Consider the following 144,179-nt stretch of genomic DNA (forward strand, 5'->3'; position numbering starts at 1 on the left):
CACGTATTTTTTTCAGACCATTGCCTTTATATATAACTATTTGTTTCTTAAAATAGTCTTGAAAAATGGTTGCCATAATGTACAGTAGATGTGCCAGTTTGCATGTCTTTCGTCCTTTTTCCATGAATGTGAAAAAATTCTCAGATTCTTAATACCAAGTATCTACTTATTTTGTAAAGGAATTATGCAACTTAATGGCAACCAATCAGGGCTGAGCTTAGCTGCGTGTTGTCTCAACTTTCCTGTATATAGAGGAACTGTTGCAGCATTCATTATCTTCTACTTTCGTGAAGCCAGTGACACTCCCGGCTGTGAAATAACTTGTCGCTCAGCAGACCTCTACCGAAGGGATTGTACAATGGCAGAGCCTTACATTAGACATGTCCAGCTTCTTGGCTTTGAGAAAAGATTCTTTCCCAGCCAGCATTATGTAAGTAAACATATTTATTTCAATTTATAAAAACATCTGTCTATATTCTCAACTTCACACATGTTAGCCTTTAATGCTAGTCAATAATATAGTATATTTATATACTCATCTTTCATGCATTTCTTTCTAAATTACATATTTTAATAGATGACAGTCAAAAATCGTATTAATCTGAAAGTACCCAGTTAAAATACTACCACTTATTTTTGGGACAGAACAGCAAGATAAATAAGAGTAAAGGCCCTTTTACACTCACCAATTATCGGGAAAACGAACGTTCATAGAACGCTCGTTCCCGATCATTGCCCTGTGTAAACAGAGCAATGATCAGCCGATGAATGAGCAAACGCTCTTTCATCTGCTGATCGTATCGTTTTAAATGCATAAACTTATATGTAAACAGGGAGATGTGCTGTCGACACGATAGAACTGTATGGGGACGAGCGATCGGAGTAACGAGCACTCGTCCCCATACTAGCTCCTTGTGAAAGCAGCAAACGAGTGGCGTTCAACGAACTGTCTCGTTTACACGGCCCACGTCGGGCTGTGTAAAAGTACCTTAAGATAGTAGCAGATTTTGTACTAAGTTTTAGGCTATCTAACTGGAAATTCTCTATCCTGATAAGTAATTCTTATATGCTCTTCTTTGACTAGCCATGTATGATTTACTATACATTAAAACAGCTAAACTAGTCTTATAAAATTGAAATCAACCCCTCACAGGGGTTTCTGGACAATTTGCACTCTGGTAGCCAGGAAAAAATGCACACTATTGATGTCTACAAATAAAAACCTCAATTATATAGTAAAACAATCACATTATATCCCAATGCCCATGAATTTTCTGAAAGTAGACAATGGGCACATTGCCAAAATTCCACCCAGTGCTTTAAACTCAAATTTGCAGGAAACTTTATTTTTTTTGTAAAACAAAACTAGGTATAAAAATGAATGTCTGTGGTTTAACATCTGACCCAAGCAGAACCTAGGATGCGCAACACCTCCTAAAAAAATTAAAATTCAAGACTTTCAGAGTTCATACATGCCACTTCTGCATACATGCCTTATGTCTACATGCCACTATAGAGAGACCTAAAATCTGGTCTTAAGCAGCAAATTTAAAAAAGTTACATCTTATAATAAGCTGGGATTAGACATCTTCACAGGTGAGTGTACCTTCAAACCCTATATATTTTCTGAAACTAGACAACCTAAAGAATGTAACAGTCTTACCTATTAGTTTACAGTCATAACCATAATTGCATGAAAGTTTAAGTGTCTGACAATAAAGCTGACCCAAGCAGACCTTTCATTCACAAAGGACAAGCAACATTCCTTTAAACTATTATTTTAAGTAAATATCGCATGAAAGTTCAAATGTATTAATAAGGGTATGTGCACATGGGCTATTTTCAGACGGTTTTTAAGGAAGCAAAACGCCTCCAAACATCTGCCCATTGATTTCAATGGGAAATACGGCATTCTGTTCCGACGGGGCATTTTTTTAACGCCTGATATTCAAAAAACAGCGCATAAAAATTTGCCCGTGAAAAAGTGCATGTCACTTCTTGAGACGTTTTTGGAGCCGTTTTTCATTGACTCTATAGAAAAACAGCTCCAAAAACAGCCGTAAAAAACACAGCGAAAAAAACGTCTGAAAATCAGGAGCTGTTTTCCCTTGAAAACAGCTCTGTATTTTCAGACGTTTTTTTTTTGTAAGCGTGTGCACATACCCTAACTCTAACCCTAACAGACCTCTTAGGGTATGTTCACATGATGAGAGGCATTTACGTGTGAAAAGACAGACTGTTAACAGCTGCCTCGTTTCACACGTAAATGCTCCTCCTCGCATTTTGCGAGCCGTCTGAGACGCTCGTAAATCTTGAGCTGTGCTTCATTGAGTTCAATGAAGAACAGCTCAAATTACGTGGCAAAGAAGTGTCCTGCACTTCTTTGCCGAGGCAGTCCATTTACGCGTCGTCGTTTGACAGCTGTCAAACGACGACGCGTAAATGACAGGTCGTCTGCACAGTACGTCGGCAAACCCATTCAAATGAATGGGCAGATGTTTGCTGACGTATTGTAGCCCTATTTTCAGGCGTAAAACGAGGCATAATACGCCTCGTTTACGCCTGAAAATAGGTCGTGTGAACCCAGCCTTACACATAAAACAGCGCACTAACAAAAGTGCAACAAATTTTTGCAAAACACACATAATTATGTCTACATATCTTCATAAAATTGTCAAGACCGCAGGAATGCAAAATCGGACTATTTCCTTGCAAGTATGATGAAAACCTGTATTATACAAGCCAAGGCTATTGCAAATTAGAAAACAAACCCTATAAATATGAACAAAAATGTTCCCAGTCATTCGCACTTTCACCAAAAATTGCATGAAAATTCAACTTTGCAACTAAAATGCTTCCTCAGGCAGAGCTCTCATACAAGAAAATATAGTCTACAAAAACGGTAACATGTGACAAAGTAATTTCATTGTTTTATTAACCCACCCCCCCCCCCCCCTCACTCTATGTGCATGGTGCCTTGCAAAGAGAGTGTGTCCTTCCGGGGCAGCAGAGAGTGAGAGAAGTAGGTCCATGTAAAGAACTAAAAGCTGCTGCAAAGTTCCCATGCTGTAGGGAGGGAGTGAGGGCTTTTAAAAAAAAAACATATATTTCAAAACTCTATTATAATTCATGAATAAGAAAAATATTGATTCTCCAATGTGTGCTGTACTATAGGGATATTCTCCCCTAGATGTAAAGCTACTAGGCGTGAATGTTTCCCATAATATGGGCCGATGCACCACCATTTGGGTTTGTATGAAGGGCATTGGTGTATGCATTAGGCCTTATTCACACAGATTATTTGTGGAACGAGTTAGAAACGATTACTCAGCCTGACATTCAGTGTGTGAAAATGTTATTTCTAAGGGCATGCCCCCACGTGGCGTATTTCCTCCGCAACTGTCCGCATCAATGCCGCACCTAATCCGGGTTGCGGATTACGTCTGCGGATCTGCCCAAAATGTGCAGTAAATTGATGCGGACTAGCTGCTGCGGACTGCGGAAAAAGTGCTTCCCTTCTCTCTATCAGTGCAGGATAGAGAGAAGGGACAGCACTTTCCCTAGTGAAAGTAAACGAATTTCATACTTACCGGCCGTTGTCTTGGTGACGCGTCCCTCTTTCGGCATCCAGCCCTACCTCCCTGGATGACGCGGCAGTCCATGTGACCGCTGCAGCCTGTGATTGGCTGCAGCCGTCACTTAGACTGAAACGTCATCCTGGGAAGCTGGACTGGAGACAGAAGCAGGGAGTTCTCGGTAAGTATGAACTTCTATTTTTTTACAGGTTGCTATATATTGGGATCGGTAGTCACTGTCCAGGGGGCAGAAACAGCTACTGCCGATCGCTTAACTCTTTCAGCACCCTGGACAGTGACTATTTACTGACGTCTCCTAGCAACGCTCCCGTAATTCTGGGAGCCCCATTGACTTCCTCAGTCTGGCTGTAGACCTAGAAATACATAGGTCCAGCCAGAATGAAGAAATGTCATGTTAAAAAAGCAAGACGCATCCGCAGCACACATAACATGTGCATGACAGCTGCGGACTTCATTGCGGAATTTAGAATCTCCATTGAAGTCAATGGAGAAATTCCGCCATGAGTCCGCAACCAGTCCGCCACTGCTCCGCAACAGACAGAGCATGCTGCGGACACCAAATTCCGCTCCGCAGCCTATGCTCCGCAGCGGAATTTTACGCATCGTCTAAACGAACACTTCTAAATTTAAGTGGAAGTCAATGGAGAAACGGCTCCGCTGCGGATTAACGCTGCGGAGTGTCCGCAGCGGAATTCAAGTGAAATTCCGCCACGTGTGAACCCAGCCTAACAGAATTGTACTCCATCTGTCAGAAATTTATTGGACATTCTTTTCTAACCATAATCGTCATAATTGAAGAGGAGATCGTTGGGGTTCACACTAAAGATTGGGTACAGAATGAAATAGTGAAAAATGTATACATTTTATAAAAATATTTTTGTCTGAGGTGCAAGCGCTCGGTGTGAATTACTTCACCTATCGTCCATTTATACCGTTAGCTCTGCAATGTTAAATTGATCTTTCAGGTGTGCTAGAGAAGAATCACTTTTTTATTTTATATAAGAATAAGGCCTCATGCACACGACCGTATTTTTTCCCACCCGTAAATACTGGCGTAAATACGGGTCCGGTGTCACATGTATTCGACCCGTTTTGCACCAGTATTTACGGACCCGTGCCCGTAAATATGGGTCCGGTGCCACCCGTATTCCACCCGTATTTACGGGCACGTTTTTGGCGGCAAAATAGCACTGCACTAATCGGCAGCCCCTTCTCTCTATCAGTGCAGGATAGAGAGAAGGGACAGCCCTTTCTGTAATAAAAGTTAAAGAAATTCATACTTACCCGGCCGTTGTCTTGGTGACGCGTCCCTCTCTTCACATCCAGCCCGACATCCCTGGATGACGCGGCAGTCCATGTGACCGCTGCAGCCTGTGATTGACCTGTGATTGGCTGCAGCGGTCACATGGGCTTAAACCTCATCCAGGGACGGCCAGGACGTCGGGCCGGATGTCGAGAGGGACGCGTCACCAAGGCAACGGCCGGGAGACCGGACTGGAGGAAGCAGGAAGTTCTCGGCAAGTATGAACGTCTTTTATTTTTATTTTTTACAGGTTGCTCTTTATTCTGATCGGTAGTCACTGTCCAGGGTGCTGAAAGAGTTACTGCCGATCAGTTAACTCTTTCAGCTCCCTGGACAGTGACTATTTACTGACGTCGCTTAGCAACGCTGCCGTAATGACGGGTGCACACATGTAGCCACCCGTCATTACGGGAGCTCCATAGACTTCTATGGACTGTCCGTGCCGTTATTACGGCCTGAAATAGGACATGTTCTATCTTTTTTAACGGCACGGGCACCTTCCCGTAAGAAAACGGGAAGGCACCCGTGGCCAATAGAAGTCTATGAGCCCGTTATTACGGGTCGTAATTACGACCCGTAATAACGGGAGTTTTTACGGTCGTGTGCATGAGGCCTTACTTATATGAAATATATTCTGAAATCTAAGAAAAAAAATTTTTGTGGCCGTAATACAGAATGTTTCATTGTGGCATTGCTAACTGCTGTTTCTCTCTTTTACTAGGTATATATGTTCATGCTTAAATGGCAGGATCTTACAGAAAAGCTGGTGTACAGAAAATATACAGAAATTTATGAGTTTCATGTAAGTTTATTTTATTAATTTTACTGAATAGTGGGGATGATAAATAGGATTGTTACATTGACCAGACAGAGAAAAATAACATTTGGCAGCAACTTCTATAAGGTGTCCATAAACATGTATTTATATCTACACTACATTTATTAGGTAGCCTCATAAAACTAAACAACTGAAGGTTAAAAATGCAGAACAAAAACATTTCCATTATAAAAATACTATTCTGTTTATGAGTTATTAAGCCAAGCTTTTCATGAACAGCTTCAGGTCTATAAAGCAGATTCTGCAGCAGCCTGTGTGAAACCGAACTGTTTGGCAAATTTTGATGCAGAAATTTCTGCAAATGAAAATCAGTTCCATTCATCTGAATGAAACTTGCAGAAATCCATCCACCCGCGGCAGAAACAACCCCATTCAGATGAACAGTACTAATGTTCACTCGCAGAAATGTCTGCAACAAAATCTGCTACGTGTGAATCCACCCTCAAAAAGATGAGTCAGAGACTGTCTACCTGACAGCTGAATACTCTAGTGATATGGTGTAAATCATTTCATCATAAACGATTCATTCGTTTTTTGCAGTATAGACGTCCTTAACTACAAAAGGCTATATTGTGTTGTCAAACAAAAACAAGAGAGCATATAAAGCAACATAACTGAACCATTAAGACCCCTTGATGACATCTGACGTACTATTACTGAGATGTCTCTAAGGGGAAGTATAGAGCGCACTCACGGGCTGAGCTCGCTCCATACTCAGTGGGTGACGGCTGTGTTATATAGCCGACACCTAACTCCAACGGGCGGAATCAAAGATCACTTTGAGTCCGCCTGTTTAACACCTTAAATGCCGCGATCAATCGCTACCGCGGCATTACAATTGTTAGAATCAAGGGGCGCCCCCTCAATCAAGCCATCGCGCCCCCCTGTGACGCGATCGGCAGGTGACGATGGTTGTTATGGCAGTATGTAAAGCACATCATACAAAGACTAATATAACCAATAACACCGCCATACAGTTACAATATAGTGGTCAGATACCAGTTCTACACATGGAGTCTGTAGTGTATTATGCAAACCATACAAGAGAGTCCACTAATGATCCGACTCAATTACCAGCAGAATACATAACAATTAAACCCAGTGACCCATAGGTGACATCTTTTGTTTGTAGTCGTACACTTTCCTTTTCTTCTCCATCCAGGCCATACCGCCATGATGACTTCTCCCAAATACTGCAGAGTTTGCTGACCATCTTTGGCCCCTCAGATTTTCCAGCCCATTCCCCCCAACCCTAGCAAACAAATTCAGACCCCAGACCAAACCCTTAAATTAATCAGACCCCTAAAGAAATTCAGACCTCAGACCTGCTCCCTGTTGCTAAATCTTGTGCATGCTGCTCTGAGGGAAAGACTGGTGCACCATTCATATAGTTTGCTGCTAAGGGGAAATACAAAATATACTTGGAAACAGGAAGCTTCAGGAACATCTGCAAGTTCATCCTTGTGATCTGCTGCACATATGCGTTGCTCCCATTGGTTTCTAGTGAAGCTGAGTTGGCCATGCAGCAGTTTGCAAGGACGAACCTGTATTTCCTCATGTGAAAATACAGAAGGCAGATTTTTATCCAGAATGGACACCACGTCCTTGATGCCATGCCAATGTGTATGTATATATTTATATAAAATATAACAGTTTTTTTTTTCTAGAAAGCGCTGAAGGAAATGTTTCCTATTGAGTCTGGAGACATAAACAAAGAACACAGAACAATCCCTCATTTACCAGGTATATCTGTCATATTGTGCGATTGAACTTATCTGACTTTATTTGATAACTTTTAAGTGGGGTCATTGCGATTACCCCAATTTATGGATGTAATTAGGGCACATTCACACGTATCGGAATTGCTGTTGAATTCCGCTGCGGACTGTCCGCAGTAGAATTCTGCAGCAGCCGTTTCTTACATTTGTTTCTATACATTTTTAGGAAAGTTAGTTCAGACGTTGCAGAAAATAATTATGCGGAAATCAGTCTGCAGTGCAGATTTTTCCCTCCGCATCATTCTCATGATGTTGCGCAGAAGAAGCGGAATTTTACTGCAGATTTCAGCCTTTGCAATGCAAAAACTGAAATCTGTGGCAAATCCGCTGTGATATCTGCAACGTCTGAATTACCTGTCAAATATGAAAATGTTGGTGCAGATTCGTTGCGTAATTGCCCCAAATCTGCACCAACATTTGCAGCGGAAATATTCCGCCACGTGTGAACATGCCCTTACATTGAAGAAAATTGCTTTGAGCACAAAGCATGTGGGTGACAAAAGTGCTTCTCATATTAAGAAATCTACATAAAAAACAAAACAATAAAATTTAAAAACGTGTGAGATTATTTTTTTTTATTTTATCACATTTGACAGAGATTACAAAATCACAAACATTTTCTCTAATGCTGTCAGAACACATAATAATTTTAAAGGCAAACTTATATAGCTGAAACCAGGGATATGTTAAGAATTGCTAACTGTTAGACCACTGATGGCTCAACTGCTGGGTTTTTCACTAGTAACTAATATGGGGACCAGGTGCTAAATGTAAGATCTCTAGGCCGACGAACCCTACTGATCACTAGTATTGGGACTATAGTCCCCCCATTCCTCCTCCCAAGCACTCTCACTCCATACAACTGTACTGGAGATATGGAAAGAGATGAATGAGTGCTTGGGTGTTTCCAGAACTCTCATAAAGTTGAATATAGCGGCAACGTGCAACGACCGCTCCATAAAATCCAGCAGATGTGCTGTAAGGAGGTACAGGGGACTTGCGGATTCCAGGATTGATAGGTAGTGTCGTAATGATTTGATAAATGAGAAGTTTAGGGAGACAAATATCTGAATATGTAGTTACTTACTTATTGGATCTGTACAGATGTACTGATGTGGATATAAAATGTACTTACTATTAATAATAATTTTTTCTTAGACTCCATATAATGACATAATAAACAGCATACAGTTGATCTTTCTTTAAATTAAGTTGACTATGCAGAATTAATCTACTATATATGGTTCCTAGTTACTTCATATATACTTCTAGTACACCCTAGCCTGCAGTAGATATAATACAATGCACATTCCACTGCATGTGCAGCTCACCATGGTGATGTATTGAAGTGTAGGAGCATGCGTGTTAGATATAATCCAGAGCTATTATGCTCTGTTAAACCAATGGGAATATACAAATTCAGAGGATGTCCTACTCCGAGGTTTTAAATAGACTGGGGGCTGTTTGGCAGTATAGTTTCCATTGAAGACGCCGAGGTGTTGGAGAAACATATCGGGGGAAATGTCGTGTTAGAAACGACTAGTGCTCAGGATAACAGAGCACACCTGAACGAAAGGCCGTAATAATAAGTGGGTAATCTGAATTGTTGTTTAGGCGCAATAGAGTAGACTATAGGTAGACATTGTGATACATTGTTGCAGATCACAAAACAGTTTCACATAAACACAGAGGCTGCAATGTTTTAGAGAGAATTTGACACGTTTTTTTTTAGTTCGATGTAGGCCTCATGCACACGACCGTAGCCATGTGCACGGCCATGATTTTCGGGTCGGCCGGCAGCGGAGTATCACCCGCGAGCCACCTGCAAATCGCGGGCCGCGTACATGGCTGCGTCCAATATTTTATATGAGCCTGGACTGCAGAACATGGCCGTAATAAGACATGTCCGTTCTTTCTGCGGTCCAGGCTCCTGGGCCATGCACGGACTGTGAAAACCACGGACGTGTGCATGGTCCCATAGAAATTAATGGGGCCGCAATTCTCCCGTGGATTTTCGGGGGAATTGCGGCCGCAAAAGCACGTTCGTGTGCATGGGGCCTTACTAATAAAAGTTATGTTTTATTGAGGGATAGAGGGAGGTTTTTTGTGCGAATTCACATTTGTAAATACATGTTCAAATGTTAGTTGGAATACCTTTTAAGACTTAAATTATTGTTGATAATGTGTATGGGTTCAGATGAGTAAATTTATTGTTCATGGATTAAACAGGTATATACTCTAATTTCTATCTTTTTAACCATACCTGATACAGTATAAAAACATTTTCTCAATTTTAAGAGACATTATTATGTTTTATTCATGTCTTTCCTCCATCTAACTCACAGTTCAGGTATGTCAGGATTTGCAATAGGAAAATCCGCCATGGATTTTCATGGAAATCTGCGGCTGAAACTTGGATTTACATGCGGATTCGCACATGGATTACTTCCACTGTAGTTCAATGGACCCAATCTGCAGATTTTCTGCATAGTATTTATATGAATAATGACTAGATTACAAAGTGAAAATATATTTCCAAAACTTGTGAATGGGGCAGAATAAACGCCATTCAAACCTTCAAACTCGCCGTTTAATTCACACATACTGTATCTATATACTATACATAAAAGATCAATAAGTATGTCCTGTATTATACTGCTACAGTCCACCCACAACGTACATAAAGTGATCATTGCATGCACTACCAAATGACTGCTAAGACTCAATTATACAACACTTTTATGTATTTACCTTATTAACTGGCTCCCGACCGCTGGCTGTATATTTACGGCCAGCGGTTAGGGTCCTTAAAACCCGAGCCATAGACTTTTTACGGCTCGGGTTTTAACTTGCTGCCCGAGCGATCGGGCAGCTGAATGTCAGGTCTCCGGCTGTCAGTGACTGCCGGGGACCCTGAGGAGAGGATAGAAGCAGCTTTCGCTGCTTCTGTCTTCTCTGATGACTTTTTACACAGCGCTCAATGAACGCTGTGTATAGGAATAGAGACAGCAGCAGCGGCGCTGTCTCTATTCCTCCCGGTGATCATGTGACTGGTCACATGATCACCGGGTGCCGTTACTGACAGACTGCTGCTGGGTCTTACAAGACCCAGCACAGCCCAGTTAGTGACAATAGTCACTATGAGAGGGCTGATTTCCCCTGTAACTGGGGCTGCTGTGCAGCTCCAGTTACAGGGGAAAAACATGGTATAAAAGAAAGAAAAAATATATATAAAGTTCCCCAAAGGTCTTTTTTGACCTTTGAGGGACAGACCATAGTAATAAAAAAATAGTCAAGTAAAGTGCAAAAGAAAATTAAATAATAAATACACATAAAATAGCCACCCCAAAAAAAACCGTTCCCCCCCGCCAATCATTGTTGTAACGCTAGCCCGGACCCAATTACCCTAATATAGACATGTAATATATTCAAATTTATGGTAGACAATGGCGATCACAAATAAAAGGTCTATTTTAGGGTAAAACGATGTTATTACCAAAAAAAAAATAGCTGAAACGTAAAAAAGTTAATTTTTTTACTATTATTTTCAAACTTTATGAATAAAAATTCTAAAATAGCAAAAAAGGTGTGTATAAGAACGATAAAAAAAGAAACCTTTTTAGCCCGGTCCTGAACTGGTTAATGTTACCATCTAACTCTAGACACATTTACATAATGAGCCCAAATATGAGAACTGAAACAACCATCTGTTCTGTTTTATTTTCATCTTTGAAACTCCATTTATCTGATAGATAAACTGAGTGTAAAGGTTAACAAGGGACAGTTCCTTGTAACAGGCAATTCTGCTACTGCTACGATTTCCAAAACTGGCTGTAATAGAACACTATTTACTACACCGATCCAGAATCTCCCTCAACTTCCCATAATGCCACACCCTACTTCCTATTTTCTCTTCCTCTCTCCACTATTTTTTTTAATTTTTTTTAATTTTTATTTTGGACTCTGCTTTACTTTTGTTGGGGAGTGTTAATTTGACAATAAATTATAACAATAGTTTCCCCAATTTTTTTTTGGAGATGCCACATCTGGTGGGAGTGTTCAGATATATGTAGATTATGGATCCACATATACCATCTTATTCTTTCTGTCACCAGTGTTAACCTTACAAAGAAACCTTTGAATGCTCCTATTCCTGATATATCTAAGGCCCCATGCACACTAACGTGCTTTTGCGGCCGCAATTCCCCTGAAAATCCACGGGCGAATTGCGGCCCCATTCATTCCTATGGGGCCATGCACACGTGGTTTTGAAAATAATGGCCGTGGTCATGTGCATGAGGCCTAAGGGTACAAGAAAATTGTTTTATTTATCCGCTAAGCTGGCTATAGCAAGAAAACACTTTCAGCTCCCTTAGATTTAGTAAAAGTAAGGTAGGGTGGATTATGGAGAATGACAGACTCACTAGCTTTTTGAATAACTCGCAATCTACTGTACGTTTGATGCAGTATGGAAATCCTGGCCGTCTTACCTAGAAAGTTTGACCTAGTAACTATCAATCTAAATAAAGTGAATTAGACATGCTGAGAGCTCACTTCCCCTTTCCTATTTCCCTTTCTTGTGTTTATGCCCTGGGTGTTGCTTTATTCTCTCCTTTATAGAATTTGTTATAATTTTATCTTTTTACTTCTCGTTGTTTAAATTATCTAATGCTTATATTTCAATATGTTTTGTATATTATCGAGCTTTGTTTCTCTTTGAGATATCAAGGTATAAGTTTGTGCTCAAACTAATCTCTATTTCAACGACAATATCTAAAGCTGGGTTTACATGGGCAGATGTGTTCTTATAACGAGTGTCGATCGACGATAATTAGAGGTCGATTGGTGCTCATTTACAGGCCCTTTACATGGGCTAATGTAAACAGTATAAAGACAAACGATCGTTAATCCAAAGGTTCGGTCCCCATACAGTATATTTAACCCTTTAGTGACCAGTCTATTTTGGGCGTTAATAACCAAACAATTTATTTTCAGTTTTTACATCGTTACATTTCAAAAGCCATACCTTTTTTTTTTGCAGGACAAATTGTATTTTTATTGGCACCATTTTGGGGTACAAATACATTAGTGATTAACTTTTTTTTTTTTTTCTAAATTGGGGGTAATGGGAAAAGATCAGAAGTTCAGCTATTCTTTTTTGCGTATTAAATTTACAGTGTTTACTGTGTGGTAAAAATAACATTATAACTTTATTTTCCTGGTCATTACCGAAATACCAAATTTATACAGTTTTTTAATGCTTTACTACTTTTGCACTATAAAAACACTTCTTTTTTTAAAGTATTTGTTTTTGAGTTGACATATTCTAAGAGCCTTATCTTTTTTATTTTTCCGCTAATGTAGCTGTATGGGGGCTTATTTTCTGTGGGAAGACTTGTAGTGTTTATTAGTACTACTTTGACATTTTGATCGCTTTTATAGAATTTTTATAAATGCAGGATAAAGACAGAAAACAGCAATGCTGGCATTGTATTTTATTTTTTTTACAGCATATTCCATTTAGGTTAAATAGCATAGTTTTATAGTTTTGGTTGTTATAGATGCGGCGATATCAATTATGTGTAGCTTTTTTTAATTGTTTTTATAATAAAGCATTTTGTATGGGGAAAAAAGTTGTTTTTTCTTTTTTTTTTACTTGGGACTTTTAAATTTTTTGTTATTAACTTTATAAATGATTTTTACTTTTTTTCTGTCCCACTATGGGACTTTACTATGCAATATTTTTATAATACACTGCAATATGTGTATGAGCAGTCATTTAGGGGTTAATGATGGCAACACATTCCCTGTTGGCACATGGAGATGTGTTGCTTACATTGATTATTTTCAGAGCAGCATAAAAGATCAAATCGGCCGATAAACGAGCGGATCGCTGCCCTGTTTACACATGCCAATGATTGACAATAAGCATTCACTGACTATTTAAATGGGCCCTAAATGTTATTATATGTTTGTTACTTTATCTCTGGTTTACTTTTTTAGTTGTAAAAACGTCTAAAAAAAATATTTTACAATATAGATAACAATGTTGATTTTTTAGCACCAAAATGGTTTGATGGCCTGAGGTCCACAGAGAACCGACAAATCACGCTGGCCGATTATTTCTTATCTCTACTCAATTTACCACATAAGATATCTCGTTGCCCTCAAGTTCTCAACTTTTTCAAGGTCAGACCTGATGATGTAAACTCCACAGGAAGCAGCAAGTAAGTATAATCTACCATTTATATCATGGACATAACTAGGAAACACTGGACCCCATAGCAAACTTTTGAATGGGGCCCCCCTCCCCTGGGTGCCACACACAGCTCCCCCTTGTAGATAGTGCCCCCCTGTAGATAGTCCCATACAGCCCCCTCTGTAGATTGTGCCATACAGCCCCCCCTGTAGACAGTGCTATACAGCCTGCCCCGTAGGCAGCGCTATACAGACCCCCGTGTAGACTGTGCTATACAGTCCACTCTCTAGATTATACTCACCTAGGCTTCGTTTCCCCAACTAACTAAACAGCTCCTAAACGCCGATGGGATCCTTTCATAAGCCGGTGTGATCCAGTGACGTCATCACGCCGGCCTGCGTGCGTCCGATAGGCTGCATTATGGAGATACCTCCCTGCTCTGTCATAGTGTTCAATAGTATCTGCATCCTAAGGATGCAGATACTATTGAATGAAGCGTCGCTACTGCTGTTGCAGACATAGCGGCGCCACCGGGCATGGGAAGGCCCGTCCTGGCAGGAAGCATGGGCCCCCTCATGCCGCGGGCGCCGTAGCTACGCCACTGATTTATATGTTATGGAAGAACAAAAACTTTGGGTCTATTCAGACCTTGTTCGCAGTGTGTGATCCCGGCAGATACACCAAACATGATCATAGACCCAACAGATGCCAGAAGAGTGTCCTGTATACCTTTTTTTTACTGTATAGGAAAGCGCAGCCTGCTCCACCTATAGTGGGTGTTTTTTTTACAGTGATGGTCTATGGGGAACATATGCAACTATACGGCATACATTTACATATGTCGAAGGCATATGTATTTCCCAACTAATATGTCAAACAGATTCCCGGAATGCATTGTAAATAGAGCCGTAGTTTCCATTCATTGCTATGCGCTAGTCATTACAAAATCTTTTAAAAACCTAGTCTAGTAATTGCTCACAACTTATAAACAATTTATACTTCTAATTGTACACTATAAATAAAAACCATGTATAATATGTCAATTATTCTTTCATTTGCATATTCAAAACGTATTTATATATGCTATAGTTTATTCCTGAACTTGTTGGTGTTTTATTTAATACCTAATTTACAGCACAATGGCCTATATGTTTCATAATACATATAATTTTAATTCTCTTTTTTCAGTATATTTATATTTTTGCTTTATTGTCAGTGGTCGTAAGCCTGAAACTTTCTTATTGAAGACAGATGGCACCAAGAAAAATGTGTCTGGTAGGAAAAAATATAATTTCTTAAAATTAGTACTTTTTAATTTTAATCAAAAGTTTCAAGGCACGTACATATCTTTTTTTTCACTCCATGGTTTATACATACATACATTTTCAAAACCACATCCACATGTAGTGGAAAAAATCTGCACGGAATGAATACAATTTCTAATGCATGGGGTGAAATCCACAGCAAAACCTGCGGCAAAATCCGCATTTAACACGTGTGGATTTTTGCAGTGGATTCATTGTGGATTTGCCACGGGTTACAGGTACTGTACTTCCAATCCTAAGCTAGAAGTTTAAGGGTATGTGCACACGCTTACTAAAAAACGTCTGGAAATACGGAGCTGTTTTCAAGGGAAAACAGCTTCTGATTTTTAGACGATTTTTTAGCAACTCTTGTTTTTTACGGCCGTTTTTGGAGCAGTTTTTCTATAGAATCAAGACATGCACTTCTTTTTACGGGGCATCTTTTTACGCGCCGTTTTTTCAACAGAACGCCATTTTTCTCATTGAAATCAATGGGCAGATGTTTGGAGGCGTTCTGCTTTCGATTTTTGTGGCAGTTTTTCGTCCGAAAATAAGCTGTGTGCACATACCCTTCATCTGATAGCAGTAGATCATCGGGTAGATTTTATAGCACAGCTGCTATAAAAGAATACAGAACATGTCCTATTTTTTTATTTTATGGGCTGTGCTCTAATACTTTATAATGGGAGCACGGCCCGTAAAAACGGCTGGTAATTATGGGTACGGTCATGTGCATGAGGCCTAAGGCCCCATGCACACGACCGTAAAAACGCCCGTGATTATGGTCCGTGATTACTGGCCCATAGACTTCTATTGGCCACGGGTACCTTCCCGTTTGCTTACTGGTAGGTGCCCGGGCCGTTGAAAAATATAGAACATGTCCTATTTGAGGCTGTAATTATGGCATGGGCAGGCCCATAGAAGTCTATGGGGCTCCCGTAATTACGGGTGGCTACGTGTGTGCACCCGTAATTACGGGAGCTTTGCTAAGCGATGGCAGGGGATTCCCCTGTCTGCAGGCTCATGCCGGATTTCAATTTTTAAATAAAGAGAAGCAGAGAAAACGGGTCTGTAAATACGGGTGGAATACGGATGACAACGGTCCCGTATTTACAGGCACAGGTCCGTAAATATGGGTTAAAAACGTGTCACAAAGGACCCGTATTTACGCCAGTATTTACGGGAGGGGAAAAATACCATCGTGTGCATGGGGCCTAAGCCTTTACAGCAACGCTCCTAGGCTTTGAGCGTAGGCTTTGGGTGTTGTATAGTTGCCTCTGCAACAGTACCGCCCGATCAGATGACTGCGTCCCCTGCAGTTAGAGTTAAACTTCTGCAGAAGACAGTAAGGCCCTGTTCACACTGAGTTTTTTTTACACGTTTTTTGACGCGGAAACAGAGTCGGAAAACTAGCCAAAAAATGGCCGAAAATGCCTCCCATTGATTTCATGAAATCAATGGGAGGCGGAGGCGTTTTTTTCCCGCGAGAGGAAAAAAACGGTCCAGTGGGAAAAACAAGCGAGATGCCATATCTTCAGCCGCTTATGTCTCTGACCTCCCATTGACCTCAATGAGAGGCAGAGAAAGCATTTTTTGCTGCGTTTTTGCCCGCGGAGCTCAATGGCCATGGTCGAAAGACGCAGCGAAAAACACAGCAAATGGCGTGCAGGCAGATGAAAATCTGCCTGCAAAAAACTCTGTGTTAACAGGGCCTAACACCTATAGCACTGGAGATACCCTTTAAATTATTTCCTATAAAAACAACACCTCAATATACTAGCACATAGAGTATAAGACAGAACTAGACAAGATAAGACATTTTACAAAATTGCTTTCTTTGTCACTACAATGCACAGAAAACAAAAAAAATTATATTTTTGTATTAAAGATTAATAATCCTAACACAATCTGTATTCTTGCCACAGACATAACCGGTCCTATTATCCTGCAGTCATATCGCGCTATCGCAGACTATGAAAAGAATTCCAAGAGTGAGCTGTCTGTAAAGACTGATGATGTTGTTGATGTGGTAGAGAAAAAAGAAAATGGTAATTTTATAATGGTACAAATGAATTATAAACAAACTTTAGAAATCTATTCCATAAGGTAAATTTTATTTTTATCTAATGATTCTCTCATGGAGACAACCCACTTTCCGTATGCCCTATCCCCAGCACTGGAGCCCTCCCCAAAGCGCGGAGCTGCTAACCAAGAGCTTTAGTTAATCGCCAGGCTGGCTTTATTTAAAAAGTGGTTGTCTTGAAGAGACTACCCCTTTTAATGACCAAAATTTCAGCTTTCATTATACATTCTTAAATAATTTTTTTTGCAATCTTTTGCAATATTTAAACAATGATCTACAATACCAAAGATAGGTACTTTGTTAATATCCTACGTTGCTAGATGCCCATAAACAAGGCCATCCCATTTGAGTTGGAGTGTTTCTCTCTACTTTAGGTGGTACGTGTGATCGTCACATGAGCAAAAAACACCTGTACACAGAATGCCAATGGTCCAAATGTGAAAGTTTTGTGCATTTGAGTCCTAATATAGGTCCTATTTTGAGCAATGTGTTTAGTATATTTTATGACAAGATTCGGATCAATTCAACTTCCTGTCACCTCAGAAGCTTTGGGCTGATACTGGCACTATACAGAGCGATCTACCCTTAAAGTGGCAAAATTCACGCCTTGATGCCAGGATCTTATGGCTGATGAGAGCCGGTTAAACACTAGGACATTTATATGCTGTTAGCGTTTGTTAAAGTGTCAATAACATTTAAGGTATGTTCACACTGGCTATTTTCGACAGTTCTTCGGGCTGTAAACGCACTGAAAATCGGCTGAAAATACGGGGGCTGAACACCTTCAAACATCTGGCCAATGATTTAAATGGGAAAAATGGCATTCCGTTCCCACGGGGCGTTTTTTACGCGGCCGGTTTTAACAACGGCCACGAAAAAGAACGCCTTGTAAAAAGAAGTGCATGTCACTTCTTGAGCCGTTTTTCATTGACTCAGTAGAAAAACAGCTCCAAAAACAGCCGTAAAAAACGCTAGTTTGATGAAAAAACGACTGAAAATCAGGAGCTGTTTTCGCTCGTATTTTTTGTTAAGAGTGTGAACATACCCTAACAAAAATAAATAAATACATAGAAACATCCCCTTCTGTTCAATATAGTTTATAGAAGGTGTCACAGGCTTCATGGAATATAACAGTACATGTAGCATCATGTGTTTAACAAACCAATTACATTTCTATGCCGTGTTTCCTCTCTTGTAGGTTGGTGGTTCTGTCAGATGAAGAACAAGCGCGGTTGGGTTCCAGCTGCTTATCTAGAACCTCTTGATAGCCCCGACGAGTCTGAAGAACAAGATCCAAACTATGAAGGTGATATGTTAGCATTGGCTATAAAAAATATCAAAATCATCTTTTCTATTTAAGCAGTTAGGCTATTTATCTCAGCTTTAAAATGAACCCTAGTTTTGTATTTGTGTAAAGATGGGTAAATCTTTAAAAATGTATCTTCATTTTAATCGAATCTCAAACCTGGCAACTTGATTCCACCGTCTCTATCCTAGTCCCTGCCAGCACTGCTGTCTGTTGTAGCTTTGCAGTCACAGGCTTTGTCAGAATTAAATGATTCCATACTAGTAAGGCCGGATTCACACGAGCGTGTGCGTTTTGCGCACGCAAAAAACGCGGCGTTTTGTGCGTGCAAATGGTCCATAACAGCTCCCTGTGTCATCACCATATGATGTGCGGCTGCGTGATTTTCGCGCAGCCGCCATCATTATGACACTCTGTTTGTATGTTTGTAAACAGAAAAGCACGTGGTGCTTTTCTGTTTTCATTCATAGTTTTACTGCTGTTGCACGAATCACGCGCGTCCCACGGAAGTGCTTCTGTGTGCTGCGCGTGATTTTCACGCACCCATTGACTTCAATGCGTGCGTGATGCGCAAAAAACGCACAAATATAGGACATGTCATGAGTTTTACGCAGCGGACACACGCTGCGTGAAAATCACGGACTGTCTGAACGGCCCCATTGACTAACATAGGTCCGTGCGAGGCGCGTGAAAGTCACGCGCGTTGCATGGACGTATTATACGTTCGTCTCAATAAGCCCTGAGTCCAAACATAGCGTCAATACTGTCGATTTTCCACAATGGATTTCATTGCGGAAAATCTGCAGCGTTATACAATAGCAGAAGAGTGGATGAGATTTAACCAGTTCAGGACCGGGCTATTTTGAGCCTTCAGGACCTGACACCGTTTAGCCCTTTTTAGCACGTGTTAGTTAAATGGCTATAACTTTTTTATTTGTTGCGCTAACGACGTGATTTTTGCGGTGTTTTTTCCGTACACAATGCAGGTTTCTTTTTTTTTATCGTTTTTATACACATCCTTTTTGCTATTTTAGAATTTTTATTCATAAAGTTTGAAAATAATAGTAAAAAAATAAGCTTTTTTACGTTTCAGCTATTTTTTTGGGTAATAACATAGTTTTACCCTAAAATAGATCTTTTAGTTGTGATCGTCATTGTCTACCGTAAATTTTAATATATTACATGTCTATATTAGGGTAATTGGGTCAGCTAGTGTTCTTTGGGGTGGGTATTTTATGTGTATTTATTATGAAAATTTTTTGCACTTTACTTTACTTTTATTTTTTTATTACTATGGTCTGTCCCTCAAAGGTCAAAAAAGACCTTTGGGGAACTCTATATATTTTTTTCTTTCTTTTACACCATGTTTTTCCACTGTAACTGGGGCTGCACAGCAGCCACAATTACAGGGGAAATCAGCCCTCATATAGTTACTATTGTCACTAATAGGGCTGTGCTGGGTCTAGTTAGACCCAGCAGTAGTCTGGTCACATGATCGCCGGGTGCCGTTACTGACAGTCACATGAACACCGGGAGCAATAGAGACAGCGGCCGCTGCCTCTATTCCTATACACAGCGTTCATTGAGCGCTGTGTACAAGTGATCAGAGAAGACAGAAGCAGCGAAAGCTGCTTCTAGCCTCTCCTCAGGGTCCCCGGCAGTCACTGACAGCCGGAGACCCGACATTCAGCTGCCCGATCGCTCGGGCAGCAAGTTAAAACCCGAGCCGTAAAAAGTCTATGGCTCGGGTTTTAAGGACCCTGACCGCTGGCCGTAAAAATACAGCCAGCGGTCGGGAACCAGTTTTAAACAAATCTCTTCCGCACACAGCGTAAAAAACTCACCACAAAAACATTAATAAATTGCTGCTCCTCCATTGCAGGTTTTCCTCATTGAATTCAATGGGGAGATAAAATCAACAAAAAATAGCAGATCTTGCGATTTTTGCCGAGGAAAAGCTGCGATTCCGGCGCAGAAATCGCAACTCAGAAAAGAAAAAGCCTATACTTACCCAGATCTCATTGCACTTGCATCCAGCCCGGCCTTCAGGGATGATGTTTCATCCCATGTGACTGCTGCAGCCTATAACAGACTGCAGCTGTCACATGGGATGAAACGTCATCCCAGGAGGCCGGGCTGCAGGATGTCAGGGACGCCTACGAGTAAGTATAAGACTTTTTTTCTTAAACCGCAATTTTTGTTTTCCGCAATTGGTGCTGTTTTTCGGCCGAAATCTTCTGCGGGGACCAGGGCGGACATTCTGTGTATCCTTACGCAGCATATCCGCCCTGTGTGAACATACCCTTATAGTGATTGATTGTTTGTTCTTATTCTCATTTGTAGGAGATACTTTAAATCACCAGTACTATGTAGAACTTTACATTTTATTGTGCATTGTGTACATACAGGTGAAACACATGTCAGCACAAGAGATTACTCAGGGGATTTAGAGGATGAATTGTCCATGCAAGAAGGGGAAACCGTTGAAGTCATACACAAGCTTCTTGATGGTTGGTGGGTTGTAAGGTATGTGGAAACTACAAGTAATGATTTAATAAAAATAAAACCAGTGACTCAACATCATAAAATAGCAAATCCTTTATTTATTTATTCAATTATTTTCATTGCTATTATTATGCAGCAAAAATCAACCACACTTTGTTTAAGGTACAATAATTCTTATTCTTTTTTTTGGTCCAGGAGAGGCAGCAAAACTGGTTATTTCCCTGCGATGTACCTGCAAAGGTCTGGGGATGCTCCTTCTGCAGATGGGAGTCAGACAAAGAGCTTGCCACCTCGGAGGTGAGAACAAGGCAGATAAAATTCAAATAGTAGTTGTAAAAATATGTTGTTTCTAATATTACTAACTGTTTTTAACAAAAAAAAAAAGAGTGAATGGGTTGCGGTAATTGTGAGAGGGCAATGTTGCTTTTGCCCGTCTCAGCTTAACTCAGGATAGAAAATGTCTGAACACTACAGTCTGTGAAACCAAGTGAGGCCAATTGGAGCCAAAGGGGCATGTTTTCCCAAATGTCCCAATTGTATGTTACCATTCTCAAGTTTACAGTAGTTCAGTGCCCATATCCCCTTGCCCAATTATTTATTTCAATAGTAAATGGTGGTAACTGATTTAGTGCCCCCAAACGATTGAATGCAGCAGTTAAGGGCCTGTTCACATCACCGTTCGCTTTCCGTTCTGGGGTTTCGTCAGAGGTTTCTGTTGGGTGAACACCGCAACGGAAAGTCAAACTGAAACCACAGCTTCCGTTTCAGTCACTATTGATATCGATGGTGACGGAAACATTGCTAATGGTTTCCGTTCGTCACCATTCCGGCAGGTTTCCGTTTTAATGATGGAATCAATAATGCAGTCGACTGCGCTATTGATTCCGTCGGAAAAATATAAACCTTCCAGAATGGTGACATAAGGAAACCATTAGCAATGTTTCCGTCACCATTGATATCAATGGGGATGGAAACGGAAGCTGTGGTTTCAGTTTGACTTTCTGTTGTGGGGTACACCCGACGGAAACCTCCCGGAACAGAAAGCCAACGCTGATGTGAACAGGCCCTAAGTTGTACAGTCCATAGTGCCCAGTCATTTACCTGAAAATAACCTTCCCTCCAACTCTAACAGGATGTTTCTTTCAAACCTCTATCATAGGCTGTTCACATGAACCTTCCGGTCCCCCTACCAATCTGCCCGGTTCATTATGATGGGATATAGTCCACTCATTTTTTAATTCCCAAAACTTTTTTTTATTGATTTTGAGATATGCTTTGTCAAAAATACCACAATTTTTTCATAATTATGAACATTTTAGCAAATTTCCCCATTTTATCATAGCTAATAATGTTTTTCTCACAACCAAATGCTACCTCACACAAATAAATAATAAAAATGTTTGTGTATATGAATGTACATATGCTTTTATTAATGTTTTTAATATTTAAAAAAACTTAATTTCTCTTGCAGGAGAACTATTTCAAATGCTAATAGTATACACAAGCAAAAACGGAAAGAAATAAGCCAAGAAACTTACAGAAGGAACAGCAAGAAGTATCTGAAACAGCGTCCATCTTCTACTGATGCTTTAAAATCGACAACCATTGGTAGGCACTCAGATTTAAGTTCTTTTTGCCTATAATTTTGTTGAAGTCTTACAGTCTTTATTGTATCTTTCTTTTATTTAGTCATATCTAGAATTATTGTGACCATTTTTACACAGATCCCAACTTAATTTAATCAAAATTTGCAGGTTATGCAATCTGCCCTGCTAATTTCCACCAGGCTCTATTGTGTATGATCTAGACAAAGTATAAGCACAGGGCAATATGAGAGCTCATCCTGTTCCAGTGCACGGCAGGAGGCCCAACACATAAGAAAACCCAAATGAAATTCTTGTCTCTAACAAAACTTTCAAACACGGTCCTACCCCCGAAGCCTAATTCCTGAAACCTGTTCTGCATTCTCAGTGTTGCTGATGGCTACGTAATTTTATGTATTGTCTTTTGTCATTTATAGAGGAACAAAATGAGATGGAAAATACAGTGAAAGCTCAACCAGCAATCCCACCGAGACCCAGTAAAGAGCTAATCCTCGACAAATGTTCAGAACATACAAAAAACAAGATCCAAACAGTCGATTAACAGAACTGTCATTGATGAATTATTCATTCTAGCAGTGCAGGTGAGATGATGAACAAATGAACATAAACAGCCACAGATAGTAGACTGCACTGAATTTTATAGTGTGGTTAATAGGAACACTGTTATGATTTATTATTTTCTTTTATTTAAGATTTTGAGCTTCTTGTATTAAAACTATATGCACCTTAAAATGGTTTGACAAGATTAAAGTGATATTGCATCTAGAATAATTAATCTAAGGTTGTATAGTTTTTAGAAACAACTATCAACTATTTTTAGATCATGATACAATAAAAAATGTATTTTAATATAAATCAATATCCGTCTTGATTTTGCAGATAAACTGTTTACAGATGAGAGGTCATCAAATTGTAACTGTTTCAAAAAAGTATCAAAGTATTTAAAAAGAAAATACTATAAAAATGTGTTACTTATATGAATCCAAATAAGATGTGCATTCATTATTGTTACAGTAAATTTACATAAAAGGGTCATTCTACCAATATACCAGCTTGCTTAAAATGTGGTCAATCAGTCCGAAAATGTAAGTGCAATTCACTTTTATTATCTAGTTTTCTACTTGTTAGAAGTCTTTCTACCTGTAACTGGAAACACAATTGGATGAGGCCACCAAATATTGAAAAGATGTCCATATTGACATGAACAGATCAGTCATAACACAGGCTGACTGTCATGCTGAAGGCGTCCTGGGTCTTTTTCCTATAACAAAGATGTAGCTAAATCTCCTGTATAGTGTCTGTAGTATTGTATATCGACAATGAAGATGTCTAGTATTTTGCTCAATACCATGCATCTCCAGTTTCCTATCTGTTCCCATACTAATGGTAAACAACACTCTTCTCTATCCTACTGAACTGCACACTGCCATATTATAAATCCATGTGATACAGATGTGTAATACCACACCCATAGAATTCTATAGGCCCATACTGTGCCTGTGTGTGCATCCGACTACAAGAAGGCACACCAAGGGTTTTTAGTAATGCAGTACTAGGAGATATTCTCCTCTGGGGGCACCAAACAGGAACTGTATCCCCTCCCTGTGCCACCATGCAGGATCCACATTGCCATGTGCATGAGCTCGGAAATTGACATGCTCTTTATATTAGTTTTATTTAGACATATAGTGTTACTGCCAGATGCTGTATGTTGTGAGGCTGACTGTGATTTCTAGATGTTCTAGACTAGTTCATCTATTTATTCAATATATTGTATGTTAAGGAGAGTGAGTTCTATGAAAATAAATACTTCTTTTAGTTGTCCATTGGAAATCATAGTATGGTCCTTTCCACACAACTATTTCTCAAAAATGGTGTCATTTGTTTCCTTCTGCTATTACTTGGATGAATTGGGCAACTGAGGAAGTTACTAACATTAGTTAATTCATTTTGGCCAGTTGAATGCATAGAAACAAATGTTGATAAAACTGGTTACGCCAGAGGTACAAACAGTGCTCAGCTTTATGTACTAAGGAATACCAATGCCAAAGAAAGCAGTCAATGTCATATTATTTGCATAGACCAATTTGTTACACTGTTGAAATCGTCCAGTAACTTTTTTTGGAATTGTATGTTTTAGTGAAGCATTTAAAGAGTTTGTCAACTACCAGACAACTGATGACCTATCCAACGGATAGGTTATTAGTACATGATCTGTGGGGGTCCGACACCCGAACCCTGCACTATTAAGCCGCTCCCAGAACCGGACGTACATGCCAGAAGCAGCTGGCTCCAGCCACGGAATAGCGGCCGAGCTGCAGTACTGCTTCCGGCTCCGTACATTGCATAATGGGCAATAACATCCGATGCCCGCAGGCCACCGGAGCGGCTGATTGGTGCAGCGTCCGTGTGCAGCAGCATAATATATGTGAGCCTTGGGGGGAGGGTTGACGAATGGCTGAATTTGTATTACTCCCTCTCCCCTCCAAATCTTACTTATATGCTAAATGATTATTAGGGTACAGTTGCTAACAGTATGTAATTCTAGTGTAGTGTGCTGTATTACTATATATAACAGAACTATTGAACAATGCCACTATAGTACTACCGAACAGAAAAGTGGCAGAAAACTTTTGGAAAAGAGTGCACCTTGAAATACCTCCTTTTTCGAAAACAAATCAAAAAGTAATTTATCTCACAAAAATTTGTGGAGGGCTTGATAAATGCAAGAACAGTGAGTGAGAAAACTTGTGTCATTGCACTTATAAGTATCTCTCAATGGAGAGATTCCAGGTGTCTAGGATGATATAGGAGTTGATGATATTTGAAATTGTCTGGGGAAGGAAAGGGGTTAAAGTGTACCAATATTTCATGTTGTTTAATCTAAATATATATAAATCTGTATGTAAGGATCTCCACCTAGTGACAGCTGTAAGCAGAAATAATGTTATCATTTAATTCTATTGTGGAGAGCAACTTATTAGTATTGTGTTTTGTTCTCCCCAGGGGTTAAGACACAGGTGAAGTGTACATCTGTGAAAACGTATTCCTCCGAGCAGGAGTTTGCAATCAACGAATGGGAAGAATTGTACTTTTACTTGTTTGTTTTTAAGCAGATGTATTAAATATTATTCTAAGAGATTCTACAAGATCTACGGATCTTGGACCATTAAAGGGAGACTTTGGAAGTTGGGTTTTCACCTAAACTCCAGATAAAAGCTAGATTTACAGTTTCTGCCTGGAGGGTTACTTTAAGTGTATAAAGCTTTTACTTTTATTAAATAGAAAATGTTCCTTCCTTTTATTATATACCACTGTATATATGAAGCCTTTATTAGCGGGTCCTCAGTGTTCACACCTGAGCTGTCACAACCTCACACCAGCATTTTCATACACGCATACTGCAAACCATCACAGCATCAGAGACACCACTGTCACTTGGACAATATCACTATTAGCAATTACTGGATCCTACCACTTCAATAAGTTCCTGGCATCGAGTCTTGCTCCAGTGTATGTCATGATGGCATTGCCTGCACTACAAATGATTTGGTTCTGCATGTGTGCCACCAGGTGAGTCTCGCATTGGCCATATTGCTCTTGGGATGCCTCTGATCTTTGTGTCTTACAAGTAGCTACAGAAGCAGACTATAGGAGATGAAGACTATATGCAATCTGTTTTACTAATCATAGAAAAGGATTATAGTGGTGTAAAGGGAAGTGTCCCCTTTTGATAGAGATGGAGGGGGTATGTGTAGTATATATATATTTATATATATTTATATATATATATATATATATATATATATATATATATATATATATAATATGTATATATTGATGTCCCAGGAGCCAGGTCTGTAGAAACACAGACCTGGTCGCGAGAATTGTACTCAAAAGAACACAATGACAATTAGTCATTGTCCTGATTTGATTAGCAGAGAGTGAGACAGGAGTTACTGCCTTTGATCTCCTGTCTCCATACTCTGCAGGGAACCAGAGAGGTAATTGGGGATGTATCCTGTGATGCACTCGTGTACCACTGGACATCCCCACTGGTCAACTTACCTCCCTCCCTTCTGGATATTCTGGAGGAGCAAAAGGTTCCCACTGCCTGCCCTCCCCCACTCGCCAGGTAATGTGATTATTTCCATGGGGGGGAGCCATAAACAGTCCCATGTTCTACCCCCCCCCCCCTTGCACGTGCATGAGCATGTGATGTCATACAGATGTGCATGGACAAGGTATAAGAGGGGATAACAGGCATGCTGATCCCGCTCCTGCCTCGCTCACCAGACACCAACAGCTCTCTGTTTCCTGACTCACCAACCTAGGACCACATGTGCTAAGTATCCTCCCCCTCGCTCTCCCCCCTCCTACCCTCCTCCCCATAAACCCACTTTTACTTCCCTGGTCTACAGATTTCCCCTGATATTTAACCTCTTGAGTGTATAGGGAAAGTTGGGGTGGGTCACAGAAGCAAGAATGAGTGAGTGCACTGTAACTTGCATGTATGTTAGTTAAGTGGGTGGGTCAAGGTATAGCATTTTAATATATTGTACTGGTACTGTGGCACGTGTAGTTATTATATGTATTGAGGTATGCTGATGCGATATTGTGAATTATGTTAGATAAGTGGGTGGTGGTATAGATTAGTGTTTGTGATACCTTATTTATAGTGTGCCCTGTAGTGTCAGCGTATTCAATACATATTAAGTTCTTATGTGTATTGGGATGCACTGATACTATACTGTGATTATTTACTGTGTTTGGTGTATTTTATATCTAAGTGTGATTACTGTTTGTATTAATAAATATACCTTTATTTACTATACAGTCGTATACAATTATTTAGTAGCAAAGCAATTAGACTAAAGTTAATACAAGAGAAAGGTAGGGGAAACCAGGCATAACCCTAGTGACCCTGATATAAAGGAGGTAGTAAGAGTGGGCGACACTGGCCAGTGAACCCCGTTATTACTACGCGCCCTTTAATATAAATATAAAAACGGTAGCAGTAGTGGGTGGCACCAGCCAGTGAACCCCACTATTATTATACCAGCCCTTAAACACTTCACTTAGGGCTTGCATGTAAATGGCTGTTTTGTCTTTTGTTCCAGCAGCAAGATACCAGGTGTAGTGGAATGGCAAACCCGTTCTGGAAGGATTTAGGAGAATGTCATGTGGAATTAATAGGAGACACTCTCTTCCCACCTACTCTACTGATCAAAGCAGAATTTAGCTGTTCTTAGGCTCTTAGGTCCATGATGCTAAATGCATAGTCCAGTCTTGTAGAATGTTAAAGGGGCTAATGCAGGGTGAAGAACAATTCTTTTGATCTGGTTAAATTGCTGATGCTGACTCAGGAATATTCACATTTTACTTACCTGACAATTCATATTCCTCTATTCCGAAGGTAGCACATATTTCCCACCCAATAATATGACTTATTACACGAGGAAGTAAGGCTATGTATGGAGTGTCTTAAATAGTTTACAAGAATTTCAATGTTTCTGTTAAAATGTAGTTTTTTTTCTGGTGGCGCAAATACTCGGTGACGATGCCTTTGCAAAAGAGGAAAACGATTTTCCAAAAATAAAAATTTGGTCTAATTTGATAATGACTTCTTATTCCAGGTCTTCTCCCACCGTATACAGGTTTTAAACTAGAAGCTAAAGGTGCTGCAATAATTGACAAGCTGGTTGGTCCCTTCTACAATATCACAGCTCTGTCATTTCACAAATCAAAAGTCACTAGTGTTAGCTGTGAACAGGGCCGGCCTTAGGGGTGTGCAAGCGCACAGGGCGCTGCCCCCTCTAAGCACATAGGGGGTGCCACTGGGCTCTGCCTCTACTCTGTGCTCTGTTCTTAGTTACACACACGGACTAAGAGCCGAGGAACAAGAGAAGCGGAGGAAGCTCCACCCACAGCCCGTCCTGTACGAAGCCTGTGATCCTGTCAGCATGAAGAGATGGTAAGTGTCCGTGTGTCTCTGTGTATATATGTGTGTATACAGTATGTGTGTCTGTGTGTATACAGTATGTGTCTGTGTGTCTCTGTGTATATGTGTGTGTATACAGTATGTGTGTCTGTGCGTGTATACAGTATGTATGTCTGTGTGTATACAGTATGTGTGTCTGTGTGTATACAGTGTGTGTCTCTGTGTGTATACAGTATGTGCCTCTGTGTTTATACAGTGTGCGTCTCTGTTTGTATGTGTATATGTTACAGTGTGTGTGTGTGTCTCTCTGTGTGTGTATACAGTGTGTCTCTGTGTTTGTATGTGTATATGTTACAGTACGTGTGTCTCTCTCTCTCTCTGTGTATACAGTGTGTCTCTGTGTTTGTATGTGTATATGTTACAGTGTGTGTGTGTGTGTGTGTGTGTGTATGCAGTGTGTGTCTCTGTGTTTGTTTGTATGTGTATGTTAGTGTGTGTGTGTGTGTGTGTGTGTGTCTCTGCATGTTTCTCTTTGTAAAAGTGTGTGTTCATAAAACAAAGATATATGTGCTGCCTCCTATATACCCTGCTGCCCCCTTTATACCGTGCTGCCCCTTTATACCCTGCTCCCCCTATATATATCCTGCTGCCCCCTATATATCCTGCTGCCCCCTATTTATCCTGCTGGCCCCTATAGATCATGTTGCCTCCTATATACCCTGCTGCCCCTATATATCTTCTGCTGCCCCTATATATCCTGTTGTCTCCTATATATCCTGCTGCCCTATATACCCTGCTGCCCCCTATATACCCTGCTGCCTCCTATATACCCCGCTGCCCCTATATATCCTGCTGCCCCCTCTATATCCTGCTGCTCCTATATATCCTGCTGCCCCTTATATACTCTGCTGCCTCCTATATACCCTGTGTCCGTGGGTATAGTTATCATCTACGACATTATCTGTACCCAGAGAGTTATCACTGTGTTATCTGTGGTGTTACATAGGACTGCAGGTAACATCTACATTATCTGTACTCAGAGAGTTATCAATGTGTTATCAGCGGTGTTACATAGGACTGCAGGTAACACTACTACATTTTCAGTACTCAGAGAGTTATCACTCTGTGTTATCTGTGGTGTTACATAGGACGGCAGGTAACATTTACTGCATTATCTGTATTCAGAGAGTTATCACTGTGTGTTATATGTGGTGTTACATAGGACTGCAGGTAACATCTACAACATTATCTGTACTCAGAGTGTTATCACTGTTATCAGCGGTGTTACATAGGACTGCAGGTAACATCTACTACATTATCTGTACTCAGGAAGTTATTATTGTGTTATCTGTTGTGTTACATATGACTGCAGGCAACAGCTACTACATTATCCATACTCAGTAATTACTGTGTGTTATCTGTGGTGTTACAAAGGACTGCAGGTAACATCTACTATATTATCTCTACTCAGTTATCACTGTGTATTATCTGTGGTGTTACATAGGACACGTGACATCTACGACATTATCCGTACTGGGTCTATATGGGTCTGTTTGTGAATGTGTCTTTGTGCTTGTATATATGTGCCTTTTAAGTATTTGTATATATCCCTGTCTGTGTATTTATCTGCCGGTGTGTGTGTGTGTGCGCGCGCGCGCGCGCGCGCGCGTGTGTGTGTGTGTGTGTGTGTGTGTGTGTGTGTGTGTGTGTATATGTGTCTGTACGTCTATATATTTACCTGTATGTATATTTTCCAGATGTGTGTATGTATATTTGCCTGTATGTCTAAATATCTGTCTTTATGTATGTACAGTATATATGTTCCAGTATGTGCGTGCCTATATATTTGGTTAACTTTTGGTTTGTGTAGGGGGCGGCAATAGAGAGTCCTGCACAGGGTGCCATCCAGCCTAAGGCCGGCCCTGGCTGTGAAGTATGATTTTTTTTTATAAAATACCACCTACATGTAAAGAAACTGAGGAAAAGAAGGGTACTGATATTTCTTGAAAGACACCATAAAGTAGGGGTGCCATTAGTGTGGCATGGTTGTGAGGAATTATTCACATACTGCTTTTTGTGTAGCTTTCCTTTCAAGTATTTATTTTTACAGTTTTAGTTATGTCATGTGACCACATCATAAAATTGCAGTAGGCCACAGTGCTTCCTCCAGTGAAGTAATATCCTGATGGACCGTAGAAGAAGTTAGACAATAAGCAAATGACATTTCAGAGGTTGATGAAAAAAATTGTACAACCCCATTTAATGCTATTAGCAAACTTCAAGGCTTCAAGGCCACCTGAGTTATCTCTACCTACGGATTCCATTGAAAAAGCCAAGTTAAAGAGGCTCTGTCACCAGATTTTGCAACCCCTATCTGCTATTGCAGCAGATAGGCGCTGCAATGTAGATTACAGTAACGTTTTTATTTAAAAAAAACGAGCATTTTTGGCCAAGTTATGACCATTTTTGTAGTTATGCAAATGAGGCTTGCAAAAGTCCAAGTGGGTGTGTTTAAAAGTAAAAGTCCAAGTGGGTGTGTATTATGTGCGTACATCGGGGCGTTTTTAATACTTTCACTAGCTGGGCGCTCTGATGAGAAGTAACATCCTCTTCTCTTCAGAACGCCCAGCTTGTGACAGTGCAGATCTGTGACGTCACTCACAGGTCCTGCATCGTGACGGCCACATCGGCACCAGAGGCTACAGTTGATTCTGCAGCAGCATCAGCGTTTGCAGGTAAGTCGATCTTACCTGCAAACGCTGATGCTGCTGCAGAATCAACTGTAGCCTCTGCTGCCGATGTGGCCGTCACGATGCAGGACCTGTGAGTGACGTCACAGATCTGCACTGTCACAAGCTGGGCGTTCTGAAGAGAAGAGGATGTTACTTCTCTTCACAGCGCCCAGCTAGTGAAAGTATTAAAAACGCCCCGATGTACGCACCTAATACACGCCCACTTGGACTTTTACTTTTAAACACACCCACTTGGACTTTTGCAAGCCTCATTTGCATAACTACAAAAATGGTCATAACTTGGCCAAAAATGCTCGTTTTTTAAAAATAAAAACGTTACTGTAATCTACATTGCAGCGCCTATCTGCTGCAATAGCAGATAGGGGTTGCAAAATCTGGTGACAGAGCCTCTTTAAAGTTAAGTGTCACTGAGTATTCAATGCGTTAAAACTCAAGATAAAGATGGCTACATCTATATGTGTAAGATGTTAGTCACTGTCTATTTTAGTCAGTGTACTATTGCATTAACTGTACTACATAATTCAGACAGGTGGGCTTTTTTACTATCCTTCCTATTTTAACCCCTTAACAACATGCCACATACATGTACGTGGCAGCTCTTAATGGAAAGTATGGAGTGGGCTCATAGGCTGAGCACACTACATACTTAGAGATACTCACACCACTAAATCGACAGAAAAATAAAAAAGTTATGGCTCTCAAAATATTGTGACACAACAATATATATAGATTTTTTAACAAATAGATATTTTTATAAAAGTGGTAAAACCATAAATTTGGTATTGCCGTAATTGTATCAACCCTTAAAATAAAGTGAACATGTCATTTTTTCCACATGATGGACGCTGTAAAAACAAAACCCCAAAACATGGCACAGTTGTCTATTTCATCCCACAAAAAACCAAAACCCTCATATGTCTATGTCGACGAAAAAATAAAAAACTAATGGCTTTTGGAAGGCAGGGAATAAAAAAGTAAAATGAAAAAAAAATGTCCGCGTCAGTAAAAGGTTTATCCGGGGACCAAAAATTGCATTGTATTAATATTTTTATGTAAAAAGAAGTCACTTACTAATGTACTTTAATTTAAAATTTGGTCTTAAATGGTGGCGTTCAAACCCGGTGAACTGTTCCCGGAAGTCCTGTAGCTTTTCTAATATTGATGACGCGCCAACACGGCCCCACGTGACTGACGGCTTGCTTCCTGTACTGTTCGTGTCGGCGTGTTATCAATGGCATGACCGCAAGGGGCTATCACATTGCCTATTGCTGGAGTCCCCGAGCAAAGCACCAGCTAGCGCTTTGCTCTGGACTCCAGCACTGCTCCCGAAATTTGGTCAGTGACTTTCAGGGGTTTCCTATCGCTGGAGCTCCCAGGCAGAGCATCAGCTGATGCACTGCCCGGGGACTCCAGCACTGCTGCGAACGTCACTGTCACTGTCCATATAAGGACAGTGACGTCGGCAGCAGTACTGAAGTCCCCGAGCAGAGCATCAGCTAATGCTCTGCCTGGGGACTCCAGCACTGCTGCCAACGTCACTATCCATATATGGACAGTGACATTGGCAGCAGTACTGGAGTCCCCGAGCAGAGCATCAGCTGATGCTCTGCTGGGGACTCCAGCGATAGGAAACCCATGAAGTCACCGAACATATATGGAAAGTGAGGTCGGCAGCATTACTGGAGTCCCCGAGCAGAGCATCAGCTGATGCTCTGCTCGGGAACTCCAGCTATAGGAAACCCCTGAAGTCACTGACCAAATGTCGGGAGCGGTGCTGGAGTCCCGAGCAAAGCGCTAGCTGATGCCCTGCTCGGGAACTCCAGTAATAGGCAATGTGACAGCCCCTTGCGGTCATGCCATTGATGACATGCCGACACGAACAGCACAGGAAGCAAGCCACGTGGGGCCGTGTTGGCATGTCACCAATAATAGAAAAGCTACAGAACTTCCTGGGAACAATTCACCGGGTTTGAACATAATGCAATGCAATTTTTGATCCCCGGATAACCCATTTAAGGTGTTAAACATTCTAAACTGCAAATTCTAATGGTAATAAATAAACAGACTTTCAGCACTTGCTATACTGAAATGTAACGTCCTTATTTTTACATTATTATAGTGCACATTTCTGATGATGTGTGAATACTTACTCTATAAAGACTAACTTTACTCCCCAAAAGAAATAAAAAAAATATTTGAAATATAATTTAGGGAGGGGGAGTGAATGGACATGCACAGGACTTTTTCAATAGAAAATCTACTAATTTGTCATTAGACTGTTCAAGAAGATCTATAATGGAAAGTCTAACTGTCCTTACAGTCCTTCAATAAGATATTCTTGCAATACTGGCAACATTTACGGCAGGGGTAGGCAACATTTTTTTCTATGGCATGCTGATAAAAAAAAATCAAAGATTAAAGGGATCCTGTCATCAACATCTTACCTGTTAAACTCGCCTGACCCCTCAATGGCCGCAGCTGTCCAGAGTTCATTCCTGTTCTCTTCTTTCCAGAAGTCCTCCTCGGTCAGTAAATATAGTCGTTTAAACTTTTCCCGCCTTTTATGGTAATTATTTTTCCCTCTGGGATGCAGCTTCTTAACCACGCCCACTGCCACCACCTGTCCGGCCCTGACTGGCTAAGGAGCTGTCAATCAAAAAGAAGGAGGTGGAGTCCACTCTGAGATGCTGGAGGAATGAAAACCTGACTCTTTTCAGATGAAGATTTGACTCTTTTCTGCTTATTTGCATACGGCGTGGGACCACTGAAAAACGGAATACTAAAGCTACAGAGCTTACTTAGAACATATTTATAGCTTAGATGACAATGATTTTTCACCCACTTTCACCAGGTATTGCTGGCTTTATAGCTAAAATGCTGGTGACAGGTTCCCTTTAAGTACTCATGTGCTATACAAACATGAATATCATATAAGACAAACTGTTACCACGTATGTGACAAAAAACATATATTCAGTTAATTAAACTTACATTTCCGTGTGACCCCTGTCCCTGACTTTCTTTGAAAAGATGATCCATCTGTGGTGCATACGAGGCTACTGAACACCAGCTTGGGGGGAAACAAAGGAGAGACCGCGGCTACTAAACAACAGCTGTGGCGGGCACAAATGGCAGACCACAGCTACTGAACAGCAGCTAGGGGGAACTGCACACAGGAGAGAGAGCGACTACTGAACAGCACCTTGGGGGGTGCACAAAGGAGAGAGAGCAACTACTAACCACCAGATTTTGGGTGTGCACATAGGAGAAACCGCGGCTACTGAACACAAGCTTGGGAAGGGGTGCACGAAGGAAAGCTGCCAACTTTTGCTAATTTTTTCTTATACAGAGCGGTTACTGAACTGAAAAGCAGCGATGAATTATGTGCTTGTGGACGCTGAACACCAGGAGAGAGAGTACTGCTGCATTGTGTACTTGCCAAGTGTTCAACAGCTACACACACACCTCTCTCACCTAATGATCAGCATCGCCAAGCGCATAATAAAGCGCCGCGCTCTCTCGCCGTGTTCAGCGTCGCCAAGAACACAACGCCACTGGACACCAGAATAAGGAAGTACTATGCCATATGTGCCAGCTTCCACGTGGCACCTGTGCCACAGGTTGCTGAACCTGATCTACGGCATAACTAGGCTCCTGTGACATACCTGCTCCAGTGCCTCTGCCAATGCCTCCTAAGGCTTGGACGACTCTATGTGGTGGCCCCTTTTGCCAACATTGGATAATAACCACTCTTGGCAATGCTGTGCAGAAGAATTTGGGTTCAATTACCGTATCTGCTTGACTAGGTCCAGGCTTACCATGCTCAGCTCAGGGACAGCGCCGCTGATGCGCAGTTTGCTGGAGACAAAATAATTAATCTCTATGAAATGTGATTGCATCAGTCCCCTTATGAATTTTGAAATATTTTTGTCTTGCATATCGAAAACACAAAGGTTTTACCATCTGGTAGGTCTATTAGTGCCCCTCTCTTACCCTTTTATATCTGGTTTTCCATAAGACTTACAAAAAGCCCCTCCCATTTCCTGTGGGGTAGTGATGGTTGACCATCTCCTCTGCATGCACTATGAGAGAAAGTCCACAAGGGTCCCGTCTTGTGGGGTCCAAATCTTTAAATGTAAAGATAAATGTATTATTAAAAATGATCTATTTATATATATATATATATATATATATATATATATATATATATATATATATACATACACTTCTGTACACTCTTTGGTACAGAGTTCTACTACTATTGGTACCGGCTGTATCCATGCTTGTACTATAAAATTAAACATGCAATCATCATCGATGCTGCATCTACATCTGCAAGCCATGCCGGGTTCCTGGAATTCGAGGGGTGTCTTGCAATGGTTTTGCCTATAATTGAAATAAAGCAGAGACTACAGGGAGATGAAGGAACCTTTCTCAACTGCAAACTGCATTAGTCAAGAATTCTTACATCACTTCATGAAATGAACATAAAAAATAGGAAGTAAAGCATTTTGACATGATCAGAATATTGCATGAAACATTTCTGTGGACACGTTTAAAATGGCAACTAAAATGGTTTCAAATAATCCCTAGGGATTGTGATTATGTACAACAGAATTGACCAGGTAAAGTAGTATACAAAGCCATGAAAACTTATTTCCTGGACTCCCTTCACTATACATATTATTATTAATGTCATGGCACCAGTAAAGGGCCTTTTACACCAGCCGACAATAGGCTGGTGCAGTGAGCGCCAATCAACGAGACATTGTTGATCAGCGCTCGTCTGCACCTGCCACACGGAGTTATGGATGGGGACGAGCGGTCGTTACTCCGATCACTCGTCCCCATACATTATTATTATGTCGGCAGCACGTCTCCCTGTTTACACAGGGAAACGTGCTGCCGACAACGATAATATTTAACTTTTTTACAACTATACGACCAGCAGATAATAGAGCGTTTGCTCGCTCATCTGCTGATTGTTCCCCTATTTACACAGCGCAATTATCGGCAACGAGCGTTCTATGAACACTTGTCTGCACGATAATCGTCCGGTGTAAAACCCCCTTAACTTCCAGTGAGCTGTATATCTGAAATAAAGAGGGGTTTAAACACATAACATAAAAACTTGATAAAAACAAACAAATATAAAAGATGACACGAGCCTCCTGAGTGCCAGACTGGTACAGAAGCGAGGGCCTTGCCCGTGAGGGCTCAGAATCTAGAAGGGAAAAGGGAAAGACAGTAGGTGAAGGTAGAAGTTGCTGATACAGTTGTGTAGTGGAGACAGGGTTATCGCAAGTTGTAAGCTTTTCCGAAGAGGGTTTTTTTTTTGGTTGATTTTATAATTCGGGAGAGAATACAGAATGCAATTGGCTCCTAGTCTGGACAAGTCATCTATCTGCTTAGGAGCTCTAGTCTCTTATATACTCCTCTCATTTACACCTCTACCACATGGCCACGTCAATGTGAGAGGCTGGTCTTCTGGAGTAGACTTCTTTTAAAGGGAAGGTGTCACGAAATTATTATTTTTTATATATAATATTAAAATACATTTATTTAATTTTATTTTATTTATTTTGTTCTGGTGTTGTACTTTTTACTTTATTCTTACTTTTACTTCTCTATGGGGGCTGGCATTTTTTTTAATCTCTGTGTGTCGATTAATGACACATACAGAGATGGAATACGGCACATACAACCCCATAGAGAATGTGAACGGGAGCCGTTCCATTCACTACAGCATACGCCATCTGTGTGGGAACGGCGCATGTGTTGCTGCCACACAGACCAAAAGGAAGGTCTTCGGCAGAGCGAAATCCGACGCCATTTTCATGTGGACCGGAAGCCGCGGCCGGACAGTAAGATGACGACTTCCGGTCGCGGCTTCCGGCCATATGTTCAAGGCAGCAAAGACGCAAGGAATAGGAGCAGAAGCGACAGCGGCGGCAGGAGCAGGTAAGTTATGTTTGTGTATGTGATGTGTGTTTTACGTTCGTGTATGTTTGTGTTATACTGTCTGATTACCACTGTATCTAATCCTCCTGTGTGCCGCCATTTTCTGAGCGAATGCACAGTGTAGGAGGTTTGAAGATTCAACCCCCTCCTTCTCCCGCCACTAGCCAGGATAAGGGAGGGGGGATTGTGTGAGGACACTAGAGCGAGTGTGTGGCATAAAACAATGAGGTTGCTTTACCACATTGCCAATGCTGCAATTTTGGGAACTGCTCCCTCTAGTGACCAGCACATGGAAATGTTATAAATTAGAATCTGATTTATAATATTTCCTGACTTGTCAAAAAATTAAAACAATGTGTAATCACTTATATACTAACTGTTTAACTGTTTAACTGGAAAAAAAATAAAATTTCTAGCGACACATTTCCTTTAAAGACTTCTGGGGTATGGTAAAGCCTTTCAGGAGCTGCATTTTAAGAGCTGCTAAGAACAGCCTTGTAGGTAAGTTAGAAAGCCTATGTTTGACACCTTGTGGATGTTCAATTAACTACATCTCCTAATATATATAAAGGAGTTGTCCTGTAGTTAAAAAAATTAGCCTAACCGCCGGAAATTTGATAAAATAAAAAATTAACCATTAAATCCCCTGCAGCTCCAGCACCGACTCAACAGTGGCCCGTCTTTGTTCACTTTGCTGCATCGATGATGTGCCGTATATCCATGTGACCACTGCAGCCAATCACTGTCCTTATTTGCATGTATTGCACATGGATGTACGGCACGTCATTCCTGCAGCAAAGTAAACAAAGATTGACCGGGACCACTGTTGAGTCAGTGCTGGAGCGGTGGTGGATTTAATAGTTCATTTCCTGCAGTTAGGCTAATTTTTAAAACTCCCAGACATCCCCTTTAATGCTAGGCATGTACTGCTGTTGTCATTTACCAGAATCATACAAGCAAATCCTATCTACATCAAATCTACAGTATCCACTTACCTACTGTCAATGCCTTACCTGAACCCCGTGTTCACTCGCCCATCTGCCGTTTTTCTGCTCTTCTAGCGGGCGCTATTTACAAGCAGTTTAGCTAAGCAGCCATAATAAAGGTTTCGTCGGGCCCCAGGGAGCCAGTGAGTAGGGTTTAGTGATATAGGAAATATTATCACTATACAGAACTTGCTATCATCATAACCATATTTATATCATGATATCGAGCCCAATTTTAAAAGGAATACAGGAAAAAAATAATAACGCTAAAAAACCTTTTAGATAGCAAGTAGACAATGGTTTTGAGCTGGTTCTAATAATTTCCTACAATTTTTTAGTGGTTGTATAGATAGACTTCTGAGGCATTTATTGTATACAGGCATACAAAAGTGTTTTTTGTCAGACCTTACGAATCTGACAGAAAAAAAAATGGTGGCATGTTCCACCGGATGCCATATCCAGACCTACCAACTTTTGTATCTCCATATATAGCAGCATTAATAAAGCATAGAAAGAGAAAAACCTTAGAAAGAAAAGTTTTAACAACTTCTACGCCAAAACTATTCTCGTAGTGTCCTCTGGGCGATTGCTTTTTTACCAGGCAAGTGCCCTCCTATCTAGGCTTGACTAATTAGGCCTTTAGGCTTGAGTGGTTTTTTTTCATTGACGCTTTTCAAGAGCTATAACTTTTTTCCTTTACTGTTGATGGAGCTGTATGTTGGCTTGTATATTGCAGGACAGGTTGTAGTTTTATTGGCACCATTGTGGGCTACATATAACTTATTACCTAACTTTTATTAATATTTTTTTATTAATATTTTTTGAAGCGGGAATAAAAAAAAAACAGCACAAAAACCGTCATGCTTTTTGTTTTGCGATTTTCTTTTACACCATGCGCCATTCAGTATAAATGTTAACTTTATTCTATAGTTCGGTACGATTACAGCGATACCAAATATGTATTTCTTATGCTTTACTACATTTGCTGAATATAAAAATGCTTTTATTGAAAAAACGAACATTTTTCTGTTGCCACATTCTGAGACCAACTACTTTTTTCTTTTTCCGTCGAAGTAGCCATGTTTTTTTTGCAGGACAGGATTTTTGGGGTTTTTTTGGCACCATTTTGGGGTACATAACATTTACTATTTGACTTTTATAAATTTTAACATTTAAGAAATGGGGAAAAAGAGAAACTCAATTATATTTGCTTTTTTTTTTTTTTTTTTACGCCCCACGCAATATTGTTATCTCTGGTCCCGGTAGGAGATGGTTGTGTTGTAATAACAGCCGCGTCCTGCCGTTGATCGTGTGGGTACAGTGGCAGTTCACACAGATCATTATGACCTATAAATCCCTTACAGAGTAGGAACTATCACCAGCTCGTGACAAAGCCAAAATGAGCCATGCCCTTAAGAGCAGTGGTGGAGTATGTGTCCTGCTGCTCCAATCAAACTTTGAGAGTGACGGAAACAGCTGAGTACAGCGTTTGGCTGTTTCCGTCATTCCCATAGGTGCAGCAGGCAGATGCTCGACTGACGCTCTACTCAGGCTCCTCCCTGCGGGGGTGCATTTAGGAGAAACGGGAGCCTATCTAGTGATTAGTAGGGGTCCGATGCTCCAGCGATCAGACACGTATCTACCCTGTGGATAGGTGATAAACGTCGATTCTGGAAATACCCCAATTGAAAGTTGCAAAATGGTTGTTTCGATCATACACGCAAATAATAAGAACATATGAGAACATGTTCCCTCCACCACAGCCTGGTATTGTCCGTGAATACAGCGCCATTTACACATAATTCATCATGAACTTCATCACGCTGTCCAGCTCATTTATATGCAGCCCTCACACTAGCCACGCCTCCTGACTGGAGAGCTCGCTATATTCAATTGCATGATGGGATTTGTAGTTTTCCCAGGGAGGTCACCAATATGGCTGCGCCCACGCCGGCGTCTGGTACAGTGAATCGTGTAGCGTCTCCCAGAACAGAATGAGTGGTAACATGTGCCAGTACAGCTAGTGGAAGCGCAGGGTCGTAGAAAGTGAATCAGATGGTGAGTGATCATCTGGGAATGCTATATGCGGGTGAAAGATAGAACAGCATGTCACCTTTCCAGTCACACATAGCATGGCCGCATAGGCATGATGAGCTTTTAGAGTGACAACCTTCGTGTCCATGGTGACCGCATATTAGTACTGACCATATATATTATGAGTTTTGTTACAATTGACAGAAAATTGTCCCCCCCTAAATCCAGCAATGTTATTGATAGAGGTGCCTAACTGGTGTCTGGTGTGTGCCAGCTTTGCTTCTGCCAGGGGCAGTACCATATAGACAACAATATTTGACCGCTGTCATGGCACTGACGTTTTGTGACATAAAGCTGCACCGCTCCTGCATCCCAAAAACGTGTATAAAGTTACTAGCAGTATTTGCTGTATTTTAAAATAAACATTTCTAGGAAAATGTCTCTAGAACGGTTCCTGCTGAAAATCGCACTCCAGCAGCGCGTGTAAATGTGAGCAACAAACATGGTTGTGTGTATATGGCTGACATTATAGTAGGATGGGGGAGGGGGCTCTGGGGCTGATAATGTTTTGGGATGGGGGAGACCGGGATTTCCGATGTTATGTCTGTCAGGTGTCTGTCAAGTATTACTGTATAGAGTGGTACAGCATTCTAGGCTATTCTTACTGTCACAAAGCTACAAAAACCTTGTGAAAAAGTACAAATACAAGTGTGAACATCTATTACGGGTGCAGTCACACGTGGCAGATTTTGTCGCAGAAATTTCTGTGACGGAGAATCCGTTCCATTTAGGGGGAGTTCACACAGAGTTTTTTTTACGCGGAAACCGTGTCAGAAAATGCCTCCCATTTATTTTAACGGGAGGCAGAGGCGTTTTTTTCCCACGAGCGGAAAAACCGTCTCGCGGGAAAAAGAAGGGACATCAATGGGAGACGGGGAAAGCGTATTTTGCTGCGTATTTTGCCCGCGGCGCTCAATGACCGCGGGCGAAAAATGCAGTGAAAATCGGCGTGCAGGCGGAGCAAAATCTGCGTCAATATTCCAAACGGAATTTTGAGGCAGATTTTCCGCCTGCAAAAAAACTCAGTGTGAACCCGGCCTTAGATGACTGGAACAGGTTTTCAGTCACAGAAAATTTCTGTAACAAAATCTGCTACGTGTGACTGCACCCTATCACAGCCATATCTGATGTGCATACCTCCCAACTTTCCAGTATCACAAATAGGGACAACCGATGCAGCGCAATTTTTTTTATTTTTTTTAAGCCATGCCCCTATTCCCACCCAATCCCCGCCCATACACTCCCAGTTCAACCCACACAGTATCATACTCGCATAGTGATCCCACACAGTATAATGCCACTATGGCTGCCCCCATACAATATACTGCCCACACAGATGCTCCCATACAATATACTGTCCACACAGATGCTCCCATACAGTATACTGTCCACACAGATGCCCCCATACAGTGTACTGTCCACACAGATGCCCCCATACAGTATAATCCCTACACAGATGCCCCCATACAGTGTAATGCCCACACAGATGCTCCCATACAGTATACTGTCAACACAGATGCCCCCATACAGTATACTGCCTACACAGATGCTCCCATACAGTATACTGTCCACACAGATGCCCCCATACAGTGTACTGTCCACACAGATGCTCCCATACAGTATACTGCCCACACAGATGCTCTCATACAATATACTGTCCACACAGATGCCCCCATACAGTGTACTGTCCACACAGATGCCCCCATACAGTGTAATGCCCACACAGATGCTCCCATACAGTATACTGTCCACACAGATGCCCCCATACAGTGTACTGTCCACACAGATGCCCCCATACAGTGTACTGTCCACACAGATGCCCCCATACAGTGTAATGCCCACACAGATGCTCCCATACAGTATACTGTCCACACAGATGCCCCCATACAGTGTACTGTCCACACAGAGGCCCCCATACAGTGTAATGCCCACACAGATTCTCCCATACAGTATAATCCCTACACAGATGCCCCCATACAGTGAAATGCCCACACAGATGCTCCCATACAGTATACTGTCCACACAGATGCCCCCATACAGTGTACTGTCCACACAGATGCCCCCATACAGTGTAATGCCCACACAGATGCTCCCATACAGTATAATCCCTACACAGATGCCCCCATACAGTGTACTGTCCACACAGATGCCCCCATACAGTATACTGCCTACACAGATGCTCCCATGCAGTATAATGCCCAGACAGATTCAGCGAGCTGACGGTTCCCTGCTTCAGAATTGGGTTCAACCGTATCTGAGGACCGATGACAGCAGGACATACCCCTACCGCCTGGGATAGTTGGAAGGTATGGATGTGTATGTTTACTTTGTATATAGTTTTGCCAAAAATAATAATAAAAATAAATAAATAAAAATTAAAAATTAAAATATATATATATATAAAAAATGTTGTCTGATGCATGTTCTCTATGCACAGCCAAACGACTGGACCAATCTTTCAGCTCTCTAGGACCTACCGTTCTCAACATATTCATAAAAGCAAATATGACACCACTGGCTTCTACATGAAGGACCTTCCTCCATATCACATGACCTGTATTAGCTAATATAAGCTTGCAGGTCCTTCATTCTTAGGCCTCGTTTACACGAGCGTGATATACGTGCGTGCGACGCGCGTGCTTTTCAGATATATGTTTTCACATATATTAGTCTATGGGGCAGTGCAGACAGTCCGTGAGTTTTGCTCAGCGTGAGTCCGCTGAAAAAAACTCACGACATGTCCTATCTTTGTGCGCTGTTCGCGCATCATGCACCCATTGAAGTCAATGTGTGTGTGAAAACCACGCATGCCGCACGGAAGAAATTCCGTGCGAACTGTGTGATTCGCCCAACAGCTGTCAAACTCTGAATGTAAACAGAAAAGCACCACCTGCTTTTCTGTTTACAAACATCCAAACGGAGTGTCATAATGATGGCGGCTGCGAGAAAATCACGCAGCCGCGCATCATACGCTGATGACACACGGAGCTGTTATGTGCCTTTTGCGCATGCAAAACGCCGCGTTTTTTGCGTGCGCAAAACGCACATTCTCGTCTAAATCAGGCCTTAGCCTCATTCACATACACACAGTTTTAGACCAGGTTTCCATAACAACCAAGCCATTTTTCTTTATTCTACGTGTTACTCGGGGTAAACGAACTGTACCTATGCTGGATTTGAGCATTCCCATAAATTGAAACCCTTTCATGCCAGTCATGCCTCCAAATACCCTGCACTTAGACTAAAGACTCCTATGGCAACGCGCATGGCTGCTGCCCGAGCTGTTGAAATCTCTCAACAGAACCAAGCCTGTGGATTTCAGCATTCTCATAAAATGAACCCCTTTCAGACCAGTCATGCCTCCAAAAAGGAACCCTGCACTTGGACTTTATGGGAAATTAAGTTTTTAACCACACACACAAACAACAAACAAATGGACCAGTGGGAATCTGTGTAACTCTGCTATTCTATATTATAAAAGTGAATGTCTGTTTGTCGTCCTCTATAGGCATCCAAACGCCTGAACCATTTGACCCCAATTTGGTACATAGGTACATCGGGTGTTCAGGAAGGTTGATGTTCTTTATCAGCCATTGTCACATGATCACGATCCAATACTATAGAAGCGAACACAGACATTCGCTTTTATAGTAAGGATGTTTTTATCTGGCAGTAGAAGGTAGTGCACTTTACAAGATAATCCTAGATGGGAAGGTACAGGGGAGCGTTCACCCATGGCAACCAATCAGATTACTGATGGCCAGGAGGAAAGCTGCATTACTAGCTGCAGTGACTCCTCTTGCCCAACTGCAAGCTGATCAAATGCGTCATACTGCTGCTCGAGCTGCTGAAACTTCTCAGCAAACTCTGTCTCTCTCAGCAACAGATCAGACAGGTGGCTCTCAGAAGCGCAGAGACTCCTGCCCGAACCCAGGCCAGAAAGCAAGCTGAAGAGCACATCATGTTCAGCGTGCTAATGAGTGGGTTTTCATGCATGAGGCTGTTTTCAATTATGATCCAACCATAGTCTATGGCCAACCGGTAATAAAACTACCAATGTTGTTAATCAACAGGCTCTGTCACAGTCTTATGACTCCATTTCCTACTAGTTTAGCTGTTAGGTATTTGGGAAGTTAAAATTGAAATAAACAGTGTGTAACTGCTGGGGTATAGAGGGCTACTAGCGATTTCCCCATAAACCAAGAAAATACAAGGACATGGATGAGCCTCCTGGGCACCCTTGGAACAAATCCAATGAACACACAGACTGACACGTTGTTATACCGGGGCAGTGCCGGGTACTTTTTCTAGTATATAATAAAAACAATTACAGAGGAAACAAGAACATCAAATATGGCAACATGATGACTCAGTGCTTAACAATGTTGCCTTGTAGCACCGGGGCCCTGGGTTAGAATCCAACCACGGTCAACATCTGCATTGAGTTTGTATGTTTGTGGGTTGCCCCCACAATTTAAAAACATAGCCCATAATGATGGAGTGGCTTTATAGAAATATATATTACTTGTACTCATTAGTAATATTTGTAATTTGTATATTTTTCAGCTTCAGTTATATGGTACAATGCGGCCCTCAGCATTACTTTTAGGCCTCAACATTTTGAACCCGAAGTTTATACTTGTGCGACACCTTGCAACGGCTGTGGGGAAAAGCAAACAAGGAGATGACCTTCCAACCTTTCAGTACGTCGGCCGCAAACCTAAAAGAAAGGACCGTGTTTTCGTATGGGGCTTCTCTTACACTGGAGCATTGGGTATCCCAAGTTTTGTAGTACCTGATACAGGGAGGAAAAAGCCTAAACGATACCAGTTAACTCCTTATAGGCTTGACATGGATGAAAAGGTAATGTGTCCCCCAAACGTTAAGATTAACGTGAAATGCTTACTTTATACAGTGTGTGTATGTGAATAAATAAATATATATATATATATATATATATGTGTGTGTGCGTGCGTGTATGTATGTGTATATATATATATATATATATATATTCGTCCTAGTCAATGAATTGGAATATCATCAAAAAGTTAATATATTTCAGTAATGCAATTCAAAAAGTGAAACTCCCATATTATATAAATTCTTTACACACAGAGTGATCTATTTCCAGCCATTTTTTCTTTTAATGTTGATGATTATGGTAACAGTTAATGAAAACCCCAAATTTTGTGTCTAAGAAAATTAGAATATTATATAAGCCCAATTTCAAAAATTATTCTTTTTTTTTCAAATTCTTTTATTTTCCGTTTTCCACAACACAAACACGATAGTGCAAACATAAGCAGCACAAACATCTGCTCGCAGGCCTGTATAAGTTTCTACAGTAAGTGCAAGAAGAAGAACAACAACGCACAGCTGATACAGTACTTGAAACGGACGACCTATGCATCCTGAACCCGCAGCCATGCACATTGGTCCGTGAGTGGACATATCAGAAAAAGAGAGAGAAGCAACAGAGGAGATGAGACAGAGGGAGAAAAGGGAGGGAAGAAAACTGACATCGCCCCCTATGCCTCGGGATTATATTCAAGAAGTCACGATGTTCCTGAACTCAACAGAAGATTGGAATCTGACCCAGTGATACCATGTTTTGAGAAATTTAGTCCCTCTCATGGATGCCGTGAGATCCTCCAGTCTCATAATCTCCTGGATCTTGCCGAACCACATGCCAACCGATAGAGGGCAAGTTTGTCTCCACAGCGCAGGAATACACGCTCTAGCTGCGTTCACCAGATGGCGAACCACAGAGCGTCGGTACGTAGATAAAGGAACCTCGCACAAATGGAGCAGGAAAAAGGCTGGCGTGCGCGGGTCAAAAATGGTTTTTAATACCGAAATGTTGGCCTACTGGAAAGTATGTACAGTATATGCCCTCAATACTTGGTCGGTGCTCCTTTGGCATGGAGGTGATCAGCCTGTGGCACTGCTGAGGTGTTATGGAAGCCCAGGTTGCTTTGATAGCGGCCTTCAGCTCGTCTGCATTGTTGGGTCTGGTGTCTCATCTTCCTCTTGACAATACCCCAAAGACACTCTTGGGTTTGGATCAGGCAAGTTTGCTGGTCATCAAGCGCAGTGATACTGTGGTTATTAAACCAGGTATTGGTACTTTGGGCAGTGTGGGCAGGTGCCAAGTCCTGCTGGAAAATTAAATCAGCATCTCAATAAAGCTTGTCAGCAGAGGGAAGCATGAAGTGCTCTAAAATTTCCTGGTAGATGGCTGCGTTGACTCTGGACTTGGTATAACACAGTGGACCAACACAGTTGCTCAGTGGTCCAAAGTCCTGCTTTCAGATGAAAGTAAATTTTGCATTTCATTTGGAAATCAAGGTCCCAGAGTCTGGAAGAAGAGTGGAGAGGCGTCAATTCAAGTTGCTTGCGGTCCAGTGTGAAGTTTCCACAGTCCGTGATGGTTTGGGAACCATGTCATCTGCTGGTGTTCCTAAACTGTGTTATATTAAGTGTTAACTACTAGGGTTGTCACGATACCAGAATTTGGACTTCGATACCGATACTTCGTGTAGTATTGCGATACTCTATACCAAAACTATACTTTGCCAACAATAATAAAAAAAAAGTTCTTCCATTTTCTGATGTGAGGCACGTGGTGTGATGAATTTTGAACCTCCATGTGCCTCACATTAACCCCTTAATGACCGGGCCATTTTGCACGTTAATGACCAAGGATTATTTTTTGTTTTTTCACGGTCACATTCCAAGAGTCGTAAAAAATGTTTTATTCCGTCGACATAGCCGTATAAGTGCATGTTTTTTGCGGGATGAGTTGTATTTTGTAATTGCACCATTTTTAGATGCTTATAATATGTTGATTAACTTTTATTAACTTTAATTTAGGAGAGAATTGAAAATAAGCAGCTATTCCAGCATTGATTTTCACGTTATAAATTTACGCCGTTTACTATGCAGCGTAAATAACATGTTAACTTTATTCTATGGGTCGGCACAATTACGGGGATACCAAATATGTATGGGTTTTATATGTTTTCCTACGTTTGCACAATAAAAAGCCTTTTAGAAATAAATTACTTGTTTTTGCATCTCCGCATTCCAAGAGACGTAATTTTTTTTATTTTTCCGTCGCTGTGCCGTATGTGGGCTTGATTTTTGCGGCCAATGTGTAGTTTTCATTAGTACTATTTTGGGGTACATAGGATTTATAGATTAACTTTTATCTAATTTTTTATGCGGGGAATGGGAGAAAAGAGAGAATTTTGACGTTGTTTTTTGCGGTTTTTTTTGGACGCCGTTCATCCGGCGGTTTAATTAATGTGTTCATTTTATTTTTCAGGTCGTTACGATCGCGGGGATACCATATATGTGTATGTGTTATTTGTTTTGACACTTTTACTAAATAAAACTACTTTTTGGGCAAAAAAGGTAGTTTTATTTGATTTTGACTGTAATTTTTTTTTCCACAAACGTTATCATTTTTTTTATTCCCATAAGGGGACTTCACTATGCGATGTGCTGATCGCATATATAATGCTTTGGTATACTTAGTATACCAAAGCATTATTGCCTGTCAGTGTAAAACTGACAGGCAACCTATTAGGTCATGCCTCCGGCATCGCCTAACAGGCAGATGCTGAAGACAGACCTGGGGTTCTTTGTTAGGCCCCCGGCTGCCATGGAAACCCGACGGCGACCCGCGATTTGTTTGCGGGGGCGCCGTTGGGGTGACAGAGGGAGCTCCCTCCCTCTGTCAAACACATTTGATGTCGCTGTCACTATTGACAGCAGCATTTAATGGGTTAAACTATCGTAATCGGAGCGCGCTTAGATTCCGGCAGTTGCAGCAGGAGACAGGCTGTGTATAACAGCCGTGCTCCTGCCGCTGATCGCGTGGGTACAGTGGCAGTACCCGCGCCTTCACAGGACGGATATATCCGTCCTCCTGCGCGAACTAGCAGCTGCAGAGGACGCATATATCCGTCCTTCGGCGTTAAGAGGTTAATAGTAATTAACCCCATCGTGTTCATCAGTCATAATGGACAACATTGGGTTAATGTGAGGTACATGATGGGGTTAATTACTATTAATGTGAGGCACGTGGAGGTTCAAAATTCATAATACCTCGTGCCTCACTTTAATAAGTGAGATCCGTTTCTATTTTATTTTACAACAGCACAAACATCATAAATGACACTATAAATTTTTTATTACGGTTGCGACCATATCGAATATGTGTGTTTTTTATGTATTGAGACTTATTTTAATGTTTATTGTAAAAGATTTGTTTTTTATTTAACATTACATTACTTTTATTTCTTTTTTTTACTTTTTTATTTATAAACTTTAATGTACTGGCATACAGTGAAGGAAATAAGTATTTGATCCCTTGCTGATTTTGTAAGTTTGCCCACTGTCAAAGACATGAACAGTCTAGAATTTTTAGGCTAGGTCGATTTTACCAGTGAGGGATAGATTATTTAAAAAAAATATAAGAAAATCACATAGTCAAAATTATATATATTTATTTGCATTGTGCACAGAGAAATAAGTATTTGATCCCCTATCAACCATTAAGAGTTCAGCCTCCTCCAGACCAGTTACACGCTCCAAATCAACTTGGTGCCTGCATTAAAGACAGCTGTCTTAAATGGTCACCTGTATAAAAGACTCCTGTCCACAGACTCAATTAATCTGTCTGACTCTAACCTCTACAACGTGGGCAAGACCAAAGAGCTTTCTAAGGATGTCAGGGACAAGATCATAGACCTGCACAAGGCTGGAATGGGCTACAAACCATAAGTAAGACGCTGGGTGAGAAGGAGACAACTGTTGGTGCAATAGTAAGAAAATGGAAGACATACAAAATGACTGTCAATCGACATCGATCTGGGACTCCATGCAAAATCTCACCTCGTGGGGTATCCTTGATCCTGAGGAAGGTGAGAGCTCAGCCGAAAACTACACGGGGGGAACTTGTTAATGATCTCAAGGCAGCTGGGACCACAGTCACCAAGAAAACCATTGGTAACACGTTACGCCGTAATGGATTAAAATCCTGCAGTGCCCGCAAGGTCCCCCTGCTCAAGAAGGCACATGTACAGGCCCGTCTGAAGTTTGCAAATGAATATCTGGATGATTCTGAGAGTGATTGGGAGAAGGTGCTGTGGTCAGATGAAACTAAAATTGAGCTCTTTGGCATTAACTCAACGCGCCGTGTTTGGAGGAAGAGAAATGCTGCCTATGACCCAAATAACACCGTCCCCACTGTCAAGCATGGAGGTGGAAACATTATGTTTTGGGGGTGTTTCTCTGCTAAGGGCACAGGTCTACTTCACCACATCAATGGGAGAATGGATGGAGCCATGTACCGTCAAATCCTGAGTGACAACCTCCTTCCCTCCACCAGGACATTAAAAATGGCTCGTGGCTGGGTCTTCCAGCACGACAATGACCCGAAACATACAGCCAAGGCAACAAAGGAGTGGCTCAAAAAGAAGCACATTAAGGTCATGGAGTGACCTAGCCAGTCTCCAGACCTTAACTTATGGAGGGAGCTAAGGATCCGAGTTGCCAAGCGACAGCCTCGAAATCTTAATGATTTACAGATGATCTGCAAAGAGGAGTGGGCCAAAATGCCATCTAACATGTGTGCAAACCTCATCATCAACTACAAAAAAGTCTGACTGCTGTGCTTGCCAACAAGGGTTTTGCCACCAAGCATTAAGTCTTGTTTGCCAAAGGGATCAAATACTTATTTCTCTGTGCACAATGCAAATAAATATATATAATTTTGACAATGTGATTTTCTGTTTTTTTGTTTTTTTTTTATATAATCTATCTCTCACTGGTAAAATTAACCTAGCCTAAAAATTCTAGACTGTTCATGTCTTTGACAGTGGGCAAACTTACAAAATCAGCAAGGGATCAAATACTTATTTCCTTCACTGTATATCTATATATTGATAGTACACAGGCAGTTGTTAGGACATACCCAATTATGCCCACACAACAGGAAATATGGTCAGACAGCCCTGGGGTCCTTCAATGAACCCTATGCTGTCTGCCCATATATGGTATGTCCCTCGATCGCATCACAGGGATTCCCTGTGACGCGGCATTCCACCCTTCCAATTTTCCTCTTGAATGCTGCAGTCCGCTTTGATCGCAGCATTCAAGGGAAAAGTGGCGGAGATGAGAGATTTCTCTGACCTCCACCGTTAGAGCGGGGCTGCGGCTGTGTAATACAGCCACTGCACCGCTCCTGACAGCAAGTGTGCGCGGTCAGAATGAGGTGATGCGGCCGGCACTGCACTAATGAGAGGCGGCGCTGGCACTGAAGACAGAGAACATGGGGTTGTTTTGTAGTGCGACTGCCATGTTCTGTCTTCATTGCCGCCGCTCATTAGTGCAGCGCCGGCCGCATCACCTCATGCTGACCGTGCGCGCACACTTGTCAGTACCCAGGAGCGGGGCAATGGATGTATCACACAGCCGCAACCCCGCTCTAACTACATGCATGTGTTACTATACTAAGCTGTGCGGCCGCACAGCTTAGTATCGAAATACATGAATTAACAGTATTGAACCATTTGAGGGTGCACGGTATCGAAATAGTATCGAAATTACGATGCATCGTGCAACCCTATTAACTACTAAATTACCCAAGACCTCCAGATGTTAACCCACAAGATCCCCAGATGTATATTGAAATGAACCCATTCATCACCTTAGATCATCAAAGCTATTATGTATTAATCGCTAAACCACTCTAAACAACCCTAAGTAAAAAATGTGTGGCATAATTTATGTAGAAAGTTGGCATAGTCCGTATAATTAGGGGAATTTTACACTCTCTGTTGTAAGCACTAATGCTGTGAAACATTTCAAAATCCTGCGTCTGCCTTGGTGTCTGAGGGTGAAGGCCCTTTTACATGGGCTAATGATCTGGCAAACGTGCGTTCATATGAATGCTCATTTTCAATCATTACCCTGTGTAAACAGGGCAACGATCAGCGATGAACGAGGAAACGTTCATCGGGTGATCGTATCGTATGTGCAGCACAAAATGATATCGTTGATGGCAGTACATCTCCCTGTGTAAACAAAGAGATGTGTTACCAAAATGATGGAAATGCATGGGGACGAACTATCGGAGTAACGATCGTTCGACCCTATACATTACTGATCATAGCTCCTTGTGAAAGGAGCAAACGAGTGCCGATCAACAAACTGTCTCGTTGATCGGTGCCCGTTTATATGGCCAAAATTGGCCTGTGTAAATGAACCGTAAAAGCTTCTTGAAAGCACACTGTGATTCTGGTTTGCCCCGTTAAGGGCTGATTCAGACGAACGTTGCGTTTTTGCGCGCGCAAAAAACGCGGCGTTTTGCGCGCGCAAAAATCACTTGACAGCTGCGTGTGTCATCCGTGTATGATGCGCTGCTGCGTGATTTTCGCGCAGCCGCCATCATAGAGATGAGTCTAGTCGACGTCAGTCACTGTCCAGGGTGCTGAAAGAGTTAACTGATCGGCAGTAACTCTTTCAGCACCCTCGACAGTGAATGCCGATCACAATATCGAGAAACCTGTTAAAAAAAAAAAGAAAAAGTTCGTACTTACTGAGAACTTCCCTCCCGGCCGTTGCCTTGGTGACGCGCCTCTCTTGACATCGGGCCCCACCTCCCTGGATGACGCGGCAGTCCATGTGACCGCTGCAGCCTGTGCTTGGCCTGTGATTGGCTGGAGCTGTCACTTGGACTGAATTGTCATCCCGGGAGGTCAGACTGGAGGAAGAATCCGGGAGTTATCGGTAAGTCAGAACTTCCTTTTTTTTTTTACACGTTCATGTATATTGGGATCGGAAGTCACTGTCCAGGGTGCTGAACCAGTTTAACTCTTTCAGCACCCTGGACAGTGACTATCTCGTGACGTCACGTACCGGAAATTTTTTTGCCGCGTTCGGCCAAAACAAGTTCGGCCGAACCCGGTGAAGTTCGGTTGTCCGGGTTCGCTCATCTCAAAGACACTCCGTTTGGATGTTTGGAAACAGAAAAGCACGTGGTGCTTTTCTGTTTACATTCATCCTTTTGACAGCTGGTGCGCTGTTTCAGTCGGTTTGCACGGAAGTGCTTCCGTGCGACATGCGTGGTTTTCACGCACCCATTTACTTCAATGGGTGCGTGATGCGCGAAATACGCGGAGATATTGAGCATGTTGCGCTTTTTGCGCAGCGGACAAACGCTGCGCAAAAAGCACGGACTGTCTGTACTGCCCCATAGACTTGTATTGGCACGGACCCAATACACGTTCGTGTGAATCCCCCCTAAAACTGATGTAATGCTTAGGCCTCAAAGATGTGTTGCAAAATATTTTAAAAAAATTAAAACATTTTTTAAAGAGACTCTGTCACTAGTTTATTAATGCCCTATTTCTTAACGAATCTAATAGACTGTATGATGCTGATAACTACAGTGTAAATTTTGTCCCAAAACTTTTATTATTTTCAAAGTTATTACCTTTTTCCAAAATATGCAAATGTGGCTATACTAGCCAAATGGGAGGTAACTCTTCATTTTCTCTGTTGGCAGTGTAATATGTTCTGTATGACGCTGTCCAATAGGCGTCATACAGTTCTCCACTTCCCTTCCCAGCCCAGCGTGAGCTTTAATCGCAAGATCACACTGTGTTGTCACTTCGGGCTGCAGGTCCTTCAATACAGTGACTCAGCGCTCCTCCAGGAAGACGGCTGGGAAGAGGAGAACTGTATGACGGTGATTGGATATAGTCATACAGAAAATAATAGACCACACACAGAGAAAACGAGGACTTACCTCCCATTTGGCAAGTGTAGGCTCATTTGCATATTTAGGAAAAAAGCTTTAAAACCTTAACTTTAAAAATAAGCGTTTTAGGACACAATTCAGTGACAGCGCCTATTAGATTAGTTAGGAGATAGGGCATTAATAAACTAGTGATATATCCTCTTTAAAGCTTTATGGAGTAAAATATAAGTTCTATCTTTGAATGAGTTCTTGTCATCTCGATGCATAAGCCTTAGATGTAAAAATATATTTAACTATTTCTTTCCCATTGTATAATTTGTCAGATCTCATCGGCAGCCTGTGGTTATGGCTTTACACTGCTATCGTCAAAGACAAGTGATCTCACAAAGGTGTGGGGAATGGGATTAAATAAGGATTCGCAAATAGGTTTCCATAGAAGCCGAAGAGATCGAAGTAAGCATTTTCCGCATAATATTGTCTTATAAACTGTAAACTGAGTTGAAGTCTTTGGTCTGTCTGACATGATAAATAAACATTTTAAAGAGAACCTTTCACCTGCCCATACATGTGCAGCATGTAATAGGCAGGGCTTCGCAAACACTTTCACTTGAAATTATTTTTCTAACTTCTTCCGTTATTTACATATCGGTGCCGTTATATCTGGCACCCGATATGTAAAGAAGCCCCTGAACTATCAATGGGGCGTTTCTATCTAACTAAATAGCAAGGGAGCGTGATCTCTTCGCTCTGACATTGTCCAATCCGCTTCGGACAGTGTCAAGGTGGCTTGTGCTGTGTTCCCTCCCGCGAAAACACACACACACTCACACACACACACAGAGAGCGCTCTCTGTAGAACCACCAGTCTGTGTGTGTTCTCGCAGGAGGGAACAAAGCGCAAGCCGCCCTGACACTGTCCGTAGCTGATTGGACAGTTTCAGAGCGAAGAGATCACGCCCCCTTGCCATTTAGTTAGATAGACACGCCCCATTGACAGTTCAGGGGCTTATTTACATATCAGGCGCCAAATATAACGGCACCGATTTGTAAATAACAAGTGAGACAGTGTTTGTGAAACCCTGGCCATTACATGCTTCACTCAGCTGCACCTGTATGGGCAGGTGAAAGGTTCTCTTTAATATCAGATTATGTTTTGAAGTGTACAGCCATATAATCAATCGAGAAAAAAAAATGCAGGCACTATTTTTCCTGCATGATTTTGCTTTTTATTTTGTCAGGGTAAGAACTGCAAGTGGTGTCTGATCGCTGACAAGCCTTAAAGAGGCTGTCACCAGATTTTGCAACCCCTATCTCCTATTGCAGCAGATAGGCGCTGCAATGGAGATAAGAGTAACGTTTTTTGTTTTTTTTTAAAACGAGCATTTTTGGCCAAGTTATGACCATTTTTATATTTATGCAAATGAGGCTTTCTAAAGTACAACTGGGCGTGTTTACAGTTAAAGTACAACTGGGCGTGTATTATGTGCGTACATCGAGGCGTTTTTACTTCTTTTACTAGCTGGGCGTTGTGAATGGGAGTGTATGATGCTGACGAATCAGCATCATCCACTTCTCTTCGTTAACACCCAGCTTCTGGCAGTGCACAGACACACAGCGTGTTCTCGAGAGTAGCTACTTACCTGCAAACGCTGATGCTGCTGCAGAATCAGCTGTAACCTCTGGTGCCGATGTGTCCTCGCTCGTCCGACACGATGCAGGACCTGGGGCAGGAAGTGAGTGACTTCACAGCGTGATCTCTCGAGAACACGCTGTGTGTCTGCACTGCCAGAAGCTGGGTGTTAACGAAGAGAAGTGGATGATGCTGATTCGTCAGTTCATACACTCCCATTCACAACGCCCAGCTAGTAAAAGAAGTAAAAACGCCTCGATGTACGCACATAATACACGCCCAGTTGTACTTTTACTTTAAACACGCCCAGTTGTACTTTAGAAAGCCTCATTTGCATAAATATAAAAATGGTCATAACTTGGCCAAAAATGCTCGTTTTTAAAAAAAAAAAAACGTTACTCTTATCTACATTGCAGCGCCGATCTGCTGCAATAGGAGATAGGGGTTGCAAAATCTGGTGACAAAGCCTCTTTAACACCTCCATAAATTTTAAAGTGTTTTTCCCATCAGGGACATTTATGACATATCCACAGGATATGACAGATAGATGCGGTTCCCACCTCTGGGACCCACACCTATCTCTAGAATGGGGCTGCCTAAACCCTGTGCTACCTTCTTCTGTTCTCGCTGCCTCCCGGCCACTTCCTGACTTTATGGTCGGGAGTTAGGAAAACTGCATAACTCACTGATCTACGCTGTTTCCATAAGTCCCGTAGTAGTGAATGGCAGTTACGGAAGCAGTGTAGCATGCGAGCTACGCTGTTTCTGTAACTGCTATTCAGTTCTATGGGACTTACGGAAACCGCGTAACTAAACCCCTTTAAGATGCGTGATCATTTAAGACAAGCGTACTTGTTGCAATTGGAGTCTGTGATTATAGACTGCAGATGTTTTGGCTAACTATACCCAGTTTTATACTGTCCGCAAATAGTGGGCCAAAATGTCGTTGCTTCATCGGAAAGTTCGCGTAGCATGTTCTTCGTGGTGAAGCAACTGGTTAAAGAAGTACTTCCATGAAAATTTGACCGTACTCGGACATATTGAATGTCCCATAGGAATGTATAGAGAAGCTGACTTCGAGTCCACACATATAAGGCTAGGTAGGATTCTAAGAGAGCAGTCACATGGGACAATGGAAGGAATGGGGCAGATAACCCTGGAATTAAGCACCTGGTAGGAGAAGGAACTACACTACTAGTTACCTCATTTACATTAGTATCGGAGGAGATGTTTTTGATGGGACTGCTTCTTTAAATAACTGGCCAGGTTATTACAATATGCAGCCAATTTTGGTCTGAAGTCACCATTTAGCCAACAATCCATAAACCCTGCAATATCAGGCCATCATCTTAAAATTAATGTGTGTTTGTATGAACTATTTATTAAAGGGGTTGTCCACAACTGGACAACTGATGACCTATCCTCAAGATGTTTATAATAAAAGCCTGATTTTGGTGATACGTTCCCTTTAAGGCTGTCACATAAATGAGTTTAGGGATTTTTGCCACATGTTGCAGTCGCATTTTTTCTATTACAAATGTAATTATTTGCAAAGGTATCATAGCTGTGGAGGAATTTTGAAACTGTGCTGCTTTTTATTATATAGTATATCTTAGATTTTAATTTTGTTTTGTATGTGCTTGTTGTGGATTAATATGAGTTAACCATTTCTCTATTATATGGGTGTATAAAGTTAGCTTTTTTTAATTTTATTTTTGATGTGTGTTCTTTTAAAGCTAAAGGTTATGAATATATCCTGGAGCCATCACCTGTCCCCCTACCGCTGGACAGACCACAGACTACACGAGTTTTGCAAGTTTCTTGTGGCAGAGCGCACTCCCTTATTTTGACAGATAATGAAGGAGGTAATTAAAATGACCTGAACATAACTACATTTCGTCTTTTTTAACACTAAAAGGTATATTTGTGACTTTTTAAAATTGGCAACAGGGCAGGTGATGGTGTAAAATAATCTAGCACATACTCGCCCCCCTGAAGTGCACCCCTGTCAAGCGCTGAGACACACGGCTCCTGCTCCATTCATTAGTCACGTGCCGATGCAGCCAATTGCTGGTCTCAAGTGGTCACGTGCTGCCCAGTGGTCACGACCGATGAACAGCACGTGACCATTGCAGGAGTTTGCCAAACCGGAGCTGTGGAGAACAGGGCCTCCGCGCTGGAGCAGGGGGCACTTCAGGAGGTAAGTATCTGATAAATTACTCTACACCATCCCTTCCCCTGCTGGCGATTTTGAAAAGTCCTGGAAAACCCCTTTAAACGAGTTGTCTGCCTTAGCAAATCTCTGTCAGGCTGTCTGGATGTGATAGAAGCCCTTTGGAGCACCCAACTCGTCTCTGCATTACATGGATGGCCTGTTGATTTTAATGGGTGCTTTGTAATTATTCACTTCTACAGCGTAGCTGCAGAAAATTAAAGCTTGCTGGCTGATTCCCCTGGCTTTAAAGCTGGATGACATTTTAAATATGATGGGGTATATGGAGTAATATTGCCTGGTACCCTCCGGTTGTGCCCCTCTGCTGTGGATCCGCCGTTTTATAGGTCCCCTCTGTGCTGTCCCAAAATAGCCGCAGCGCTTCTTGGACTACAAGTCTGAGATACTCCCACTGTTCTTGGATTGGCCGGAGCTGCTCACGTGAGCAGTTCCATCCAATCCATGAACAGAGGGAGTGTCTTAGACTCGTGTGAGAAGCGCTGTGGCTATTTTGAGACAGCACAGAGGGGACCCTAAAACAGCGGATCCATTGCAGAGTTGGGGGCAACTGGAGGGCACCAGATAATATTATTCCATACACCCCTTCACATTTATAATTTTGTCCTGTGACCCAGAGGGTCACTTTAACTACATAACAAACCTGGCTTTCATAGAACCTTATTATGGGTACCCCTGGAAGACCTCAACAGCAGGAGTACCAGGAATGTTGGAATGAGTGCCTTCACTGCCTAGAACACCAGGGATGTAGATTGTTAACCCCTTTACTGCTCTAGATAACCAGGGATGCAGACATTAACCCTTTATCTGCCATAGACAATTTGGAATGTTACCATTTACCCCTTTACTGCCCTAGATCAGCAGGGACACTATAGAACTATTTATCTGGATTCTTTGGCGCACTGTGTATTCGACAGCTATTGTAAAGGATCTGCCAGGCACAGCTTCGGGGTTAACGCCCATAGATAATCAGTCTGCACCTGCTTCTATGTCTGTGAGACTGACTCCATCTTCCACCACTCAGGGTGGCAGGCTTAGGAGTGGGAGAACCTATCACAGCCTGGCCAGACGGAGCTAGCTCCCGCCCTCTGTCTATTTATACCTGCCTTTCCTGTTCCTCCTTTGCTTGTGATTCTTCTCGTTTGGTTTCCTGGCCCTGCTGCAGCTTCTTGTACCATTGTCCTTGCTTCATATTGACCCCGGCTTGCTGACTGCTCTCCTGCTCTGCGTTTGGTACCTCATACACTCCTGGTTTGACTCAGCTTGTTTACTACTCTTCTGCTCTGCGTTTGGCACCTCGTACTCTCCTGGTTTGACTCGGCTTGTTCACTTCTCTTGTTGCTCACGGTGTTGCCGTGGGCAACTGCCCCTTTCTCCCCCTTGCTCTGTGTACCCTTGTCTGTTTGTCTGTCGTGCACTTATTGAGCGTAGGGACCGTCGCCCAGTTGTACCCCGTCGCCTAGGGCGGGTCGTTGCAAGTAGGCAGGGACTGAGTGCTGGGTAGATTAGGGCTCACTTGTCTGTCTCCCCACCCCTGTCATTACAGCTATATGGCTAATTTTTTAGGTGCTATATGACATTTATTTGATGTTGCTTTGTATTGCTTGGGTTAAGTGAACAGGTATTTAACTTCTCACTAGCTTCAAAGACTTATAAGTGGCCTATATTGTACATGATGTGAACGGCGCTGTTATGTAGATTTGCGAGACTTCGCCTGCTATGCTGTAAATCACAGAGAAGTGCAGGGAAGTGGTCAGGATTCTGAATACACATCACGTCCTGGCTGGAGGTAATGTATATTCATTGTCATGACACTGCAGTAACGTTATAGTGTGTTTATGTGGCTGCACATAGCGATATAGCTATATCGCTATGTGCTGTATAAATGAATGGAGAGAAGTGTATGACGCTGCTTGGTCAGCGTCATACACTTCTCTCCACAACGCCCACTTGGCCAAAAAGTAAAACATGCCCAGTTGTCCATTGAGAAACTCATTAGCATAAAGCTACTATAGGTCATAACTCCGTCAAAAATGATCGTTTTTCTAAATAAAAAACACTGCTGTAATCTACATTACAGCGCCGATCACATGTACAATATAGGCCACTTATAATGTGGTGACAGAGCCTCTTTAAGGCCCTTTTACACTGGTCAATTATCAGGCAAACGAGCGTTCAAAGCATGCTCGTTCCCGATAATTGCCCGGTGTAATCAGGGTGGCGATCAGCAGATAAATGAGCACACACTCGTTCATCTGCTGATCGCATCGTTTTAAAAGTGTATGGCAGCACGTTTCTCTGAGATGTGCTACCGACATGAAAAATGTATGGGGACGAGCGATCGGAGTAACGACAGCTCGTCCCCTTGTGAAAGGAGCAAACTATCGCCGATCAACGAGCTGTCTCGTTGATAGGCCGCTCTTTTTCACGGCCCAGGACGGGCAATGTAAGAGGACTTTTAAAGGCTACATTGCTGATCACCCCAGTAATTCATTATTGGTAAATCTAATTGGGGCAAAAAATGTTTAATGCGTAAAAAGAGCCGCATTTGACTAACCTACTGTAAAAAGTTTGCAATGTGTCTTTAGGCTTAATAGAAGGATTCTAGTGGGAAGATGAGAAATCCGTAGTGAATAGTGATTTGGTAAACTGACTTGGTAGCGATCTTTTGGAAACTTGGTAAATTACTATAAAAATCAAATAATTTAAAGGAGACCTATCAGAATTTTTTTTAAACGCCCTTTACTGTACATTTAGGCCCCATGCACACCACCGTGCACATAATCACGGCCCGCAATTATGGGCACGGACAGACACTCACATTCTCTGCCCATGCTCCCATGCAAAGTATGGAAGCACGGCCCGTAAAAAGCAAAAGAACGGACATGTTACATAATCTTCTGAACATTTCTACGGCCCGGACACCTTCCCGCAAATATACGGCAAGGTGTCCGTGGTCAATAGAAGTGAATGTGTCCGTAATTGCAGACCGTAATTACGGTCCACAGTTATGGACGATTTTTACGGTCGTGTGCACGGGGCCTAAAAGTGTGAAGAAAATGTTTCAATATCTTTCGGTAAATTGGGGTTGGGGATAAGATTCTCCTTTTTACATCTGGTTAGGAAGAATATGTCATACCTTCTATAATTTGACACAAAAGTGTTTTAACATTGAATATCTTTTGGTAAAATGTGACTTATACAGCATACTGCAGTTTAATGCCAATTTTATGCCGATTTTATTATTTCATCATGTGGATAATATTTTAGTCATTTCTGTTCTCTTCCATAGTTTCATTTTATCCCAACCGCTTTATACTGCGTAAAAACAACCGTGAAAAAATGCTACCTTGACCCATTACGTGATTAAGATCTTAATGTACCTTACAAATGTAAAAACATTTCTTAATATTTTCTATGCGGAGATATGACCCCTTGAGGTTACAGGCCCAAAGTCTATTCTGAATTTTACCCATCTCAAATTTATGCCAGGACCTTATTTACTTTTATTATTGCAGTTTTCAGTTTTGGGAATAATTCCTATGGACAGTGTGCAAGACGAATTGTTGAAGGAGAGATTTACAGGTAAGAAATATTAAAATGGACAGCAAACCTAAAGCCTACCTTTTCTACAGCACATTTATTGTGCAGTTGAACATAATCTGTTGCATATAAACAACCGTTTAACTCTTGTATTGCTGTTCCATGGAATAATCCAAAATGTCTCCCTCATGATCGTTAATTTATCTTGCATATCTTTCATTTCTGCTAAGCTCCTAAAACATTTACTTGCATATATTAGGGATATATTGGACCTGTTTTTAAATGCTGGACTTCTACAGACTATTTTCTTTAGGTTTCTTGTCCCTTTAAATAAATGGATGACCTTGTTATTATTTCTCTAATAACTTGAATATGTTTATGTATTTGTGTAACACACTTGTTAATGATATGAGAGACGTTTACATAATTACTATTCATAATAGTAAACTTCGTCACAAACCAAAACCTAAGGCCTTATTCACACGACAGGGTCCGAGTGTCGGCCGATAAAAACGGCCGTTTTTCCTGGCCGTTTTGCATCCATTCCAATTCTGTTCCGGGCCGTGTTGCCGTTTTTGACCCGTTTTGCATCCGGTTTTTTTCCCTGTCCGTTTTAAAATCGGATGAATTTCATTTAAATTTGTTGCCACACACAGCCCTCTGTAGCTAATGCCACAGCCCCCCTGGTAGATAATGCCACAGCCCCCCTGGTAGATAATGCCACAGCCCCCCTGGTAGATAATGCCACAGCCCCCCTGGTAGATAATGCCACAGCCCCCCTGGTAGATAATGCCACAGCCCCCCTGGTAGATAATGCCACAGCCCCCCTGGTAGATAATGCCACAGCCCCCCTTGTAGATAATGCCACAGCCCCCCTTGTAGATAATGCCACAGCCTCCCTGGTAGATAATTCCACAGCCCCCCTGGTAGATAATTCCACAGCCCCCCTGGTAGATAATGCCACAGCCCCCCTGGTAGATAATGCCACAGCCCCCCTGGTAGATAATGCCACAGCCCCCCTGGTAGATAATGCCACAGCCCCCTGGTAGATAATGCCACCGCCCCCTGGTAGATAATGCCACCCAGCCCCCCTGCAGGTAATGCCACCCAGCCCCCCTGCAGGTAATGCCACCCAGCCCGCTGCAGGTAATGCCACCCAGCCCGCTGCAGGCTGCACCGCCCCTTCCAGGAGAAGTCACTGACTTCAATGTCCATATATGGACAGTGTAGTCACTGACTTCTCCTGGAGAGGAATCCCCGACCACAGGGTCGGGGATTCCGCTTCAGAAGTGAGTGAAGCCACTGTGTCCATATATGGACAGTGTGGTCACTCACTTCTTCTGTAGCGGAATCCCCGGCCACAGGGTCGGGGATTCCGCTTCACAAGTGAGTGACGTCACTGTATCCATATATGGACAGTGTAGTCACTCCTCCTGTAGCGGAATCCTCGGCCACAGGGTCAGGGAGTCCGCTTTAGAAGTGAGTGACGTCGCTGTGGCCATATATGGACAGTGTAGTCACTCACTTCTCCTGTAGCGGAATCCCCATTCCCTGGCCGGGGATTGGGGATTCCGACTCCTACAGGGAGCAAAAAAAGACCCTCCTTCTCCTCACATGCACTCTGCACTGTGAGGAGGAGAGAGAGCGCGAGCGACTGAAGACACGTCCGTCACTCGGGGCACATTCTGGTGATGGCCGTGTATTACCTGGCCCCATAGACTTCTATGGGAGCCGGGCGGCCGAAAATAGGGCATGTCCCATTTTTTGACGGGCAGGTTTCCCGGGCCGTCAAAAAATCGGTCGTGTGAATAGCCCCATTAGGGGTCTATTGTACCTACTGCAGCCGTGTGACAGTCGTTTTATGAACGGCCGTCACCCGGCCGGGAAACCCTGTCGTGTGAATAAGGGCTTAATTGCATATAATACAAAAACAAGCAGGTAAAAAAATGCAGTTCTGTATGCACACAAGAAAATACTGATATCCAAGACCTGTTCTAGAGACCAGTCGCGTCTCACTGCAACTGTGAACTTTATTAGTTCTGTGACCTTTAAGCTGAGTCTGAAAGGCTTATGCCGCACAACCAGAATACATTTCACAAAGTATTGCAAGAGACGTGAATGCTGTCTTTTACTTGTGTTGGATGTTTTCTCTAGTAGAACAATAAAATACAAGTTGATAAAAATTTGCAAAAGTAAACCAATAATGAGTTTTCCCTTCTACGTCAGTTAGGCTATGTTCACATCTGCGTCAGGGCTCCATTCCGTCTGAGCTTTCCGTCGGAACGGAGCCCTGACTGACACAAACTGAAACCATAGGTTTCCGTTTCCATCAAGATTGATTTCAATGGTGACGGATCCGGTGCCAATGGTTTCAGTTTGTCTCCGTTGTGCAAGGGTTCCATAGTTTTGACGGGATGAATACCATAGTCCACTACGGTATTCATCCCATCAAAATGATGGAACCCTTGTACAACGGAGACAAACTGAAACCATTGGCACCGGATCCGTCACCATTGAAATCCATGGTGATGGAAACAGAAACCTATGGTTTCAGTTTGTGTCAGTCAGGGCTCAGTTCCGACGGAAAGCTCAGTCGGAACGGAGCACTGAGGCAGATATGAACAAAGCCTTAGGTGCTATCTCTCTCATCCCAAAGTCAAATAACCTGGAACCCTTTACCACACCTCATTAACTGCCGTATACCATTAGGCTGGGTTCCCACGGGTCGGATGTGCTGTGTACAACTATGCAGCATATCCAACCTAGAACCCGCAGCACATTTCATTCGAAAAAACACACCACATTGTGGTGCAGCTTTTTGAGCGGAATTTCCGCCTTGGAAAGCACCGCTTGAAAAAAAAGTTTATACTTACCCTGGGCCGTAGTCATGGTGACGCGTGCCTCAATCGTCCGTGAAGTCCGGCCTCCTGGGATGACGCTGCTGTCCATATGACCGCAGCTGCCTGTAGTTGGCTGCAGCAGTCGCATGGGATGAAACGTCATCCCAGTAGGCCAGCCTGGAACAAGAACAGAAGAAGGCGTCGCTATGACAATGCCCTGGTGGTAAGTATAACTTTTATATTACTTTTAAACCAAATAAAGTTTTCTCTTTAAAGTTTTCACTGTGGGACACTGTACAATGGTATAGACCGCTGACACTAGGTTAACATAAAAAAAAATATGTGGTTCTGCCCAGTGGGCCATGCCCTCTCCGTAGGAGGTAGACATGTCCTGCACTGCAGGCAGTTCTGCTAGATTTTTTATTTATTTTAATTTCTTTTTTTAGGTACAGGGTGCGAGTCCCTCGTGTGTTCTACTGCGGGCACTGGGCAGAATTGACTCCCTCTGTTTCATTGGATGCCTGCCATTTTGGTGGATGCTATTTACACTGATCCTCAGTGGATGCCCACCACTTAGGTAGATGTTCCCTGCCTTGGTCACCCAATCCCTTATTAATACCGCATCGGCAGTCGAGGATGCCGCACAGCCACACCACGTGTGTGCATTGTCCGAGGGGGTGCCAGGCTGCGTCTGAAGACGACTGATAGGTATGTCGTCCTCATTCTATCCACCATTACCCAGGGGGATAGCGGGAAAAGAGCAATTCTGCGGGTGCTTCAGACAATGTCAGTGCGCCTAATGGCATAATAGTAAATGGAAGTTTTTTTTTTTCCTGAGGTTTTGTATCCTTCCTAAGTGATTTTTAGCACTTATGTGCCGGCAGTTGCAAGGTTCACAGTACCTGTATTATCTTCCGGTGTTTCCACACACCGCGGTGTTCCGCCGGCGATGCCATTAGTTCAGGCCTTGGCTTCAGCTCTCTGCTAGGCCACAAGCTGGCTACGCCCCCACTCGCTCCCGCCCGATTTCCACTCCTGAGTCACACACCCGTCATGTCCAACCATCGCGGCATTGGCTCGGCCGGAGGGGAGGGGTTTTGTTTTCCTCTGACGCTATCTTCACTCTATCGCCGGTAGTGAACGCCAAAGTACACTGAGCTGGTGTGCAGAAGACATACAGCGCTGGGAAAGTTTCTGCTTTGCGGGGGACACAGCACCTAGGGGATCTGGTAGGGTAGCCGCTGGCTGTAGTTTTTTTGTTAAGGTCTCATAATGTGTCTTCAAAGAGGAAAGCTCCTAAGGCCCAAAACCCCCACACCATTGTAACGCACTTTGCATGTACGCGGTACAGTACAAAATTTCCATGTGAGCTCCTATGGCTGGTGAGCATGTTATCCCCCCAACGGGCACCCAGGAGTTTGATAATCTCGCCCGCCTCTCTCAGGCACAGGCGGATACTTTGCAACGCTTTTCTCAGCAGCTAGCATCTCAAGTGTCTGGCCCCTCTCAGGCCTCAGAGCCCATTCAAGCACCCAGGCATTCTTCCCTTGATCACACTCATTCTAGTTCTCCTAGAGTATCCCGCAAGCGGGCCAGAAAATCAAAGAGAGATCATTCCTCCTCTGATTCCCCTTTGGACAAAAATTCTTCAGGTGTCCTTGATTGCTTTTATTCAAGAGATATGTCTGAATCCGCTTCTTCAGGCAGCGTCTCTCCCTCAAATTCGAAGTTTAAGTATAATAGAAGCGAATATCTTTCAGTCGGTGAGGGAGATCCTTAAGATTGCGGATGATCCTGCTAAATCCCCTCAGGATGAGTTATTATTGCCTCGCCACAGACGCCCCCCCCCCCCCTGGTCTTTCCAGAACACAAAGGATTTCACAAACTGTTTTCTGATGCATTGAAGCACCCTGACTGCCCATGCCTGTGTTCAAGACTATGGACTATATGTTTCCATTCTCTGAGTGTATTTCCAAATGGTCAGCTCACCCCAAGGTAGATGTTCCCATGGCCTGGCTTTCTGAAAATACCTTACCAGTTGCAGATACTTCCGCCTTCAAGGATCCAGTTGATGCCAAAATGGAGTCTATGGCAAAAGCCACTTTCAGCATGGCTGCGGCTTCCATCAGACCCTCTTTTGCCGCATATTGAGTCAGCTCGGCTAGTATTGAACTAGCTACTCAACTACAGACCTTGATTGATTCAGGGGACTCTCGTGGATACCTTCCTGCTAGCTGCACAGCTTTTGCAGATGTCTAAATACGTCTGTGACGTCTCTTCCCAAGCTGCCCAACGGTCGGCTAAGGCCTCGGCTAATGTGTTGACTGTCCGCAGGGCCAGTTGGAGTAGGAACTGGGATACTGACAGTGCCTCTAGGAAGAAGGTTTTCGCCCTTCCTTTTGTCCAGGATCTCCTTTACAGCCCTGACCGGGTCCAACTAATTTCTCCGATTACAGGCGGTAGGAGCACTTTACTGCCATGACGTCGTTAAAGGCGCCACCCAGTTCCCAGTACCAGAAGACAGAGGTAGTTTAGTTAATTTTGGAACTTGACTCCACGTCAGAGGCAAAACTCACGTGACTCCCCTCCCTTCTGGACGCAGAGGTTTTCCTTCCGGTCTAGAAACTCCTGGCAGCCCTGCAACAGATTACCAGACCTGCTTCGGCCCAGCGGACTTGCACAGCCTGAAGTTTTGCCCTCACACGAGCTGCTCCCTCCTTCCAGGAGACATGGCTCAAAAACATCGAAGACGCCTGGGTGCGAGAGGTTGTGTCGACAGGCTACAAAATAGAGTTTTCTTCTCCCCCACCCGGGTATTTTCTCCTGTCAACATCCCCTTTTGTTCCACTCCAGGGCTCAAGCTTTTTCTTGAGCCTTTCAAAGCCTCCTCCAATAAGGAGTAATTTTTCCAGTACCAACTCCAGAACTATTCATGAGGTTTTCATTCAAACCTTTTCACTATACCAAAGTAGGACGGATCCCTTCAACCCATTTTGGATCTAAAACGTCACAACCGACATGTGAAGGTCTGGAGGTTTCACATGGAGTCCCTGCGATCGATGGTGGCTTCCTTGGTGGTGGACAAGTTCCTGTCTTCAATAGACATCAAGGATGCCTATCTTGACGTTCCCATTGCTCGAGTACATCAGCGTTTCCTGCACTTCGTGGTGGGTTCTGAACATTTCCAGTCTGTGGCTCTTCCCTTTGGGCTGGCCATGGCTCCAAGGGTCTTCACCAAGGAAATGGCAGTGCCCACGGCTCTCTTCAGATCCAGGGCAATAGCGGTTATCCCACACTTGGTCAACTTTCTGGTGAAGGCACCTTCCAAACAGGACAACTTGGACATCTCAACATTACACTGGATTGCCTTCCCAGATTCAGATGGCTGATCAACACTTCCAAGTCTGGTACTCGGAGAGTGGAGTTTCTAGGGATGGTCCTAGATACATAGGCTGCCAGGATATTCTCATCCAAGGACAAGATCACACCGCTCAGACAGGGAGAGACAGTACTCTGCAAGAATGCTCCTTGTTTCATGCAGAAGCGGATGGAAGTCCTGGGGGCGATAGTCTCAACCTTAGGGACAGTTCCATTTGCTCAGTTTCACTCCCGATCTCTACAGCTGGCAATCCTATCATGTTGGGACAGGTCTCCGGACGACTCGGATCTGATGACCCGTAGCCCCCTTCAGTCAAGAAGGAACTGCTGTGGTGGATGTCCTTCATCTGTATTTCTCAGGGAAGGCCCTTCACTACTCTACACTGGCAAGTCATCACAGCGGACCCAAGCTTGTCCGGCTGGGGGCGGTTTTCGTCCGTTTCACAGTCCAGGGCATTTGGTCTGGCCCAAAGGCTCCGCTCCAGATCAACATTTTGTAACTGAGGGCCTGTCACGTAGGGTTCGTGGACCCACTGGGCCGTATCGTCTTGGCTGTAAGGCAGCTGGCCAACAGGACGCAGGTTAAAGTCTATAGTTTGTATAGGTACCTGTGGCAGCTCGGACAGTAGCAAGGCAGGCTTGGCAGGAACTTGGCAGCAGGTGAACGACAGTCGTGGTATACAGCACAGCACGACACTAGATCAGGATACAGGCATAGGATACAGTAACAGGAACACTGGGAGCAGGAAACACTAGGAGGCCATATGCAAGAAAGACTAGGAATACACAACAGAGCTCAGGCAAAGAACTAGGGGGCTGGACCGCTCTTATAGTCCAGAGTACTCACGGGTCAAGTTTCATGAACGAGCGGGCACGAGCGTGCGCGCGCACCCTACGGGATCCGGCTGTGGTGAGTAGACGCGAGCGCTGGCTTCTCCTGAGAAGGAGGCTGGGGACAGCGCTTGCCGACTCGTGGCTGCGGCTGTCGGGGAGAACGGAGCTGACCCCCCCGCAGCCACGGACATTACAGGACCATCTTTCTGGGCCCTGTCTCAATGGACGTCTCATCTCCAGGGTCTTTCCGTGCGGATACAGACCGACAACTCTATAGCAGTGGGGTACCTCAATCATCAGAGCGGCACAAAAAGCAGGGCCGTATGGAAGGAAGCCGCCAAGATCCTACGCCGGACAGAAGAAAACGTCCAGCAATCTCTGCAGAATACATCCCAGGAGTAGACCACTGTGAGGTGAATTACATATGATGGGAACGTCTGGACCCCGGAGAATGGTCTCTTCATCCAGAGATATTTCGCCTTATTTGCCCTCAGCGTGGCTTCCCGTACGTGGATCTCTTCACCTCTCACCTCAACCACGAGTGTCCGGACTACGTCCCCGGAGCCAGTGATCCCAGGTCCATAGAAGCGGTAGTCCTTCAGCCTCCTTTATCTTTTTCCACCTCTTCCACTCCTGCCTCACGTGCTGAAGAAAGTCAAGGACGCAGGAATTCCAGCCATTCTGGTGTCCCCAGACTGGCCTTGCAGAGCTTGGTATGTGGATCGCATGTTCCTGTTGCAGACGCCCTTGGCTACTTCCTCAGCGGCATGTCCTCCTTTCCCAAGGCCTGATTTTCTACCTTGCTTTACCTTTGGCTGCGTTTGTTAGCTTGGCTTTTGAGACAGTGGTTCTGAAGTTCAGAGGTTTTTCTGATCCGGTCATTCAGACCATGATAAGGGCCCAGAAGACTCAATCCCAAAGGATTTACCTTCGTACCGGTTGGCTTATTTTAGGTGGTGTGCATCCCATCTGTTCCACCCCCTCCGTTTTTCCATTATGCGTGTTCTGGTTTTCCTCCAGGTGGGGTTGGATCAGGGACTCAGGTTGGCTACCCTAAAGGTGTAGGTCTCAGCCCTATCTATTTTTTCCAACCCAGTTTGGCCTTCTTCATTTCAATTTCGACTTTCTTGCAGGGAGTCACACACTGTTCTCCTACTACCCGGTCTTCTCTGAAGCCTTGGGATCTCAATCTGTTCCTTGATGCTCTCCAGGCTGCAACTTTTGAACCATTGCAGGAAGTTTCACTCAGGGTCTTATCCTGGAAGGTGGTTTTCCTTGTGGTGATCACCTCTATCCATAGAGTTTCTGAACTGGCAGCCTTGTCCTGCAAACCTCTGCTTACGGTTTTTCATCAGGACAAGGTGGTGCTTCGTCCGGTGCCATCCTTCCTGCCTAAGGTGTTTTCTTCCTTCCATCTTAATGAAGACATTGTCCTTCCCTTGTTTTGTCCAAAACTACCTCATCAGAGGGAACATTCTTTACACTGTCTGAATGTCGTTCGGGCCTACATTGCAGTGACCGATTCCTTCCGGAAGACGGACTCCCTTTTTGTTGTTCCTGAAAGTCCTTTTTAAGGGAGGCCCGGCTTCAAAAGCCACCATTGCTAGCTGGATCCGTTTTGGCCATAAAAAGGGCCTACTTTGCTAAGGGTAGGGAACATCCATTCCGGGTCACTGCTCACTCTACTAGGGCAGTTGGTGCCTCCTAGGTGGTGCTGCGGCATCAGGCTTTGGCACTCGAAGTCTGTAAGGCCACCACCTGGGCCACGTTGCATACCTTCTCGAGGTTTTACCAGATCCATTCATTGGCTTCGGCCGATGCCAGTTTGGGTTGGATGGTGTTGCACGCAGCTGTGGTTTTGGCTGCTCGCATGGCTATGATTCTTTTTGGCCAGCCTAAGGGACCCATCCCATGGTACTTTGTCCCCCAGTGAATACTTTAACAAGAAAACAGTATTTTTGTGCTCGCCAGTAAAATCCCTTTCTCGTTGAATTCACTGGGGGACACAGATCCCACCCTACTTCTTTTATTTTTTGGGTTTCTTGAGGTTATTTTTCACATTTGTACTTGGTACAAACTGAGGAGCTGAGTGCTCAGCAGAGGGTATAGCCAACTGAGTGGGGCCACACACTTTTTTTTTTTTATATTAACTTATTGTAAGTCCTCCTTGTGACAGCGGCCTATACCTGTACTGTGTCCTCCAGTGAATTCAAAGAGAATGGGATTTTACTGGTAAGTACAAAAATCCAGTTTTTCTGTTTTTTTTTCCTGAGTTGCGATTTTTGCAGCAGAATTTCTTCCGCAATAGTTGCAACACTTGACTATTTGTTGTGGGTTTTACATCCCCATTGATTTATTTTTCTTTATCAAAGATTTTTATTTTGAAAATATAACAGTATAAAAACATTTCACATATTTGCAAAAAAGAAGAAAAATTTGCACGTAGTGCAATATATTAACTTTCATATTATAATAACAATATATAACATATAAATATATGTATATGAACATCATTAGGAGGTAGCCTCCCAACCATCAAGATTGAGTAGAAATAGAAATGTAACGGTAATAACTGTACCATGTTCACATCAAAACAGTGCAATATTCAGGGGACCAGTCCCCCATTAAAGTAAGAGTTGGCATGTATAAGTGCACTTTTAAATGTATAGACACACAACACAAAACACCAGACGACAAAGGGAACACATACAGACAAAGCGCACTCCGTTAGGCTATATAAGCCTTTTAGAACATTCCATCCAGCCAGAGAGGTAGATCCGCACCACCCCGGAATCCAGACCATACTGCCCAAGTGTGGACAAAGAGCACTGATTTGCCCCTATCAGCGGACAGCAACTCCTCCATCCTCATATCCCCATTGATTTAAATGGTGAAAACCCGCAACAGAAAAGCATTGAAAAGGCAGCATAAACTGACATGCTGCAGATTTTTTCCCACAGCGTGGTCAATTTATGAACGTTTTCGCTTTGTTTGTTTCCCACAGCGTGGGCATGAGATTTTCGTAATCTCATTCACTTTTCTGCTACTGTAATTGCTGCGGAACTCGGTTTCAGTCCCGCCATATACTCGCAAGACTTTTTACTTTTGGTTTGTGCCAGAGAGCAATTGGGGTGGGGATATGCACATCTCTGATATTGGTATACTTGATGGAGTGTTTGCCTTTTGACAACACAATTTCAGATCTGTGGTCATTTACCGGCAACATTATAAAAGCTGTATCTTTTTTTTTTTTCTTTGATTATAACCTGACTTGAGACTTAGTGTGAATGAACCAACACAAAAAAACTAACTTTTGCTTTTAAAATAAGTCTCTGCACAAGGTGTGCCAAAAATTTGACAGTGTAAAGGGTTAACCCAAGGTAAATAAATGCACAAAACACTTATTGTTGTTTTTTTTTTTTTGCTAGTGAAAGCCAGTTGATTCACAGAGTCAAGCAGCTTGACAGCAGAGTTGTTCAGGTAAGGTACAATGCCACTGTTTAAATTATTGCAGCTGCTGAAAACCTAGGCTTAAAAACGGCTGATTGCCTACTGAGTTGTAAAGCTGGCTAGACAAACAAAATAAGACGTCCAAAATCAGTTTACAGCATATCCACAGGATATGCCATAAAGGTCAGATAGATACGGGTCCCACCACTAGGACCAGCACCTATCTCTAGAACAGGGTCCCCTAAATCCTGTTCTACCTTTTTCGGCACCTGCTGGGCAAACCCCTTTATTATAACCGTTTTGGTCAACCATCGCTAGCTAGTTCACAATGGCTGACGACAGAATACTCTCTGCCAAAATGTTAGTTTGGATTTTTTTCGATTGTTGGCTGAAACTACACGTAGTCTTTTTTTTTTATTATTTATTTGGTTTTATCTCTCTAATCTGCCACTTTAGTCTGGCATGTTGATGATGGTCTGATCGTTCATACAAACGATCCAATGTATGCTTGACTGGCTTTGTTCTGGCCAATACTAATCTTATGTGTGTCGATTAGCTGTAAAACTTATTGGGGCAATGTTGGGTCCTGATTTCTGCATAATGGGATAATAGATGCTTTTTTAAGAAGATAAAACCTTTAGTCCGCTCAGAGATGATGTAGGTAGACAACGACACCCTTGCTATACAGGTCAGAACTTTACAAGTTAACACACATACACAAATGTATTTATTTATCTGAAATTATGGGAACATCATGGGGGTTAATGACGTGCCTGTCTTGCCTGAAAAAATGGCACCATATTTCTTAACATTATGTTCTCATAATAGATCAACCACCATCAAGACCATTGGACAGTATGGGTACATATTTATTGTAAGCATCTTCTAATTCTAAAACATTTCGTCTGATGCTGGAGTATTTCTATTAAATAAAAATCAAATTACATAACGCATTGTACAAACCTAAAACCCCGATATATCACACAAAAAAAGCAAAACTTTTTGTTTTCACGTAACTGAGCAGAAATAGAAAAAAAGGTTTTCTAGCCAGTAATTCCACTCCCAACTATGTACTAATTGCTCAACTGTGTCTTGTCATCAATGGGCAAAAATACCCTGGTACTAAAAAAAGGGGGAAACGGTCTCAACATGGTTTGAAATGTTTTTTTGCTTTTCAAGACATTTTGGCAGCTATTACAATTTGTCTTTGTGTTTGCAGGTTGCATGTGGACAAGATCATTCTCTGTTCAGGACAGAGCGAGGAGAGGTTTATTCATGTGGCTGGGGAGCTGATGGGCAAACAGGTCATTTTCAAATGAGTTTAAATCTTGTTTTAGATTTATTTTTGTTACATTTGTAAAATGTGTCATATAATATAAACAAACCCTGTCATTTCTCCTCCTTGAGACTCTAAATAATGTTTTGTGGGGCTAGTTAAACTGTACCTCAAATTATATGGAAAAACTATTAGTAGGCCCTGTTCACACAGAGTTTTTTTGCAGGAGGAAAATTCTGCCTCAAAATTTTGAGGCAGGTTTTGACCTGTCTGCACGCCGTTTGCCACGATTTTCGCTGCGTTTTTCGCAGCGATTTTCGATCGCACCCATTGAGTGCTACGGGCAAAAAACTCAGCGAAATACGCTTTCTCTGCCTCCCATTAATGTCAATGGGAGGTCAGAGGCGTAAATGCCCGAAGATAGGGCATGCCGCTTCTTTTTACCTCAAGACGGTTTTTCCGCTCGCGGTAAAAAAACGCCTCCGCTTCAAATCAATAGGAGGCATTTTCGGACGTTTTTTGGCGCGGTTTCCGCGTCAAAAAAAGTGTACAAAAACTGTGTGAACAGGGCCTTAAGGTCAGTTGACACAGAGTTTTTTTGGCGCTGATTTCGACGCGGAAACGATGTCAGAATCCGGTGCAAAAAAAAATAGACTTTAATGGGAGACAGAGGCATTTTCTTTCCCGGGCGGCTTTTGGCCGCTCGTGGTAAAAAAAAGCGGTTTCCGCCTCTGACCTCCTATTGAGATCGCAGTCCTTGCATTAGCTTCTATGGCCAGGGGCGAAAAACGCAGAAAAATACATGCAGGCAGTTCAAAATCTGGCTCAAAATTCCTTATATAATTCTGAGGCCGATTTTTTTTATTTTTTTATCTGCAAAAAAAACTGAGAACAGGGCCTTATATTGTGTGTTATACTGTGCAACCTCCCCTTTGATTGTTTCTTAGTAACCTATGCAATGATCAAGTGTTTTTGATACAGAATTGTATTTATTGTTAATTGTTTTTTTGGTACTTTATATTCCTACAGGTCAGGGACATTACAACATCAGCAGTGAACCTACCAAACTTTCTGGTGATTTGGCCGGTGTGAATGTTGTTCAGGTAGCCACTTTCGGAGATTGTTGCCTGGCCGTGTCGAATGAAGGAGACGTTTATGGGTGGGGAAATTCGGAATACTTGCAGTTTGCATCCATAACTGATCTCACACAAGTAAGATAATAGTTTGCAAAAATATAAAGAACAAAATTCTAATCTTTTTTTAAGTGTTCACTTGAACTGTCGAGTTTACTGGATTCCATCTATGAGAACCTATATATTTCTCCTGTCCGATCAGGTGCCTCATTCAGATCCTGCTTCACATTCTGCCAATACTCCTCTGTTCTCCTACAGGCGCACTGTAGGGCAGATTTTCTTTTTAGCCCAAATCATTTAAGAAAAATTTAATAAATTGCACTACAAAGAACAGATTCATTTGGCGCATTTAGTCTGTGTATTTGTAAGCGTGCGTTTGAAAATCTGCCCCTGTATGTTTTGTTGAAACCTCTGTCTATGTAAATGCTGCAGACCACAAGATCCATAAAAATGCAGTAGCAGAGCCTTATAAAGAACTGTGTCCAAGGGAAAAGCTGCATATGTCATTTAATGAAAAACAAATACTCTTAAAAAATAGTGAGCCAATATAGGGCTATGGGGCTCTCATGATTCTGTTTTTTAACAGAATCGTTGAATAGATTCTTTAGTGGCACTGTCCTCACTGCCTGGTCTGCCCCGTCTGACAAGCTGTGCTCTATTCTGTCCCTGCTTCCCCATGGAACTGCTGTTTTGTACTGAACAAAATGATACAGTACGGAACAGCAGTTCTGTGGGGAAGCAGGGACTGCTAGTATATAGCCACACACCCTGTAGATACAGCCCAGCTGTAGGTAGCACCCCCTTTGCCGATTGCACCCAACCACCACCTGCCATTGTAGATCATACCACCACCTGCCATTGTAGATCGTACCACCACCCCACCTTGTAGATCGTACCACCACCCCACCTTGTAGATCGTACCACCACCCCACCTTGTAGATCGTACCACCACCCCACCTTGTAGATCGTACCACCAACCACCCTTGCAGATTGCACCCCCCCACTTGCAGATCGCACCACAACTCTCCCCCACCCCTTCCACCATGTAGATAGTGACACAGTAGCTCCCTCTAGGAGCTGAATCCCTGGCCGGGGATTCGGCTCCTAGTGGCAACTACAGTGGCGCTGTCTACAAGGAAGAAGGGGGGTGTGTGATCTACATGTGGGGGTTGTGCTGCGATCTACATGGGGGTGGGGGTGCGATCTACAAGGGAGAGAGGTGGTGCGGTGATCTGTAAGGGGTGTGGGTGTGCAATCTGCATGTGCTGCAAACTACAAAGGAGGGGGGTGTGATCTACATGTGGCGGTGCTATATACAAGGGGGAGTGGGATACGATCTACATGGGGGTGGGGGTGCTATCTGCAAGGGGGTGTGGCACTATCAACATGGGAACTGTGGCACTATATTGGGGTGGTGGCACTATGTGGGCACTGTCACTATATGTGGGCACTGTGGCACTGTCACGATTTGGGCACTATGTCACTATATGGGCACTATGTCACTATATGGGCACTGTCACCATATGTGGGCACTGTGGCACTATGTCACTACATGTGGGCACTGTCACTACATGTGGGCTCTGTCACTATATGTGGGCACTATCTACAGAGACATTGTGGCACTATCTACATCAGCACTGCAGTGTTTTCAGAGGATTGGGCCAAAAATCCCTGACAAATGAAATCCATCCCTTTTTTTTTTATTTTAATTTTTATTTTTTAACGACTATTAAAAGCAGACCGACGGATTGAAATGGGTGAGAATATGGAGACACTGATGCAAGATGGACATGAAAAGTTGACAATTGATCAGTTTTTAATGGCCATTTTTTTTTTTCCACTGATGTGTGATTGTAGCCCATATGACTATGATGCCAGGAGTCCCGCTCACATGTACCATGATCGTAGTTTTTCACAGTGTTGGAGACCGGCTGAGGTGGTGACGAGCAGAAGGGGATGTTAGTGCATTATTGATTATAGATTCTGTAAACCTGTTCCCTGTCGGGGAACACAAGTTATAATCAATTAGATCAGCGGTGGGGAACCTTTTTTTCTGCCAAGGGCCATTTGGATATTTATAACCTCATTCGCAGGCCATATAAAACTATCAACTTAAAAATTAGCCTGCTCTATTTGATCAAACATTTAATGAACTCACCCCTAATGTGATGGCTGTACCTACTTCTCTTTGGTGAAACGTGTGATGTTAGCCGGTATTGATGATGTTGCTACTGCGCCGGTCATTCTGGAGCGCAGTCGACTCTTTACAATGTTAGGTTTTGAAAAGAAGTGCTCGCAGCAGTAAGTTGCTCCGATTTACTTACTTAAATGGGTTTTCCCATCAGGGACATTTATTACATATCCGCTGGATATGTCAGATAGATGCGGGTCCCACCACAGGGTCCCAGATCTATCTCTAGAACAGGGTCTACTAAACCCCGTTCTGCTGCTGTGTTCCGGCTGACTTCCGACCATGAAGAAGAAAACAGCGTCGCCCGCTGAGCTGCGCTGTTGCCATAGCTCCCATAGTAGTGAATAACAGTTACGGAAGCAGCGCAGCATGCGAGCTCCGCTGTTTCCGTAACTACTATTCTGTTCTACGGGATTTATGGAAACAGCGTAGCTCAACAAGCTAAGCGGTTTTCTTCTTCATGGTCGGAAATCACACACGTCAACCAGAGCACAGAAAGGTAGAACGGGGTTTAGGGGGCCCCATTCTAGAGATAGATCTGTGACCCGCATATCTCCTGTGGATATATCATAAATGTCCTTGATGGGAAAAAAAAACCTTTAAGTCACCTGACCTCACTTCATGTGTTTAGGACAGGTCCTATTTCTACACTACAGCTAAATTTCGGCCTCATCTAAGCTTCTAAATTTTAGGTCAGCAGTAGGAGGAGGGCAGATGGTGTCAAGTACAGATGCGGTGGTCTGAGTGAGGAGTTCAGTGCATGCTGGCTCGGGAGTGGACTAGTCCAGTCACCTAACCTGAGTCACCTAACATCAGGTCAGGTGACTGGACTGGTCCACTCCCGGGCTGGCACGCACCAGCCTCACTCAGGCCGTCGCCCTCCTTCTGCTCCTAAATGTGAGTGAGTAGGGGGGGAATGACGCAGCGGCGGTCAGAGTGAGGTCGGGGCGTTCTGTGACAAGAGTGGACCAGTCCAGTTACCTGACCTCACCTCACTGGCGTGATGTCAGGTGACTGAACTGTGCCGGCTCGGGAGTGGACCAGTCCGGTCACCTGACCTCACATCACTGACTCGGGTCTGGTGATCAGGCCGAACCAAGTGATCTTGTGGGCCTTATGCAGCCTGCGGGCCAGACGTTCCCCACCCCTGAATTAGATAGACATTTTTCCAATTGTATTTCTGATAAAGTATTTGCAGAGGTTAAAAGTTGTGAAGTTACGTACAATAATTATAGCAATATATGTTAAAAAGTTATTTTAATAAATTATTTTCTTTATATAAATATCTCTTGGCTAAATAAACAGAAAAAAAATAAGACAATCGAGATTCAAATCGAAAATCGCCCAAAGTTTTTAAAATAAAAAGAGGTTTTATTTTTTTGCAAAATCGCCCAGTCCTAAGCCAAAATTACTCTCTTATGTATATAAAAAAAATGATTGCCTATAGAAATATCTAAAAAAAAATATTTGTTCAAGGTATTGATGCTAAGGTTGGCTCTAGGTGCTCATAATGGTATTGTCCATGCACACCTTCATCCTGCCGGCTGTTTTATGCAGAATAAGCAAAATAAAACCAAAAGTTTACCAATAAAAGTTGCATACGTCTGCCTTTGACTTTATCGTAAACAAAAAAGAAAGAAAAAAGTTAAATTCAGCTGAATGTGTGAAGTAGTAATATGTCAAAACTACGCCCTTTTTATTAGGTACGTTACGGTCTATGGGGAGAATTTATTCTTTCTACGCCTGTTTTCTGGCGTAGAAAAGTTGCAAGTGCCTTAAAAGTCGCAATTTGCACAAAAAAATTTGCCTTTTGAGTCACTTGGACCGCTCATGGCACTTTACTAAAAAGTGTGCAGGGTTTAGCGGGAGGGGTAGGGTCTTACCTGCCCCTTCAAATTATAGCTCAAATCTACTCCAGCTCGCATTTGTATTAGGTTTGACTTTCTGGCACACGCTTGCGCCTTTTAATAAATTACACTCATCTTCAGTGCTCTTTAGATTAAGTCTTAATAAATTCCCCTTATCTTTTGTATACTTTTTTTTTTTACAAAAGTAGTAACACGCTTACATGTTTGTTTATTATTTTCCCTAAGGTCCATGTTCCTCGGCTCTTACCATTTCAGCACGTTGGGAAGGTGAAACAGGTGGCATGTGGAGGGACTAGTTGTGCTCTCTTAAATGGTCAGTGGAAATCTGAATTTTATAAAAAAAACTAAAATGAATGACCCAAAAGTGTCCATAGATGTGTATGCAATCTTATTTTGTATGAATAACCATGGTGCAGATTCTTATGTTGCAAGGTGACAGTACTGTCAGTTAGAAGGTGGTGCCCAGCAAAAGATTTCATAGCTGATGATCTTGTGGTTATTAGTCCAGCACTGTATGTAAATGTTACCGCTGCATTGAGATGAAGATTAAACTAATGTTATAAAACTCTTGTTGCTATACTGAAAGTTTACCCAGGTGTGAAAAGATATTTTACATTTCATTTGATTCTTTAGAGAATGTTACATGTTAAATAATTCTATACATTTTTGTTAACATTTTCTGTAGAAGATGGAAATGTCTTTGTTTGGGGTTATGGTATTCTTGGAAAAGGACCAAACTTTTTGGAGTCTTCCATCCCAGAACTAATTCCTCCAACATTGTTCGGCTTAAACGACTTCAATCCACACGTGAAGGTGTCCATCATCTCCTCTGGGCTGGGGCACTTTGCTGCAGTATCAAGTAAGTTTAGACCAACTTTTTTTTTTCTTTTTTTTAAATCGACATCTACGATCTACTGATTAGTTCACCCTAGCAGAATTGTGCCTTAGCCCTCCTTTACACAAACTTTTTTTTCAGTGTTTTAAAACGCATGTAAAAAACGCCATGCGTTTCAAGAATTTTAGTGGGGTTTTTTTTGCAACGTTTTTCTTTTAGTGTCATTTTGTACATTCATTTTTCTTGGCGCTTTTAAAAGCCTATAGGGAAGCCTATGGGAAAAAATGGTAGAAAAAAACACTATAGCTAGAGCGTAATCAGAACATGCACTCCTAAACGCATTAATACTGTGGGCTAGGTATGAGTCAACGACCAACCTCCCATATATAAATAGATAGGCAACTCTTTTTAACTATATTAGAAACAAAAGAAGAGAGTTTGCAGCCAAAGATATATTAAACATACACAATTTTATTGGTAACATATAGAAATACATTTAAGTAAAAAATATATATGTATACAAAAACATATATTGAAGGACAAGACTCTAGACAGAAAGTTTCAAGGAGCAGGTATCGCTGGTAACAGTATGCAAATTTGGGTCAGCTGAGTTGTTGTAAAGTCAAAGTCTCTCAAATGTAGTGGGACAAAGTCCCTCTTAATGGGTATAGTCACATTTATAGGCAGCTCGGTCAGGATTAAACCAAGCCCAATATTACATGGAGCCCAATACAGGGAGACAAATTTTATAAAGGTCTAAGAGCCATTTATAGCGCCTAGATCAGATGACTTCCTAGATTGGGTAGTAAAAGAGAGAGTGTTTTGAACAGAGCTTACCCATATTGCCGTGATAGTCCGATAGTGCTCCTAGCACAAAAAACCCCAACGCGCGTTTCGCTCGAATGTTGCTTCCTCAGGGGGAGATGTGTGTGCTCCTTGAAACTTTCTGTCTAGAGTCTTGTCCTTCAATATATGTTTTTGTATACATATATATTTTTTACTTAAATGTATTTCTATATGTTACCAATAAAATTGTGTATGTTTAATATATCTTTGGCTATAGCTAGAGCGTGCTGGGTTTTGAAAAAAAAATGCTACAAAAAACCACAAACCAGTGTGTCCAAGCTTTCTCATATTTTACTATAGACCGGCCAAAGGTTTTTTTTGCGGGGGTGGGGGGGGGGACGACGACACGCAAAAGAAGACACATAAACGCTGTGTGTAATTGCAGCCTAAGGCTGGATTGACACATGCAGTTTTTGGTGCAGTTTTTCACGCTAAAGCCAGGAGTAGATACAAAAGGTAAAAGTAGAAGTCTTTCCTTTATACGCTACCTTTCTTTTGCATCTACTTCGGGTTTTGGCTCAAAAAACTGCACAAAAAATTGCGTCAAACCCTGCATGTGTTATCACCTTTTTCATCTCTTGCTTCAACCTGACCTCCCTTCTCAAGGTCTGCTACTTTAGCCCAATTTACCTTTGATGCGTTTAATGGCTTCGCTGTTGAAGTCGAGGTTCTGAGTGCCGGGTTCTCTCTGAACCGATCATCCAGACAATGTTAAAGGCGAGGAAACCTCAGTCAGCCAAAGTCTATCACCGTACGTAAAAAGGCTTAAAGGGAACCTGTCACCAGCATTTTAGCTATAAAGCCAGCAATACCTGGTGAAAGTGGGTGAAAAATCATTGTCATCTAAGCTATAAATATGTTCTAAGTAAGCTCTGTAGCTTTAGTATTCCGTTTTTCAGTGGTCCCACGCCGTATGCAAATGAGCAGAAAAGAGTCAAATCTTTATCTGAAAAGAGTCAGATTTTCATTTCTCCAGCGTCTCAGAGTGGACTCCACCTCCTTCTTTTTGATTGACAGCTCCTTAGCCAGTCAGGGCCGGACAGGTGCCGGCGGTGGGCGGGGTTAAGAAGCTGAGTCCCAGAGGGAAAAATAATTACCATAAAAGGCGGGAAGAGTTTAAACGACTACATTTACTGACAGAGGAGGACTTCAGGAAAGAAGAGAACAGGAATGAACTCTGGACAGCTGAGGCCATTGAGGGGTCAGGCGAGTTTGACAGGTAAGATGTTGATGACAGGATCCCTTTAAGGCCTAGGAGAATTCTTACTCGTTCCAGGGCTGCAGGTGGGGTTGGTCTGCCGGCCTGTTGTCTTTATTATCTGGCGTTGACTCATGCTCGTGTCCTAGACTTTTTTCACAATCATGATTCTAGACTATGGGTTCGTTTAGCCCAACAACTCTGTACTCGTACTCTTTCGACTCTGCCTAGGAACAGACCGCCTCCCGCCTCCTTTGTTGATTTCCATACCCTCTTGGCACTGTGGTCCTCTGGGATAGGGGGCTCACTCGTTGACCCACTGGGTCCATTGACCCATATTACTGACAACCCTGTCTCTTCTTCCTAGGTAGGTCTTCCACCAACCTCATGTACTTCTCTCAGGTTCTCTCCGATTCCTTGGTACTCCCATTAGCCACTATCTGCCCAGCTGATACGTTTTCACCACATCACATATTTGAATACTCCCAGTTAAAACATTTTTATAGTGTTACTAAGCGTCAGGCTCACCTTCACCGGCCGCTTACTGACTTCGAGCAGTTATGTGTTTCCACCCGGTCCCCTGCACACACCATCTCCACACTCTATCAACTACTTCTCTCCCAGCGATCCCCTCATCTCCCATCCTTCTGCAGGGCTTGGGAGGCAGAATTGGACGCGACATTCTCTGACGCACAATGGAGACGATGTTTCTACCTTTCCCAGAAAGCCTCTATAGCCATCCGAGCTTAGGAAACTAGCTACAAAATTATCTCTAGGTGGTATCGGGTTGCCACTGCCCTGCATAAATGGTACCAGTCTGTACCTGACACGTGTTGGCGATGTGGGGCGACGGGGGGATCCATGTCTCATATTTGGTGGAGTTGCCCCGCCTTGCAGAGTTTTTGGGAGGTGGTCCTTAAAATTATATTAGAAGTTACTGGGGTCTCGGTCCCTAATTGTCCCGAGGCGGTCCTTTTATTCATGTTCCCTATGCCACTACCCATTTACAAACGCTCCCTAATTAGACACCCTCTGAGCTGCCAAATCGGTTGTCCCCTGCAGGTGAAAAACGGCAGTTCCTCCACTGTTGGATGAGTGGTTTCAGGAGGTTGCTTTAATACAGCGAATGGAGCACCTTCTGCTCATTCATCGGCCGCTTCTATACGGTACAAGGACACTGTCTCACTGGCTTACGTTCCTCTCTTCTTCCACCTACCGTACTGCAGTGACTTGAGACACAATATCCATCCTTTCCCATGAGACTTCATCTGAGTAGGGACTACATACAGGTGCGTGGGGATTTGCTAGCTCCAACCACGTCTCTGACAGGCGCATAGCTGCTTTTCATCTACCTATGATAATCCGGAACTGGAGTCCAGGTTCACCATGAACTCCCCTTGTCTCTCCTTTACCCTTGTTTGTTTCCCACTCTATCTTTTCCTTGCCTTATTGTGTCTATTTCGGGTGGTCATTACTTCCTGTGATTGCGCTTACATGCTATTGCCACAGCATTTTAGGATGTCTGGGAAGCTGAATTGTTGTATTTTTATTTTCCTTTTTATGCAATGCTCCTTTCCTTTATGCTTGCTCAGACTGCTGTCGTATTTTGTGCTTCTTATAGGTTGTGATGTTCACCCTCCTGTTTGGGCTGTGCCCTTCCTTATTCGTCATGTTCTTTTTATTGTGGGGACACATTTTCTCCGACTGTGTTTGTACTTGTTTGTATTAAAACCAGGAAAAATTTTGAATATGAAAAAAAAGGTTTATTTCCGCTGCTGTGAACGGTAATTTCCATCCTATAATATGCTCCACATTTAGGTTTCTGTCCTTCCTGCAATCAGGCCTTGAACAGGGACTAGGCTTATCCTTACTTAGTCTGATCCTTTTTAGAGAACTTTGGCTTTTCATTCTCAGCTGAAGACTTTTTTTTTTTTTTGCAAGGGGTTGCTCATGTGATCTCTCCATACAGGCTTCCCATTGAGCCTGGGGATCTTAATTTGGTACCTTGTCACTCTTTAGGAAAACCTTCCTTTTGGACTGTGTGGGAGCGGCGCATGCGATGGTGTACGCTATAGTAAATGGAACGGCTCCCGTTCGCATTCTCTATGGGGATGTATGTGCCGTATTCCATCTCTGTATGTGTCGTTAATCGACACATACAGAGATTAAAAAAAAATGGCAGCCCCCATAGAGAAGTGAAAGAAAGAAAGAAAAAAGAAAATGGTACAACACAAATAAATAAAATTTACTTTAATGACATAATAAAAGCAATAACATATGAAAAAAAAAAAAACATTTCGTGACACCTTCCCTTTAAAATGTTTTGATCTCTGCTGTGCATAATAATTTGAAACAGTGCATTTTGAGTTTTTTACTTTAAAAAAAAAATCTGTTATCATTAGGAGATTTGTTCAATAAAATTAGCATTATACTCCAACGGTTGATGGCTTGAAGATTATACTGACTGTCATTTGCATCGACTATTTAGGAAAATCTGTGAAAAATAACATTTGCATAATAATTTGGAATGCGGTGTAGATAGTGCCACACACAGTGCACATGTAGATAGCGCCACAGTGCCCCTTTAGATAGTGACACACACCCCTCCTGTAGATTGCGCCACACTTCCCCCCCCTGTAGATAGAGCCACACACAACACCCATAGCGCCATTGGTGCTCCCTCTAGGAGAAGAATCCCCAACCAGAGTGTTGCCAATGCTATGGCCAGAGATTCCGCTCCAGGAGGATCTCCTGACGTCACTGTCCATATATGAACAGACACATCAGGGACTTCCTCTATGATTGAAAACCCCGGCCAGCACATCAGCTAAAAAAACGGCCATAAAAAAGAAATGTTGTGAATAAAACGGCCATCACACGGCCTGTCGTGTGAATGTAGCCTTCTCTTTCTGCTTCTTTACAAGCTAAATTAGTCAGTGTCTCTGGAAAGGGTATCATCTACCTAGGTGGAGCCAAGACTTTTCCGAACTATGTCAGCCTCCTAGTGGCAGGGGCCCATACCCATAGTACTGTGTCTCCCAGTGAATTCGACCAGAAAAAGGTTTAGAGATATAATTTAGGCTTAAAGTGTGATTTGCATCTCTAAAAGGAACCTGTCACCAGCATTTTACCTATTAAACCAGCAATACCTGGTGGTAGTGGGTGAAAAATCATTGTTATGTAACCTATAATTGTCTTCTAAGTCGGCTCTGTACCTTTAGTATCCATTTTTTTGTGTTCTTGCACTGTATGCTAATGCGCATGAATGAGTCATCTCTTCGTTTTGAAAAGTCATATATTCATTCCTCAAGCCTTTCCGAGTTAACCCCGCCTCCTTACTTTTGATTGACAGCACCTCGCCTCCACCCAGCACACACTAAATCCCCCGCTCGCGCATCCATGTCCTATTCTGGTGCGTGCGCACAACGGGACACCATAGCATCACATTCGCAGTAACTAGATTTGATGTCCGTATAAAACAGGGAAGGGTGTCGGACCATACATGACGGACTCATACGCGTTCGATGAGGTTTTGTCATTCAGGGCAGGCCAGTTTTTGGCGGTGGGTGGGCATAAGAAGAGAAACTAACGAGACTGACGGATTATTACCATAAAAGGCGCAAAATGTTTGCCTGACCGTTATTTGCGGTCGGGGGAGGAGTTTAGGAGAGGGGATTACCGTAATGAACTTTTGACAGCAGCGGCCAGTGAGGGGTGAGTAGAGTTCAATAGGTGAATTGCTGCTGACAGGTTCCCTTTTTTAAAGGGGGGTTTTCTGAGATTTTTATATTGTCCATAAACCTAACGTTTACTACACACTAAGGCCAAGTTCACACTAAGTTTTATGACGCTGATTTTGACGTGGAAACTGCGTCGAAATCCGCGCCAAGAAACTGCCGAAATTGCACCACATTGATTACAATGAAAGGCAGAGGTGTTTTTTTTTTTTCCTCGGGTGGCTTTTGCCCGCTGCCTGCAAAAAAACTCAGTGTGAACAGGGCCTAACATAATAACGTAATTTACTTATTTTCAAAAGTACCCCTGTTCCCTGCTATTCCCGCACGTCTCATTACCTGCAACATGACATTTTTTTCGGCCTCTGGTGGCATGCTGTATGCCGATCACATGGGCTAGGAGCCAATAGTCCTAGCCCAGCAAACGACTTGTCACTAGTGACGTTTCGTTTCCGGGGTATGTATTTCCACAGCAGGAAACGCGCTGTGTTTACCCAGTGCAAAGCAATCTGTGAAATTTTGTTTAAGCAGAAAGCTGAGTAAACAATCCACTCCGCAAGCCATGTCAACAAACGGAGCATGCCAGGAAACAGAGTAGCAGTAAGTACCGTTTTCTTTTTTGTAGGAATACTATCATTAGGTTGCCTACAGTACGGCAACTGATTTATTCTAGGTTTTTTTTTTTGTTTTTGTTTTTTTTTAGGGGCTCTCAGAAAACCCATGTATGTCTCTTAAAAACATGGCTGCTTTGTTCCAAAAACAGTGACAAACTTGTCCACGGGTTGTGTGTTGTATTGCAGTTTAGCCCCAATCACTTCAATGGAGCTGAGCTGCGATACCTGACACAACCTATGGATAGGTGCAGTGTTTTTCAAGAAGAAAGCAGCAATGTTTTTCTAATCCTCTTCAATGCCTCGAACTCTTGCTGACAAGAATGTATGTAATACTACATGACTTGATACTTTTCCGGCGTCTAGAATTGTGTTTAAAGAGGCTCTGTCGCCACATTATAAGTGCCCTATCTCCTACATAAGGAGATGGGCGCTATAATGTAGGTGACAGCAGTGATTTTTATTTAGAAAAACTATCTATTTTCACCACGTTAGGAGCGATTTTTTTATGCTAATTACTTTCTTAATGCCCAACTGGGCGTGTTTTTACTTTAGAACTTTAGACAATCCCGACACTTCGGTAATGTTTCTGTGGTACTTACAGCAGAGCAAGCGTAATCTCGCGAGAGCACGCTGTAAATGACAGATTACAGCGAAATTACGCTTGCTCTGCTGTAAGTACCACAGTTACTGAAGTGTCGGGATTATGAATAGACATCCCGTCCTAGCTGGAAGGAATGTCTATTCACTGTCTAAACACTACAGTAACGTTAATGTGTAAGACAGCACATAGTGATCTAGCAGGATCCCTATGTGCTGAGTAAATGAATGGAGAGAAGTGCATGACGCTGAATGGTCACTGATTGGTCAGCGTCATACACTCCTCTGTACAACGCCCACTTGGTTTAAAGTAAAAACACGCCCAGTTGTCCATTGAGAAACTCATTAGCATAAAGAAAAATTCGCTAATAACGTGGTAAAAATAGATTGTTTTTCTAAATAAAAACGACTGCTGTCATCTACATTATAGCGCCCATCTCTTTATGTAGGAGATAGGGCACTTATAATGTGGTGACAGAGCCTCTTTAAATTTAAACCCCAAAATAGAAGCTTTCAAGTGAAAGCTTTGGGTGCAGTATTTGGGGTGCAGCACTTGTTTGAAGTTGGGGAGCCGACTGAAAAGCTTTTATTTATTTTTTCCTGGTTCTATGTAGGTGTCTGTGTATGGGAGGTGGAGCTGCAGAAATAAAAGAACAAGAAAAAGTTGCCCCAGGGGTGTGAAACATGAACTTTTGTTCCTGTTATCAGTATTAAAGTATGCAAAATAGCTCTCCAACAGAAGGTAGAAAACTTTTTCTCTAGTGCCAACACTAGCCATAACAATATGTAAACAACACTGTTTCGGAGTTGTCAAAGGCATCTCACGCAGCCAACCAGAACCATACTTTGTACTGATGAGGAGCATCTGCTCCGAAACCATGCTGTCTACAAACGGCTGACTCTGGCTTGGCTATTAACCATGTAGTTTCAAGGCTCTATAAAGGGTCGGACATTGACATACGAGGGTAGTCACCTATATGTGGCACTAGAGAGACAGTATTCTTCCTTCTGGAGGAGAGCATATTTTTGTGTCCCCTGCCTCTAATCAGCCTATTTAATCGACTTTAGACTCGTGACATAACTTGCACGTATGAACTCTGCACACCCTGTACTTTTTTTTTAAGGTGTTGTGCGTCTAATGCTCTGTTTGGGTCAGATTTAACCACAAACATAAATTTCTATGTATTGTTCACAAAATGTTATCTTTGATGCAAAATTACAGTGTTATTACACCGCCCATGAGTTTAAAGTGCTTTTTTTTTTTTTTTTTGCTTTTTGTTTCGATTCAGGTTTTGTGTGTGTTTAAAATAGTCCAACAAATCCCTGGTAGTGGAAGGATTAGGAACTCCAGTGCCTAGGCCTAGATTCAAAGAACTCCAAAGAGGGAATCCCCTTAGGCCCTGCCCTAGACACTACAAAGAGTAGACATTTTTCTCAAGTGTTCCTTTTTTTTTTTTTTCCTGCAGATATTGGGGAGCTGTTTATTTGGGGTAAAAATAGCAGAGGCTGCTTAGGGACTGGAAGATATGATGATCAGCATTTTCCATTGCGGGTAAGATACCTTCTTTGATATCTATGATCTCTTAGGCCCTGTTCACACTGTCTGGAATTTTGAGGCAGATTTTGATCTACCTGCACAGCGTTTGCCGCGTTTTTCGCCCGCGGCCATTGAGCACTGCAGGCAAAAACGCAGTGAAAAACGCTGTCTCTGCCTCCCATAGATGTCAATGGGAGGTCAGAGACATAAACGCCCGAAGATAGGGCATGTCGCTTCTTTTTACCGCTCGCGGGAAAAAAACGCCTCCACCTCCCATTGAAATCAATGGGAGGCGTGTTTGGACGTTTTTTGGCGCATTTTCTGACGCGGTTTCCGTGTCAAAAAACTGTCGAAAAAACTCTGTGTGAACGGGGCCTTAATCGGACTGAGGTGTGTGTATTGTGGGACAACCAGTTATCTTGTCCCACTTCATTGTAATATGTTTATGTGAAAAGCCCACTATCTTTTTATGTGCATGTATATTATACAACATAGGGCCTGTTCACATCGCGGTTGCCCTTTCATTGAGGGGTTCTGTTGGGTTAAGCACTCAGCGGAAAGGCAAACGGAAACCTCAGCTTCCATTTCCCCCACCATTGAACTCAATGGTGACGGAAACCTAGCTAATGGTTTCCGTCTGTCACCGTTGTAACAGGGTTCCGTCGTTTTGACGGAATCAATAGCGCAGTCGACTGCGCTATTGGTTCCGTCAAAACGACGGAACCCTGTCAACGGTGACAGACGGAAACCATTAGCTAGATTTCCGTCACCATTGAGTTTAATGGTGAGGGAAACAGAAGCTGAGGTTTCCGTTTGCCTTTCCGCTGAGGGGTTAAACTAACGCTGATGTGAACACACCCATAAAACCATATTTTTGCATTCAGTTGATCCATGAAGTTACTCTATGCAAAACGTAACATTTTTTTTTTCATTCTAATTTTACTTTCATGCAGGTAACTGTACCTGGAGAAGTAGTGGATGTTGCCTGTGGTGTTGACCACATGGTAGCACTTGTGAAGTCCTTTACCTGAGGAAGAGGAATAATGCAGGGTTCAATGATACTTATGTTATGTGCTTTCCCTCAGGTTGGTCTTGTTACAGGCTAAGAAAACCTTTGAAGACTTTGTTGTAGTAAAAAAAAAATTTAATATAGTGTTTAATGCAACTTTGTAATTGGTTTAAAAAATATTTTTACTTGTGATACAGCTTTTATCTTTGCTGGATACATAGAACGTGTATCTTGCGCTGAAACCCAAATCCGTCAGGTCAGCGGGACTGACTACTTCGGTGACAGCGGGTCTGACGCGCAGGACCCGCTGTCGAGAAGCCATCAGTCCCGCTGACCTGACGGATTCGGGTTTCAGTGCATAGAAGATATATAGAAGTTGTATCTCAAAAAGTAAAAACATTTTTTAATAATAACCAATTATAAAGTTGCATTAAATACTATAATACATTGTTTTGGGCTCCATGCGCACGACCGTAGAATTTGTTCGAAATTGCGGAGCATAATTACGGACCCATTCACCTCTATTGACCAGAGACGCCTTCCCATATAATTGCGGGAAGGTTTCCGGGCCGTAGAAATCCTCTGCAAAATATAGGACCTGTCCTATCTTTTGCTTTTTATGGACCGTGTGCCCTTACTTTATATGAGAGCACAGGTCGAAAATGCAGGGTGGCTGTGCACGGCTGTGTGCATGAGGCCTAAGTAGAAAAAATGTCTTCGAACGTTTATATAGCCTTTAAACCATCTTGTAAAACAGCGATAATACTGTGTAAAACATGTGGATGAAGCTCCACAAACAATGCAACAAGTTTTATTAAATGATCTGTGTTTATGGCATAAATATAGCTTACTATAAATGTAAAGCATTTTATAATAAACAACTCCAAATAAAGAAATGATCTAAGCAAATATTATTCCATAAAGTATATTTCTCATTTGTCCACTTCAAATTACCGTAAACTCCTTTGGAGATGCTATAAAGAATCTGATAGGAAGTTACATAGAGCGCATTTATTTATTTTTTTTACACAATTACTGTACATTCATAGATGCTGATGCTTTAAAGTAATAAAGATATATTCACATGTGTCAGCAGTTTTTGCGCCAAAATTCACAATAATTTTGCGAAAAACCACAATAACGTATGAATATGCCATTACATTTTAAATTTCACACCTGTATAACAATTGTTCACAACTGTCATACTGTGTCAATGGATTGTGGACACAAGCTATCTTCACACAACTTGTTAGCTATTATTGGATCACTCCTGTTGTAAAGGCAGTTTTTACCCTAATACTTTAAAGTGGAACTACATTTTGAAAAAACTTTTGACATGTCAGAAGTTTTGATCGGAGCGGGACCCCCACAGTCACTAAAACGAAGCTGCAGAAGTGCTCAGGTGAACGATGCGCCACTTTCTCTCTGATCGTTTTTCGTAAAGCCGAGCGAGCAATTTACAGACTCATGGACTTTCTATTGAGACTGTACACCGTTCCGAGGAGAGGCAATCAGAAACGAAGCGGCACAGTGCTTACCCAAGCTCTTCTGCTGCTTCATTTTAGCGATCGGTGGGGTCTGTGCTCGGGCTGAGGAGCAGAAGCGGAATTTAGTGCCACCCATGCCCCACCTGCAGATGGCACCACCCCACTGTATATAATGCTACCCCACCTTCCCCTGTAGATAGCGTCACCGTATCTTCCTCTAGCAGCGGAATCCCCGGCCAGAGAATTGCCGACACTGTGGCCGGGGATTCCCTCCAGGAGGAGCCACTAATGCCACAGTCCATATAAGGACAGTGACGTCCGCGGTTACCTCTAGAAGCGGAATCTCCGGCCAGAGTGTTCCCGTCGCCCCTGATGCCACAGTCCATATCTGGATAGTGACGTCAGGGCAGTGGCGGATTAAGTGTACCATGGGCCCTGTTCTGTTGACACAACTTGTTATATACACATTTGCTTTTGGCAAAAAAGACCCTTTTCCCAACTAACCCTAAAGAATATATAGTAACTTTTATTAGGCTATTATAGCAAAAAAGAGGAACCACATGTAGATTAACACAACTTGGGCCCCCTCCTTCCCTCTCACATGCAATTCAACCCCCCCCCCCCCAACCCGCTGACACTGTACCTGTCAGTGCCACTGACCTGATGAATACAGGTTTGAGCACTAGATACAGCTGCTCTGTATATAGGATATAAAGCAGCTGTATCTCAAAAAGTAAAAATCATTTTTAATAAAAAGTATTTAGAAAGTTGCACCAAACACACTGATACACTGTTTTACTAAAGAAATAAAAATAATAATAATAATGCTATAATAATAAAAAATTGCAACACCTCTCTGTAAAGTATAACTAAACTTTTAAAAAACTTTTGACATGTCATAGTGATATGTCAGAACTTTTAATCGGTGGGGCGTCCAAGCACTGAGACCCTCACTTTTCGCTAAAGTGAAGCGGCAGGAGTGCTCGATTGAATGCTGCGCCGCTTCGTTTCTGATCGCCATTCCTCGGAGTGGTGTACGTCCGTACACCCCTTTTTCGGCTTTCCGAGAAAAGCAGATCAGAAACGGTCACCAAATCAGCGGTCACCTGAGCGCTTCTGCCACTTTGTTTTAACGATCCATGGGGGTCTCTGTGCTCGGACCCCCACCGATCAAAACTTCTGACATTTCACTATGACATGTCAGAAGTTTTTTAGACGTTTAGTTACACTTTAAAGGGGTTTTCCCATGAGGGACATTTATGACCTATCCTGTGGATCCTGTCCTCTGGGACCCGCACCTATCTCTAGAACAGGGCCCCCTAAATCCTGTTCTACCTCTTTCTGCTCTCGCTGCCTCCCAGCCACTTCCTGACTTAATGGACTTTCCGTAACACTCATAGAAGTAAATGGCAGTTACTCGAGCAGCGTAGCATGCGAGCTACACTGTTTTTGTAACTGAAATTCGGTTCTATGGGGCTTACGGAAAGAGTGTAGCTCAGCGAGCTACGCTGTTTTCGTAACTCCCGACCATGAAGTCAGGAAGTGGCCGGGAGGCAGTGAGAGCAGAAAGTGGTAGAAAGGGGGCCCCGTTCTAGAAATAGATGCAGGTCCCAGAGATGGGACCCGCATCGTTTTGACATTTATGGCATATCCTGTGGATATGTCATAAATGTTCATGGTGGAAAAACCCCTTTAAGTAGTCAGACACCTTTCCCCTTATAGTAAAATAACTACTGAGGGCTGTATGGGGGGGTATATTGCAAGGGGAGGTCAGATTGTCTGACTCACTGCTGAGGGCTCTATAGGGGAGTTTGAGTGTCTGACACTGATGTCTCTGTGTCGAGGGGGGGGGGGGATATCCCTCCCATAGAGCCTCCAGCAGTCAGTCAGACAATCTAACCTCTCCTTGTAATATATTAGTAACTACTGAGGGCTCTGCGGGAAGGGGGGGGGGGTTATACTGAAAGGGGGGTCTAACCATATAAGTGACTGCAGGAGACTCTATGTAGGGGGGAATAATTCCTCCATACCCCAAAGAGCCCTCAGTATTATACAGCAGGGGGGGGGGGGGTTGAGCGTCTGAGTGCTCTATGGGGGGGATATTATTATCCCCCCACAGAGTCCTCTACAGTGAGTTAGATCGACCCCTCCTTGCTATAGAATTAATCCCTCACTAGCGTCGGCCGATTAGTTTAAGGTTGGCTAGGGCATGTGGTGAGTACCACACTAACCTCACCGCATGACCACCGCCCTGCTTTCCTGTTCCTCTCTGGTGGTGCGGGCATCGTCAGAGAGGCGTGTTCTAACTTCTACCACTAGCAGACATGCCTATTGTGACGCACGTCTGCTAGCGTAATAGCGTAATTTTGAATAGTGTAATTTTACCCCACAAATAATTTTTTTGCATCTTCCCAGTACGTTATGCGGTGCAATAAATGGTGCCATGAAAAACTACAACTTGTCTCGCAAAAATCAAGCTCTGAGATGGCTATGACAACGAAGAAATAAAAAAGTTATGGCTTTTGGAAGGCAGAAGGAAAAACTCAAATTAGCATGGTCTTTGAGGGGTTAAGAAGCAACGTTTTAATTACACAAGAGAAACTCTAAAAAAAAAAAACATTTCTATTATAATCTCCTTAAAAATTATTCTTAAAGGGGTTTTCCCACGAGGGACATTTATGATCTATCCACAGGATATGTCATAAATGTCAGATAGATTCGGGACCCGCACCTATCTCTAGAACGAGGACCCGTAAACCCCATTCTAACTTTGTCTGCTATCGCTGACTCCCGGCCACTTCCTGACTTTATGGTCGAGAGTTACAAAAACAGCGTAGCACGCTGAGCTACGTTGATCCGTAACTCCCATAGTACTGAATAGCAGTTACGGAAGCAGCGTAGCATGCGAGCTGCGCTGTTTCCGTAACTACCATTCAGTTCTATGGTGCTTACGAAAACAGCGTAGCTCCGCGAGCTACGCTGTTTTCACCTTCATGGTCGGAAATCAGCCGACACACACAGAGGTTGAACGGGGTTTAGGGACCCCGTTCAAGACATAGGTGTGGGTCCCAGAGGTGGATATGTCATAAATGTCCCTCGTGGGAAAATCATTTAAAGATGCTCTGCCACCAGATTATAAGTGCCCCAGCTCCTACATAATCTGATTGGCGCTGTAATGTAGATAACAACAGTGGTTTTTATTTTGAAAAACGATCATTTTTGAGCAAGTTATGAGCAATCTTAGATTTATGCTAATGAGTTTCTTAATGACCAACTGGGCGTGTTTTTACTTTTTACCAACTGGGTGTTGTACAGAGGAGTGTATGATGCTGACCAATCAGTGACCAATCAGCATCATACACTTCTCATTGTTCCAGCCCAGCATGATCCACAGGACAGTCTGATTGTGCAGTGAAAGAAGCTGGGCTGGAACAATGAGAAGTGTATGACGCTGATTGGTCAGAGTGATACACTCCTCTGTACCACTCCCACTTGGTCAAAAGTAAAAACACGCCCAGTTGGTCATTAAGAAACTCATTAGCATAAATCTAAAATTGCTCATAACTTGCTCAAAAATGATCGTTTTTCAAAATAAAAACCACTGTTATCTACATTACAGCACCGATCAGATTATGTAGGAGATAGGGCACTTATAATCTGGTGACAGAGTCTATTTTAGTCCAATGCAATCGGTTCTACTGCTGTGATCTTGACTTTCAACTGTGATGATGTGTCATCCATAGCGACGTCATGTCACATGACTGCAGCAGACAATTGCAGTGACTTTTCATCCATAGTGATATCATTTCCCAAGCATCTGATAGACTATTGCGGTCAAGCTGTGTCTCTATGTGTGGTAAGGTCATGGCTGAGACTTTTTGTGAATATAGACATGTATTTCCTTTACATGTTCTCAGATCATGTCCGTATTGCAGTAAGGAGAACACTAGCAAAGAATTAAGACATTTCTAGACTTGAATTTACATATTCTTTTAAAAAATGTATTGTTTAAAGTGTAACTGTCACTTCAGAACCAAAAAAAACAAAAAACTAAATTATGTTGTGTCTAGAAAGGAGCTCACCCCAAATAAAATTGTCTGTTTTACATTTATTTGTACTGTACCTTTATTTTCCTCCATAGTAACAAGCCATTCCAGATCTCCCAAAATGCTAAGGAAGAAAGAAGGTGGCGCGGAACAGCTCCCCTATGACGTTTGCCAGCACCCAGCGTAGCACATCCTCTTACCTTCCCACAATACAGTTCGGCTCACTTGGGAGTGCACGTTCGCTCTTGTTAAGGATGTGCCTCGGAACAATTTTTTGAGCCTATCCAGGTGGAGGAAAAAAAATTAGAGCACAGTAACTTTCTCCTATAGAAATGCCCAATTCATTGCACAGAGCATCAGGTTTTGGATGGGAGAACGCACAATGCAGAGAAACCGCCCCAAGAGCAAGTAGCCATATTCAGCGCAAATTTGCATGATCCATTCTAAAGAAAAGGGGTCGCGATTTTATTTTTGATAAAAGGAGACTAAATAAGGAAATCAAACAAATTGCATTTTAGGTTAAAATTGCCTTGTTCACTAATGGGAAAACAAAAAGTTGAAATGACCGTAAATAAGTTATTATAAAATGATGGCAGACAGAATTCAGCCATTCTAGTTCGTATAATTACATGTTATCACATTAAGTATCTATACAGCAAACACAATGGTTGGATTCACAGGGTGTGTGTTGTCAGAAACATAAACCGGTCCCAATAGCTGCATGAGGCAAATGCTAAATAATTTCTGAAAAGATGGGTGTGGTGAAATTTAAAACTTTCAGCGTAAAATTGTTAAATGTAACCAAATAATACAATTGTTCTAGCCTTAAAGAAGCATCAGTGACTTCATTTTATAAGCCATGAATGTATATTTTAATTCACTAATATCAGCGTAAGATCAAGAGAAAGGCTGGGCAATATACTCAATAACATATTTTAATGGTGTATATATATATATATATATTGAATACTTCTATGGTTTAAAAGGTTGTCTGCCTTAGACGACAAACCCTATTTGTATGTCCTTTAGGAATAGTTTAATTCAATAGTGGGAGGTCCCACAGGAGTAATGCTTCATTTTTCCTGTGGTGATGCTGCAGGGTAGTTGAACACTTGCTGCTCAATCCCCCCACAGACTACAGCTTATTGCTAGGGGTCCCATCTGTAAGACACCCTGTGACTGCTTATCATTGTGGGACCCTTGCAAGAAAAAGGGATATATTCTAAAGCACCACCTCTAATGCAAATCAAAGCTGTGTGTGTTTAGGAAATTGTGAAGCTTCTCTTCCACGTCTCACCAGCGCAGGAAAGATGTGATTGGAATAGGTTAGTGTTGGGACCGTGTACCAGTTAAGATACTCGTCTATATTTTTCTGTATAAAATTGTCCTGTATCACATTTTATTTCTGTGCCTAATCTGAACCTTTTTTTGGTGCCTTATCGAATTGTTGAACAGATAATAAAAATGAAATCTTCAGTGAATGGAAGTAACATTATAGCTGGTCATACACTTTAGATAGCTGTCAGCCAAACGATCATTTGGCCGACAGCTATTCCTAACGAATCACCCATATGCATGCATTTGTTTTCAATGGGGAGTAGGAGGCTGATCTACTCATGTACAAAAGGATTGGGCATGTTAAAATTTGTATGTCATCGGGGGAGAGTCGAGACGCCATCATTCAATTTGGCGAGTTCGGCCGACATATATCTAATGTAGCTGCAGAAGGTTATGATCTCTCTGTAAACTGAACACACAGATCCTATATTTATTTCTATTAGAAGCCTGTATGTACTTCAGAGATAATGAAAATAAACCGTGGCTTCTGTGTTTTTCTTCAATTGTTTTTAATAACACATTTCCTATGAATGTAGGGTGTGACTCCTTCCATTTTGTATGCTATTCTCCATTTTCAAATGGAAAGATCTTATGGGGGGGTTATTAAGGGAAATCCGCCACTAATTGGGGTATCAAAACCGCACCTATACTGTAACCATTTTGATATAAGCTACAACCTGTGTGGTGTGTAGGCAGTTACTTTATTCCTCCCTGTTTCCTGACCGGAACCCTGCTTCCTGACTGGTTCCTGATCAGTGAGGTTAGATGACTGGACTGGTCCATTCCCGAGCCGGCACGCACCGACCTCACTCAGACCACCGCCTCATTTACTAGTAGTGAATGACACTACTTGGCTCCGTCTGCCCTCCTCCTGCTCCTAAAATTTAGTAAATTAGCTGAGGTCTCATGCATTTGCCGCTAGTCGCAGCCTACTCAGACCATCTCACCACGCCTCACCAAACCGTTCCAGCCGTTAAGGGTGAATTAATTAAATATTTGACCAAATATAGCAGGCTCATTTTTAAATTAATAATTCTGTATGGCCCGCAAATGATATTAGAAATATCCAAATGGCCCTTGGCAGAAAAAAAGGTTCCTCCCCCCTGAGAGAAAGGAGTACCCGGGAAGAGATCAAAAGCAAAGTAAATTCTTTATATTATGCTGACTAACTTTTTTGTTTTATCTATTGTCTATTTAGTATTGTCTACTGTATAATGTTATTAACCGGTTCCCGACCACCGGCTGTATATAAAAGTCCGGCGGTCGGGGTCCTTAAAACCTGCGCCATATTTACAGCGCGGATTTTAGCTTGTGCCCGAGCGATCAGGCAGTAGAATGTCTGGTCCCCGGCAGCCCCAGTTACAGTGGAAAACTAAGGTGTAAAAGAACAAAAAATAATTAATAAAAAAATTTGCTGAAATGTATAAACACATATTTTTTTACTATTTCTTTCAAACTTTAAGCCTAGAAATTCTAAAATCGCAAAAAGGGTTTGTATAAAAATGTTAAAAAATAAAACCTGCATTGTCTACAAAAAAACATCGCAAAAATCACGTCGCTAGCCCAGCAAATAAAAAAGTTAAGGCCGTTTAACTAACGCGTGTTAAAAATGGCTAAATGGTGTCTGGTCCTGAAGACTCAAAATAGCCCGGTCCTGAACTGGTTAAACTTGTTTTATTGTTAAAGAGGCTCTGTCACCAGATTTTGCAGCCCCTATCTGCTATTGCAGCAGATCGGCGCTGCAATGTAGATTACAGTAACGTTTTTATTTTTAAAAAACGAGCATTTTTGGCCAAGTTATGACCATTTTTGTAGTTATGCAAATGAGGCTTGCAAAAGTCCAAGTGGGTGTGTTTAAAAGTAAAAGTCCAAGTGGGCGTGTATTATGTGCGTACATCGGGGCGTTTTTAATACTTTTACTAGCTGGGCGTTCTGACGAGAAGTATCATCCACTTCTCTTCAGAACGCCCAGCTTCTGGCAGTGCAGATCTGTGTCGTCACTCACAGGTCCTGCATCGTGTCGGACACATCGGCACCAGAGGCTTCAGTTGATTCTGCAGCAGCATCGGCGTTAGCAGGTAAGTCGATGTAGCTACTTACCTGCAAACGCCGATGCTGCTGCAGAATCATCTGTAGCCTCTGGTGCCGATGTGTCCCCGCTCGTCTGACACGATGCAGGACCTGTGAGTGACGTCACAGCATGATCTCTCGAGAACACGGCTGTGTCTTTGCACTGCCAGAAGCTGGGCGTTCTGAAGAGAAGTGGATGATACTTCTCATCAGAACGGCCAGCTAGTAAAAGTAGTAAAAACGCCCCGATGTACGCACATAATACACGCCCACTTGGACTTTTGCAAGCCTCATTTGCATAACTACAAAAATGGTCATAACTTGGCCAAAAATGCTAGTTTTTTAAAAATAAAAACGTTACTGTAATCTACATTGCAGCGCCGATCTGCTGCAATAGCAGATAGGGGTTGCAAAATCTGGTGACAGAGCCTCTTTAACTAAGTCAGCAGTTTGTGTGTTCATCCTATTGTTCCTTACAATCTAAAAAGAATGTCACGGTAGGTCGGTTACCAGCACATCTGCAGGATCAGAGAATCACAAGATTTGTTTGTAGTTACGTCCCATGGAGATGCATTGTATGTCTATATCCCCAATGGAAATTTTAACAATAAAACTCGCCTTGTTATATTGTGATCAGGATTTTCATACTATGGCATTTCTAACTGTAATTACCCCAGGGCACCGATGATGCCACTTTCTGGCCAGTCGATCCAATCACAAGTGGGGTTTCAATGAAAATCCTCCTAGAGTAAAGAACAGCTTCAATATTCTTGTGAAGGAATGTACATCTGCTACCACTACACAGTTATAGGAGTTCACACCGTCTATTTTAGGATCCTGGATTTAATGTATTTTTTTTTCTTTTGTATCACCGTTCAACCAGTCCAGAGCAGAGAGAGAGGTCATACACTTGGGTTTCAACTTTCAGTTATCGAAACACAAACTTTTCACAAAATCTAATATACTGTATATAACACAACCACATCTATAATACGTTTGACCTACTCTTTTCTTGGTCGCATGACCAGTTTCAACAAGATAAACATCGGGCTCACAAACTACTTATAGCCTTTTGGAGCATTTTGATAGTTTTGGTTCAGTTTTACAGATCCTTTTATAATCCAAATCTTGAACTGCATTAAGCCCTTAAGGACCGAGCCTAGTTTTGGCCTTAGGCTCGGTTCACACGACCTATTTTCAGACGTAAACGAGGCGTATTATGCCTCGTTTTACGTCTGAAAATACGGCTCAAATACGTCGGCAAACATCTGCCCATTACTTTCTATGGGTATGACGCTGTACTGTTCCCACGAGGCGTAATTTTACGCGTTGTTGGGCAATTACGACGCATAAAATTACGCCTCGTAAAAAGAAGTGCAGGGCAATTCTTCAGCCGTAATTGACAGAGCGTAAATCCATTGAAGTCAATGGAATGTTGAAAAAACAGTGTCCAGGCGTTTGGAGCGTATTTTGAGGCGTTTACGCCTCAAAATACGCCTCGAATTACGCCTGAAACCTGGGAAACACTCCCCCAAGGGGTGTTGCCTAAGCCGACATTTTGAAAGGCCAGTTTAGTGCAGAAGTAAGGAATTTGAAAAAGCAATTACCAGGAGGTTCATCATGGCACCCCAACCCTACAAGAGGATGCACATAGATGTGGATGCCCTAATTAGCGAGGTAAGGACCAGATTGAACCAACAATTATCAATGTTTTGGAGTTTCCATGTTTTTAGGGCTAAAATGTTTTGGTTAAAGCTGCAGACAGTATGCCAGAGCAAAGATGTGTCTAGACAGTTTTGTTAATGTGAGGTAATGTGTTCCTTACATTTGCATATATTCCTATACGTTATTGCAATTTACCTGCCACTATGCACTGTATCATATTTTTGCAACGCTTTGGAAGCATGCATGTTGTTTGCAGGATGTACAGGTGCCATTTTACGCCCTCACACCTCACGGCGTATGTGCAGCAGTTATTAACTTGACACTGTGTGTTTTCATGTGGTGATTCTATGTATTGAAACACTCTATACCTGTCTTTGGTTTTGTTAAAGAGACTCTGTCACCACATTATAAGTGCCCTGTCTCCTATATAAGGAGATGGGCGCTGTAATGTAGGTGACAGTAATGCTTTTTATTTAAAAAACCGATCTTTTTTCACAACGTTAGGAGTGATTTTAGTTTATGCTAATGAGCTTTCTTAATGCCCAAGTGGGCGTACTTTTACTTTCGACCAAGTGGGCGTTGTACAGAGGAGTGTATGACGCTGACCAATCGGCATCATGCACTCCTCTCCATTCATTTACACTGCACTAGCGATATAGTGATATAACGATGTGCAGCCTCATACACAAGCCCTAACATTACTACAGTGTCCTGATAATGAATACACATGACCATCCAGCCTCGACGTCATGTGTACTCAGAATCCTGACACTTCTGACTCTTTTCTGTGAGATTTACAGCAACGTATACGAAATCTCGTTTACCTCGTAATCTCGCGAGATTTCGTATCCGTTGCTGTAAATCTCACAGAAAAGATTCAGAAGTGTCAGGATTCTGAGTACACATGACGTCCAGGCTGGATGGTCATGTGTATTCATTATCAGGACACTGTAGTAATGTTAGGGCTTGTGTATGAGGCTGCACATCGTGATATCACTATATCGCTAGTGCAGTGTAAATGAATGGAGAGGAGTGCGTGATGCCGATTGGTCAGCGTCATGCACTCCTCTGTACAACGCCCACTTGGTCAAAAGTAAAAGTACGCCCACTTGGGCATTAAGAAAGCTCATTAGCATAAACTAAAATCACTCCTAACGTTGTGAAAAAAGATCGGTTTTTTAAATAAAAAACATTACTGTCACCTACATTACAGCGCCGATCTCCTTATATAGGAGATAGGGCACTTATAATGTGGTGACAGAGTCTCTTTAAGTGTGTATGTAACTTGTAGGTGGAGTTTTGCCTGCATATTTGGGACTACTTCATGGTGTGCTAAAGTGTGTGACAAATGTCCACTCGCTGGTTGAGATTTTTTAAAGTGACGACGTGCATTTGTTTGTTCTGTGTTTGGAGCACAGCATCGTGTAAACCCCACACAATTGGTCATTCCTTGTGTTTCAAAGTAACCTTAGTAGCCACATGTTCTTAAAGTGTTTGTGTTGTAAGGATTTCAAATCAGGAGCGTAGCATGTTTGTGTTTCTGGTTTCTGTAAGTACACTCAAGAAAACCTGAGGAGGCAAAATGGGCCTTTGTCTACACTCGTTTGTGATGACTAAATTTGCGTGCTAAGCTAAGAGTTCTGCTAATTTATCTGTGCTTTTTTCTTAAAGGTGCATGCGCGACCCAACATCTGGGATAAGAGCAACTCAGGATACAGCAACCGAGGCCTCCGCCAGGATGCGTGGGAAGAAATCTGTAAAGCGCTGTACCGCGATTTGGATGGCTCGATCAAACAACGAGCAAGGGGTTATTGGTGAGTGTTCATAATATCTACACATAGGTTCTTTGACCTTAATGAGGTTGTGGCGTTTGAACGACAAATGCTGTGTATGTGAGGAACAATGCTTTACTGAGGACAGTCTGGGACGCCTCTGAGGAGCAACCAAAATTTTCCTGCATACAGACGCATCTTAGCAATTGTGGTGTTTCAAGCACAATTGTGTTTCTTACCAAACAACCAAATCAAGTGCCACTTCCATAAAGGTATACTATGATGTTTCGGTATTGACTGTTTGTTTTTGTATTATTTATCAGAAAACGATCTGCAGAATCGCTGGAAAAGCGTGAGGGACCGCTTCCAAAGGGAGATTCGTAAGGCTGAGAGGAGTGGGTCCTCTACCTCCCAAGACTCGCAGTGTCCTTTCCATCAGGAGCTGCTGTTCCTCCTGCCCAACAGGGCACTACGCCAGTAAGTTTGTGTACATTTTCTTCGGAAGGGCTGACAATTCACACACAACACATGCTGGTCATTTGTTGGCATCCCTTTACTGAATACATCTTGTAGTCATTTTGGTCAGGTTAATTCCTCCCAGACCATTTTCCAATGTGGACTTTGTCATCCCAAACACAACTGTTGCTTGTCATTTTATGGTTTCTTCATGATGGAGATGTTTGAACTGCATCTTGATAACATTCAATGTGGGTGTGTGTGGAGATGTCCAGATAACGTGGGACATTATAGAGAGCATACATGTTCATGTGAGCCCCTAAATGGCCTTCTCACTGGAACCGACACATTTTCCTGATTTCACATAACAATGGTACCCCCTGTTTACTGTCTACCACAACACTGGCAGTGTCATGAAGGAGCATAGGATTTGGGGTTGCTTTGCATTGCAAGCAATATTTCGAGGACCACGCCAAGCGTCATGCAAGTTGTCAGGCTAGCAAAGGAACATTAACAGCTAATTCTGCCCTAGGTGTTTGTTTAAGGAATGTGTTTCATGTCCTATTAGTGCGTGTGGAATATGTTGTTGTTGACAAATATTTACGATGCAAATACACATGTTAGTTGCGGTCACAACAGGCATTGCATTATAAATTTATTTTTTTACTTTACCCTAGATCCACTGGAAACGTAGGTAGACGAATGGAAGGGCACCCTGTTGATCAGGAGGAACAGCAGGAGTGGGAAGCCACTCCATCTACCTCCCATCAAGCAACACCCGAAGCAGAGGACCACTCCGAGGATGAGGCTGGTCCTTCATGGCGGGCCCCAGCAGCAGAGGGGTCGGACGACAACATGGAAGCACCTGCTGCTGCTGCTGCCCCTTTGCCAAGGGCATCCCCAACAGGTCCGGCTCCCCCCACCCGGACACCTTCCACCCGACAGCGTACTCGAAGAACCCTCCGGACAATGGACAGGCAACTCGAGGTCGAGTCAGACGCCATGTCCTTTATCCGGAGGGTCCACGGCGACGATGAGTTCGCTTATTTTGGCTATGGCATAGCCTCTCGTTGCCGTCGGCTGCCACCAGAACTCTCCCAGGATGTCAGCTACGTTCAGGCGGCGGTGACAGTCTTCGAGCTCGCTGTCCACATGCCCCCTGTTGAGGAGTTAATTGCCAACATAAAATAGGGCCGCGGGCCGTAGGGGGGGCGTTCCCAGATGCCCCATAGCCCGAGATGGCAAAATGCCTCCACCCAGACGGAGCCCACAAACCCCCCGCCCTCCCAATCCAATCCCTCTGCTGGTTACTATTTTGCCCAATCCTCCTACCCTTACCCACCCTCCCAATACAGCACAAGTGGTTATCAGCCAAGTTACCCCCCAAATTTTCCACCTGCCTCAACATATGACTCTCCTCCCCGATTTACCCATATGTAATCGTCGTTTTGTCTGGGTGGAGGTGATGTAAATATGTTTGCCAACAATATGTTTTATATCGACAAGGAGCATCTTTGTGTTTCAGGTAAAGTGTTACCTTTTGGTTTATGCATTAACGTTATGTTGTCACGATTAAACATTATTTCTCCAAATGTAACATGTCCCATGTGTTTTGGTGTTAAAAAAGGGAGCACGACAACACTACAAAGCAACGTTCAAGGACAAAGCAAGACAACACATACGTTTTTTGTTTTTTTTTGTTTTTTTTTAGTGTGGTCGAACTGTACAACTTGGCACGAAACATTGATGTTTTATTCACACCGACACAACACATTGCAAAATATATCACATACATAGTGCACAGAAAGTGGGGAAGGATGTTAATTTGGCTTAATAGCCACAATTTCGTAATTACAACACACAATACACTTGGGCCTAGTCCGGGATCGGCTGCTGAATAGTGTGCCTGGAATCCTGCCGGGGCACGGCACCTTCGAGACTCATGAAGTAGTCCGTGAAGGCATCTCTCACCTATACTCCACGGTTGGATGGTCTTCCTAAGCCCCAGTTGATGTGGGCGTCACGGAAAGCTGTCTGTGTCTCCACCTCAACGTCACCTCGCTCCTGATCCCTAACATAGTTGTGGAAAACACAGGCAGCTTTAATGACCCCATCAACTGTGGACGCATCCAACTGAAGGGCACAGGTGAAGACCCTCCACTTACTAACCATGATCCCAAAGGGGCACTCCACGAAGCGTCATTCCCGGCTCAGCCTCTCATTGAAGACCCTCCTCCGGCCATCTAGTCTCCTCCGTGGGTATGGGCGCAGCAGGTTGGGCATCAGTGGAAAAGCCTAATCCGATACCATCACGAAAGGGACTGGATGCGTGGTACCCGGAAGAGGTTGGGGTGGAGGTAGAGTTACCTGATCTAGCAGGATTTGCTTCCCTAAATCCGAGGTCAGTAGCGCCCGGGAGTCACCAGTGCTTCCATATGCGCCGACGTCAATAGCAACAAACTTGTACGAGGCATCAGCCACCGCCATCAGGACCACGGAAAAATACTTCTTGTAGTTGAAGTAATGTGATCCTGACCGCGATGGCTGCTGCACACGTACATGCTTACCGTCGACGGCGCTATGCAATTGGGGAAATTGGCCACAGATTGAAAGCCTGCTGCCACCTGCAAACCAAATCTCCCGAGTCGGACTGGGCATCACGATGGGCTGCAAATACTGCCAGATCACCTGGCATGTGCACCTGACAATTCCTGAAATAGTGGATTTGCCAACCCGGAATTGCAGGTGCAGGGATGAATAACTCTCCTCTGTTGACAGAAATCTGAAATGAAAAGAAATTTTTTTTTAGGAACAAGTATTCTTAATGGAACACCAGCATAACTTTGACATTCACATAGTAACAACATAAATGACTGAGCAGGAAATTGCGAACCACCATACTTGACAATGTTTGACAAAAGCCCTTAAATAAATCCAAACACACCGCAACGTGATCAGCAGCCTCTCCACAGGACTAATGGCCGTGCGCATAACTGTATCCTGCCTCCTTAGATGGACCGACAGTATCTCTGCCAAAGCATCAAATGCCGGTATTGTCATCCGACAGAAATCATAAAATTTTGGAGGAAACCTGGAGAGACATACACATTATAAGACATCCTCAGACCCAAAAGGTATAACGTTACAGAAGAAATGTGGGTTAACTAAACGGCCATTGAAAGCCACATGGACAAACCATGTGCAACATACATACAGGAATGCTTCACAAATTAACCCAATGCAACCCCAATTTCTAACGTCAATATGTATTCAGAATTGTAAGTTGCATAGTGTAAATTTGGGTTACACACATCAAACCAGAGGTTACAATCAACACAGTTTTTCGTCAACACATGTAGGCAAATTTGGTACACATTTCACCATGGAAAAGAAAACAGACTGTGTCATGCAACATTTGTAGGCTGATGCAACACACAGTGCAGCACTACTTGGCCCAATACCTGCGGAAGTACACATTAAAACGAGAGGAAATATCACTACGGTACGTTAGCATAAAGCATCCAGACGACAACTCACCGTCTTAATTCCTCATAAAGATGGCCAATGTGACCCCTTTCATTGCGCAGGACATTTATGGGGTGCACCCAATACTTGCGTCCACGTTCATGCTCCTGTGAAACATAAAGTGTGACCAAATGTCCATTATAAGGATCATGGCAAAAAATACAAACAGCATTGCCAACATACTCCATAAATGTAGCCACTTACCTCACGAATTCGTTTACGTCGAATGACATTGTGCATAATTTGCATGAGGGCCACCATGTGGCGCCGACGAACTTTTATGGGCCTTTGCAGCACATGATGTCCCTGCTGGGATGGCCCTGCTGGACTGACGGAACTCATAGCAAAGGAATAATTGCCTCAGTCAGTACTGCTCTATCCAAAAGGGAAATTGCAGGGTTCGCCCAGGCTTTTTGTACGCCTGGGCCAGAAGTACAGCCCCTAGTGGGCTGGTTCTTTAAACGCCTCTTGACGCCCCAAATTACGCCTGTTAATGCCTCTAAAAACGCCTGGAAATACGTCTGTAAAACGCCTTGAATACCAACTCATTTACGTGTGAAAAAACGCTCCAAAATACGCCTCAACATGAAAACGCACCAAAATACGCCTCGAAAACGCCTCAAATTCAGAGGCTGTTTTTCTGAAAACAGCGCCGTAATTTACAGACGTATTTGCAGTTCTCGTGTACACACACCCTTAAGGCTCCGAGCCCATTTTTCAAATCTGACATATTTCACTTTATGTGGTAATAACTTCTGAATGCTTAAACCTATCCAAGCGATTCTGAGATTGTTTTTCCGTGAGTCATTGGACTTTATGTTAGTGGTAAAATTTGGTCGATTATATTCAGTGCTTATTTGTGAAAAATAGCTAAATTTAGAGAATTTGGAAAAGATAGCATTTTTCTGAATTTAAATGTATCTACTTGTAAGACAGATCATTATACCACACAAAATAGTTGCTGGTTCACATTTCCCCTATGTCTACTATATGTTGGCATCAATTATTAAACATTCTTTTATTTTTCTAGGACCCTTGTAGGGTTAGAACATAAGCAGCAATTTCTCATATTTTGAATAAAACTTCAAAAGCCTCTTTTTTTTTTAGGTACCAGTCCAGTTCTGAAGTTGCTTTGAGGGGCCTATATATTAGAAACCCCCCAAAAAACACCCCATTTTAGAAACTAGACCCCTCAAAATATTCAAAACAGCATTTAGAACGTTTATTAACCCTTAAGGTGTTTCACAGGAATTTAAAGCAAAGTAGAGGCGAAATTTACAAATTTCTTTTTTTTGTCAGAAAATCGTTTTTATTCCATTTTTTTCTGTAAAACAAGATTTTACCAGAGAAACACAACTCAATACTTATTGCCCAGATTCTGCAGTTTTGAGAAATATCACACATGTGGCCCTAGTGCGGTAATGGACTGAAGCATCGGCATCCGAAGCAAAGGAGGACCTAGAGGATTTTGAGGCCTCCTTTTTATTAGGCACCATGTCCGGTTTGAAGAGGTCTTACGGTGCCACAACAGTGGAAACCCCCCAAAAGTGACCCTATTTGGCATACTACACCCCTCAAGGAACTTATCGAGGGCATTTAGACCCCACGTTTTTGTTTTGGTTTTTTTGCTGCATTTTGTGAAATTAGGCTGTGCAATTGTACACATTCTTAATTTGACAAAGAATAAATGTACACATTCTTAATTTGACAAAGAATAAAGGAGAAAAAGGACCCTAATATTTGTAAAGCAATTTCTCCCGATTACGGCAATACCCCATATGTGGTCATAAACTGCTAGTTGGACAAATGGCAGAGCTCAGAAAGGCAGGAGTGATATTTGGCATGTAGATTTTGCTGGATTGGTTTCTGGGCCCGATGTCGCATTTGCAGAGCTTCTGAGATACCAGTACAGGGGAAAGCCCTTAAAAGTGACCCCGTTTTGGAAACTAGACCCCTTGAGGAATTCATTGTAGTTTTCATGGGGTGCATGCGACTTTTCGATCCGTTTTTATCCTATGTTTTAAGAGGCGTGGTGACTAAAAAACAGCAGTTCTACTATAGTTATTTACTCAATTTTTTTTACAGCGTTCACCGTGCGCTATAAATGACATATTCACTTTATTCTGCTTGGCGATTATGGCGATACCTTATGTTTATAGTTTTTTTTTATGTCTTATGGCGTTTGCACAATAAAATTATTTTTATAAAAAATCATTTCGTTATTGTGTTGCCATATTCTAAGAGCCAGAACTTTTTTATTTTTCCATCAAGAAAGCCGTGCGAGGACTAGTTTTTTGCGTAACGCACTGTAGTTTCGATCAGTACCATTTGGGTACTTGCAACGTTTTGATCTCTTTTTATTCCTTTTTTTTTTTTTTTAGGTGAAGTGACCAAAAAAACGTGATTCTGGTATGGTTTATTATTCTTTTCTTTTATGGCGCTCACCGTGCGGGATAAATAATGAAATACTTTTACAATAGCGATAGAAGAAACTATGAGTCTATGTCTTTTTTATAAATAATATATAAAGTTTTATTAGATCAAATTTTTAAAAAAAAAAGTTACCATTCAATATAAATAATGAATCGACACAGATGGAAAGGGGTACCAACATAGGGGAATCACATCATCAATAATTATGTTAATATACTATGCATGACATCAAAGTCTTGGTACAAGAATGCATATAGCAAATACATTTAATAAATAATGTACCCTGAGGATAAGATATTGTAACAGAGCAAGTGAACGATGTCTACAATGTCTATCACAAGCCTACAGTGTATGTTAATAACAATATTAAATATCAATATTTCAGCTTTGTATAGCAGACCCACAGAATAAAGTGCTTGGTGCCAAATAAATCCAATATGTAAGAACAAGCAACTGACCTGTCATGCTGGATCCCTCTAAGTTAGCATCCCGCCCCAACGCGGGTTTCGGCTTCTGCCTTCGTCTGGGGGTGGGGCTTACAGTTTCGAACGCTCTATTTATATGGTGACCAATTACAATGTGACCTGCTCCATGTGAAAGAATATATTTAAAAAATTCCTTGGTTCATTGGCGGCGCCATGTTTCGTTTGTCAATGGCATCACAAACCATGTGATCAGCGTCATGTGTTGTGTGAGGCGAACACGCACTTTTTCTCATCACGTCGTGTCGTGTCATACGTATATAGAGATACCAGTCAGAGGTGAGTACCATGGACGTTTGAGCATGGGCACTGAACCCGCATTTTCTATGCACGTAATCAAATCACATAGAACTGAGTTAGAGCAGCCTATCTATATAGATGTTTCGCACTCATGATATAATGTCTAAGATGTACAGTATGTCTGGCTACTCGTTATTTAAGTAACCATATCCCTATTATTATATAGAGCCAGTCTTGGTCATATAAATCTATAATTAATGGATACAAACAATAGGTGCTAGGGACTTCCGGTTCCGGTGCTGGCGATCAAGGATGCGTGAGACTGAGCTCCTGCTAACAAACTTCCTGAAAGCCTGCAATAGTCGCTTCGACGGCGAACAGCGTGTCTCGGACACGGGTCCCGCACACAGGGAGGTCTCCAGCACTGCCTGCATGGAGAGATACCTCCTCCGGAGTGCACAGAAACCATTCTCTGAGCCAGCCACTGAGAAGGGAGGTAAGATGGCGGTGATTCCCACCACTTCTCCCCCGCTGTACTTGCAGGAGGTGGATTTGCAATAGCCACATTCCCAATCTGTTTATAGTGCAGAACTTGTGCCTACCCATGTACCTGTTGATTATGTGGCCCTAGCACATGAGGTAGCTAAAAGGATAGCTCCAGACCTCCAGAAAGCGCTAGAAACAACGGTTCAAACTTCCCTTAACCGCATGTATGCGGATCTGGCACAAATAACCTCCAGAACAGGTGAACTAGAATAGCGTATAAAGTTGTTAGAGGATGAAAATGAAAGCTTGCAATCTACGCTTAAAGCTGTTCTGTCTACTACTACTCAGGGACAAGGTGGATGACCTGGAAAACCAAACCAGGAGGAGTAATTTGAGAATTGTGGGGCTGAAAGAGGCGGTTGCTCCTTCTGATTTACAATGCCTGTGTGAGACGACCTTGTCGGAAGCCCTAGGTTTACAACACCCGTGCCGGGTGGAAAGGGCGCACAGAGTTGGACCGGATCCGAGAAATCACCCGCCATCCGATACCACTAGGCCACCACGCCCCAGACTAGTCATACTAAAGTTACTTGATTATAACGACAAGGTGGCACTCATGAAGGCATAACACCGCAGATCCCGACCCCTGGAGATTAAGGGTATGAGGGTTCTGCTTTTTGAGGACTATTCAATGAAGGTTGCAAAACGCTGCCGATCCTTTAGCGAGATATGCACTGCTTTGTTCCAGGCTATGCAACGGTTTACAGTAGGGGTCTCAAACTCGGCCGGGTAAGTGGGCCACATATAGAAAAAATGGGAAGTTGATGGGCCGCATTACTTTCAAATTTGATACAATACAAAATTATTGTTAATCAATTAGTTATTTGATCTACTATAACACTATATTACTATAATAATAATACTACATTACTATAATAATACCGCTAGGTTTAAAATTTGAGATATTTCTCCACGTGTTTATTTCAGCAATCCAGTTTTCCAGTTTAAGTGTCGATAAATGCAGTCCGGCGGCTCAGTTAGCAGTGTTTGGCAGACACACATGTCAAGATTGGGCAGCCCCTTTTTAGATAGTGCCACAGTGCCCTCTGTGGATGCTGCCACAGTGCCCTCTGTGGATGCTGCCACAGAGTCCTTTGTAGATGCTGCCACAGTGCCTTCTGCAGATAATGCCACAGTGCCCTCTGTAGATAATGTCACAGTGCCCTCTGTAGATAATGCCACAGTGCCCTCTGTAGGTAATGAGACAGTGCCCTCTGTAGATAATGCAACACACCCCTAGATAATGCCACAGTGCCCTCTGTAGATAATGCCACAGTGCCCTCTGTAGGTAATGAGACAGTGCCCTCTGTAGATAATGCAACACACCCCTAGATAATGCCACAGTGTCCTCTGTACATACTGCCACAGTGCCCTCTGTAGTTGCTGCCACAGTGCCCTCCGTAGATGCTGCCACAGTGCCCTCCGCAGATGCTGCCACAGTGCCCTCTGCAGATTCTGCCACAGTGCCCTCTGCAGATAATGCCACACCCCCCCCCCAAGTAGATAGCTCCATTGGGGCTCCCTCTAGGAGTGGAAACCCCAGCCAGAGCGTTGCCGATGCTTTGGCTGGGGATTCCTCTACTGTTGGAGCCCCTGACGTCACTGTCCATAGAGAGTGACGTCAGGGGATTCTCCTGGACCGGAATGTGATATCAGGGGCAACCCCAGAACCTCCTGCTCTGGGGAAGCCCCTGACATCACTGTTGATATATGGGCAGCGATATCAGAGGCTTCCCCAGAGTCCCAGAGCAGAGCCTATACTAGCGCTCTGCTGGGGACTCCAGCTCTGGGGAAGCCCCTGACATCGCTGTCCATATGCGTCCGTAAAAGTCTGAACTATTACAATATATCATTATTTAACCCGCACGGTGAACGCCGTAAAAAAATTTAAATTGTAAACGCCAGAATCTCTATTTTTTTGGTCACCTAATCTCCCACAAAAAATGAAATAAAAGTGATCAAACCGTCGCATGTACACCAAAATGGTATTAATAAAAACTACAGCTTATAAAAAAAAAATAAGCCCTCATACCACTTAATAGACGGAAAAATAAAAAAGTTATGGCCCTCAGAATTTGGCGACACAAAATAAATTGTCTTTTTTACACTTAGGTTTTTACTTGTAAAAGTAGTAAAATATAGAAAAAAAAACTATATATATTTGGTATCACCGTAATCGTATTGACCCACAGAATAAAGTTAACATGTTGTTTTAATTGCACAGTGAATTCCGTAAAAACGGCGTGCAAAAAATCATGGAGGAATCACTGTTCTTTTATTTTCTACACCACAAATAATTTTTTTCCCGTTTCCTAGTACATTATATGGCAAAATAAATGGTGCTACAAAAAACTAAAACTCGTCCCGCAAAAATCAAGCCCTCATAGTACTATATCAATGGAAAAATAAAGACGTTATGGCTTTTGGAAGGTGGGGAGGAAAAAATGAAAATGAAAATCTGAAAGTTGTTTACGACGGGAAGTTAATGCATTCTGCAATATATGGCTTTGATATCTTACCTTCTCCATCATTCCCAGATCGTATCACTGCCTGCCCCAAATGTAATACCCCATTGACGAAACGTTGAAGTGGAATATGGGGTTGCAGTCAACCTAAACGGTATTGGCTGATGGTGCGCACATATATCCTAGATCATTGGAAGAGGAATCTTCCTATGACTCCCCAATCACTGTTGTTTCATCAGGCGAGACCACCGGAATAGGAGGGTAATTGGGAGACGAGATCTCCTCCCTCCCTGATACATACAATTTTAATGGTGGTCCTAAGGTGTCTTCTCTCTAAATGGCTGGACACCAACACACCGGGTATTGATATGATCGTGTTATAACTGAAAGGGCTATTAGGTTTGGAACGTGTAGAGGTGGAGAGACGGAAAGAATTGGGAGCCAAGAAACTATTTACTTAGTGGAGAATCTTTATTGAATCACATTTTACAGCTGTTGAGATAGCGGGGATTGTTATGCCATTTAGACATACCGCCTGGTACCATAGGGAACTTCTGAAAGGCACTCTTGGGGGGTTACTCCTCATATCTTGATTGGAGACTGCTGGTGGGGATCATTAGTTCTGATTAATTCTATGTGCTGTTTAATTGTATTTGCCGGAGTCGTGATCTGGGATAGGGAGAAGTAGTGTTTTTCTTTATGATGTGAAACCGGTTATATGCCATGATTCTGTTCTTTATGTTGTATTCGAACTGTTGCTCAACTATGAGCACATTCTATGTGATCTTTTTGTCTGTTAAAAACAAAATTTGAAAATTTGTCAATAAAAATAATGTTTTTTAAAAAAACAATACGTGCTAGGATAGCGAAAAATCAAACATACTACAATATAAAAATATAAAAAGTGCATGTTGTTAAGAATAAGTGAATAAATGTGGAAATAAATACACATAAAAAGTGTACAATTGGTACATATCTAAACAGATTTAGGGAAAAACTACATTTTTAACAAATATGAATATTTTCAATAATACTGTTTATATAATATATACCAATAATTATTGCAATATATTTTATTGTGTGACCATGATGAAGACGATGTATATTCAAATATACTCGTGATAAATATATACATTGAAAATAGTGATATCAATATAAAAATTATATATGAAGAATGTATAAATATATATATTATTATATGTGCTATACATAAATAGTGATAAAAAAGTGATACAAGTGTATATGCTAACACAAAATATTACAAAAATACGTGAATAAAAATACAAAAATAAATAGTGAATACATTGCTCATAGCCAGACCAACAATAAAAGGAAGAATACGACATCTTATTTTGTTTTTTGTTTGTAGAACCAAATACTGTATTGCAGGTATTCATCACTGTACTGCTGATATATAACATGACAAAAAAAAGTCCTATTAGGTCACCTTTATCAAGAAGAGTACGAAACAGAAAGAAAAATAGTAAAGTTAAAATAGTATTACATTAACACATACTACAAATTAAAAATTAAAAAATGCTACAGAGTGTACTTCGCAATCAGAGAAAAGAGTCAAAGCCATGTGACTCATTCAGTCCATTTGGCTGCATAGTTCTTAATTTCCATATCCACTTACATTCTAATATTAATAACTTCTTCACATATTTGTTTCTATATGGTCTATCCCCTTGACTTTTAACAATCTTACAATTGTGGTGTAGTTTGAAATGACGAGGTATAGTTTTAAATTTTTCCACTTTGTCTATTTCATGTATCTCTTTTTTCTGATTCAATGTCTCATACGTGTTCCCTGACGCGGACTCGAAGCTTGTAGATGGTTAATCCTACATGAATTTTATGACAATGACATGTTGCATAATAGACTACACCATGTGTTGCACATGTAATGTGCCACACAATTTTGAAAATTGAATCTCCTTCAGAGTTAGTCAAATCAACAGCATGCTCAATGTTGGGGCATGAGATACATTCCCCACATGGGTAACATCCATTACCACCATCAGGGCAGTACTACTAGTACTGCCATCAGGGGCCCAGCCACATGGCTTAAGAAAAGGGGCCCGCTAGGCTGTCTTCGCCCCCCCCCCCCCTCCCGGACTGTCGGCCCCCCCTCGCAACCCTCGCAGGCCCCCCTCGCAACGCTTGCGGGCCCCTCCCCTCACAACACTCACGGGCACCCCCTCGCAACGCTCGCAGGTCCCCCCCTGTCGGGCCCCCCTCGCAATGCTCGCGGCCCCCCTGCATACCTGTTGCTTCAAGAACAGGACGGGGAAGATGCAGCATGAGAAGCAGAAGTTCCTTGTGGAGATCCCGCCCCCCAGCTGATCTACACCGCCGCCTGGACCTGCAGGCTGGTGAGTTTTTCTCCCCTCTGCATCCTGCTTCCCATTCCTCCTGACCCCACTTGTAGAATATATAAAGTATGTTAAAATGTTGTTTTTTTTTTTTTTTTCTAGCGGGTTATTTTGCCGCGATCTTCGCAAAAATTGTGGCACAAGAATGGGATTTGACCGCACTGTGTAACTAGACTAAGGCCTTATTCAGACAACCATGTTTGTCCATGATATACGGAGCGTGTATCGGCCGTATTTCCCAGGCCGACCACAATTCATGGAGCCGGACTACTAGCATCATAGTTATCAATGCTGCTAGGAGTCCCTGCCTCTCTGCAGGAATACTGCCCCATACTGTAATGATGCTTTCAGTATGGGGGGGACAGTGTTCCCACGGGGAGGGAGAGACTCATATGATTATAGAAAACTGTGATGCTAGAAACCCGGCTCCCTGAACTGTGGTCAGTCCGGGAAATATGGCCGATACACGGTCCGTATATCACAGACCGAACATGGACATCTGAATAAGGCCACGTACTTATTTTTGGTGCGGAATGCGCACTGAAAATTCACTACAAAATATAAGGCTATATTCAGACCAACATGTGTGAAATCAGCCGTGAATAATGGCCGTTTTTCACTGCCGATTTGCACCCATGCGGGACTTGTTTTCACAGATCCCTCATAGACTTGAGTCTATTGAGGGATCCCTGAAAATGCACAAAAATAGGACACGTCCTATTTTTTTACAGGCCCTTCACATGGTCCATTAAAGCAACGACCGTGTGAATAACCCCTTAGAAATACAGGCAGCCGTGTGATGGCCATTAAAAAAAACATCCTTCACACGGACGATTAACACGTTAGTCTGAATAAGTCGCGGCCGCGGCATTTAAAGTTTTAGAATCATGGGGGCGCCCCCTGAAACAAGCCATAGACTCTATAGAAAACAGCTCCAAAAACGCTGCGAAAATCATGAGTGGCTTAAAAAATGTGTGAAAATCAGGAGCTATTTTCCCTTGAAAACAGCTCCGTATTTTGAGACGTTTTTGAGTTTGTGTGTGAACATATCCTCAGAATCACGATATACTGCAATACATTAGTATTGCAGTATATCATGTGGTGGATGATCATTGAAGTGGATCGCTACTTCAAATCCCCTAGGGGGACTAATAAAAAATTTAAAAACAGTTAAATAAAGTTTTTTATGTTCCAAAAGAAAAATAAAAAATAAACTAATAAAATAATACAGTATTAAAAGTTCAAAAAAAAAACCTTTTCAAATTTTTTCCCTAAATCAATGTTAAAAAAAAATAAAACTTAAAGAGGCTTTGTCACCAGATTATAAGTGCCCTATCTCCTACATAATCTGATCGGCGCTGTAATGTAGATAACAGCAGTGGTTTTTATTTTGAAAAACTATAAAATTTTAGCACGCTATGAGCAATTTTAGATTTATGCTAATGAGTTTCTTAATGACCAACTGGCGTGTTTTTACTTTTTACCAACTGGGCATTGTACAGAGGAGTGTATGACGCTGACCAATCAATGACCAATCAGCATCATACACTTCTCATTGTTCCAGCCCAGCTTCCTTCACTGCACAGCGTGATTGTGTAGTGAAAGAAGCTGGGCTGGAACAATGCGCTTCCCCTTCATTTAAGGCTCATTACATCCTCACAAGCGCTTCCCCCACCCTTAAGGCTCCTTACATCCTCACAAGCGCTTCCCCCACCCTTAAGGCTCCTTACAGCCTCACAAGTGCTTCCCCCTCCCTTAAGACTCCTTCACATCATGCCGTTGCCCTAAGTTTATCGTGTACATCAGGAAATCTCCTAACGTACACTAAAAACAACGTAGACAATAATTCACAGGGCTCCATTATGTCCTTTTAGCCTCCGTCGGGCTGGTAGATGTCGGTATACCTTATTTTTGAAGGATGGAATAGCGTAGTAGACTTTGCTATTCTGGAGTCCCCAGGCAGAAAATTACAAGTGCTCTACCTGTGGACTTTATCCCTGGGAAAGCTCCTGACATCACTGTCTATATATATAAAGTGACGTCAGGGGATTCTCCAGGGCCGGAATCCTTGGCCAGAGCGTTGCCGAAGCTCCGGCCATGTACTCAGGCTTTGCAAAGCTTCGGACGTCACTTTACGTATATGGACATCAGAAACAGCGCCACAGTCCCTGGGCAGAGCGCTAGTAGAAGGCTCCAGCCCTGTTCATGGACAGTGACTTCGGTAGTTTCCCATGGGCCATTCCCCGGGCAACATATCCCACTATATTCCATACAGTCTAATAAGTTTTGGCTAAATAGATCAAAATCCAGAGCATTAACCCGTCACTGCCTGCTCCATGGTTTCCTTCACTGTAATTGACATCAGCACCAAAATCAGTGCCATACTTTCCGTGTCCCACCCCCGGTAATGGAGGGGGGGGCAGACATCTTGGCTGTATGGGGCCCATAAATTCCTGATGGCGGCCCTGGTAACATCCCCATTTTAGTCCCCTTGATCCAAAGATTTTTCCAGGTGGTACTAGAGTATAATAACTCTGGACCAGATGGTCTTTGAGATTTTTAGCTCGCCTGTATGTTACTGAAGGACAATGGGGTAAGATTTTATTTAATGGGGGGTCTGTCTTTAGTATGGGCCAGTATCTTTTCATATAATCTACCATCTCATTCCATCGGGAGTGACATGATGTAATGAATCTCACCTGATCAGTGTCAGATTAAGTAGACCATAGGCCCTGGGCTGTTCCACAAACTTGGGCCCCCCTTTCCCACCGCCGCTCTGCCGTGTCTATAGTGAACACCAGCTTTCTGTGCGAGCATTGACAAATGGGTGTTATGATTCCCCGTGTCAAAGGGCTGTGTCCCTACATACTGACAGTCTCCAACCATCGCTAACAGTATCACACTGTTCAGGGACACTTCCTCTTGACAATGGGAATGGTAACACGCATTTGTCTAATAGTCCTGGTACACAAAGATATGTAGAATACATAGGATTTCTTACAACAGACATGTCAGGAGAGGGGACAGATCCCCTATAGATCCAGTGACTCATAAGTGATGTCTTCTCTGATGGGAGTCGTTTTCTTTTCTTCTCCATCTGACGCAGACCGTTATGGCGACTTCTCCTGATGAGACATCTTTGCCCATAACTTCTGCAACCATTTCCAGCCGGGCACGGACCGGTTTTTATACTGATGACCTATCGATGTGCCCGGACAACCCCTTTTACTCAGACTAATACATTTAGACCCCAGACTAGATCATAGAATACATACAGACCCAGACCTTCTAAACTATTGCAGTCCCCAGACCAGACCCCCCTAAACAAATACAGAACCCAGAACAAGCACCCTAAATAAATACAGACCTCAGACCAGACCCCTAAATACAGACCCCAGACCTGACCCCCTACACTAATTATGACCCCTAAATAAAGACCCCTAAACTAATACAGAACCTAGACCAGGTCCCCTAAATACAGACCCCATAAACGAATACAGACCCCTAAATACAGACCCCCTAAATACAGACCCCAGACCTGACCCCCTACACTAATAATGACCCCAGACCAGACCCCCTAATCTAATACAGACCCCAGACCAGACCCCTAAATGCAGACCCCTAAATAAAGACCCCTAAACTAATACAGAACCTAGAACAGGCCCCCTAAATACAGACCCCAGACATCAAACTAATACAGACCCCTTAAATACAGACCCCAGACCCCTTAAACTAACACAGACCCCTAAATATACAGACCATAAACCCCTTAAACTGATACAGACCTCAGACCCCCTAAATACAGACCCCAGACTCCTTAAACTAATACAGACACCAAACCCACTAAATACAGTCCCCAAACCAGGCACCCTAAATACAGACCACTTAAACAAATCCATCCCCTTATACTTACATAGCAATCACCTCAGTCTTCTCTGTGGAGTCTTGCTGCTGCTCATGGACCTGCTGTCATGTGACTGAAGTTCTTTCTACTGTTTAAAGACCTGCTGGAGAGGAGGTCATGTGACCAGCAGGTCTCTAAACAGTAGTAAGAAATTCAGAAATGAGGTCATGTTACATAGTTACATAGTTTGTACGGTTGAAGAAAGACACATGTCCATCAAGTTCAACCAAGGGATGGGAAAGGGGAAGTAAAAAATTTCTACACATATGAGCTAATATTTTTTTGTTCTAGGAAATGATCTAAGCCTTTTTTTAAAGCCATCTACTGTCCCTGCTGTGACCAGCTCCTGCGATAGACTATTCCATAGATTCACAGTTCTCACAGTAAAGAAGGCTTGTCGTCTCTGCAGGTTGAACCATTTTTTTCTCCAGACGGAGGGAGTGCCCCCTTCTGTTTTGAGGGGATTTTCCAGGGAACGGGATTTCACCATATTTTTTGTATCTGCCATTCATATATTTATATAAGTTAACCATGTCCCCCCCCTAGTCGTCTTTTTTCAAGGCTAAATAGGTTTAATTCTTTTAATCTTTCCTCATAACTTAGATTCTCCATGCCCCTTATTAGCTTTGTTGCTCTTCTTTGTATTTTTTCCAACTCCAGGGCATCCTTTCTATGAACTGGAGCCCAGAACTGGACTGCATATTCTAGATGAGGCCTCCCTAATGCTTTGTAAAGTGGTAATATTACATCCCTGTCCCGTGAGTCCATGCCTCTTTTAGTACACGACGATATCTTGCTGGCCTTTGAAGCAGGTGATTGACATTGCATGCTGTTATTTAGTTTATGATTTACAAGTACACCCAGATCCTTCTCAACAAGTGACTCCCCCAGTGTAGCTCCCCCTAGGACATATGATGCATGCAGGTTGTTCATACCCAGGTGCATAACTTTACATTTATCTACATTAAAGAGGCTCTGTCACCAGATTTTGCAACCCCTATCTGCTATTGCAGCAGATAGGCGCTGCAATGTAGATTACAGTAACGTTTTTATTTTTAAAAAACGAGCATTTTTGGCCAAGTTATGACCATTTTTGTAATTATGCAAATGAGGCTTGCAAAAGTCCAAGTGGGTGTGTTTAAAAGTAAAAGTCCAAGTGGGCGTGTATTAGGTGCGTACATCGGGGCGTTTTTAATACTTTTACTAGCTGGGCGCTGTGAAGAGAAGTAACATCCTCTTCTCTTCAGAACGCCCAGCTTCTGACAGTGCAGATCTGTGACGTCACTCACAGGTCCTGCATCGTGACGGCCACATCGGCAGCAGAGGCTACAGTTGATTCTGCAGCAGCATCAGCGTTTGCAGGTAAGATCGACTTACCTGCAAACGCTGTTGCTGCTGCAGAATCAACTGTAGCCTCTGGTGCCGATGTGGCCGTCACGATGCAGGACCTGTGAGTGACGTCACAGATCTGCACTGTCACAAGCTGGGCGTTCTGAAGAGAAGAGGATGTTACTTCTCATCAGAGCGCCCAGCTAGTGAAAGTATTAAAAACGCCCCGATGTACGCACATAATACACACCCACTTGGACTTTTACTTTTAAACACACCCACTTGGACTTTTGCAAGCCTCATTTGCATAACTACAAAAATGGTCATAACTTGGCCAAAAATGCTCGTTTTTTTAAAATAAAAACGTTACTGTAATCTACATTGCAGCGCCTATCTGCTGCAATAGCAGATAGGGGTTGCAAAATCTGGTGACAGAGCCTCTTTAAACTTCTTTTGCCAAGTGGACGCCCAAACACTTAGTTTGTTTAAATCTGCCTGCAATTCACAAACATCTTCCATAGTCTGAACATTACTACATAGCTTAGTGTCATCTGCAAAAATAGAAATAGTGCTATTAATCCCATCCTCTATATCATTAGTAAATAAGTTGAATAATAGTGGTCCCAGCACTGAACCCTGGGATACACCACTTATAACCGGTGACCATTCAGAGTAGGAATCATTGACCACAACTCTCTGGTTACAGTCCTTGAGCCAATTCTCAGTCCAATTACAAACTATACTTTCTAAACCTATAGTCCTTAATTTACCCATTAGATGTCTATGGGGGACAGTGTCAAATGCCTTTGCAAAGTCCAAAAACACTATATCCACAGTGGCCCCTCTGTCTAGGCTTCTGCTCACCTCTTCATAAAAACAAATCAGGTTGGTTTGACAGCTTCTGTCCTTAGTAAAACCGTGCTGGCTGTCACTTGTAATACTATTTATTGTCACATAATTCTGTATATAGTCCCTCAATAGCCCCTCAAACATTTTCCCCACAATTGATGTTAAGCTTACTGGTCTATAATTACCCGGCAAAGACCTAGAGCCCTTTTTGAAAATAGGCACCACATTTGCCCTGCGCCAGTCCCTTGGCACTATACCAGTCACGAGAGAATCTCTAAATATTATGAAGAGGGGGACAGAAATAACTGAACTAAGCTCCTTAAGAACTCTAGGGTGTAACGCATCTAGTCCCGGGGCCTTGTGTACGTTTATTTTATTTAATTTAGTTTGCACCATATCTACATTCATCCAATTCAGTATATCAACTGATATATTAACAGCACTGGCAGTGGCTACATCAGCTGCTCTTTCTTCTGTTGTATATACAGAGCGGAAGAACCCATTTAGTAACTCTTCCTTCTCTTGATCCCCTGTGACCAACTCCCCATTACCACTATCTAGGGGTCCTACATGTTCAGACCTTGGCTTTTTTGCATTTATATGCTTGAAGAATTTTTTGGGATTTGTTTTACTATCCTTGGCCACCTGCCTTTCATTTTGTATTTCTGCTGATTTTATTACCTTTTTACAGATTTTATTAAGCTCTTTATATTTTACAAAGGCTACAGCTGTACCCCCAGATTTGTATTTTTCAAATGCCCTTTTTTAGTCATGTATTGCCTTTTTTACAGGAGGTGTAAGCCATGTGGGGTTTAATTTTAGTTGTTTATACTTGTTACTTATAGGAATAATTTTTGCAGTATAATTACCCAAAGTAGATTTAAAAATCTCCCATTTATCATTTGCACAATTATTTGACATTAGTTCTTCCCAGTCTATATCCTGAATTGCAGCCCTCATCCTGGGGAAATTGGCCTTCTTAAAATTAAGTTAAGTTTTTGTCCTCCCAGCCTGTGTTTGTTTTTTACAGTATATGTAAAATATAACTATAAAGTATATGTAAAATATAACTATATTATGATCACTGTTACCGAGGTTTTCACGAACATTGATATTCCCAACAAGCTCTGCATTGTGGTCTTCCACAAACTGGCCCATAAAATTTTCCTGCAACAGGTTGAGGAAATGTCTCCCCTTTGCAGTTGAAGCCAAACCATGACACCAATTAATATCTCGGTAATTAAAATCTCACATTATCACTGCAGTACCCGCCTGTGCAACCCGCTCCATCTGTTTATTTAGCTGAACTTCCATCTCCTCAGTTATATTGGGGGGTCTATAGATTACACCAAAAGTATATTTTTCAGTGTTAACCTCACTTTGTAATTCCACACACAAGGTTTCAACCTCCTCACAATCTTCACCCTCTAATGTCTCTTTCACACTCGCCTTCATATCACTTCTCACATACAGACATACACCACCACTTTTCCTATTTGTCCTGTCTTTCAGAAATAGTGTAAAACCATGTAGATTTACAGCCCAATCATGTGAAGAGTCTAGCCATGTTTCAGCAACACCAACTATATCCATATTTTCTTCCAGTACCAAGGCCTCAAGCTCCCCCATTTTTCTTGCTAGACTTCTGGCATTTGTGAACATACACTTTAACTTGCCTTTAAATGTTTCACTTTCAGTATCAGAAATGTGATTATTTGACATTATTTGGGCTTTTTTATTTTCACTGCTGTTTTGTAACGAAAGGATCTCCTTATCTTGTTGCATAGTCCGCTCCCCACCGGCTGTTTCTCCCCCCACCAATATAGTCTGACCCCACTCTAACCTAACTACCCCTTTATTTTCTACATATCCCCCAGCACAGCAGACCCCCTTCCATTTAGGTGCAATTCATCTGCAGAATACAGTTTGTACCCCAATGAAAAGTCAGCCCAATGCTCTAGGAAACCAAAGCCTTCTCCTCTACACCAAGACTTCAGCCATGCATTTAAATCCCTGAGCTCTTGCTGTCTTTCCTGTGATGCGCATGGCACAGGCAGTATTCCTGAGAATACTATCTTGGAGGTCTTTCCCTTCAGCTTGTAGCCTAGTTCTTTAAAATTATTCTTAAGGCTCCTCCACCTACCATTTATTCTGTCGTTGGTACCCACATGGACCACGACAGCTGAATCATCACCAGCCCCTCCCAGCAATTTGTCCACCCGTTCCGCCACATGCCGAACCCTGGCACCAGGGACACAGCAAACCAGTCGGTTGAGGCGGTCTTGGCGACAAATTATTCTATCCGTCTTCCTGATTATAGAATCCCCTACAACTATCAATTGTCTTGGCTTACCTGCATTACCATCCCGCCGACTACTAGCTGGGCTGTTCTCCCGGCTGTTAGGGAGATCAGTATCCACTAGGGCTGCCATTTCTGAGACTGACACCCTCGCATCATCACCCAACTTGGAAATTTTGCTTGGAATGTCAGAAACAGGATTGGCCTTCCTTTTCTTTGACCCCTTTCTACTGCCCCTAACTATATTAACCCAGCTACTTACCTGATCCTGCTGACCCATGTATTCACCCTCCAGTTCTAACCCACTAACTGCGTGCTCCGTGAGCAGCAAGCTCCGCTCAAGATTGTCTATTGCCCTCAGTGTTGCATTCTGCTCCTCCAGATCTCTAATGCGAGCTTCCAGGTGACCAACATGCTCACATCTGCCACAGAGGTATTCACCCTGGAACTCCGGCTCCAGTCGTGCATACATATGGCAAACTGTGCACTGAAGAAAACCTCCAATCTTGCTGTCCATTATCCCAGTTACAACAAAAGTGAACAATTGTCAAAGTAAAAGAAAAGAAGAGTACTTACTGGGGCTTTAACTCCTCTTTTTAACTCCGGTTTTATAACTGCACTTATATCACAAGCCACTTAAACCACCAAGCTCAGGACATATACAATGCTTTTGCAGGACATATACAATGCTGTTCCGTCGCGTTTTTTCCCGTGATTCGCTGCAAAATTGCGGCACAGATGCAACAAAACTACATTTACGGGCCGCCCAAAACGCCCTATGATGATCCGCCATTGCACCTGATTTATTTCAGTTGTTTTTCAGCAGGTTGTATTAGTCTATTTCTCTCTGTATCTTGCGCTCATTTTTTTGCCTTCCTAATGCATCGATTACTGTATCCACGATCGATAAATCTACTCTCAAGTTCTTTTTCTTGTTTCTGGAAGTCTTCCTTTCTAGAGCAAGTACGTTTTAACCTAAGGAACTGACCTATTGGTATGGCAGAGATTGTTTGTTTAGGATGTGCAGATGTAGCATGCAGAAGTGAATTTACCAATGTTTCCTAAACAGATCAGTCCGAAGATATCCATTATCATCACATTTGATCATAATATCCAGGAAATCCAATTATTTCTTGTCAAATTTGTATGTATAGTCTGATGTTTCGATCATTCTGATTTAAATACTTTTGTAGTTCAGGCCATTACGGACGTGGCAATACCAATTATGTATAGTTTATTTGTTTTTTTATTTTTTAATAATAAAGGACTGATAAGGGAAAAAATGGGATTATTACTTTTATACTTTTCTTTTACAACTTTTTTTTTACTTTTTTTTATTTTGTCCCACTTGGGGACTTGATGGCAGGAGGCCCTGATCGCAATTCTAATACACTGCACTACATGCGTAGTGCAGTGTATTAGAGCTGTCAGCTACTCGCTGACAGCAAGCATAATGGGTTATGGGTTATGGGTTCTGGGTTCTGGGTTCTGACTTCTGTAGATGGCATAGCCGGAGGCAGGGGTGAACCTAGCCCCTCTGATGCCTGAGGCGAACTATAAAAAAGCGCCCCCCCCCCCCAAACTATCGGAGTTTTCTCATTACTACCTTTACACATCAAACACGCAATATATAAAAAAAAATAAATAGGAAAACATTTGTTGTTTATTTGTAAAGTGCTGTTTAATGTATAGAGAATATTTAAAGAACTCTTTTTACTGTATTACTTTAGTATCATAGATTAGCAACGCAGCATTAACACTGAAAATGGTTTAACATCTTCTATGCCCCCTTTTTATTACCTAATTGACTTATGATTTTTAACCGAGTTCAGTGGCCCGGCGTGGTCAGCATGATGCAGTGACGTCATCGTGCCGGGCAGTTGACGTCATCAGCGTGCCCCCGATCTCTTGTAGGCCTCAGGCCTAAACCAGGCTGTGGCCTACAAGAGCAAACGGCGGAGCAGGGGTTTCTATTGTGGCAAATTATTATTTTTTTTAAATTTTATACTGCTAACTTTTTTTTGGTAGGTTCCGCTGGACCGTTTGGACTACGTCGTAGATTCATTGGACTACTTCAATGATCTACTTTAAAAAAAAAATTGTGAAAGAGGGTTGCATGGGGGAGTTTTGATTTCAATAAAAAAAAATTCTTATGTCTGTTTTTTTTAATACTTTATTATGGCCTTAGTAATGGCAGCTGTCTGATTGACAGCGTTCAATTACTAAGGCTGGGGCTTAGCATTAGCCAGTAAAAAGGCTATCACTAACCCCTATTATTACTCCGGTTCCCACTGCCGCCAGGGATACCGGGAAGAGTCGAGTACGATTCAGTACCTGGCCATCTGAAACGACTGTTAGGCCGCAGGCTGGTATTATCAGGCTGGGAAGGGCCAAAAAAGTGGCCCTTCCCACCCTGGGGATGCTAGGCTGCAGCTGCTTTATTGTATCTGGCTGGTTATGAAAAATTGGGGAAACCCCTCGTCATTTTTTTAAAATAAATTGGAAAAAAAATTACGTGAGATCCCCTCCATTTTTCATAGCCAGCCAGATACAATAAAGCAGCAGCAGCAGCCTAGCATCACCAGGGTGGGAAGGGCCATGGTTTTTGTCCCTTCCTAGCCTGATAGTACCAGCCTGCGGCCACCCAAGTACCCTTCACTTCAGATGGTCGGGTGCTGGATCGTACCCAGCTCTTCCCGGTACTCCTGGTGGCGGTGGGTACCGGGGTAATAATAGGGGTTAGTGACGGCCTTATTACTGGCTAACACTAAGCCCCTTCTTAGTAATGGACGCTCTCGATCAGACAGCAGCCATTACTAAGGCGGTAATGAAGTATTAAAAAACAGAGACATAAAGTAATTTATTTTATTGAAATGACAACTCTTCCACACAATCCACTTTAACCATTTTATAAAAAAAAAAAAAGAAAAAAAGCTTACATAAGCGAAGTAGTCCAACGAACGTACGACGTAGTCCAAATGGTCCAGCGGAACCTGCAAAACAAAAATTAGCAGTATGAAAAATAAAAATAAAGTTGGCTGCCCCCACAGACATATGAATAAATAGCTACCTTCGGGGACATATTAAAATAATTAGAAAAATAAGGCCCATAAAATAAAACATATCAAATAAAAAAAAAATAATTATAACACCTTTCTTTTAAAGAGAACCTTTCACCTCCCCATACATGTACAGCTGAGTGCAGCATGTAATGGGGAGGGCCGCACAAACTCTGGGGCACTTTACATATTTTTCCTAGCCTCCTTCGTTATTTAGATATCGGTGCTGTAATATTTGGTGCCCGATATTTAAATAACCCCCTGAACTGTCAATGGGGAGGTAATTGGCAAGGGGGCGTGTAACATCGCTGTGACACTGTCCAATCAGCTACAGACAGTTTCAGAGCAAGAGCTGGACAGAGAGCGCGTGCGCGCGAGCGCGCAGCTCCGCCACCACTAAGGAACAGGAGAAGAGTGTGAATTCTTCTTCTTCTGTTTCATGGCATCAGAGCTGTGCGCGCACGCACGCTCTCACTCTTTAGCTCTCGGCAGACAAGGACGACAAGTCTGATCTCTCACCTGAGATCACAGTCTTGTACTTGCCTGCCGAGAGCTGAAGAGTGAGAGCGTGCGTGCGCACATGCTCTCCTTTCTCCAGCTCTTGCTGTTGACATTGTCCGTAGCTGATTGGACAGTGTCACAGCGATGTTACACGCCCCCTTGCCAATTACCGCCCCATTGGCAGTTCATGGGGTTATTTAAATATCGGCGCCAAACATTACGGCACCGATATCTAAGTAAGGAAAGAGTTTGTGCAGCCCTGACCATTACATGCTGCACTAAAATGCAAATCTGTGGGCAGGTGAAAGATTCTCTTTAAAGTGTAACAACTTTTTAAAAAACTTTTGACATGTCAGAAGTTTTGATCAGTGGGGTCCGAACACTGAGACCCCCCACTAGTCGCTAAAACGAAGCAACAGAAGTGCTCGGGTGAGCGGTGTGCCGCTTCAATTCTGTTTGGCTTTCCTTGGAGCAGTGTACGGGCTCAATAGAAAGTCTAGGAGTCCGTACACCGCTCACTCGGCTGAAAGTCGATCATAAATGAAGCGGCATAGGGCTCACCCGAGCACTTCTGCTGCTTCGTTTTAGCAATCGGTGGGGTCCTCAGTGCTCGGTCCCCCACCGATGAAAACTTCGGACATGTCCCTATGATATATAAAGATATCTATTACTGCGATTGGTGCAAGTTTTAATTACTTTTTATTGAAAATGATTTGTACTTTTTGAGATACAGCTGCTTTGTATCCTGTATACAGAGCAGCTGTATATAGCGCTGAGACCTGAATCCATTAGGTCGCCTATTACCGATCACATCTAAGTTATGAACTTAGATGTGATTGGTAACAGCTCGATCCTGCAGGACCCGCTGACCTGACGGATACAGGATACAGCGCTATATACATTATATAATATATTTATTTTAATTAGCGGGGGCAGGTTTATGGGGAAGGATTACGGCCTGTTCACATCAGCGTTGGCTTTCCGTTCCGGGGTTCCGTGGGAGGTTTCCGTCGGGTGAACCCCGCAACGGAAAGTCAAACTGAAACCACAGCTTCTGTTTCAGTCACCATTGAAATCAATGGTGACGGAAACATTGCTAATGGTTTCCATTCGTCACCATTCCGGCAGGTTTCCGTTTTTGTGACGGAATCAATAGCGCAGTCGACTGCGCTAATGGTGACGGAAACGGAAGCTGTGGTTTCAGTTTGACTTTCCGTTGCAGGGTTACCTCCAACGAAACCCCAGAATGGAAAGCCAACGCTGATGTGAACAGGCCCTAAGGCTTCTTTCACACTAGCATTAATATACGTTTACCTCTCTTCCGTCAGAGGAAGAGAGGATTGATACGTTAAACGGAAAGCAACGGTTCCATTAGAATTACCATTGCTTTAAATGGTAATTCTTTTGTATCAGTTGCTTTCCGTTTGTCTCCATTCGCTAAGTTTCCGTTTTTTTTAAAGGAAACAAAAGTGCAGTCTGCAGAACTTTTATTTCCATTCAAAAGAACGGAAACCTAGTGAACGGAGACAAACGGAAAGCAACTGATACAAAAGAATTACCATTGAAAGCAATGGTAATTCTAATGGAACCGTTGCTTTCCGTTTAACGTATCGATCCTCTCCCTCTGACGGAAGAGAGGTAAACGTATATTAATGCTAGTGTGAACAAAGTCCAATACAAGATATTAATATAAAAAAAATAAAAAAAAAACCCCAGCTGGGATTTGAACCAGCAACCTTCCATGTGTAAAGCAGACAAGCTAACCACTACACTATAGAAGCTGTCATAGACAATGCCTGTGAAATTGTAGTAGTTGAGGGTTTACTATTAGTCTCTCCTGTCTCTGCTGCGTGTGGGTGGTGACTGGTCAGAGACTCACAGTCAGACTGGCTGCCCCAGCTGCCGCAGCTGCCGCATTCAGTGTGCACTGTGAGTGACTGTGAGACTCACCAGTCACAGCCCTGTTTGTAGCTTTCCCACGCTAATTAAGCACAGGAAAGCTACAAAGCCAGGAGTATACTGCAAAGGCGGGGGGGGGGGGGCGTTTTACTGACAGCAGAGGGCTCTATAGGGGGGAATTGTCCCCCCACCATAGAGCCATGACTAGTTACTATACTGAAAGGTTAGGGGGGTCTGAGCATCTGACTGACTGCTCTAAAGGGGGGGCAGAATCCCCCCCTATAGAGCTCTCTGCAGTAAGTTAGACGCTCAGACCCTCCCCCACCCACACTAATCCTTTCATTATAGTGATGTGAGGGCTCTATGGGGTGGATTATTCCAGCCCCATAGAGCTCTCTGCTGTCGGTAAAATGCCCAAACCCCCCCTTGCAGTATACTCACGTTACGGGTCCCGGTCCCAGCAAGGCAGGAACTTACCTCTGCTGCTCGTCGCTCCTCCTGCAGACTTGCTCCTCTCTGCCTGCATGTGCTGTGTGCAGCGTCAGAGAGGAGGAGGAGTATTACAGACGTTCGGCACGTCTCTCCCCGGTCCAGTCCGTCCCGGGCTGAAAATGCTGCCCCCCCCCCGTTTGGGTAGGTGGTGCCGCCTGAGGCCGTCGGCTCACCTGGCCTCATGGCAGATGCGGCATTGGCCGGAGGCCATTGCTAGGCCTTCGTTTGCCATAGCTGCCATCGCCGCCCGCTATCATGTAGCGGGCCGTCTATGGTGGTTTAACGCCTAGAAAGCCGCGATTTAAATTGAACGCGGCTTCTAAGGGGTTAATCAGCGGGTACATCTCGATCGGTCCCCACTGAAGGAGCTGAGGCAACTGCTGTACGAGACCGCAGTTGTCACAGCTCCTGTATGCCGAAATGGCCTGTCGTGGAAATCCATCGCTCAAAATATATTAGACTGAAATTTAAACGAGTCCAAAAAGACTCTCATGGCCAGACTCCATTAGTCAGTATCCTAATTAGGATATTTCACCGATATATATCGAGAGAGGAGAAGAAAACACACAGACACACTGATATGTTCAAAATGCTCCTCTGAAGGATTTATTACCAGACTCAAACTGTTAAACTGAAATTCAGAAGGGGTGTAGGCTTGAGGTAAACCAATCAGAGACAATGTAACAATATTTGTTATTCAGTAAAAAGCATACAATAAAATACATCCCAGATACATCATTATAATTCTTCACACATTATGTTTACAGGTGTCTTATCTCTCTTGGACAGAATATTCTCGTGGAGATGGGGGAGACCTTCCCTCACGCATATTTGCCATCCTCCCATCTCCCTCCCTGTCCAACTTCACGTGGGAACCAAGGGCAAAGATAAAACATACGAAATCAACATTACTTGTATTAAAGGAACAATGACTTTCCTACTCACTACAATAAAACCAAGATGGGAACTCCAGACAAGATGGCTGCTGAACGAAACTAAATCATTTAAACTTTATCATCACTTTCACATATTACATATCTTAGTAATTCGGCATCCTGCTTGATAATTCACAATGTAATTTCATACAGAGAATATAAGCAAATAAATCATCCTTCACAAACCCCCCTTTTTCTCATATTAAATTACAGAAATTATATATTATGATTATGAAACTCAAGCAATATATCAATAGCGCCACAACTAATATGATGCCATCACCAATGTCCGGTTAGGGTATGGGGTCCCACCAGTGTATTGACAAGTCCTGTACATCATCGTCCTCTTCTTCTCCTGTCTTCTGATTAAAACACTTGATACTGCTGATGGATTCACTCAGGTCTTTGGTCCTTACTTTGAACTTTGCTGATGTCATCAGGACTTGGTTTGGTCCTTCTCATCTTTCAGACCCCGTCTCTTTTAGTTTACGTCACCGGGCTGTACACAACACCTCATGCTGTGAGCCTGGGGTGAGATCCCACGTAGGCGGATTAGTGGAGTGTTATTATGACCACCACAAACCCTCCGCTCAGCTGTCCTCTTCCTCCGGTAAGTTACTTGTCTGGGCGGCTGCTTGGAATTGTGACACTGCCGTCAGTTCATGACAAACGCGTTGTACTGGCTCCGGCTGCGCCTGCCACACCTCAGTAGTGGAGTTCATCGTATTAAAAATCTTTTAGTTCATGTTTACTGGCACTTGCTTGGGACCCCCAACCCTTGTCAATTGTTAAAATAAATACTAATCTGGTGATAACATCTACGTACTATAAAAGTTGTTCTAAGTACATACAATAACAATGTCAGGCCCTTAAACTAAATCAAACAAACACCTTTTATATAAGAAAAACTTCTCTGTTCCAATGGACAGGGCACCTAGAAGATGTGTAATTATTGGGTACATTTCATTTGCACTTGGTGTCACGCTTTCCAGCAGGATTTGTACCTTGATCTGAGCTGATTGCCTGGAACATCTCCAGCTCACCAAAATATACACAGATTCCACATGTTTATCTGACAAATGTCACAAACCAATTTTTCTTACTCTAATTTGTATTGCATGGGAAGGCCTCTCAAGGTCTGTTCTCTTCGTGGGAGGCGGGTATGATAAGGTTGGCACCGGTCTGCCAGGACTGTTCTGTAGGCAAATCAAACAGCTCTAACAGAATTTAGCAGCAACAGCTGTAAAGCCTGGGACATACCAATTAGATCTTACCAAATCGATCCCTGCAGTCTTGGGGCATATGTGAGGTCATACACCATCAATGCAAGAGCCATCAAGAGTGCCTTGGGTGTTACCGGTTCACCTTCCCTTATCCGTCCACATTCTGTTAGAATCTGGTTCTCACGCCTTCCGCTCCCAGTTGGACTTCCTGCGGAGAACAAACTTTTTCATTGTATAAACATTAATTGATCTTAATCAAATAATTAATTTGAAGAAAAACATTAACAAATAACATCTTTACATCAAACGTTCACATTGAGCAATAACTAGAAGTGATACATGCAAACTCATTTTTCTTCTTTATATATATATATATACCGTGTTTCCCCGATAGTAAGACACCCCCGATTGTAAGACGTATCGGGGGTTTCAGGGGGGTCGGCTAATATAAGCCGTACCCCGAAAGTAAGACATATGTCTTACTTTTGGGGAAACACGGGGGTATTGCCGCCTCCTGCCCACTTCCGCGCCGCCCCCCTCTCCATACGTCACCGCGCCGTCCCCTGCACTTGTCAATGCCGCCTCCTGCTTAAAATACGGTAATGCACACAGTATTAACTCCTTAACGCCGAAGGACGGATATATCCGTCCTCAGCAGCTGCTAGTTCGCGCAGGAGGACGGATATATCCGTCCTGTGATGGCGCGGGTACTGAGACTGTACCCACGCGATCAGCGGCAGGAGCACGGCTGTTATACACAGCCTGGCTCCTGCTGCAACTGCCGGAATCGAAGCGCGCGCCGATTCCGGCAGTTTAACCCATTAAATGCCGCTGTCAATAGTGACAGCGGCATTTAATGTGTTTGACAGAGGGGGGAGCTCCCTCTGTCACCCGATCGGCGCCCCCGCAAACAAATCGCGGGTCGCCGTCGGGTTTCCATGACAGCCGGGGGTCTAACAAAGACCCCCAGGACTGCCTTCAGCATCTGCCTGTTAGGCGATGCCGGAGGCATGACCTAATAGGTTGCCTGTCAGTTTTACACTGACAGGCAATAATGCTTCGGTATACTAAGTATACCAAAGCATTATATATGCGATCGGCACATCGCATAGTGAAGTCCCCTGGTGGGACTAAAAAAAAAAATGTAAAACAGTTAAATAAAGTTTGTGAAAAAAAAAAATTCGACAATTTTTTTCCGATATAAGACATACCCCGAAAGTAAGACATAGTGGGGCTTTTGGGGATAAAAAGAAAGTAAGACACTGTCTTACTTTCGGGGAAACACGGTATATATATATATATATATATATATATATATATATATATATATAGACAAATCCAATACACAGGTCAGCACTCCAAGATAAAGTGTAAAACAAGGATCCTTTATTCACCACAAGCGCAACGTTTCAGCCCTGCTCAATGGGGCCTTTCTCGCTTGAGAAAGGCCCCATTGAGCAGGGCTGAAACGTTGCGCTTGTGGTGAATAAAGGATCCTTGTTTTACACTTTATCTTGGAGTGCTGACCTGTGTATTGGATTTGTCTGTGGATTTGTGACACTGGTCGTGTGTCTGAACAGGGACTTGCACCCCACACTGGAAGAACGGTGCTGCTTTTACTTTACTAGCTTATATATATATATATATACACACACACAAACGCTGCACAGAATTTTCCTTTCACAATAACAACGACAAAAAACAAATAACTAAAAATGTTTTCAAATGGGAATATTCCGCTTCTGTACCTTTTATCTGACGCATGACTCTAATAGTCCAATGCTAAGACTGGTCCAGAACTTTACATAAAACTTAACTTCAGTATTTAATATTCCCACAACACTTCTTAAATACAATTATTAAACAAACTAACTTTGGAATAACATCTGGAGAACTGCTGATATCTTATTGTACAAACATCAGGTCAATACTTGGGATAACATTGTTCCCCTGTCACTTACACACAACGTCTGCAGTGTGGAAAATACAGGCCGGGCTTCAGGCCCCCCTGAGAACAGGTCTACAGACACGAGCACATTGTCATACACTTCTACCTCGGGTAGTTGTATGTTCTGCAGTCGCTGGGACTGTTAATCTGGCCGGGCTGCACTTTTCACAGGTACCTTTGCTGTTTTACCTATGTCACGCCGTGCGCACATCATGCCGGCTGCTACAAACCTAGTGGTGGCATTATTGCATCCAGGGACAAGCCAATTTACTGATACCTGGCTGCACATACCCTTGTTGTCAGTTTTGTCTTCTCTCGCTCTCTCAATTGGCTTACCCGATGATCCAATAAAGTTCCTACTACCAATGGGCCCATAATTGTGGGCGATGCCAAAAGCGTACCTAGAGTCCGTGTAAATGTCGGCCGTCTTACCTTCTGCCAGGTTACAAGCCTCAGCGAGCACCTCCAGCTACGCTCCTTGAGATGAACAAGAAGGTGAGAGTGGTTTCTGGGTAATTTACCTTGTGCCTCGTATCCTGTTCTACACATACTGTATATGATAAAGTATGTCTACATTACAAATTTACATTGGAAACCCATGTCACATATAGATAGAACATTTCAAAAGTGTGGAGTTTTATTGTTCCACATTCATCTGATAATCCAGAACACTTGTAAATCCAACCCACCAGGTCCTGTAAATACCTGATTAATACAAAAACAAACAAAATATGTTATTGAAATCTGGCATAAAATAAACAATATTCAAAAAATTTTTGTTTTGCCTTCTCCCCATCTAAATCTGTAAAGATTCATCTGTGAGTGACGTCACCTCTGCCTCCTGTGTAAATTTGCTGGAGGGGGATGGTCTCTTACACAATACCTCATATTGGGTGGAGACTACAGCACAGCTTACCCAGTGTCATATTCACCGTTCTGGAAGAATCTGGAACCATCTACACAGAAAAACCTCAAAATGTAGGTTACTGTCATACACATTTAATCTGGATTACTCATTGAAGCTCATACACATTTTGTAGATCTCCTAGAACCAAATTCATTAATTCAAAACAAAATGAAACACAAAACAAAACTACCTGATCAGTCCCTTCACCATTCCCTCCTATTTGGACTCTGCGAAAGTAATGTAGCAGGGTTCAAAACTACATATCAACATAATAAAATTAGGCACTCTATCGGGGGGGAGGGGGCACTAGTTTAACCCCCTGTAAAACACAACAGCCTGGAACAAAAAAAGACTTTCTCCTGACAAAAATACATTTTATCTTTAAAATGACCTGCAACCATTTACCTGTAAAACATCTCACATTTTCAAAAATAACATTTAGGCAGCACCATAGCACGTGCCTCATGTGTGAAAACAAAAAAAACAAAAAACAAGACAAATGTAATTAGTTATTCAATAACACAGAAAATAATATATCTGGGAATATTAATTACTGCAAACCAATAAGCTGTACATAAGAATAGGGAACAGAGGGGGCACATACATTTTCAAGACCCCGTGTCTCACAATATCTGTAGTTTAATACATTTGAATTAACATCAAAACATTCCAACATTAAATCTTATCACATTATAACACATTAATCTGCAGTATAGCTTTTATCTTTTTACAAACAGATCCAGCCGGCTGTAATATTTTTCTCGCTTGGTGTAGTTACAGACGACTGCGCGTGCGCGAAGATAAGACACATTACATAAAAAATGAAAAAAAGTGGAACTGATTTTAACCCCATACACAAAACACAAAAATTTTTAGACATTACTGCTGTTAAAAATAGGAAACATACAATATAGTTCTGCTTTTATTGTGGCCATTAGTTTCAAACTTCAGACATGTTACATTACACACATCACACAGATGTCTCATCACATCACACATGTTACATTGCACACATCACACAGATGTCTCATCACATCTGTTCACATTACACTCCCCCCGTTCTGACCCACGTTAGTCACTGCAATGTACCCGGCTGCTCCGTTTTCTTCACTCTTCCAATGAAAATTTACACCTGTATTTAAATTGTTCTTTCTCACATCATCTTACTTGTAACCACCTGTAATCACCTGCTTTGTCCTTTTAAAGGGAATGTGTTGATATCAAAAAATGTTTTTTTTTTTAGTTAAACAATTAGTGTGTGGGTGATTAAACATTGTTCTAATTTTTTTTATTTTTTTCACGAGTCAGGAAATATTATAAATTGGATTCAATTTATAATATTTCCCATTGCTGGTCACTAGATGGAGCAATTCCCAAAATTGCAGCATTGCATGTGGTAAAGCAACCACATTGCTTTATGCTGCAAAATTGGGAAAAAATCCCTCGCTCTAGTGAGCTCTCAGAATCCCCCCTCCTTTATCCTGGCTAGTGCCGGGAGAAATGAGGGGATTGAACGGTCTAACCTCCTATACTGTGTGTCGCCATTTTTTGAGCTAACACACAGTGTAGTAGGTTAACATACACTAGTAAACACACAGTAAAACACGAACATACATAGAAATCACTTACCTGCTCCAGTCGCCGCCGCTCCCTCCGGACCGTCCGCTCCGTCTGCTGCCGCTGCTCCATGTGCACAAGTCCGGAAGCCGCGACCGGAAGTAGTAATCTTACTGTCCGGCCGCGACTTCCGGTCCACAGGAAAATGGCGCCGGACGGCGCGCATTTCAAATTGGACTGTGTGGGAGCGGCGCATGCGCCGTTCCCACACAGACGGCGTACACCATAGTGCATGGAACGGGCCCCGTTCGCAATCCCTATGGGACTGGAGCTGCCGTATTCCATGTCTGTATGTGTCGTTAATCGACACATACAGAAATGGGAAAAAAAATGGCAGCCCCCATAGGGAAGAAAAAGTGTAAAAATAAAAAAAAGTAACACACAAATACACAAATAAATACAAACGTTTTTAATAAAACACTAACATCAAACTGATATAAAAAAAAAATTTGTGGCGACACTGTTCCTTTAACTTATGCCTTGTCCTGGCCACTCCACTCCCTTTCTCAACTTTCCACAAACCATTGTCTTTATCACATGCAAACATCCTTCTTATGGCTGCCAGCCTCTTCAACAATTTTTTTTTTCAGTGTGTTATTTTGCCTTCACATACTTTACAATTAAAGCCCCAGCTCCTTTTGCTCATTCTAATGTTGGCCGGGACCAGTGCCCCAAAGCATCTTTGTCCAACTTCCTCCTGACCCCATGGTCGGAGAGCAGTAGGGTGATTTCCGGTAAATCCCCCACCTCCAGGCAAACAGGCCACGCCACGTTTGCCGACAGATATCTCAGACCAGTCTATCTCCTAGACTGTCTTACCAATATGATATCAAAAGTCGTTCCTCCAGACATTCTAGCAGTAGGATCCTCTGATCCCTCACTGTATTGAACATCAAGAACAGACAAAATGCTGCCAATCAACAATTACAAGAGCAAATTCTTCAACACAATCGACATTCATGAACCTCCATTGATTCAAGCAGGAGTTGGTAACACTTCACTTATGCAGAACACTTGCTGCCGGGGGGGGGGGGGGGGTGTCTTTTGGTTCATACAGCCCGTGATGTAGCATATATCCCAAACTCTTTCCTTTAGCACTTTGCAATGGTTTCACATGCAAATTATATTTGGTAACATATATATATTATCCTCCCCGCTCAGCCGTTCACTCTGTAGGTTGTAGTTTAGGGGGGCTGTTATGTATGTTGGTGATAATTTCTTTACGGGCTATGGGTCTGAGCCAATACCAATGTCCTTCACTGTAATTACTACTACGACACAGGTGGCACCTGGGGTAAGTGTCAGGGTCATTCATTGAATACAGGATGTTATATTACAACGGTATTCAATCCAGCGGTCTGATGTTATACTACTACAGACTTAATTACTTGGATGTTATTTTACATCAAAGTGTATATGCTGGATTATCATGTGCTAGAAATCAGTCTGTACTGATTCCCACCTTATGCCAGTCTGGCAATGCATACAACTGGTTTATGGACCCTTACACACAATATCACTGTCTGGCAATAAGTTAGGAAAATATAAATGATTTTCTAATACAGTATTCAAAGTTTTCCCTGTTGCACTGGGTAATGGTATTGAGTGCAAATTCAATATAGACACAATTGCTTCTCCTTGCACTGGATTCTACATTATCAGGACTTAACCATTGAAGCCCCTGTGGTACTACAGGATATTACTCACAACTATCCAACTGTCCTCTCACCTACAAACAGTCAATACCTCCCAACTATAATCCCAGACAAACGGGTAACAGAACAACTATTAATCCTCAACAATTTTACACAACTAAATAACAAATGACACTACAATAAAGCAGCAAGCAGAAGTTTTGTTTTCTCCTCACAGTCCAGACTACAATCTTTTAATTTCAAATACTTCACATGTGAGTTACAACTTCTCTCCGCCATGCGCTACGTCACTGCATTCTAAAGGCGGAGGTCTTACACTTCTCACAATTTTTCTGCTTAACTATGTAATTGCTGGCAAAAATTCTCTCATGTCTTTCATATCAACAGTTTAAGATCACGTACACACCTGCAATCCCTCATCACACAAAAAGCTTCAACATACCTTTTTTTGGATCCATCTTTCAACCCACTTCTGACTAAGGAGCTTCGTCCATAAAGAAGTGACGTCTGACAGCTAGATTCCAAGGCTTACGCAATGCATGTGTGAATGGTGTAAGAATAAGCTCCTTACCTACCGCGGTTTTTTGTAATTCACAGATGCAAAGCCAGACCTCTCCAGTGACAGCTTATCAGACGTGCAATCTTCCTGGGTTTTATCGGCACCATTACTGTCGTGGAAATCCATCGCTCAAAATATATTAGACTGAAATTTAAACGAGTCCAAAAAGACTCTCAAGGCCAGACTCCATTAGTCAGTATCCTAATTAGGATATTTCACCGATATATATCGAGAGAGGAGAAGAAAACACACAGACACACTGATATGTTCAAAATGCTCCTCTGAAGGATTTATTACCAAACTCAAACTGTTAAACTGAAATTCAGAAGGGGTGTAGGCTTGAGGTAAACCAATCAGAGACAATGTAACAATATTTGTTATTCAGTAAAAAGCATACAATAAAATACATCCCAGATACATCATTATAATTCTTCACACATTATGTTTACAGGTGTCTTATCTCTCTTGGACAGAATATTCTCGTGGAGATGGGGGAGACTTTCCCTCACGCATACTTGCCATCCTCCCATCTCCCTCCCTGTCCAACTTCACATGGGAACCAAGGTCAAAGATAAAACATACGAAATCAACATTACTTGTATTAAAGGAACAATGACTTTCCTATTCACTACAATAAAACCAAGATGGGAACTCCAGACAAGATGGCTGCTGCACGAAACTAAATCATTTAAACATTATCATCACTTTCACATATTACATATCTTAGTAATTCGGCATGCTGCTTGATAATTCACAATGTAATTTCATACAGAGAATATAAGCAAATAAATCATCCTTCACAGGCCTATTCTCCCGGGACGTACTATTCTATTATGGAGCGCGAACGATGTACTTACCATGATGGAATAGTACGTCAAGGAGCGGGAAGGGCTTAAAAAATATAAGATGTATACAGGTGCCCTCTATATTTCTTCCTTTAGTATCGACTTTTTTCTTAAGAAACTAAAAAAGAAAATCACATTAGAAACTGCAACTGTGTGAACAAGAAGGAAAAGGATGCCTCCAGCTCACCTTATTTGGACGTGAATGTTTTGGTCTCTGTGCACGGGTCTTCGATGGTTGTAGAGAAAGAAAAAGGAGGTAGATCCAGCGCTGATGAAAATATAAAAAGAAACTTTTTCCAAGTTTTAGTTCTATTGGTTAAAATAAGGATCGATAGAAAAAATGATGGAGAGATAATGTCCTGTGTTGCCAAGATGATCGGTATGTAAAATTGATGGCCTACGCGTTTCGAACGCCGCTTGCATTCTTAATCATGGCTAATCGAAGCGTTCGAAACGCGTAGGCCATCAATTTTACATACCGATCATCTTGGCAACACAGGACATTATCTCTCCATCATTTTTTCTATTGATCCTTATTTTTACCAATAGAATTAAAACTTGGAAAAAGTTTATTTTTATATTTTCATCAGCGCTGGATCTACCTCCTTTTTCTTTCTCTGTGTGAACAAGACTTAGGCTGGGTTCCCACAGTGCAGATTTGCTTCAGATTTTGCTTGCATTTTGTAAGCCACATCCAGAATTGAATCCAGCAGACCTATAAGTCCTTTCTTTATATATTTCGTCTGTTTAGGTTCTGTACCTTGTCTTGGCTTAAAAAACGCATGCAAAATCTGTACTGTGGGAACCCAATCTTGAAGGGGTTGTCTGCTCCTGTTACATAGTTACATGGTTACATAGTTCGTACGGTTGAAAAAATACACATGTCCATCAAGTTCAAACAAGGGATGGGAAAAAGGAAGGGAACATTTTTCAAACAGCCTATTAGGGAACTATGCATTATACGGACATCCCATTGATTTCATTCAGAACTGTGTAATGCTTAATCTCTCTTGTGGTGGTGCTGCAGGGAAATTGAACACTTTCTGCCAGATTTCCTCACAAATTACAGCAGATCGCTTGACATTTCACAGACTCTGACATTCAAACCATGGTAGCTAAGGAAAGTTAAATATATTTATATTTATAGCTGTTTAGAAAGTTAATAATGCTGTAACTGTTACTTGTTTATTCCACAGCTAAGGTTTTAACCCCTTAAAGGGGTTTTCCGACACTACCGCTCAAATTTTTAAAAGGTCTGGCCGCACTACAAATGTTCCAAATAGTCCCCCCAAATACCTTTCACCAGTTTATAAAATTTTTCTGTTCATCCTCGTTGCCTAGGATTGCTTCCAGTGCTTGTTTATGTACATGATTCCTGGTCCGCGGCTGCTTTGATGTAATTGGATGCGGGCGGCGCATGCGCAGTAGACACATTTGTGTTTGTGTGAAAATAGAAGGTGCAGACATGGAGCATGCGTGGAACAGAGATCTCAGCTAACTGGACCAATCCCTGTAACAGATGTCACTCTTGACGTGCTGTACAGGCCAGAGGCCGGAAGGAAGCTGTTGCAGACTATGGACGGGAAATCACTGGAAGTGTAAATTTCACAGGGGGTCGGCGTCACGTGACCAGCGACGGGAATGGTAAAACAGGAAATTTTCTGAAACGTAAGTAAATTACAAAGTGTGTTTGATTGGTAACTTGAGGTAAATAGCCATTAGATAGTTAGTCCTGGAAAACCTCTTTAACGATTGCTGCATAATGTTTTTACGGCGGCCGTTCAGGGTAGTTCTGCTAAAGTGCCGCCTTTTCACAGTGGCACTTCAGAAGATGTTGCACTCGAATTGGGCGCTCTGCTCATGAATCCCAAGCTGTTGCTAACAGCCTCGGGCTTCAGGGAAATGATCGGAGACCAATAGTAGTGGTCTCCGATCATGTTTAACACCTCAGATGCAGCAGCAGCGTTGCCAACCGTCCGTAAATTTACAGACAGTCCGCAAAAATGGGTGTTTCTTTTCTGCCGTCGGTAGCGTCCGGCAGAAAAAGGCACCGTCCAGGATTTTTTAGCAGTCTCCCGGAACTTTGCACTGTGCATGCGCCAAAATGTACACGCGCAATGCAAAGGAATAGTGGGCCAGGCATATTTTCATATTCTGCGGAATCTGAAAATATGCAGGCCGGCCGCTGCCAAGTGATGTCGGTACCGGGAGTGGACCAATCCAGTCACCTGACATCAGGTCAGGTGACTGCAGTGGTCCAGTCCTATGCCGTCACCGACCCAATTCAAAAGCGATCCTCCGCCACTTTGCTTCGCCGCGTCATCACCTCCTATTACTCCTGACGGTAAGACGTGTCAGGCAGAGCGGAGAATGGTAGCGGTAAGTACAAGGGGAGGGGGGAAGCTGTGCGGAGCGGCGCTACTTACAAGAGAAGGGGGGCGCTGTGTGCGGCTATCTACAAGGGGGCTGTGTGTGGCTACTTACAAGGGGGGGCTGTGTGTGGCTATCTACAAGGGGGGCTGTGTGTGGCTATCTATAAGGGGGCTGTGTGTGGCTATCTATAAGGGGGGCTGTGTGTGGCTGTCCACAAGGGGAGGCTGTGTGTGGCTATCTACAAGGGGGAGCTGTGTGGCTATCTATAAGGGGGGCTGTGTGTGGCTATCCACAAGGGGAGGCTGTATGTGGCACTATCTACAAGGGTGAGCTGTGTGGGGCTATCTACAAGGGGGAGCTGTGTGTGGCTATCTACAGGGGGGCTGTGTGTGGCTATCTATAAGGGGAGCTGTGTGTGGCAATCTACAAGGGGGGCTGTGTGGCACTATCTACAAGGGGGCCATGTGTGGCTATCTATAAGGGGGGCTGTGTGTGTGGCTATCTACAAGAGGGAGCTGTGTGTGGCGCTATCTACAAGGGGGAGCTGTGTGTGGCTATCTACAGGGGGAGCTGTGTGGCTATCTACAAGGGGGTATGTGTGTGGCTATCTACAAGGGGGAGCTGTGTGGCTATCTACAAGGGGCAAATGTGTGGCTATCTACAAGGGGGAGCTGTGTGGCTATCTACAAGGGGGAACTGTGTGTGGCACTATATACATGGGGGCTGTGTATGGCGCTACATACAAGGGGGCTGTGTGGCTGTCTACAAAGGGAGCTGTGTGGCTATCTACAAGGGCGAGTTGTGTGGCTATCTACAAGGGGGGCTGTGTGTGGTGTTATTTTCAGGGGGCACGGTTACTGAGGGGGCACTTTTATTGTGTCGAGCACTGAGGGATCATTATTACCATCTGGGGCACTGTGGGTTACGAGTTTGTTTAGAGGATAGGGCATACAGGATGCTGGAGAATCGAGAAACCAATATGTCTGTGTATCAAATTCTGCAGAGACGAGTCATGGCTGGAATAAGTCATCACAGTGGTCTGGGCCGGATGGAGAAAAAAAGGGAAAGTGAATGACTCTAATCAGAGAAAACATCACCTAAGTTAGCGGGGGAAGCTACAAGCGGAGCTGTAATTGGTGAGTCACTCCTAGCACACTGCACAAGGCACAGGCAATAAATAAAAATCCAAAGTAAAAAAAAATGAAAAACCCAGTTTTTCCCCTTGCAAAATGCTTTATTATGAAAAAAAGTTACACATATTTGGTATTGTCGCGTCCGTAATGACCCCAACTGTGAAACTATTACATTATTTAACCCACACGGTGAACGCAGTAAAAAATAAAATAAAAAACATTGCCAGCATTGCTGTTTTCTGTTCATCCTGTCCACAATTATTTTTTATAAAAAGTGATCAAAAAGTTGCATGTACTCCAATATAGTATCAATAAAAACTACAAGTCGTCCTGCAAAAAAAACAGCCCTCATACAGCTGCATCGGCAGAAAAACAGAAAAGTTATGGGTCTTCAAATATGTAGACACAAAAACAAATAATTTTGAAAAAAAAGTGTTTTTACTGATTAACCCCTTCCCGACATTTGACGTATCCATACGCCAAAGTCAGGTAGGGGAAGTATGGAACGGGCTCACGGATTGAACCCGCTCCATACGATGCCGTTGTTGGCTGTATGTTACAGCTGACACTTCAGAGTAACGAGCGGCATCGTGCTCGAGCGTGATCCCGCTCGTTAAATCGTTAGAAAGAGGGGGGCGACCCCCTCTAACAGCTCATTGCGCCTCCCTGCAATGCAATCGCGGTGGGGGCGATGGTTGCTATGGCTGCCTGGGGGTCTAATGAAGGCCCCCAGGTCCGCCATGCTTGTGCTCCGGCAGGGCTTAATAGTAGACTGTCAGAATCACGATATTCTGCAATACATTAGTATTGCAGTATATCGTGCAAGCGATCTAACGATCGCTGGTTGAAGTCCCCTAGGGGGACTAATAAAAAAAGTTAAATTAGTTAAGTTCAAAAAACCCCCCTTTTCCCATTTTCTCCCTAGAGCATAGTAAAAAAGTAAATAAATAAACAGAATTGGTATTGCCGCGTCCGTAAAATTCGGAACTATTACAATATCTCATTATTTAATCCGCATGGTGAACGCTGTAAAGAGAAAAAATTGTAAACGCCAGAATCTCTATTTTTTGGTCACCTCATCTCCTACAAAAAATGTAATAAAAAGTGATCAAAACATGTACACCAAAATGATATTAGTAAAAAGGACAGCTTATCCCGCAAAATATAAGCCCTCATACCACTTAATCGATGGAAAAATAGAAAAGTTATGGCTCTCGGAATTTAGCAACACAAAATATATTTTCTTTTTTACACTTAGGTTTTTACTTGTAAAAGTAGTAAAATATAGAAAAAACTATATATATTTGGTATCTCCGTAATCGTATTGACCCACAGAATAAAGTTAACATGTTGTTTTAATTGCACAGTGAATTCCGTAAAAACGACGAGCAAAAAACAATGGAGGAATCGCTGTTTTTTTCATTTTCTACCCCACAAATAATTTTTTTCCCGTTTTCTAATACATTATATGGCACAACAAATGGCGCTACGAAAAACTACAACTCGTCCCACAAAAATCAAGCCCTCATAGGACTATATCGACGGAAAAATAAAGAAGTTATGGCTTTTGGAAGATGGGGAGGAAAAAACGAAAATGAAAATCTGAAAAAGGGCTGCGATGGGAAGGGGTTGAAAGTAGTAAAACATAAAAAAAACAACTATATGAATATGGTATCGCCGCAATCGTAACAACCCACTAAATAAAGTTATATTATTTATACCACATGGTAAATGGTGTAAATTTAAGACCCCAAATTAGTGCTATTAAAAATACAACTTGTCCCGCAAAAAACAAGTCGTATACAGTAATCTCGACGGAAAAATAAAAAAGTTATAGCTCTTTGTATGCAACGCTGGAAAAAAAACCATAAAACATTGCTCGGATATTAAGGTTAAAATACCTTCGATATTATGGGGTTAAAGCTAGTTATAATAATATACAGCCCGTTCTTTAAAGTATTGTTTTCTGCTAACGGGTGTAATTCAGAAACGGTCTATAGATTTGGCCTGAAAATGTATCCTTACTATGCAAACAGAAATGAAGAATGTGTAAACCGCGACGCGTTTTTTTTACTCGCGGTAAAAAAAACTCGTCCAACTCCCATTGAAATCAATGGGAGGCATTTTCGGGCGGTTTTTGAGGAGTTTTGCGGCGTGGTTTCCGCGTCAAAAAACTCTATGTGAACAGGGCCTTAAGCTCCCTGTGGTCATGCCTGGGTTTGATTTAACCTTTAGGCTGCTGACTATGGTAAAACAGACCACCAAGAAGCAACATAATATTCCGATGAGACATGTTCACATTTACTACAGCTTCTAAGGTGGATGGTGTCAATAAATGCAGTGCATGGCTGAGTTTTTTCTAAATATTGATGGGCTTCATTTTTATTCATGGTGTTTTTGTGCTGCCAGATGGGCTTTGTTATGGAGTCGTCCGTCTTTGTGATTGCAGTATTCAGTTACCATGAGGCAAACACGAAAACAAATATTGGGTTAGACAACCTGTAACAATTTCAATACAGTAATCAATAATAATTAGTGTCGGGATGAAACAATGCGCTCACATCCTGGAAACAAGTTCACGTGGCCAGTCCAGTCCTTGAAATGAAAGAAGCTATTGTGAGTTCTAGATCACAGCTATTTTCTTATTCAAATTAGAAAGTGAGACTGCACAAGGTCTTGGTAAGAAATATATTTAGCCATTTTTTCCTAAGACAGTGACTCAGATAGCAGCAGGAAGGAGCTGTTGTATTCTCGGTTAGGGTATGTTCACACGGCGGGGGTCCGTAACGGCTGAAATTACGGGGATGTTTCAGCCTGAAAACATCCCCGTAATTTCAGCCGTACCGGCATGTGCAGGCGCTTGAACGCCGCGTCAATTACGGCCGTAATTAGCGCTGCTATTCATTGGAGTCAATGAATAGCGGCTCCAATTACGGCCAAAGAAGTGACAGGTCACTTCTTTGACGCGGGCGTCTATTTACGCGCCGTCATTTGACAGCGGCGCGTAAATATACGCCTCGTGTGAACAGACAAACGACTGCCCATTGCTTTCAATGGGCAGATGTTTGTCAGCGCTATTGAGGCGCTATTTTCAGACGTAATTCGGGGCAAAAACGCCCGAATTACGTCCGTAAATAGGCCGTGTGAACATACCCTCACAGTCTGCAGATGCTGATCTCATAATCTGTCATGATTTATCATTAAATGCAAGCTCTGTGCACTAGAGTGGAAAAAAGCGGGCATTCATCTACAACACTGTACTCCATGGTAAGGAAATGGATCAGCATGGCAATGTGGAATGTCATTAAAAAAGAAACGGCTACAAGTCCGAGACATTATCAAATAGCAACTAAACCATTCCTAGTATATTGTCCCTCATATTATGTTGCTATTTCAATAGGTTTTATGTCGAAATGAGTATTTTATGACCCAAACCAACGTTGCAAAATGTATTCCGTTCATAATTGGACCACTGTTTGAAATGTTACTATTCAAGCCTTGGTACATCTCAGCGACATTTTAAAGAGTTTGTCTGCTTCAAACAAACAAACAAACAAACAAACAAACAAACAAACAAACAAATAAACCTCAATCCATATGTCCTATTAAAGGATATGTAAACCTTTTTGAAGTCACTATTTTTTTTTTTAAATAAAATAATGTATTTTGCGATTTAATGCAACTTTTAAATAGATTTTAATTCAAAACTTGTTTTTATTTTTTATGATATAGCTTTTTTGTCTCCTGTATACATAGAAGCTGTATCTTGCCATCAAAGCGGAATCTGTCAGCAGGACTGACGTCTTTAGTAAACGCTGGTCCTGCGTGTCTCTGACACAAACGATACAGCTCTTATCGATCCCATCTAAGTTTATGAACTTAGATGTGATTGATAACTACTGGATCCTGCTTGGCTAAAGGGGTTAACCAGAACAAAGAGCTGCTGCATAAGTGCCTCATCCTCTAGAGGACTAAGCTCGAAAGGCA

At 42.6% G+C, this 144,179-nt stretch overlaps 2 protein-coding genes across 4 annotated transcripts; both read left to right on the forward strand.

Annotated features, from left to right (window-relative positions):
• Positions 1–300: 300 nt before the first annotated feature.
• NCF1 (neutrophil cytosolic factor 1) lies at positions 301–23,455 on the forward strand. Of its 2 annotated transcripts, XM_075850379.1 has the most exons (12): positions 301–430; positions 5,621–5,701; positions 7,405–7,480; positions 13,577–13,742; positions 14,931–14,989; positions 16,944–17,066; positions 18,300–18,407; positions 20,816–20,933; positions 21,108–21,209; positions 22,384–22,520; positions 22,933–23,097; positions 23,396–23,455. In XM_075850379.1, the coding sequence occupies exons 1-11, from the start codon at positions 359–361 to the stop codon at positions 23,055–23,057; spliced, it is 1,167 nt and encodes a 388-aa protein (XP_075706494.1). In that variant the 5' UTR covers positions 301–358; the 3' UTR covers positions 23,058–23,097; positions 23,396–23,455. The 2 variants fall into 2 exon arrangements, with proteins under 2 accessions (XP_075706494.1, XP_075706493.1); XM_075850378.1 differs by lacking the exon at positions 23,396–23,455 and having other exon boundaries at positions 22,933–23,270.
• Positions 23,456–40,070: 16,615 nt separating this feature from the next.
• Positions 40,071–95,226, forward strand: RCC1L (RCC1 like). 2 transcript variants are annotated; one of them, XR_012881432.1, is made up of 13 exons: positions 40,071–40,214; positions 44,817–45,113; positions 53,346–53,475; positions 56,389–56,517; positions 60,401–60,467; positions 70,906–70,957; positions 72,147–72,231; positions 73,233–73,414; positions 77,621–77,708; positions 78,081–78,254; positions 86,686–86,771; positions 87,710–87,841; positions 93,394–95,226. XR_012881432.1 is itself a non-coding variant. In XM_075852888.1 (12 exons), exons 1-12 carry the CDS (start codon positions 40,212–40,214, stop codon positions 87,785–87,787), a joined length of 1,371 nt encoding a protein of 456 aa, XP_075709003.1. In that variant the 5' UTR covers positions 40,071–40,211; the 3' UTR covers positions 87,788–88,688. The 2 variants fall into 2 exon arrangements, 1 of the variants encoding a protein (XP_075709003.1); XM_075852888.1 differs by lacking the exon at positions 93,394–95,226 and having other exon boundaries at positions 87,710–88,688.
• The last annotated feature ends 48,953 nt before the right edge of the window (positions 95,227–144,179 follow it).

The sequence above is a fragment of the Rhinoderma darwinii genome, chromosome 2 (assembly GCF_050947455.1).
Source record: "Rhinoderma darwinii isolate aRhiDar2 chromosome 2, aRhiDar2.hap1, whole genome shotgun sequence".
Classification (NCBI taxonomy): Eukaryota; Metazoa; Chordata; class Amphibia; order Anura; family Rhinodermatidae; genus Rhinoderma; species Rhinoderma darwinii.

Coding starts and splice junctions, on each gene's coding strand:
- NCF1 (XM_075850379.1), top strand. CDS start 359: ATGGCAGAGCCTTACATTAGACATGTCCAGCTTCTTGGCTTTGAGAAA. Junction 21,210..22,383: donor AAGAGCTTGCCACCTCGGAG/GTGAGAACAAGG, acceptor TTTCTCTTGCAG/GAGAACTATTTCAAATGCTA. Junction 22,521..22,932: donor TTTAAAATCGACAACCATTG/GTAGGCACTCAG, acceptor TGTCATTTATAG/AGGAACAAAATGAGATGGAA.
- RCC1L (XM_075852888.1), top strand. Junction 45,114..53,345: donor GGCTTGACATGGATGAAAAG/GTAATGTGTCCC, acceptor ATAATTTGTCAG/ATCTCATCGGCAGCCTGTGG. Junction 77,709..78,080: donor TAGTTGTGCTCTCTTAAATG/GTCAGTGGAAAT, acceptor CATTTTCTGTAG/AAGATGGAAATGTCTTTGTT.